The sequence below is a fragment of the Dama dama genome, chromosome 14 (genome assembly GCF_033118175.1).
Source record: "Dama dama isolate Ldn47 chromosome 14, ASM3311817v1, whole genome shotgun sequence".
NCBI classification, from domain to species: Eukaryota; Metazoa; Chordata; class Mammalia; order Artiodactyla; family Cervidae; genus Dama; species Dama dama.
Window position 1 is genome coordinate 56,892,296 of NC_083694.1, and position 107,398 is coordinate 56,999,693.

Sequence of the window (107,398 nt, forward strand, 5' to 3'; positions counted from 1 at the left end):
TGACCCCATGGACTATACAGTCCATGGAGTTCTCCAGGCCAGAATACTGGAGTGGGTAGCCTTTCCCTTCTCCAGGGGATCTTCACAACCCAGGGATCAAACCCAGGTCTCCCTCATTACAGGCAGATTCTTTACCAGCTGAGCCACAGGGGAAGCCCAAGAATACTGGAGTGGGTAGCCTATCCCTTCTCCAGTGGATATGTCCAGCCCAGGAATCGAACTGGGGTCCCCTGCATTGCAGGTGGATTCTTTACCAACAATTTGAGGCCGAGGAACCCCTTATCCTCCCAGGAGCAGCAGGGTCTGCCAGCCAGTGAGACCTGTCTTTGCCATATTAGGACGGCCTCTGGGGACTTTCCTTCAGAAAGCTCCCTCTGGCAGGGTGTTTGGCCGTCGTGTGAGCACACGCCATCCCCCTGGTGTAGAGTGCGCCCCACCCCCAGACCCCATGGCCTGGCCAGAGGCCCCCACCAGCAGCACTACCTGAGACTAGGAGTCCTGCAGTTGTTAAAATCAGGGCCAGCAGAGGTGGGCTGGCTGCTGCTGACCAGAACCCCCATGTTCCTAAGGGGGATGACACTCCACCCTCCTAAACTTGCATATTTCAGGATTTTCCCCTTTTCTGGCATGTCTTCCTGCCAACTCCACGGTGCCCGAGTGAGTACCTACTGTTTTTAAATTAGAGAGCATGGAGCCAGCCTGCGCAGGGCATCTGGGCAGAGGCCCTGTGGCTCCTGTCAGTGCAACAACGTGACTGTTGTCTTCTTCCTCACCCGGACCATCGGGTCCCCTCAGCCACACTGCTCCAAGCCATAGGGGAGTTTTTTGTTTTTCACAATTAGCCAGAACTCTCTGCAGAAAGATGCAACAGAGAGCTGCGGGGTCCATGGCGGTCCCCACCCAGCTGTGCCGATCCAGGCATGAAAGGACACTGACCCCGTGTGGCCACTTGTGGACGTGCAGCACCAGGAGGGAAGGGAAAGGCAGCGAGGCACTTGTGAGGTCTTTCTGTCCTTTGACCTCAGGCAAATGACCCTTCCAGGCCCTCCCGCATCAGTGAGCTTGGACCCTACTCACGGCACAGGACCCCCGACTCAGAGCCAGCTGTTCGTCCCTGAGGACACATCCCCATGAGACACTCAACTCTGTGTTAATATTGGGCTATAGCTTCACAGGCCATTTGAGCTCAGTATGGCCCAGAGAGGTGCTGTGGAGGGGTGGGCGTGGGCCACTCAAGAAGGGTTTTGACAGACGGAGGGGAGGAGAGTTCTGTTCCCCATCCTCAGGTCCCCAAAGCCCAGACCACAATGTCCAAATCATAGTGGCTTACTTAGGAATCTGCAGACGCCCGCACACCTGCACTCCAGGTGAGGGGATTGGCCTGAGCCCAGGCAGGCAGGTGGGGAGCAGGCATAGGAGGCTGGCCAGGGGAGCTGCCTCTCAGCAAAGGTTCCAGAATAGGTGGGGCACTGTACTGACTTCTCTAGAAGCTGAGTCTCCAGCCCCAGTTCTGTGCTCCTTCCCTCACCATAGGGCTCTCTGAAAGTGAAGAGGCCTGAGGGCCACCGTCTGATCTAGGGGAGGAGAGGGTGTAGAGACAGGCAGTTGTAGCATTCTGATGCTATTTGAATTCTGAACATATCAAAATCAGGCTCTGTTTCCAAATATTCACTTTTTGTTTGATGCTGTGATCAAGGTCCTATGAAAACAAAGTGCCATGCTTGGGAGAGATGAGGAAAGAGGCTCAGAAAAGGCAAATAGCTGTGTCTCGAGTCAAGACCACTCTGTAAGAAGCCAAGCAGGGGGTTGAACAATATAATGAAAATACAACATAGGCAGGGATGTTTGGCTCCAGAATCCACGCCCAGCTACTGCCCAGTGTAGCTTCTAAGGAAAAAAAGCCTGACTGGTTTTCGGAGCTCCCTCCTCCCCAGTCTCAATCCACTCTCCCCTTGCAGTAGAGTTATCGACTCACAGTCAAATCTGATCGCCTTGCTGCCTGTTCAACACTGTCAGCAGTTCTCCTTTGGTGTCAGGGTAAAAGCTCTAGCCTTTGCCTTAACTTCAGAGGCCTTCCTGACCTCTCCCCTTGCTCCAACCACATAGTTCCCCTCTAATTTCCAGCTGCACTGAGCCGTAGGCAGTTCCCTAACCCACTACCTCTCAGACCTGATGTGCAAATGAATCCCCTGGGGACTTTGATAAAACACAGATTCTGGTTCCCTAGACGTGGGGTGGGGCTCTGGATTCTAAACTTCTAAAAAACTCCAGGAAGTCTGTGGGGCTCTGGATTCTAAACTTCTAACAAACTTCCAGGTGATGTCAATTCTGCTGGTCCACAGACCACAGGTGAGTGTCAAAGTGGTAAACATGTCATATTCCCCTCAACTTTGACCCCTGCACAAACTATTCCTTTGGTCTGAAACATTTCCCCTTCCTGTCTTCTTCCTCCTGCTCTATCACTTTTGTTGTTGTTCTGTCGTTAAGAGACCCCCATGGACTGCAGCAGGCCAGGCTTCGCTGTCCTCAACTATCTCCTGGAGTTTGCTCAAATTCATGTCCATTGAGTCAATGATGTTTTCTAACCATTGGATCCTTTGCCGCCCACTTCTCTTTTTGCCTTCGATCTTTCCCAGCATCAGCGTCTTTCCCAATGAAATGACTCTTTGCATCAGGTGGCCAAAGTACTGGAGCTTCAGCTTCAGCATCAGTCCTTCCAATGAATATTCAGGGTTGATTTCCTTTAGGACTGACTGGTTTTATCTCCTCCTATTCCTACTCCTCCATACCTCAGGTTAGATGCCACTGCCTCTAGGAAGCTTTTCTGCCCACTTTGAGACTAGTTAGGGCATGCCTCATCTGTTAGAGCTGCAAACAGATAACTGAAATGGGATCTGGGGTTGGTTTTTAAAAATACTCAAGAAAAAAAGTGGGATCAGGAGATAGATGAAATAAGGATGACAGAATATTGATCCCTGTTGAAGCTGGGTGATGGATACTTGAGGATTCATTGTGCTCTCAACATTTGTACGTTTGGAAGTTTCCCCCCAAAAAAACTGATAAAAAAAAAACCAAAGCCTAGGTTAGGAGCCTTTCCCATGTGCCTCCTTAGTTTGTGCCCCTGCCTGTCCCCAACCCCACTCTAGCATTGACCCCACTGCACTGTGAGTTGCAAAATTTTTTAAGGGCCAAGATTATACTGTGTTTTGTTCACTTTTGTACCCTGGCTTTTGGCACAGTCATCAACACAGAGTAAATACTCAATATATTTTTGTTAAATGATTGAATGAAAATCTTGCCAAGGTGACAAAGCAAATTGTTGAAAACACATGTTGAAACAAAACAATGCACTATTGTTCTGCCTTATGTAAAGCTGGTCTGTGTCTGCTCCTGAAATCCTCTGTGAAGTCCAGTGTGTCTTGGGAGAATCAATTTAAATGATGAAGCAGAAAGAAAATTTAGACCCAGGACCTCTTTAGTGTATAAGGGAGAAGAGTAAATATGATATGATTCAAAGCTGTTGAAACAGAAATAATATAGATTCATTCATTCAGTTACCAAATATTTGTTCAGTGTCTGAGCCTAAGATGTGTCTGTCATGTTAGAGACACCTCTTCTCCAGGGTAGCTATTTGCATGAGCTTATATCTTTCCTGGAGAATCCCGGGGATGGGGTCGCATAGAGTCAGACACGACTGAAGTGACTTAGCAGCATAGGAAGAGAGGTTTTTTTAAAAAGCAAAAATCAACTGAGTACATTTTAAAGATCTCATTGGCTTTATTCAATGATTCATGAATCAGACAGTATCCAATCCAGATAGAAAGGAACTCAAAGGGGTTTACCAAATGAAAGAGTTTTATAGGAGAAGGGAACAGGAGAAAGGAAGTTACGCTAGGTGTTTTTTTTTTTTTTTTTTAAAGTGAGTTAGTTATTGCAAAGTTACTTTCCTTTAGTGAACGGCAGGATCTATCAGGTAGATTACCTGACTAATGCTGATTAGGCCTGCTTGACTGGTTTAAGATTCCATTTCCAGAAGAGCCGAAACCATAATAATGTCTCAGTTTGGTGACATAGGCTTAGCATAAAGAACTCCATTTTGGGCCTGTTGTCTTATTTTTAACAGAAGCTTGTGTTTGTTGGCCAAATGAAAGAGGCAGAAGGGTTTTCTTGGCATGGGGAGGGGTATTGTTTCGGTCTGTGAAGGGGAACCTAGAAAGAAGGAAGAGAGACTGGGACAGAGGTGGGATGATGAGGTCTCTGTGTCCCATCCCAGAGGAACTAAAACGAGTAAGTTAGGGTTAGAGGTTAAAGAGCAGTCTTTGGAGGACCCTAGGCATCAACACAAGCCAATAAACCACCTCTACACTCCATTTCCTACACCCATCTGCTTGAACCCAGGGCAGCCTTTACTCTCAGATTGCATGGTGGCCAGGAGCATTGGGGGTGGGGGGAGAGAGCATCATCTCAGTTTTCTGTCTTGAAGAATGAGGTGAATGGTGATGGCTTTCAAAGCCATGAGAAATATGGTGGGAAGAGCAAGATTGAAAGAAACACAGTGAGTTTACATGTGAGACTCTTCACTAGGGGATCCCCTTTAATGTGTGAAAGATAGTCTTGTGCAAACCAAAAGAAGGCACCGCCTGGTTCCCCCAAGTGGAAACAAGCTTCTAGGACTCATTACCCTATGAGACAGGATCAGAGGCTGGAGTTACAGACAGAATCACAAAAGACAGGTGGACCCAAGAGTCAGGAGAGACAGAGCATGGAGGAACTACCACGCATCATGGCAAGTTCAAAACTTTTGAGGTTAACTATAAGAAAGGCAATGGGGGTTTTTTAATTTTATTTTTGTATTATTTATTTATTTTTGTCTGCACTGTGTGTCTTCCCTGCTGCACATGGACTTTCTCTAGTTGCGGCAAGTGGGGGCTACTCTCTAGTTGTAGCGTGCAGGCTTCTCATTGCAGTGGATTCTCCTGAGGCAGAGCATGGGCTCTAGGGTGTGCAGGCTTCAATAGTTGTTGCACACGGGCTTAATTGCTCCCCGGGATGTGGAATCTTCCCAGACCAGGGATTGAACCCTTGTGCCCTGAGCTGGCAGGTGGATTCTTGGCCACTGGACCACTAGAGAAGTCCCACGATGGAGTCCTTTGACCGTGGCAGAACTTGGGCCTGTATAATCTCATGTGCAGAGCTTGGCTGACTTCCACTAAACCATACACTCTGGGGACAGACCCAACATCTTGTTCATTTCTATACCACAAGCCTTAGAACAATGTCTAACTCAAAGTAGGTGCTGAACCAATGTTTAAGAAAATCAATGAACTAAATGAATGTTCTTGGAATAGTGTTGATTTTTGCTCTGCCCCCAGGCTGGAATGATTAATCTAGCTCACTCACACTCCATTTTGTTATTCTTATCTCAGTTACTGTGTTTATACAGCATTTTATAACTCCCCTGTCCTCCCAACTTCAGGGAAATTGAAGTTTCGATAATGAGGGAAATTTTCACTTAATTGTTTTCTGTGGGAAGTCAACCTCAGCTAACATCTGGTGGCCTCCACGACATGCTCATGCTGAAGAGATTTTATATTTTCCTTCAGCCTGCTGGATCCAGACCTTAGAGAAACAAACCTCCCTGTCTTTCCATTAAGAGGAAGTTTAGTCTCATCTAGACTTTGTCTGCTTAGGGCCTGATTTTAGATGAGCAGAGCAGACTTTAGCAAAATAAGCAGAGCAGAGAGGGAATTCTGATATTCAGGTTAAGCTATTTTCTTTTTTTTTTTTTTTTAAGGAAATAAGTCTTTATATAGATATATAATTTTATTTACTTACTTATTGACTCTGCTGGGACTTCATTGCTATGTGGGCTTTTCTCTAGTTGTAGCGAGCAAGGGCTACTCTCTAGTTGCAGTGTGTGGGCTTCATTGTGGTGGCTTCTCTTATTGCCGAGCACAGGCTCTAGGGCTCACAGACTTACAGCTCCCAGCCTCTCGAGCACAGGTTCAGTAGTTGTGGTGCATGGGTATAGTTAGGCTTCCCAGGTGGCTCAGTGGTAAAGACTTCGTCTGCCAAGCAGGAGACGAGGGTTCGATTCCTGGGTCGGGAAGATCCCCTGGAGAAGGAAATGGCAACCCACTCCAGTATTCTTGCCTGGGAAATCCTATGGACAGAGGAGCTTGGCGGGTTACAGTCTATGGGATTGCAGAGTCAGACACGACTTAGGAACTAAACTAACAGTAGTTACCTTCAAGAAAGACAAACAAGGCAGCAACTGGGAGAAGGTAAGTAGGGCTCCTGGGATGCTAGAAATATTCTATTTCTTGACCTAGGTGGCTGTTAGATGGATGTATTCACATCCATAAATAAAATTTATTTATCTGTTAGCTTATGATTTTTAAACTTTAATATAAACATATTTCACGTCAATAAAAAAAATTGCTTTACTGATTAGATTATAACCCCAAAGAAGAGTGGTGTAGATATAACTTACACAGTCAGATCTGGCCACGCAACCCAGGGGTGTGGGCAGTAAAGCCCTCCTGCTATCCTGTAAGCCCCCTAGGACACAGTGCCGGGGGAGCCAGGCGACACCTCCCTCGGGGTATCTCCCGGTGATAGAGGAGCACTGCCCAGCGCCCTGTGTCACTCTACCCCCCAGAAAGGTCCTCATTCCATCAAGACGCAGCTGGTTATGCAGAGCAGTCGACACTGTGATCCAGCAGGGAAGGCCAATCCTTCCCCAGACCTCCCAATATTTACCAAAGGGGCTGGTGAGAAAGACCAGGCATGGGACAGGGGCTTTCAAGATCTTTGAGGTCAGTGGGCCAACCACACAGAACCGCCCCAGGCTGTGCAAGAGCTCAGAGGAGACAGCTCACCTCTCCCCTCTTCCCACTCAGCATAAAAAGCATCTTTTGTCCCAGGGCCTATGTCAGTTTTCTCTCTCTGATTTGATCACTGGCTAAGTTTAGATACTTCCCACAGCCTCCATCCTCTTGCAAAGAAAGAGCAACAAGATAACTCAGTCCTAAAAATGAACAAGGGACTTACCTGGTGGTCCAGTGGTGAAGACTTCGAGCTTCCAATGCAAGGGGCACTGGTTTGATCCCTGGTCAGGGAACTAAGATCCCACATGCCTCAAGACGTGGCCCAAAAAATATTTTTTTAAAAAAAGGACAAAACATTTAAACAGGATCCTCACATAAGAGGATATACAAATGGCCAAGAAATATATAAAATGATGCTCAATATCATTAGTCATTGGAGAAATGAGAATTAAAACCACAATGAGATAAGACTATACTTACATCAGAATGATTACAATGATGAGACCTGATAATACTATGTCAGGGAACAGGTCGGGTGTCTGTCTACCTTGCTGCTGGGACTGTGAACTGGCCTCCCTCTTGGAAAACTGTTCTGCACTTTCTACTAATGCTAAATGAGCCCAGTAATTCTCTCCTGGGTGTGTACCCAACAGAAATGAGTGCTTGTGGCCACCCCAAACATACAGAAACACACAAGAATCTTCAGAGCAGCTTTGTCCCTAACAGCCACAATACTGGATCCAACCCAAATATTTGTCACAGGAGAGCGAATATTGGGGTTTTCCCGGCAGTCCACTGGTTGGGACTCCACGCGTCTACCGCACGGGGCACAGGTTGGATCCCTAGTGGAGGAACTGGGATTCCCGAATGCCAAGAGGAGGAGCAAAAAAAAATTATTTTTAAAAAGAGGAGAGTGAATATTGAGGCATAGTCATTTACAACAACACTACTCAGCAAATGCAAAAAAGACCAAAATGCTGCTGGATGGACTTCACATGATGCTGAGCAAAAAGAAGACAGACACAAGATTACACACTATACGATTCCATATAAATGCAGCTCTAAAACAGGCAACACTAATCTATGGTGCTAGAACTCAGGATAGCAATTCCACTGCTGGATTGTGGGGTATTTACTGGGAAGAAGTGCCGGGACCACCCACATCTTGATACAGGTGGTAGTTACATGGGAATACATACAAATGAAAGTCCATCTAGTATTATACTTTCTTCAATTCAGATGACATATAAGCTCTACTTCAATAAAAATTTAAAAGAAAGATGAAACAAAAGAAGGAAGGGAAAAATGAAAGAAAGAGCAACAACAAAACTCTCTCATAGGCAAAATGGTATGATCACCCTGGAAGATAGGCAATTTCTTAAAAAGTTAAACTTTCATCTTCCTGGGAGCCAACTATCCACTTTTGGGTATTTATCCTAGAGAAATGAAAATGCATTTCACACAAAAACCTATATATAAATGTTTATACTAGCATTATTGATAACAGCCCCAAACTGGAAATAAACCAATGCCTTTCAACAGCCAGTGGATAAACTGTCACACATATACATGGAAAACTACTGGGCAATGAAAATGAAAAGATTATGACGTTTGTATCAGCATAGATGGATCTCAGATACACTGTGCTAAGTAAAAGCTCAATCTCAAGAAGGTACATATTGTATGATTCTATTTCTATGACAGTCTGGATAAGACAAAAATATAAGAACGGAGAACAAAGCAGCAGTAGCTAGGGTTTAGAGATGAAGAAAAGGTCTGAATACAAAAGAGGCAGCACAAGAGAAATCTTTGGGGTGTTGGAATTGTTTAATATCCTATCTGAGATCACAAGAATCTATAGGTGTGTAAAAATGCATACATTATACACCCAAAAAGGGACTTTTACTCTATACTCTATTTTTAAAAATGATTTAGTAAAAGCAAAAGGACATACAGTTGCAATCATTTCACATGCTAGCAAGTTTATGCTCAAAATACTTCAAGCGAGGCTTCAGCAGTATGTGAATCAAGAACTTCCAGATGTACAAGCTAATTTGCAAGAGGCAGAGGAACCAGAGAACTGTCAACATTCATTGGATCATGGAGAAAGCAAGGAAATTCCAGAAAACATCTACTTCTGCCTCATTGACTATGCCAAAGTCTTGATTGTGGGGATCACAAAAAACTAGAAAATTCTTAAAGAGATGGGAGTACAAGACCACCTTACCTGCCTCCTGAGAAACCTTTATTTGGGCCAAGAAGTAACAGTTAGAACTGGGCACAGAACAACAGACTGGTTCCAAATCAGGAAAGGAGTATGACAAGGCTATATATCGTCACCCTTATTTAACTTACACACAGAGTACATTATATAAAATGACAGGCTGGATGAATCACACGCTGGAATCAAGATTTCCAGGAGAAATACCAACAACCTCAGATATGCAGATGATACCACTCTAATGCAGAAAGTAAAGAGGAATTAAAGAGGCTTTTGATGAGGGTGAAAGAGAGAAAATGCTGGCTTAAAACTCAATATTAAAAACCTAAGAGCATGGCATATGGTTCCATCACTTCATGGCAAATAGAAGGGGAAAAAGTGGAAGCAGTGACAGATTTTACCTTCCTGGGCTCCAGAATAACTGTGGATGTGACTATAGCCATGAAATTAAAAGATGCTTGCTCCTAGGGAGGAAAGCATTGACAAATCTAGGCAGCACATTAAAAAGCAGAGACATCACTTTGCCGATAAAGGTCCATCCAGTCAAAGATGTGGTTTTTCCAGTTATCATGTATGAATGTGAGAGTTGGACCAAAGAGAGGGCTGAGCACATGAGAATTGATGCTTTTGAATTGTGGTGCTGGAGAACCCTTGGATTCCAAGATCAAATCAGTGAATCCTAAAAGAAATCAACCCTGAATATTCATTGGAAGGATTGATGGCTGAAGCTGAAGCTCCAGTACTTTGGCCACCTAATGCGAAGAGCCAACTCATTGAAAAAAAAGACCCTGATGCCAGGAAAGATTGAAGACAAAAAGAAAAGGGGCCCACAGAGGATGAGATGGTTAGATAGGATCACCAACTCAGTGGACATGAATCTGAGCAAACTCCAGGAGATAGTGGAAGACGGGAAAGCCTGGTGTGCTGCAGTCCATGATATTGCAAAGAGTGGGACATGACTTAGCAACTGAACAACAACAATAGCAAAAGACAACATGGGAGTTCCCTGGTGGCCTAGTCGTTAATATTCCATACTTCCATTGCTTTGGCTCGGGTTCAGTCCCTTGTCAGGGAACTGAGATCCTGCAAGCCATGTGGCATGGCCAAAATATAAATAAGTAAATAACAATTTTTTTAATAATAAAAAAGAATAAAATTAAAAAACAAAAAACGGGGGGCTTTCCTGGTGGCTCAGTGGTAAAGAATCTGCCTGCTATTGAAGGAGACAGGGGTATGATCCCTGATTCAGGAGAATCCCACGACTAAGTCTGTGCGCCACAACTACTGAGCCTGTGTTCTAGAGCCCGGGGGCTGCAACTACTGAAGCCCTAGAGCCCGTGATCCACCAGAGAAGCCACCACAATGAGAAGCTCACACACTGCAGCGAAAGAGTAGCTCCCACTTCACTGCAACTAGAGAAAAGCTTGTGAGGCAATGAAGACCTAACATAGCCATAAGTAAATAAATAAAATTAAATTATAAAAAATAAAACAAAGATCCAAAATAAAACTCAACCCTCGGGGAGCGCAGCGGCGTTGGCGGCGGCGGCGGCGGCGGCAGCGCGGCGGGGCCGGGTATTGTCAGCGGCCCCTTTAAATCCGCGATCCCCCTTTTACCCTCCCTCCTTTCTCCCTTACCCCCGCCGTATACCCCTCCCTCGGTAGGCCCCCCGCACCGTGTTCCCCACTGTACACCCCCCACCTAGTCGTGCGAGCCCTGGCGCCCCCCCTCGAGTCGGCCGCTGGAGGTTTTGTTTATGGTTGGGTTCGCGGCCTAGTGGGCCGCGCCAGAGCCGGGGCCTCGATTTGGGAGCGTGGCCGGGGCGGGGCTTGGGGCAGTCGGCGGCGGGGGGGGGCATGCGGCTAGAGCCTGAGACGGGGGAGAGCGAGAAAGAGCGCGAGTGAGCGAGGCCTGGGCCCCGCCTGAGGTAGGGCCCTCTCTTTACCCTGGCCGGTTCCTGTGGAGAAAACGAGAAGGCCGCCTCCCTTTCCAACCCTCTGCGGGCCCCCTTTGATCCGGATCCGGCCGGCTTTAGGGGTGGCGGGGAGGGGGGGAGGGAGGACGGTGGGGTGGAGCTGCCCCAAACTCCCCCATGTGGCCCTCAGTTTGGACTGCGGAGGATTCGTTTGTTCCGGGTGGGAGGTAAGGAAGCGATTGGCCCTGTGAGCTCCCGATGTGGCGCTGAGCGGGGTGAGCCTCCCGTCCTCCACGCGTGGGCTTGCGTCCCCTCTCCGTTTCCAGCCTCTTTGTCAGCTCCTCTTATTCCCTTTTTCTTTCTTTCTCACCGCCCCAGCTCTTGGAATATATTTTTTTGCTGCTGTCTTTAGCTTCCTGTTGTCCATACTGTTGTTTTGGGTACCCCAAACAATTATGATGTTATCTAGGAAGCTGGGCATGGAGGCCCCCATAGGGTATATTACGCTTAAGGGACGTCACTAGAGCAGTGGGGTATTTGATCACGCTTCTCATAATGGAACAGGAATCCCAAATTTCTTCAGACCCTTCACCTTGTGGGCAGTCCTCAAATTGCTTTGCAAACTGATGTCACAAATAGACTGCTCCTTTTCCACTGTTCTTGAGATGTAGCCATCTCTGGTGTAGGATATTGTGGAAAGAAAAACACCACAGTAACAGGCCTTTTTTGTTGTTGTTATTGTTCTCCTTTTGCCTTTGACTGTCCCTGATTATTAGATGGTGAAATCGTGTTTTGTTGTGTTTTTTGTTTTTTTTTTTGTTTGTTTTTGTCTCCTCCCCATTCACTTCCACCGCCCATCTTCTGCTCTGGTGATGGATATCTGATGTGACTTGCTGGGATGTGATGAGGCTCATTGACAACGCGAATTCCTGGAGAACTAAAACGTTTTGGCCGTGTATGGGTTGATAAAACTGCATTTGAGATCCTGCAACCATTAAAAAAAAAAACAAAAAAAAACCCAACTGAGGGACTTCCCTGGTGGTTCAGTGACAGAGACGCCTCACTTCCAGTGCAGGGTGCCAGGGTTCGATCCCTGGTCAGGGAATTAGATCCCACATGCTGCCACTAAAAGTTCACATGTCTTGAATAAAGATCCTGCATGCCACAACTAAGACCTGGAACAGTCAAATAAATCTTTTTAAAAACCCAATTGAACTAGCTAACAAGTGATAATTCTATAAATGTTAAGAAAATAAGGCACTGATACCTACAAAATTAATACACCTAATTAGCCTCAAGAATGATCAACACATGGACCATCTTTTTTCACCTAAACTCCATCCATAATACCCGCAAATCCCTGGTCTCATATTAGAAATGGCTTTTTAAAAGGTTCATTAGTTTGAGTTGCTTTCAAAAAAAAAGAATTTTTTTAAGTCTTTGGGGCAAAAACCATTTCCTATGCTTAAACACACCTAGCTCGATTCTCCACATTTGACAACTTTAAGAACATACACATATCAGTTGTTAAACAATTTAATTATGGGTGAGTGGGAGAGTGAAAGTCACTCAGTCGTGTCTGACTCTTTGCGGCCCCATGGACTATAGCTTGCCAGTCTCCCCCGTCCATGGAATTCTCCAGGTAAGAACACTGGAATGGGTAACCACTCACTTATTCCAGGGGATCTTCCCAACCCAGGGATTGAATCCAGGTCTCCTGCATTACAGGCAGATTCTCTACCATCTGAGCCACCAGGAAAGCCAATTTTATTATATATATATATATATATATATATATATATATTTACTATCTTATATATATACATAATTTAAAACAAAAAATCCACTTATGTGTGTGTGTGTGTTAGTTGCTCAATTCTGTTAGACTCTGCAACCCCATGGGCTGTGGCCCACCAGTTTCCTCTGTCCATGGGATTCTCAGGCAAGAATACTGGAGTGGATTGCCATTTCCTTCTCTGGGGGATCTTCCCAACCCAGGGATTGAACCTGGGTCTCCCACACTGCAGCCAGATTCTTTACCAACGGAGCCACCAGAGAATCCCAAATATATATATAATTTGAAACAAGAAATCCAATTACTACAAGATATTAAGATTTGTTATAAAGCCATAATAATTAAGGGGCTTCCCAGGTGGTTCAGTGGTAAAGAATCTCCCTATCAATGCAGGAGCAGCAGGAGATGCAGGTTAGACCCTTGAGTCAGGAAGATCCCCTGAGAGAGGAGATAGCAACCCACTCCCATATTAAATAAAAAAAAAACAAAAAACTCAACCCTCTCTTTACCAATCCTGGCCTTCACTCCTCTGAGCCCAAGCTGGAGGGGCAGATGGCAGAGACCTCAAGGACTAGGGCAGGGCCTGGCTCAGAGCGGAAATTCATGAGCTTAATTTCCTGTCCGACCGTTCACATGGCTTTGGAATCGTCATCGTCCTGTGAAATGCCATCAGCTCACTGTCCGTCTCTGTGTGTTTGCTTTTTAATCCTCAGAACTCACCACTCAGAGACAGCTGAGCAGCCCACATGACTCCCCAAGGAAGAATTTGTTCTCTGAGGTCATGGCCATTGCAGAGTCCCTTTGGGGGCACAGAGGGAAACTTATCACCCACTAGACCCATCTTACCCATAACTCAGGACTCCTCCCAGCTGGCGGGTCCAGGGTGTGAGCTGTTATCCACGTGGGGAGAACTGAGGTCAGTTGGCCTTAGTTACACAGAGTGCCTACCATGTCCCCTTGCTCCTCAGTGCATGTACTCATGGTGGTTGTTCTGCCTACAATTCTTTCTTCCCAACCCAAGACTTTGCCCCTATCCTCCTGGACTGCTCAGGACCCTGCTTAAATGTCACCCTCCCTCTCCCAACAGAGGCAGAATCTAGCACTTGCATACTCAAGTCCTGTTGATTCTTCCCCTAAGCACCCACCAATGGTCCCCTCCTTTCCACCAGCACCATCCTGGCCTCATTTCAGACCCTCTCACCCGGATCCTTGTGAGGATGAACTGGCCTCCAGGCCACCTTCTCTGCTTTGACCTCAGACTGCTCCAATCCTCCCTTAAACCTTAAAACCTCCATTGGTTCCCCTCTGTGGGGTGAGCACATGAGAACCTGCCTGGCTAGACCCCTGCCACTTTTTCCACTCCCACCTCCTTCCCAGACACATCCCCTACACGCCCATAAGATCTGGCCACCTTCTCTCCTGCTCCTTTGCATCCCTGCTCACCCTGATCCCCCTGCCTGGAATGTCCTTCCTACTCCTCTATTTAATAAAGACCTACACCAGTGCCACCTCCCCTGGGCACCGTGCCTTCTTTCCACCTCACCAGGCACACTCAACAATCCATTCAACAAGTATTTCCAGAACACCTACTTGCTGGAAATCAGAACAGTGAGTAGGACGGTTGAGGACGCTGCCCCAGCGGAGCTCCCACTGGCCTGGGTGAGACAGTGACAGACACGCCCACATGTGCTGTAATTTCAGAGTCTCAGAGGTGTAGAGCCGGTCCCAGTGGCCTCGCTGAGGACATGCCACATAGGTGGTAACCTGAAAGAAACCCTCCCTCTGCGTTCCTCAGCACTTTGCCTTCTTTATGGAGTCTCCTATTGACTGCCTGACTTGGAGATCAGAATATTGCGGAAAACACACTTATGCTAAAAAATTGTGCTTTGTTTCTCTGAAATTCCAGTTTAGCTGGCTGTCCTGTATTGAATCAGACAAGCCTACTCCTAGGGTCTCCCTGCCCCGTGAGATCAGGGAACGGGAACTCCCGTACCCTCAGGGCCCAGCACTGTGACTGGCTTCTATTAATAGTAGACACTCAATAAACAGTGGAAGAACCCGCAGCAGCACTCACGACCCTCGATGGCCTGTTTTACTGGCACAGAGAGATTCCTGACACAGTAACCTCCTCTGCAGTGGGAGCGATACTGGATACTGTCCTCTGCGCCCAGTGCAGGGCCTAGCTAGACGCAGCCCAAGGGACCTGGGGGCCTTTAGCTGCCCCCCTACTGTCTCCACCCACGACTCCTTCCCTCTTCTTGCATAATAACAAAATAAGAAAAACATTTTAAAATGTGCTGAAATATGTAATGTGGAAAACCGACATCTTCTCAATCTAATGTTCATGAATAAAAGCACCTTTGTAACACATATATGTGGAATCTAGAAAAGTGGTACTGATGAACCTATTTGTAGGGAAGGAATAAAGACGCAGATGTAGAGAAAACGACCATGTGGACAGAGGGAGGGAGCAAGGGGAGAGTAGGATGAACTGGGAGAGTAGCACTGACATATATACACTGCTGGATGTAAAATAGCTAGCTAGGGGAAGCTGCTATATAACAGGGACCCCGGCCCAGTGCTCTGTGATGACCCAGAGAGGTGGGAAGGGGGAATGGGAGGGAGGCTCAGGAGGGAGTGGATACATGTATACAAATAGCTGACTCATCTTGTTGCACAGCAGAAACTAACACAACAATGAAAAGCAATTACACACCAACAATAAGTAACGAAAAGCATGTTGGGAAAACTTTGCCATATATATGCGGCTTCCCATATGTATTGACGTGAAATGTACAGTCTAAGAAGAAACTGTTCTGTCCAGTTTCCTTACTACCCGCCTCCAACCAGACAGGCTCCCTTAAGCCTCTCTTCTATTGAAACTGTGGAGCTGGCCCATATAGCTGGCAGGTCAGTTCAGTTCAGTTGCTCAGTTGTATCCGACTGAAGTTGTATTCTTTGCAACCCCATGCACCGCAGTACACCAGGCCTCCCTGTCCATCACCGACTCCCGGAGTCTACCCAAACCCATGTCCATTGTGTCAGTGATGCCATCCAAACATCTCATCCTCTGTCATCCCCTTCTCCTCCTGCCCTCAATCTTTCCCGGCATCAGGGTCTTTTCAAATGAGTCAGCTGTCTGCATCAGATGGCCAAAGTATTGGAGTTTCAGCTTCAACATCAGTCCCTCCAATGAGCAGGAGTTCGTTATCTGAGCAACGGGCGTGAAAACGCAGTCTTGTGGTTCTGGCTGTACGTGTCTATCTCCCCACCGAACTGGCACTCTATATTGTTCCCAGGGCCCTGCACATGCATGAAGCTCAGGAAACGCAGGTTAGAAGGAAGCCTGACTGTGGAGAGCAACGATCGGACCTGACAGTAAAGACCGTCCCTTCCCCAGCCAGCTTCCTAAGCGAAGAGAAAAGACGAGAGCAGAGCAGGCTGCTTCAGAAGCAGACCCCATGTCGCCCCCTGGAGGTCAGCGATGCCATCGAGGCTCAGCCTACACCACTGAACGGTTCACAAGCAGCAGCCCAGGAAGACTGTGGTCTGACTGCCCAGCAAGTTCTATGAATAAGCCCAGTCTTCGCTCACAGTTCATGAAAGGAACACTGTCCCAGAGCAGCCTCAGCCCCTGTGGGTTTCAGCTCAGAAGGAGAATGTTGTTGCCTGAGCCTCTTTCGAGTTTTAAAAAGGACAAGGAAAGGCACTGTGTACAGTGTTTTACTTCGGGCCTTTTTTTTTTTCATTACTCCAAACTGTTGGATGTTGAAAACCTTGCATTTACTTGTGAATTGCCTGTCTGTGTTTATGTATGGAGGAGGGTAAAGACTTGAAGAATCAAAATCACTTTTATTTTCCTTGTAAGTTTCTCCACAACTTAGTTTTTCATCGAGCATCCCATATTTATTTCTGTGTAATTATGTCATTATTTGGTGCATTTTATAACCAGAGATGCTAAAAACTGTTCTATCCCATCCTTCCGTGCTGAAGTCAGATGAGCCACAGTGGTGGCACAGAATCCAGAGCCACCCAGCAGTTAGATGGGGCCTCACTTATCCATGGAAAACAGTCCTGGATGAGCACATCAATTTATCCAGGAGAATAAGCACTGAAACACTATAGGTAATAGGATCAAATACTAACTCAAAAGACAGAAATTTAATTAGGACCACACTATTTACTTCTATGTAAGGGAAGCCAATAGCAGATGTTTCGTATATCAAAGGCAAATTAGGAGTTAAATGGGAGAAGGAAAAACTGAAGACAAGTTGGAAATAAAGAACAGCTTGTCGTGTTCTTGCCCTTTTCTTGGTCAAGCTGTTGATTAGCAGGCAGCTAGCTAAGAAGGTCACTTCATGGCAAATAGATGGGGAAAAAGTGGCAACAGTGATGGACTTTATTTTCTTGGGCTCCAAAATCACTGCAGATGGTGATTGCAGCCATGAAATTAAAAGACGCTTGCTCCTTGGAAGAAAAGCTATGACCAACCTAGACATCATATTAAAAAGCAGAGACATTACTTGGCCAACAAAGGTCCATCTAATCAAGGCTATGGCTTTTCCAGTAGTCATGTATGGATGTGAGAGTTGGACTATAAAGAAAGCTAAGCACTGAAGAACTGATGCTTTTGAACTGTGGTGTTGGAGAAGACTTTTGAGACTCCCTTGGACAGCAAGGAGATCAAACCAGTCAATCCTAAAGGAAATCATTCCCCTGAATATTCACTGAAAGGACTGATGCTAAAGCTGAAGCTCCAATACTTTGGCCACCTAATGCGAAGAACTGACTCACTGGAAAAGACCGTGATGCTGGGAAGGAATGAAGGCAGGAGAAGGGGACGACAGAGGATAAAATGGTTGGATGGCATCACCAAATCGATGGACATGAGATTGAGCAAGCTCCTGTAGTTTGTGGTGGACAGGGAAGCCTGGTGTGCTGCGGTCCATGGGGTTGCAGAGTTGGACACGACTGAGCAACTGGATTGAGTTGAGCTAAAAGGGTAGCTCAGCAGTAAAAAATCTGCCTGCAAAGTAGGAGATGCGGTTTCAATCCCTGGGTTAGGAAAATCCCCTGGAGAAGGAAACAAAAATGGCAACTCACTCCAGTATTCTTGCCTGGGAAATCCCATGGACAGAGGAGCCTGGCGGCCTAGAGTCCATGAGGTCACAAAAGAGTCAGACATGACCGAGTGACTAAACAATAAGAACAAGCGAAGAGGGTGGTCTGGATGCTCTGCCCTTGGCAGTGGGATGGGTGATCAAAGAAGACATTCCAGTCATTTATGAGTTCTCCAGAGCCCCTGGGAATATACCTGTGCTGTGGACGTGACAAATGGTCTCTGGGTTAGGACAGCCAGGGTACTGGGTGAGCACCCCCATCTCTGCTATGCAGATCTGCACCACAACCCTTATACAAATTTCTCGGGAGCAAACAAATGCCAACAACCTAAATGTCCGTCACAGGGAAACCTGCTAAATAAATTATAGCATACCATCAGCAGAGGATACAAAAGATATTTTTAAATGTTTTAGTAATTTAAGAAAATTTAGTAAAGGAATGTATAATAGTGTGAAAAGTTTTTCATGATATACTGTTAAGTTAAAAATAAAAAGTGGATTTCAAAAGAATATATACAGGGGATTCTGGGTAAAGACGGCAGAAATAAACACATGTATATGCTATTTTGGCTCCTCTCCAAACCCTGCTAAAACAATAATAAAAGAGTTTTTTTCCCCTAAATGAAGTAAGCTCTTTACTAGAAACTTAGCAATAACATTAATAAGTACAAAGTCTCTAAAAAGGATAACACATAAATGAAAATTTGCTTTAAAATAAGACTAAACCTGGCTCGGTAACTGGGACCTCAAAGGGAATTTAAAAGGCATACCCTTGCAAAGATAGGGAAAAAAAAGAAAATGACAAAATTTGGAAGAATGTGGATGAGTGATCCCCCCTTGGGAGTCCAGGGAGTTTCCCAAGCTGATGTTGAAGGAGACCAAGTAAAAAGTCTGTGTAGGAGTGAATCAGAAGGCTCCAAGGAAAGACTGCTTAAAGACGGTGAAACTGTTGAAATAACGAATACGTCTGTGCTTACAGAGAGGAGATATAAGCAACTGGCAGAGGTTTTTGGACTGAAATAATAATAATGACAACTAAACAAAAAATAAAAAGTCATTGACTCTACACATGGACATCACCAGATGGCCAACACCGAAATCAGATTGATTATATTCTTTGCAGCCAAAGATGGAGAAGCTCTATACAGTCAGCAAAAACAAGACCGGGAGCTGACTGTGGCTCAGATCATTAACTCCTTGTTGCCAAATTCAGACTTAAACTGAAGAGAGTAGGGATAACCACTAGACCATTCAGGTATGACCTAAATCAAATCCCTTATAAATATACAGTGGAAATGAGAAATAGATTTAAGGGACTAGATCTGATAGAGAGCCTGATGAACTACGGACGGAGGTTCATGACATTGTACAGGAGACAGGGATCAAGACCATCCCCATGGAAAAGAAATGCAAAAAGTCAAAATGGTTGTCTGAGGAGGCCTTACAAATAGCTGTGAAAAGAAGAGAAGCAAAAAGCAAAGGAGAAAAGGAAAGATATTCCCATTTGAATGCAGACTTTCAAAGAATAGCCAGGAGAGATAAGAAAGCCTTCCTCAGTGATCAATGCAAAGAAATAGAGGAAAACAACAGAATGGGAAAGACTAGAGATCTCTTCAAGAAAATTAGAGATACCAAGGGAACATTTCATGAAAAAATGGGCTCAATAAAGGACAGAAATGGTATGGACCTAACAGAAGCAGAAGATATTAAGAAGAGGTGGCAAGAATACACAGAAGAACTGTACAAAAAAGATCTTCATGACTGAGATAACCATGATGGTATGATCACTCACCTAGAGCCAGACATCCTGGAATGTGAAGTCAAGTGGGCTTTAGGAAGCATCACTATGAACAAAGCTAGTGGAGGTGATGGAATTCCAGTTGAGCTATTTCAAATCCTGAAAGATGATGCTGTGAAAGTGCTGCACTCAATATGCCAGCAAATTTGGAAAACTCAGCAGTGGCCACAGGACTTTCATTTCAATCCCTAAGAAAGGCAATCCCAAAGAATGCTCAAACTACTGCACAATTGCATTCATCTCACACACTAGTAAAGTAATGCTCAAAATTCTCCAAGCCAGGCTTCAGCAATATGTGAACCATGAAATTACAGATGTTCAAGCTGGTTTTAGAAACGGCAGAGGAACAAGAGATCAAATTGCCAATATCCGCTGGATCATCGAAAAAGCAAGAGAGTTCCAGAAAAACATCTATTTCTGCTTTATTGACTACGCCAAAGCCTTTGACTGTGTGGATCACAATAAACTGTGGAAAATTCTGAAAGAGATAGGAATACCAGACCACCTGACCTGCCTCTTGAGAAACCTGTATGCAGGTCAGGAAGCAACAGTTAGAACTGGACATGGAACAACAGACTAGTTGCAAATAGGAAAAGGAGTACGTCAAGGCTGTATATTGTCACCCTGCTTATTTAACTTATATGCAGAGTACATCATGAGAAACGCTGGGCTGGAAGAAGCACAAGCTGGAATCAAGATTGCCAGGAGAAATATCAATAACCTCAGATATGCAGATGACACCACCCTTATGGCAGAGAGTGAAGAGGAACTAAAAAGCCTCTTGATGAAAGTGAAAGAGGAGAGTTAAAAAGCTGGCTTAAAGCTCAACATTCAGAAAACTAAGATCATGGCATCTGGTCCCATCACCTCATGGGAAATAGATGGGGAGACAGTGGAAACTGTCAGACTTTATTTTTGGGGGCTCCAAAATCACTGCAGATGGTGACTGCAGCCACGAAATTAAAAGACACTTACTCCTTGGAAGGAAAGTTATGACCAACCTAGATAGCATATTAAAAAGCAGAGACATTACTTTGCCAACAAAGGTCTGTCTGGTCAAGGCTATGGTTTTTCCAGTGATCATGTATGGATGTGAGAGTTGGACTGTGAAGAAAGCTAAGCGCCGAAAAATTGATGCTTTTGAACTATGGTGTTGGAGAAGACTCTTGAGAGTCCCTTGGACTGCAAGGAGATCCAACCAGTCCATCCTAAAGGAGATCAGTCCTGGGTGTTCATTGGAAGGACTGATGCTGAAGCTGAAACTCCAATACTTTGGCCACCTCATGCGAAGAGTTGACTCATTGGAAAAGACCCTGGTGCTGGGAGGGATTGGGGGCAGGAGGAGAAGGGGACGAGAGAGGATGAGATGGCTGGATGGCATCACCGACTCGATGGGTATGAGTTTGAGTAAACTCCGGGAGTTTGTGATGGACAGGGAGGCCTGGCGTGCTGTGATTCATGGGGTCGCAAAGAGTCGGACGCGACTGAGTGACTGAACTGAACTGAACTGAACTGAACCTTAAAAAAGGAGGGGGGAGCGGTAATCAGAAAAGCACTATATCCATCAGGGTCCAGTCAGGAAATAGAAACACACAGTAATTTGAAAGACTTATTAACTATATAAGTGGGTTGGACTAAGGAAGGACTGGCTAGTAGAAAGTGAAGACAACTCCGTAAAATGCAAAAATAGCAGACACCACCCTCTCCGGCTGAGATAAAGAACAAAGGAAGCAGGGACTTGCTTGAACGCCACCCCCACTCCCACCACTCCCCTGCCAGGGTGCTAGAAAAAAGACATTTATGGAAAAGGGTCTCACTAGAGACATCAGAAGGGGTACTGGGGGGAGCCCCTGGCTGCTCTGCGCTGCAGGAGGCTGGCCATCTGCCAGGGGCACGTTAGAACAGAGAAGGAAAGCCCCCTCCTCCTTGCAGTGTCGCTCTGGCGCCCTCTACTGACAGGGCTTAACATGCTGCCGCCATGTTAAAAGAAAAATATTTAAAAGGTGAAATATGATTTTCAGAGCAGGCAATGAAGAGTATATTGGAGCTGAGGAGCCATAAACTGATAACTGGCACAAAGGTCTTTTTTAAGATTATTGTGAGGAAAAAAATGAGATAATATCTGGGATGCCCTTAGCACAGGGCTTGGCGGACAAAATGAGTTCTCAATAACGGCAGTAACTCTACTGGGTGATTAGTTGGCTGCTAGCAAAGAATCCTTTCCTTGTATTCTTGGATAGTTAAGTGGATTATCAAAAAAAATAAATAAACAATTACAGTTGTTTTTAGACTATCCAAGAGACCTCAGGAGGCATATGTGGCAATATATGAGGATACACTGGAGTAGGGAGATACTCAGATGAGACAATCCATTAGCAGAGTATTGCAGTAGTCTAGGAAAGAAATAAGGAGGATCTGGGTGGGTGGTGTCACTCCCTAAAGAAACAATAAGGCCCTGCTCCAACTGGCCTCAGCCAGGGCAGTGGGTGACCCACCAGGTCAGAAAGTGGTTGGCCTTTAAGGAAAGATGCCTTTCAGAGCAAAGCACAGGATCTACCCTTGTAGAGTGCCTTAGTTGGAAAGTTCTGGGCTGCATATAACAGAGAGTTGACTGGTCACTGCTCAGACAGTCTCAGTTGGAAGCAGACAGTTCAGGTCAGGCCAATTCAGTAGCTCAGAAAGGTTCCAGGTGGCAAGAATGTGCGGCTATCGCCACTCATGCGCTGCTGGTGTGCATTTAAATTGATACCACAACTTTGGAAAACCGGCACTAAGTCTGACGTAAGCATGCCTGATAACCCAGTGGGTCCACTCCTAGGTAACCCAAGCGTTCCTCTTGACAGAAGAATGCTTATGGCAGCATTACTTACAACAGTCAAAATCCGGAAACTATCCCCATGTCTACCAAGAGTAAAAATGGATAAATAAATTGTAGCATATTCTCCCAATGGAATTCTATTCAGCAGTGAGAGTGAATGACCCGTAACCACACACAACATGGGTGAATCTCACAAACTGTTAAATGAAGTACACCAGACACAGAAGAATACCGTGCATTCAAAAACGGACTTATCTGGGGAAAGAAATGGCAACCCACTCCAATATTCTTGCCTGGGAAATCCCACAGACAGAGGAACCTGGCAAGCTACAGTCCATGGGGTCACAAAAAGTCTGACACAGCTGAGCGACTAAGCATGTTCCAGTGTTATATCCTGGAATGGAATACAACCAGGGCTTTGGGTTTCCAAGAGACAAAGTCATATTAGCTTAAGGGAAGAACTTATCCCAGAGAAAGTATACCACATACCAGTTCATAGAATTTAAGAAGGTAGAGGTTGCTAATTCTGATGCCCTGAAAACGTTTCAGACTTCATGGCTGGTTCTGTGAGTGGCTGAATTGCTTTAATATTTCGATTGCATCTGGTGGATTTCTGATGAGTCAGAAATCCAAACCACACCATTTTATACAAACACTAAATCCAGAGCAGCCAAAAAAGGACGTATCAGTCAGGATCCAATCAGGTTCCATCTACGCAAGGCACAAAAGTAGGTAAACTTGTCTATGATGTTAGAGATCAGGATAGTGTCTAACTTTGTGGGAGATAGTGATTAGAAGATGCTGGTTAAATAGGTATGTTCAGTGTGTGAAATTTCATGGAGCTATATGCCTATAATCTTCTACTTACATGATATCTTTAGGACTTTAAAAATAGGGGAGAAAATCATCTGGCACTTTCTATGCTTCCTTTCTGCCTTCTTCAGATGGTTGGCCCTGTTTTTAGGCTTCCACCCTCATGGTTATAAAGTTGCTGCCAGGTTGCATACTAACCTCTTCAGAGAGACACATCCCAAGGCAGGAAGTTGGGCATTTTTCCTTGTCATTCTCTTTTTAGTAAGGAGGATAATCTCTAGGAACCCTCCAGATAATTTCTCTTCAGGTCCCATCAGTTGGGATTGGTTATATGTCCCTGTTCTCGCAGCATGGGAAGCTGGGAAAACAACTTTGGGCATGTCCAGCCCCTGCCAGAGGCTGAAAGCAGCGGGAAGCGTGAAAGAATGACTATAGAATGGAAAGCCAGTAGTGTCCACCCCATATAAGTAAGAGTCACACATGTAGGTGAAAGACACCACTAGCCAGATCCAGAGAGCTATAGCTCTTTCCTGATAGGGAGGACTAGGTGAGGTGAGAAGGTGGTCCTAATTAATCAGACAACTCCATCCATTGGGTACCAGGAGGGAGAACTGGTGTTGAAATCCAACCTCTAGTTCCAATTCTACTCTAACCAATTGTGTTACTGTGGGCAACTTACCCCAACTCCAGACCTGTTTCTACATCAGTAACACGAGGAGACTGGACCAAATCCAAAGTCAGTACATTCTTGCATGAAACTTAATTACTTTGAGGTCCCTGAAAGGACATTGAACTGCTCTATTGCTGACATTAGGTAATGTTGCCCAACTGTTATTATGAAAGGTTTTCCCTTTTGAGGTTGGTTTGCTTCCCTCTGTAAGCACTTTTCTGAAGCAACATTCTCAAAGCAGTTCTCCATCCTTCTGACACCCTTTTTCCTCCCTTCCTCTCCCTCTCCTCCCCTCCCACCTGACTGACCTAACCAGGGAGTAATCCATCTGCACTACCCTCCCAACCCAGGACATGAGCACCAAGCAGATACTAAGAAGGGCCACCCACAATCAATTCTCTATATGGAACCACTCCTTTCATAGGGCTTCCCTCGTGGCTCAGACAGTAAAGAATCTGCCTGCAATGCAGAAGACCTGGGTTTGAGCCCAGGGTTAGGAAGATCCCCTGGAGAAGGAAATGGCAACCCACTCCAGTATTCATGCCTGGAGAATCCCATGGACAGAGGAACCTGGCTGACTACAGTCCACGGGGTTGCAAAGAATTGGACATGACTGAGTGACTAACACAATGAAATGCAATACTTTCTGAGAGCTAAACAAATGGAATTGCCTGAGAATAACTTAATAATAAGTGACTTTCCTAAACATGTATACAAATATCATAATTAATGACGATGTGAGTTTAGTTCAAACTATGCATCCTTATTCAGTGATCTTGTAAAAGTTCTATAGTCTCAGTTTACATATTCAGTGTTCCATTCACTTTATTTTCAGTCAACATATATTTATTGAGCAACTACTGTGTACCAGACACTCTTACCAGTTTCTCGGTATACAAATAGAGTAAGACATAGCCCATACCCTCAAAGAGTTTTCAGTCAGTGTGAGAAATAGATGATTTCAATATAAGAAGAAAGTAATGATTATAAATATGTACTGACTGACACACAATGCATAAAGATTTAGCTTATATAACAAAAGAGCACAGAGGAAAGGAGAAGCTATATAGGTGCGAAGCTTCATGTACTATATTAAAGTTGGCATTAATTTGAACTACACTGTTATAAATTTTGGGGCTCCAAAATCACTGCAGATGGTGATTGCAGCCATGAAATTAAAAGACGCTTACTCCTTGGAAGGAAAGTTATGACCAACCTAGATAGCATATTAAAAAGCAGACATTGCTTTGCCAACAAAGGTCCATCTAGTCAAGGCTGTGGTTTTTTCAGTGGTCATGTATGGATGTGAGAGTTGAACTGTGAAGAAAGCTGAGCACCGAAGAATTGATGCTTTTGAACTGTGGTGTTGGAGAAGACTCTTGAGAGTCCCTTGGACTGCAAGGAGATCCAACCAGTCCATCCTAAAGGAGATCAGTCCTGGGTGTTCATTGGAAGGACTGATGCTGAAGCTGAAACTCCAATACTTTGGCCACCTCATGCGAAGAGTTGACTCATTGGAAAAGACCCTGGTGCTGGGAGGGATTGGGGGGCAGGAGGAGAGGGGACAACAGAGGATGAGATGGCTGGATGGCATCACCGACTCAATGGACATGAGTCTTGAGTAAACTCAGGGAGTTTGTGATGGACAGGGAGGCCTGGCGTGCTGTGATTCATGGGGTCACAAAGAGTCGGACATGACTGAGCGACTGAACTGAACGTTATAAATTAAGATGGTAATTGTAATCACCAGGGAAATCACAAAGAAAATGACTCAAAAATACATAGTAAAAGAAACAAGGGAATTAAAAAATGGTATGCTAGAAAATACTGATTTAACACAAAAGAAGGCATTAATGGATGAGTAAAGGAACAAAAGGTCACAAGACACAGAGATAACAAATATCAAAATAGCAAACAAATCCTACCTTATTTGTACATTAATTGGATTAAATATTCTAACTAAAAGGTAAATACTGACAGGATGGATTTAAAAGAGAGAAAGGATGGTAAAAGATATTCCATACAAAGAGTAATCAAAAAGAGTTTGGGTAGCTACACTAATATCAGACAAAACAGACTTTAAAAAAAAATGTTGCTCGAGACAAAGAAGGACATTTTAGAAAGATAAAGGATTAAGTCATCCAGAAGATATAACTATTAAAACCACACATGCACCTAATAATGGTGCTGCAAAATACATAAAGCAAAAACTGACAGAATTGAAAGAAAAACAGACAATTCAACAAGAATAGTGACTTTAATACATGTGTGCCTGTGTGCTCAGCTGCATTAGTTGTGTTTGATTCCTAGAGACCCCAGGGACCATAGTCTGCCGGGCTCCTCTGTCCATGGGCTTCTCCAGGCAAGAATACGGGGGTGGATTGCCATGCCCCCCTTCAGGGGATCTTCCCGACCCAGAGATCAAACCTGCATCTCCTGCATTGTAGGTGGATCCTTTACAGCTGAGCCACCAGGGAAGCCACAACTTTAATACATACCTATTTTCAATAATGGATAAAATAGCTATGCAGAATATCAACAAGAAAATAGAAAACTTGAACAATGCTAAAAACCAACTAGAAGTAGAGACCTATAGAACACACCACCCAACAAAAAGCAGAACATGCATTTTCTTCAAGTGCAATAGAAGCATTCTAGGACTGCTCATGTGTTAGACTATAATACAGGCCTCAGAGATTTAAAAAAACTAAAGTCACACAAAGTATGTTTTATAACCATGATGGAATGAAATTAGAAATCAATAATAGAAGGAAATTTGGGAAATTCACAAACATGTGGAAATTAAACAATGCACTCCTAAAAAACCAGTAGATCAAAGAAGTAATCACAAGGGGAATTAGAAAATGAAAACAAAATGCAAGATACCAAAATTTATAGGATGTATCCAAAGTTCAGAGGGAAATGTACAGTAAATCCCTATATTTTAAACAGAAGAAAGACCTTCAGTCACTATAATATAGAGGGATGTGCAGAGGCCTAGGCGAGCTGAGTGATGGGGTACTTAGCTTTTCCTTAAAGATGACATTTTATGGATGAGTAAGGCTGGAGGAAGGTAGGAAAGGAATTCCAGATGGAGAACAATTTGAACAAAAGCACATAGGCATGAACTAGCAGGGGGTATGCAGGAGAGCTTTACACAGTTATGCTTTTCTAGAACATAAAATGTGTGGCCAAGAAGGCTGATGAGTCTGTGCAAGAAGGCTGTGACTCCCAGCCCTGAGGTTCTATATGCTCTGCTGAGAACCTTGGGCTACCATCTTCAGGTCACTGAAAGTTTATAAGCAGGTAGGTATATAATTTGTTTTGTTTTGTTTTAAAATATTTATTTATTTGGCTGCATGGGTCTCAGATGCAGCACATGGGATCTTTGCTCTTAGTTGCAACACATGGGATCTAGTTCCCTGACCAGGGATTGAACCCAGGACCCCCAGCATTGGATGCGTGGAGTCTTAGCCACTGGACCACCAGGGAGGTCCCCAGATTTCCTTTCGGAAAGATCTTTCCAGATGGGGCTTTCTATATGGATATTCTGGAACGGATAGCAAGGGGTTAAGGTGGAAAGATTAGAGACGGAGAGGTTGGAAAGGATTATGCTGCCATAATCCAGCAGGGAGAAAACTGAGCCTGAACAGGAGCTGCAGGGGTGAGGCTGGAGGGAAGGAGCTGGATTTGAGGAGTCTTTAGGAAACCTGGGTTGGCAAAACTTAGTACTGACTGGAGATGGGTGAGAATAATGCTTCTAGGAGAGTGGGTACTTCAGGCTTGGGTGAGTGGTCGCCACAGTGAACAAAGACCAGAATGCCAAAGGAGAAACAGGTCAGAGAGTGTCTTAAACTGTTTTTCTTTCCCCCCTGCCCCCTTTTCTTGTGCATGGCCATAGAAAAAAATGCTATCCCGGTAGCACCACATCTGCCAGCAGTTTGCTAACCTCTCTGAGAATGCTTGCACAGTCCTCTTATGGGTGCCCTGTGCTCCCTCCCCCAAGGGGTCCCCTGTGCCAACATGTCTTGCTTCCCCATTTCTCCTACAGGGTCCCCTGGGGCACACCAGTGAGCTTCTGGCTGCTTTCTCCCTGGGATCCTAGGCCCGCTGCGTCCAGTATCTTGTCCTCCTCTGTCCTGGGCCACCTCCCTCTTCCAGGAACATCTGCCTTCCAGGACAGGGTCACAAAAACCGCAGGCCTGAGAACCGGATTTCCCCCATCCATGTGTTTTATTTGGCTTGCCCTGTACTGAAAATATATCTTTTTGGACTTCCCTGGTGGTGCAATCGACTTAAGAATCCACCTGCCAATGCAGGGGACACAAGTTCAGTCCCTGGTCCAGGAAGGTTCCACATGCCATGGAGCATTGAGTCCACACTCTAGAGCCCACGAGCTGCGCTGCTGAGCCGGCATGACCTAGAGCCTGCACTCTGCAATGAGATGTCACCGCAATGAGAAGCCTTTGCACTGCAACGAAGAGTGGCCCCTGCTCGCTGCAACTAGAGAAAGCCCAGGAGTAGCAACAGAGACCCAATGCAACCAAAAGCAAATAAATAAATAAAAGAAATTAAAAAACAGTAAAAAACAAAACAAAACAAAACATATTCTTAAACATAAATGACTTTGAAGGAGGGACAAAGTCTTTCTCTCATGTTCCCTGGAAACCGCTGGTTGTCTCATCCTCAGCCTACTTTGCTCATTTCCCTTCATGCCTGGCAGCACCAGGCTTCTGAAAGACTTAACTTCACTGGAAGAGGATATGCGGGGGTCTGGTCCATCAAGGGGCAGCATCTTGACAGAAGAGGTCATTGGCTTCCATGCCACATCTTTATTACCTTCAGGACGGGGGTTGGAGAGAAATGACTGGTTTTCCGTGAATGCCTTTGGAAGGACAGTCCTACCTCCCCGTAGAAAATAAAAACCTGTCGCATATATATATTAGACTAAATTGTATGAAATTGCCGATATTGAACTGGTTTTGCTGCCCTGAAGATGGCAATTTCAGTAAAGTAATTAGCCTCCAACTAATAAAAATAAATGAAAAAAAAAAGATGGCAATTTCATACAATTCAGTTGATTAATAGGATCCTGGCTTAGTCACTAGTGGAACAGTGGTTCTCAGACTGGGTTGCAAATTAAAGTAAGCCAGGAGCTCTTTAAAACTACCCTTGCTAGGACCTCCTCCTAAGATAATTAAATTCAAATATTTGAGGATGGGGGCAGGCACAGCAATGTTTTCAAAATTCGTGTGTGGCCAGATTGAGGACTGCAGCTTTAGGACATCCTTGAGTTAGTTCTGAGAGAGGCTCAAAGAGTCTCAGCTTAACTTACCTGTTAAGTAACTCAGCACATTACCTGTGGGTGATGGGAGCTGAGTTTGAGGAGCTCAGAGCTTCCATGTGGCTGTAATTACCTCATGCAGTAATTAATGCAATTACTTCATGCATTAAATTGAGTTAGTGAAAATAAAAGAGCTTGCATCACAGCAAAAAAAAAAAAAAAAAAAGCTGGGGGTGTTAAATATCCCTGTGCATGTGGTAGCATCCTAAGCACATTACAAAATGCCTACCTTGTGGGAATTTACAATTTGGAATCTGCAATGTTATCTCTGCCAAATCCACTGGAGTGCCCACTGGCATTAGAAAAAGGCCCAAAGAACTGGAAAACATTCCAAAACGTGGCCCTGGACATGCACTCAAGAGCACACACTCCAACAAAGTATGGATTTTTGGCCTGGGTAATTCAATTATTTCAGCCATGCTGTTGTTTTGTCACTAAGTCGTATCTATTTTGTGGTCGCATGGACTGTAGCCCACCAGGCTCCTCTGTCCATGGGATTTCCCAGGCAAGAATACTGGAGTGGGTTTCCATTTGTTTCTCCAGAGGATCTTACCGACCCAGGGATCAAACTTGCACCTTTTGCATTGGTAGACAGATTCTTTACTGCTGAGCCACCAGGGAAGCCTGGTTTCAGCCATACACGGCAGTTAAGTGAAATACTCTTTGTGAGCTGTAACCCCTTTGCATTCTCGATAATTCTAGGAATTTCACTTTGTCCATAATGGGTTTTTTTATTTTTGCTTTTAATGAGCAGATTAAAAAACCAAAATGAAGTATATTTTTAGTTTTGATAAATATTTGTATTTAGATAAATATATTTCTAGAATAAAAGAGAAAATAGCACATATTAGTTTCAGGGTGATGAAAATATTCTAAAATTAGATTATATAATGGTTGCTCAACTCTGTAACAAAAACCATTGCATGCTTTGTACAGGTGAGTTTTATGGTATGTAACCTATAGCTCAATAAAGCTGCTCTTTAATAAAAACCATAATACTAGTGTAGAAAGAAAATAACCAAAAACAGTTAATATGCATTCTGAATTTCTAGACAATGAAGGGTGTGTGTGTGTGTGTATGAGATGCTGTCCCTGGGACTTGAGTGGGTCTGGGCACGACCCAGGTTCCACAGGACGGATTAAATGAGCAGTCCCGATGCTGTAAGCAAAGGGTGGGCTAGAAATAGTTCTGCAAAGCTGGTGGCAAAATGAGACTCAGTACTTTGTACCTCTCTTGTGGTATGGTTGTACTGATGTCTTTGCCCAGTTGGGAAAGAAATGCAGAAGCAGCGTCCACAGAGAGCCCTATGCAGGGAACAAACCTACCCTGGAGGCAGCAAGGCAGAGCATGCCCGCTCCTTCACTCACTCGCCCTTCCACCACCTCCTCCCAGGCTCCAAGCGCTTTGGACCCACGTGAGCTCTCTCCGACTGCTCCCTTCAAATTTCTTGGTACAGAATCGACCTAGTAAGTTTCAGCAGGATCCATCACAGTGGGTGTATGCTCTGAAAAGGAGGAGTGTGTGCTGTGTTCATGTGTACAGGCGCCTTGAGACAGTATTCCCCTTACACCCTGGGATTGCTGGGCGGTTCTTGGAGTCCTAGGGCTTGACAAACTGTCAGATACTTGGAAATTCTAAAAGAGTTGAAGGGAAATGCTTACAATGATGAAGGGGCCAAGAAAGAAACCTCCAGTGCTCCCAATCCTCCACGTCTGCAGGACTTGCTCTCCTAAAACTCTTTCAAATGTTGAGGAGCTACCATGCGTTGTGTACTATGGGAGATACAGATGTGAATAAAACACTGTTTTCAGCTTCAAAGGGTTTACCCGTCAGGGGACGAGGTCAGACATATCCCCCAAAGACATCAATAATACAAACCACACCACAGGAGAGGTACAGAGGACTGAGACTCAGAAGCCCAGGAAAACATGCACAGTTAGAAAAATCATGAAAGTCTTCCTGAGTAAGCAGCATCTGAGAGATAAGTTAACATTTTCAGGGATGAAGATGGGGGGGTTGGGCATCCTGCGGGAAGTGCACTGCCCTAGGCTGGAGGGGGACAGCCCCACCCCTGCTCTGATTTCAACCCAAACTCACTTCCACACATCAGTGCAGAGATGCCACCCTGTGTGAGGCAGAACCACAGATGGAAATAAAGATGAAATAAAGACAGTCTGTGTCTTTAAAAGCCTTGCAGTTCAAGGACAGGGGAGAGAGAGGCAAAGGGGGTGATCAGACAAAGATACCTAGAACCACAAGATACCACGTGAGTTGTGAAAGAAGCATCAAAGAAGCCTTGGCAAAGCGCTCAGACCTAACTAACGGGGGGCTCCGCCTGCCCTTCCAGCCTGTTTCTCCGTATTGGACGGTAAGCTTCTCAAGGATGAGGACCTGAACTTCTTGGTCCTTGCATGGCCTGGGTCCAGTTCAGTGTCTGGCACTTGGTAGACCTTTGTTGAAGGAGGGAGGAAGAAAAGGTGGGGGGGGAGGATGCAGGAGGAAAGGAAGGGAGGAAGGAACAAACAATTCTCCCAATGGTGAATCATCTAAGGATGTCTGTCTTTAAATTCATATAGCACTGCCTAACTTCAGTTCTTATTGTCCCTTTCTTCTCCCACTTGTATTTTGCTCACCTCAATCTTCCCTCCCTGGCAATACCAGCCCACACTATCTTCCTGGGCCTCGATTCTTGCAGTGATCACAGAGCCTGTGCTGCATAATTTAAGTACTCCGCATTCCTTGCAGCTGCTTCCTGTGCACTAGTTGTGTAAACTCTTTGAAGGCAGAGTCCCCTTCCTAAATGACTGCATCCCCCACAGTCCTAGAACATATTGACTGTTGATTGGCTGGGCAGTAAGGCCCATTACAGGAGGAGGGCAGAAACACAACCTGGGGTCCTAGTGCTATACATACATGCACAAAGAGCCTGGATAATGGGGCCTAGTGGAGAGAACACTGGGGGACAGAACAGTTTTACATTTAACACAGAGGCCCCAAACCCAGGACAGAAGAGGAGAAAGTGTGTATGTCCTGCAGCACAGCGGGGTGGATGGAAGGATTTGATAGATGTGAAATTAAGCCCTGGAGTGGGTTGCCTGGAGAAGTCACAAACCCTTCTCTCTGAATGTCCCTAAAGACATTAGGGAACTAAGACTGCTGGATGCACCGAGCTTCTCCCGAGTACCAGTTGGACAGTCCATCCTTGCTGTCTTTATCAGCATTACAGGTAAGAAAGAGTCCTTTGGGGACAAAGTTTCTTAGAGGAAACATTGATTTGCCCTTTGCTTTATGATCTCCTGATATAATGAACAAGGTTCAGGAGGATTAGCTGACTGCAGGCAGACCAATGTTCCTGTGTAGAGAAATCAGGTAGACTCTCATTAATACCCAGCTCATTTCCATGGTCAGAAAATGACCTCCAAACATTCTCAAATACATCCAGTGCAAGGCTGATACAACTCCTCTGGCATTTGACCGTGTACTCATTCTTGCACTGATTTCATGCTTTCTGCAAAGGGGCTCCCTCTGTAACTAGATTGTCTGGGACAGGTATAAAGACCAATTTTTCCTCTAAGATCTCCCAATACTAAGTGCTTAATAAATATACATATGAATAATAACATTATGCAATAATCTGCAAGTCTTCTCCCCACACATTTCCTTATGTAGTTCTCACAACAACCCTGTGAAGTAGGTCCCATGATTAACTCCCATTTTCCAGATAAAGAAATCAATATTCTGAAGGATCAAGTGGCACGCCCAATATTACACAGCCAGTAAGGAGTTCTTTCCCTTGCTTAAATGAACTCTAAAGCCAGAAGAAGAAAAGTTATGACCAACCTAGACAGCATATTAAAAAGCAGAGACATTACTTTGCCAACAAAAGTCCATCTAGTCAAAGCTACGGTTTTTCCAGTAGTTGTGTATGGATGCGAGAGTTGGACTATAAAGAAAGCTGAGTGCCAAAGAATTGATGCTTTTGAACTGTGGTGTTGGAGAAGACTCTCGAGAGTCCCTTGGACAACAAGGAGATCCAACCAGTCCATCTTAGAGGAAATCAGTCCTGAATATTGATTGGAAGGACTGATGCTGAAGCTGAAACTCCAATACTTCAACCACCTGATGCGAAGAACTGAATCATTTGAAAAGACCCTGATGCTGGGAAAGATTGAAGGCAGGAGGAGAAGGGGATGACAGAAGATGAGATGGTTGGATGGCATCACCGACTCGATGGACATGAGTTTGAGTAAACTCCCGAATTTGGTGATGGACAGGGAAGCCTGGCGTGCTATAGTCCATGAGTCGGACACACCCCAGCAACTGAACTGAACTGAAAGCCGGAAGAGTCAGCCCCGTCTCTCCCATCACACACCTTTTCACATGGATCAATATGCATTACAGTATTTCAGGGATGGGAACACTGAAGTCCAAGCTTAGTATATGATGAATAAACGAATAGATACATTATACAGTGGATGCACTGTATGAAGTCAGTGGAAAGGAGACAATTTAAGAAAAGAAAGGATCTTTAGTTCAGATTGTTTACAAGGAGGGAGTTCCCTGCCAGTCCAGTGGTTAAGACTTGGTGCTTTCAATCTCACAAGTCGGGCAGCAAGGTCAAAACATAACAAAATTATACACACATAGGGAGTCTACTGAGTCAGGCATTGGAAACCCAGGCACAACTGCCCTGCCCTCATGGGCCTTACAGTCCTTTGCAAAAGACAGACGTTCAGAAACTTACAGCAAACTAGTCACACTTTTTGTTAAATGCTGCAAAATGTTAGCGGGGAGCTCTTGTCTGGTCCAAAGGAAGAGCTCTCAAGATGGGAAGGTTGGCCTCTTTTGGGCAAGAGGTTACTTTTGCACAGGCAGAAGCAGTGGAGGCAAAATGGGTAAGAGGAGGAGGGAAACTGTTTCTCACAAACAGAACTTAGGGACCGCGGCTTCCAGTCCCGCTGCCTGGCTGCCTATCTGCTTCACGAAAACCAGGAAAGAGAAAGCGAAGGCTAGTGAGTGGACAATTTATGTAAGCGGGGTGGGGCGACAGGGAGAAGCAGGAGCGGCTTGAGTCGGCGTCGAGAGAGTTAACCTGGGCCGGCCCGGGACGCAAAGGGTTAAGCAGGGCGGTCCGGAGTGAGTCCAGTAGACCCGCCCACCGGGGCGGGAGGGGCGGAGCCTCGCGGAAGAAGCCCTTGGATTGGCCGCAGGGAAGGCGTTAGGCTAGGACGGTACCAACAGTCGCGAGCCGCGGAGGCGGGGGGGTGGGTGTGGGACCGCCGGCTTAGCGCCGGGAGAGGTGGCCAGGGAATGGCCGGGCCAGGGGTGGGCGGGAGCCGCAGTAGCGGCGGCTGGGGGCGGTGAACGCGGCGTGGGGCTGCCCCTCCCCGGAGGCGGCGGGGGCGGCCGGGGCCGCGCCGCACCGCACCGCGCGGGCGGCCATGGAGCGAGCCTAGGGCCCTGCAGGTGAGCGGCGTGGGGGCTTGGGAGGGCGCGCGACCCCCGCCCCTGGCGAGGCTAGGCGAGGCGGGAAAGTGCGGGCCGGCCCGCGGGCGGGGCGCGGTGCGTGGCGCGCGCCGGGCGGGGGCCGTCTGAGGGCGGGGCGCCTCCCTGAGGGGCTGGGCACCGGTGCCCCGAGCGGTCCCCGAGCGGCGGCTGCCTTAGAGACCGGCCCCGGTCGGGCGCCCCACCTCGTTGGCCCTGAGCGGGCTCCCGCCGGTCGTAAAAGCGGCTGAAGGGACGCGACCGAGGCCGCCGCTTCCTCGGCCCGCCTGAGGGGCGGGCCTTACCTGGGGGCGCCTCAGGAAGCCGGGGGTCTGTCGAGTTGACCCACCCTTGCGCCCGGACGCCGTCCCCAGAGCCGACTGGCCCCGGTGCCGCCCTAGTGTCCTGCCGAGCGCCCGTTGCGGCGGCCCGGGGTGGGGGGATCGCGCGCCCGCGGGCCCACCTCGTGGCCGTGAGGCGCGAGTGACCTCCAGGCCCGAGGCGGGAGGCAGGGTAACCGTGCCTTAGGGGTCCGCGGTCCCCTCAGTGTCGTGCACCCCGCGCTCGCAGAAGGGCACAACTTACGGAAACGATAGGGTTGTGCAAAGTGGATTGCGCTTGAGATTTCATTTCCGGGTGCTGTGGCCCCCCAAATTAAAAGAGAACCGAAACGTTGCCATTGATCAGCGTGAGCAGTTGTCAAATTGCATCCTTGATTGTGAGATCTGATAAGAGTTTCATTCTAATCAGACTTCTGTTACCTGCAGGTCTCCTGGATAGGACGAGAAACGAGAAACGGTAGAGGATGTTGGAGGGAAAGTGGAGGGGACAAGACATGGTTGGTCATTAAGGATTTATTAGCCCTTTTAAACGGCCATATCGTCGGTTGGAGGAGTGAGGATTTATAATTCTGGGAAATGAGAAATGCTTGATACAGCAACTTGAGTCTAGGGCCAAGTATCAGTATCATCCCCACCCAGCCGAGGTTTGATTTCTCACCTTGAAAAGAAGGAATAGGTATGTGGGATCTTTTAGCTTTCAAATGGCAGGACTTTATGTAGAACTGTAACTGTGTTTACTGTTTATCAACAATTGCTATCCTTGTGTTGTAAGTTAATGTGTAAATTTCACTGGGGTTATTTTAAATTGGGCTGGAGACCTCAGTGTAGTACAGTCCTTCAATTTATGCAGGACTCTTGAGCCAAGCCTTAAAGCACTTCTGCATATATTGTTATTTATCATCAAAACGTATCCTTGAGAATCTGAGATACAGATGTTAAAGATGCTAAATTATTTGCCTAGCCTTAAAGCCAGTCTAAGGTCGATTTATGTTAAATTAATAATGTTTGAAGTTTGTGAAGATGATGGATTTTGGCCCCTAGAACCTTTCAGTGCAGTCAGTCAGCTGGAGGTCCTTCCACCTTTGAAAGTGCTTGTCAAAAGAGAATTAAGAGGCACAGACAAGCAATTCAGGGTCTCTGCCTCACATTACAGTGCAATGATAGAAATGAATGGCTGTAAAAAATGATCAGGAAATCTTGGAGCTCACAGCTTTTCTTCAGTTTGACTGATAAAAATGTGACATTGGTTTGTCCTATTTTTCTGGAACTAGTTAGGAAAGTAGCCATAATTTAGTTAAAGAATGAAAATTGGAAAAGATGCCCAGGATACTTTGATATGGGAACAAACAGATCACTGTTCCTATCATTTACTCCTTTATGTCATAGTTACTTTATGCTGAGTTGATAATTTCCTGACTTTTAGTCCATTCTCTTGATTTCTATTTGTAGACTCCAGTTCTTTCATATAGCGTTAAAGCTTCTGCTTTTTTCCTGAATTTTGAATTTCTAAATGAAATTTTCTGTTTCTTCTGCTCGCAGGGCAGTCTTCAGCTTCCTTCACTTTGTGTGCCCATCATTTTAATGGCGTAAACCCTGAAGCCAGATGCTTCAACTCTTGAATTGATAACTTTTAAAAATAGCAGCCACAGTGGTTGTCTCTTGGCAATTGCTACAATCTCTTTATAGAATTAAGAGGCTGCTCTTTGTATTCTCTGGCCACAGTTGGAAATAGTAAAAAAGAGACTGTCTTTTGAAGCTGATGTCAGGCCACTCTGGGACTAAGTGCCAGGTAGTTTGGGGCAGAGAAGCATGGTTACAATGTGTTTCGTTGCTAAGTCATGTCTGACTCTTCTGCAACTCCTTGAACTGTAGCTTGCCAGGCTCCTCTGTCCATGGGATTTTCCAGGCAAAAGTACTGGAGTGAGTTGCTGTTTCCTTCTCCAGGGAATCTTCCCGACCCAGAGATTGAACCTTCATCTCCTGCTTTGGTGGGTGGATTTTTTACCACTGAGCCACCTGGGTGGAAGTACAGTTATAATGAGAAACTACAGTTTGGTGTTGTAGTGATAATGATTGATGTGCTTTGTTTTTTTACCTGACAGTGTATAGTGCATAGTAGGTGTGGAGTAAATATTTGGTGGTTGAATGAATGAATGGAAAACAGTATGAGGGAGGAGGACACATCCTTGTGCAGATATTAAATTGTTTAGTTCCTCTTTACAAGAAAAAAAAAGCCAAGAAAATTGTTTCGGATTCATGTTGAAAATAGTTCAGTTGAGATGGGTATCTGTGATGGGTGTTACTTGCTGGAGCTGCCCTAAGATCTGATTGTGTAACTGGGTGGTGGTCTCGCCACCAGCAACCTGGGTGCAGCTTCATAGACTTGCTCCTGCAGCCTGCTCTGACTCAGCTCACCTAGCAGTTGGTCTGGTAGACACTATTTTTGCACTAGTAGAAGAACTCGAGCTCTTGGTATTGACCATGCCAGTATCACTGACCCTGACTGTCCATCTTCTGGTCCTTCGTATTGGGGATGGGAGAGGGGATTTATCCTTCCCTGAAGTGCTTGTCATCCCACACCTGTAAATCTCTCCCTCTTTTCCTTCCTTAGACTGCCTCTGTAACCCTCAAGGACTGACGAATTCATTGGCACAGACCTTGGGTACTAAACAGAAGACCTTACTTTGCAACTGAAACCAGCTTTTGACCAACTTATAACGTCAACATGACTGCTAGAGCCATCTAGGAGAGAATGTAATACAAAGCTCTCACTTGTGATTTGGTTGTTCATATCCAGAATCAGGAGAGGGAAGGCCCAGCTCTGGACATGGTCAGTCTGAGGGGTGTGTCTGTCATACTGAGGGGTGTGTATGAGATATGAAATGAAGGCTGATGCAGAAAAGAGACACTGAGCTTTGGCGTGTGTATTTAGGAGTCTACTTTCTGGCAAGGTAACTACCCTGTGGAGGGGATGGTGTTATTTGGGTACATTTTGAAAGGAGGTCAAGGAATATGAAATTATGAATGTGGAACAGAACCAAGAACAGGGTGAGGCAGTGAAGTCTATCATTTCCATCATTCTTTGCCCTTGAATGCTGACTCTGCTTTATGTATCGATACCAGCGTGGGAATATGATATTACCAGTGTGGGAATAGGATATTGTGTGCAAAAATCCTTTTTTTTTTTTATGTTTCATATGCTTTTTAAACAATGTAATTTAACCTTTGTTAATTTGAGATTATGGTTACAGACAGTAATCCTGCCGGGCTTGGAGGTGATTGACATATGTAGGTTGTTTGCCCCTTCCTCTTTTTGAATTCTTGAATTTGCTTTCAGAAGTCAGTCTGTCTCTTCTTTCAGAGGTGAAAAAGCAATGCTTTTGCTGCTGTTAGTGTCCCTGCTGCCCTTTTTAAAATTTTTTGCAGCTTCTAATCTTCTGTGGAGGAGCAACCCAGATAACTCTGCTTCCTGAAATTGAATGTAAAACAGCTAAATAAGCTTAGTGAGGGTCTGCCTGGCTTTTCTTTATTAGTGGATGAATTTTGTGACCGTTATTTTGACTGCCCAAAGACCTTTTGTTCTCTTGTTTCTTATCGTTGGTTTAGATAATGAACTTGCACTCTATACAGGTGCGTTTATGTCCCTGTAGTTCTTTCTATATAAAAAAGAAAGTGATATGGAAATAGCAGTGTTGGTTCTCATTTCAGAAAGTATTGCCCAATAACACTTGAAAGCTTGGTTCCAGCCCTGTCATGTATCATTCTTGGACAATGTCTTGGACCATCTCCAATCTTCCTCTTAGCATTTCCAAATCATCTTTACTCCCAGTCCCAACCAACACCAGACACCAGCTTGGCAATATCAATGGCCGTGAAAGGTGGAAGCAAGGTATATAGAAGGCAGCAGTTTAAAATTGAGTGTATAAAAAATAAATAAATAAAATTGAGCGCATAAAATTGGTATTAATATTTGATATTTCAACATTTTTACTGTATGTATATTTGAATTCATTACAGGACTTAGTTTCCCTATATTGGTTAAAAAAAGAGGTCACCTTTAAACCAAAGAGCTGAAGAAATTCTTAAAACCATAAAGGTCTCTACTTTCCTCACTCTTCATTCCTTTTATTCAGTAAGTGTTTATCTCATGTGTCCTGAACTGTACTAGCTTACTTCTGACTACAAAGAAAGTAAAATATCCCCTGTCCTTGAGGAATTCACAGTAGGGTAGAGGAGACAGGCTGCCAAAAAATATATGTGTGTATGTATGTGTGCATATGTATTTATATTCATATATAACAAGGGAGAAGGCAATGGCAACCCACTCTAGGACTCTTGCCTGGAAAATCCCATGGATGGAGGAGCCTGGTAGGCTGCAGTCCATGGGGTCGCAGAGAGTCGGACATGACTGTGTGACGTCACTTTCACTTTCATGCATTGGAGAAGGAAATGGCAACCCACTCCAGTGTTCTTGCCTGGAGAATGCCAGGGACGGCGGAGCCTGGTGGGCTGCCGTCTATGGGGTCTCGCAGAGTCGGACACGACTGAAGCGACTTAGCAGCTGCAGCATAACAAGGGATCATGCCGGGAGCCAGTCAGCCATAATTCAGCACAGACCTGCTTGGGGTTCCTATTTCTAAAGTGATCTGTAGCCTGTGAGCTTGACTGACCCTAGAGCATAAGGTTAAAATTGTGAGGTGTTACTGTTGAATGAAGTTTACATACTTTTTCATACATTCAACTTTTTACTGTTGAATGAAGTTTACATACCTTTTCAAGAACAGTAAAGATAGAAAACATGAAATTTGAAGTAAATTTTTTTGTTATTTGAAATTCCGTATTTTGTACAGTATATAGGAATCACATTCTATATAGCCTTAAATGATTGTTAGATCTGATAATTGAGCAGTGAAATACCTAGAACTTAGGAAAGTTCATTATACCTGGCTCATTTGAAACAACGCAAATTCTTAGGAATTTCCACAGAGTTTCTAGATGAGTGAACACTGCCTCTGTTGGTTTTTTAGAACAAATCTCACTGCCTCAGCTCAGCAGTATGAGCTGAAATTCTTTTCTTTTCACTTTTCAAAAAAATCATTAGAGGATTCCCCTGGATCAAGATTTAAATGGGACAGGTTGCAGGAATTGAATTTTTTTCAATGAGGGAGGAAACACTCTGTTGCCTGTTTCATTTTTACTCTCACACCCAGGAAGAAAGGCTACCTTATACTTCATTAATGTCTGGTGATCATTTTAGTTCCTTCCTTCACAGGGAACTGTTAGAGATTTTCACATAACACAAGTGTATATATGTGAATAAATATTTAAGTGGAAGTGAAAACTGAGGAATATATAACACTTGAACCGACTTGGACTGTGTAGAAGTTCGATTTTCTGTACTCATAAGTTATTCCAGGGCTTATCTTAAAAGCTTTATTGTTCAGTCTGTCAGTCATGTCCGACTCTTTGTAACTCCATGGACTGCAGCACGCCAGGCTTCCCTGCCTATCACCACCTCCCAGAACTTGCTCAAACTAATGTCCATTGAGTTGGTGATGCTATCTAACCATCTGAACCTCTTCCACCCTCTTCTATTGCCTTTAGTCTTTCCCAGCCTCAGGGTCTTTTCCAATGAGTCAGCTCTTTGCATCAGTATTGGAGCTTCAGCATCAGTCCTTCCAATGAATGTTCAGGAGTGATTTTCTTTAGGATTGACTGGTTTGATCTCCTTGCTGTCCAAGGGACTCTCAGGAGTCTTTTCCAGCACCACAGTTCGAAAGCATCAATTCTTCACTGTTCAGCCTTCGTTATGGTCCAACTCTCACAGCCATACATGACTATAAAAGCCGTAGCTTTGACTGTACAGACCTTTGTCAGCAAAGTGATACCTCTACTTTTTAATGTGCTGTCTAGGTTTGTTCTAGCTTACCTTCCAAGGAGCAGGTGTCTTTTAATTTCATGGCTGCTCTAGGACATGCAAAGCTGTCACCTTTAAAACACAGATTTAATCTTCCAAACTGAAGAACATTGTGAAAGGCATTCTGTTCAGCCATTTTCGTGAAATAGAAAAAGTTCATGCTTCCCATCTGTTTCACTTACATTGAATGTGGTGTAATTGAACTTTGTAGACAAGAGAAAAACATTGGCCTAAGGTTGGCCAGATTAGTGACAAAACCTCCTAGTTTTCTGCTTCACCTGGCATCCACTCTGACAATACCTACTTGCTTACAGTCTTACCTACTCAAATTTACGGAAGTCTTTGCTTCAAAAATATAAGGTTACTAGAACTCTTGGTAATGCAACATACGTATTCAGCTCCTGACTGTGTAAACCCTGAAGACAGCATAACCAATGAGGGTTATTTTCTTTGCCATTCTTTCTTCTCAGGAAGTCATCTTTGGGTTTTTGATACGGTAATAATGACCAACAAGCAACTACTATGAGTTGTCCAAGCACTAGTTTTAGCACAATACACCTGGTAGTACCATTCATTTTTAACAGTTCTGTGAGTCAGGTAATAGTGTTTGTATTTCATTTTTCATATAAAGAAATGGAGGCCCAGGGAAGTTAGCAGAAAGAAGGTGAATTAAGAACCTATTTAAGTGAAAAGGAAAGCTACATGTAGATACTGATTAATAATATTGTTTATTGCTAGGTTTTGTTTCAATTGAAGACTCCCAACTGAAGATGAGAAAGAATAATATTATGCTGCTGTAGGTGGTGGTGGCAGCACAGGAGTGGGCTGATTTTCTGAGGATATAGAGATTTATTTAAGTAGTGAACACTTGATACCACTTAGAATTGGAGGTTTTGACTTCTTAAGCTAGAGGCTCACAATGCTAAGCGGGAAGATTTCTGAATGCCCTTTATTTTACTTGTAAGAATTATCACTAACCATCAGGAGAGGCTGCATTTATTTCTAGGAGGCAGCTAATAATAATGTAGCAAAGTGCTCTAAGGTCACTACCAATTGAAAAAAACAAAAGGGCAGTATATCAGTCTCGCCCCAAGGTGGAAATACAGTATTTTATTTTGGTACTAAAGGGTTATAATTTTTGCTATTATTTATGCTTTGACTGGGGTTTAAAGGTTAGAATTTATAACCTGGGTGTGTATAGTTCTGTGAGTGTGTGGGGTTAGCCTTAATTGCTGTAAAGTGTATAAATGGACTTTAGTAAATGATCCATTTGAGATGCTATTTTTTTCTTTTGTTACCTTTAAGAGACTTTATTTATTAATCCAATTTTTATTTGTACTTAAATGGTTAATTAATATATCCCAGATAGTTGATATGGACAGAATAGACATGAAAATGTTAGGTTTACAAATTACCCCCAAATATAGTAGCTTAAGACTAAATGATTTATTTCTCATATTTGGTAGATCAGCTGGGTCCAGCTGATTGGTTCTTCTACACACATGATATGGCTGGAGTCACGTGGGTGGCTGGATTTAGCTGAGACCTCCGCTGGAACTGGGATGCCCTAAGTGGCTTCACTTATGTATCTGGCTCTCAGCTGGGGTGGCCAGAATAACTAGGGGCTGACCAGGCCTCTCATCATTCAGTAGTCTAGCCTGAGCCGCTTTACATAGTAGCTTGGTCCCAAATGGAAGCCGCTAGGTCTCTTAAGACACCTAGCACTCGGCCGCTTCCACAGCATTCTGTGATCAAAGCAAGTTACAAAGCCAGTCCATATTCTAGGGAAGGAAAAATAGATTCCACTTCCTGGTGGGAAGAATTGTTGGTTTCTGTCTTTGTAGACAGTCACCTGAAAACTATAATTAAATTCAGGTCTTGCCTCTTATGCTTACCAAACCTTCAGAGGTTTGCTGAAACCGGCAGTGACCAAAGAAGAAGTTTGTGAAATTGTCCTTGTGATTGCCACTCAGGATGAATGGCAAGGAGATTGTGTGAGTAAATATGATAATATGCTAGTTATATAATAAATCCTACACCCTTCACCATCTTCTTTGTTAATCGCCCTCTGCATGAAATGTTCATATTGAATGTTTTCCTTCTGGTACCAGACACTCTCAGAATGTCTTGCATTCCCTTCGTGTGGTAAGAACTTGATTTGACCATTGAATTGAAAACACAGAAAACAAGTATTACTGAAGCTTTTGTTTTCAGTTGCTTTGAACAGAAGTTGGGATTTCTTCTCTGTGACCTCAGGTGAAGTAGTGTGAGGTCTCTTGATTAAAGGGACATTCAAGATGGCACAGCTACTAATGAGGTTGTTTGGAACCTTGCTGGTGGCTTATAAGCAAGCCACCTTGCTGGTGGCCCCTGGTGAGGTAGTAAGTGTTGGGGCCAGGTCTTTTCATGTTCCTCAGCAGTCACATACATTGAATTTTATCACACAGTGGCTTACAGATATTTGCACCAGTGTGTATTTCTGTATATGCTCCTTCAGACATCAGTCAGATTCTTGAACAGAGGGATCTAGTCTTTATACTATGACTTCACTTTTTTCTGTAAAACCTCTATTTCCTCTCCCAAAACAATTTACAATGTAGTCATAAGTTTATCCTTATAAAACACTTACCGTATGTGTAGGAGTGTGTGTGTATGTGTGTAAGAGAGAGAAGAATGACATACCAGCTTCCATATCAAGCCTCATTTCACTGATAGAGCCAAGAGTGAAACCAGGGTTCAATGTGAAGACTTCTTATAAATGTCTCTCTTCCACAACTCCAATGTGGGACTTTATGCCAGCTTTTAGTGTGAAGACCACCATTAGCCCTGCCTTTTTTATATGAAACATTTTTTGTGTTATATTATTACCTTGAGTCTATTTGTTCTTTGAGGTAGGCTCTGTTCCGCATAACAGAAACATTAAAATAAATGACCATAATATAACTGGACAGTGTTACACTGTTGGAGGCATTTATATGAGGCGGTGCAGGCATGAAATAGAGCAGGCAGACTCCTGAGAATGCAAGAGAAGTTTTCATGAATAATTTGGAATATACCCAGTGATCTTGCTTTCATTTCCTTAGTATCTGAAATGGGGGATCCTCTTAGAAACCCAGTTTGCAGAGTATATAGTATGCTGCTGTTTTAAAGAAGATAATACGGTATGGAAGCTCTGTCTTGGGTACCCTCCCCTCTCAAAGACACAGGAGAGGAGGGGATTACTATAAAGAGGAAAGGAGACTACTATCATTGGAGGATGGAATCATTCTATATTGCATATCTAATACATTTTCCTGGAAAGGAATCTTGTAAACTCACAGGCTTTTTGTAGAAATTCCACTAAAAACTCTATATTGTCAATTTCTTGAATATCTTTGTGCTTGCCCTGTAGGCTGAAGGAGTAGCAGCTTTCCAAGTAAAGGAAAACCTCTTTCTGAGCTGTCTTTACTCAGAAAAAGACTGTCCTCCGAAACTACCAGCTAAATTGAGTAGTGTCAGTAGAGAAGTATATTGCCTAAAAATGGGTAGCTGATTAAAGATAGCCAAGTTAAGGTGCCAGGTGATACACACTTATTTGATATCAAATACAGTACCGAAGGAAATTAATAGCAGAGTCTTGAGATACTTGCAAAGCCTCATTTGCAGTGGTTTGTCCAGTTTAAGGGGAAAAGGCATCTGCTCTTACTATGCTGCGTACTGTAGGGAGTGCCAAAGTAGCTAAGATCAGTAAGGAGTCAGAATTCTGAGAGGGGAATTAAGAACAATCTACAAGAAGACACTGGATACGGCAGAATGTAGTTAAGTACTGGCCCAAAGGCGAGAGAGGTGACTATAGTAAGGAGGGACCAGAAATGGCTTTGAAGATGGTCCTTGAAAGCTAGATCAGGCTTTGAACAGGAGAAGATGGGAAGAAAAGATAAGAGCAAGAGGAATTTTGAGAGCGCTCCAGTGAGCAGTGACCCGTAGGGGACCGTGTTCATGTTCTGTTTTGGCGGAAGCTGACAAGTGAGGAGGGAAGAGAGACAGTGGTGCCTAGCAACATAGACTGGCCGACGCCATCATCGCTTTGCTAAGGGGTTTATGGAGCTCACAAATGGTGTGTGATTGGAAAAATGATTTTGCTGCATTATCCTGGATTGGAAGACCTGCAGGTCCAACAGGCTGTCCTTTCGGGGATTCAGTAAAAGCTGCCCTCACTAGATGCAGTCAGTGGCTGTGGACAGGCCAGGCAGTTGTTGAGAGGAGAGCCACATTGCAGTCTGACTTGTCCCACCGGGATGTGGTGACTAATCACAAACGCCCCTCCTTCAAACCTCCCTCACAACCAGTCTGCAGAGGTGACTAGTGAAGTGAGGTAACAGTTGAACCCTTCAGTCACTTAATAGGAATTTCTTAGTTGAGTGCGTGAAGTATTTGCAGCCCTGAACTGATGAGTGCCTTCTTCTGTGGCCCACCAAAAGGTAATGAGATTTCAGAACTTAAAAGCACACAGGCTCAATTTGTTTTGTCTGAATTTTGGAGCTACTCAAACTTCTCATTGCATTGGTGAGTTAAAAAAAAAAAAACCTCACTGTCCCCAACCTTTGTGCTAAATGTTTAGATATGATATGTTTATATAACACGAGGGAGGAATTTCTTCATTCTAAATGAAATGAGCAGCATCATTAGGATCTCGGGTTAACCAGACTTTAGTCCTGAGGAGGGTTTGTAGGACATGAAAGGCTGTTCAGCTGACCCCTTTATGCCAGCTGGAGGGAGTTGCAGCTGGAGGGGCTAAGGAAAAGATTGCCGACACAGTGAGATTTCCACATTACATTTTACCACTGCAGCCAGAGATCTGTACTGTTGAACAAATACCGAAGAATTTGTGTGGTTTGGGTCATGTTAGGACTAGCAAAAATCTCTGAAATCTGTTCTACTGGCATCGCTGTTATCAGTAATCATAGGGAACTATTTTACTGAGTTTTACACCAAATTTGATACCATCACAATTACATTTTGGATACACTTGAATTGCCTGTGTTTCAGCTAATAGTGTTATGTACTCCCTGGGAGATGATGATGCAACTGAACAGGTGGCTGGAGATAATTAGAATTTGAATTCGACTCTCACTTTGCCATCTTCCTGAAAATGAAATGGGAGTGGTTAATCACCAAGAATAAACTGTGTGTCAGCAAGCTCTCAGCAAGGCGCTGCCCTTAGAACACACTGCTTCTCTAGTATACTGTTTTGGGGTGTGTTTCCAGCTGTTAATAGGGGAGCAGTCTCCGGTTTGACTGGGAGTGGCTCAGCCTGAATCGTTTGCCCCATCTTTTGTATTGGTTTTATTTCTTCAATTAATAGTTTGAGTTGTTAAATGAATTGGAGAGTGAAGCAACACCCTGTTGTCTTCTTGTCATCTTTGCCTTAGCCCAGCACTGTGCTGCCTGTAGGCATACAGCAGAGCAAGCTTGTGCATGTTTTTAAATGGCCCTCTGGAGTGGAAAGCAGCCTGTCAGCATGCAAATGAGATTGAATTTTATGTTCTTGACACCTTGGCAAAAAATCTTATATTTGGAATCTTTCAGCTTGAGAACTGACCAGTGTGGTGGGCCCCACACAGGAAGCACTTCTTTAGGTCTATAGCATGAGTATCTTTGTTATGTGCCTGACCAGTCCAGATTTAGTCACGTTGCTATAGTGCCAGGTTTCATTAATTTTCTGGTCATGTTCTTCTGATAGCCAGATGGTATAGGGATATGTTTTTCCTTTGCTTAATTTATCCAGATTTGATTATCTGTATTTTACAGGGTTTTTAATTTTGAAAAATAATTAGTAGAAGACTGATAAGTAGAGATAAATGTCTGGGTGTTGTATTTCAGTATGTGAGCAGCAGATATGACATGTTTAGGCTTGCTGGGTATTTGAATTCAGAGAGGGAGTTATTGCTCTCCTCTGTACCCTCTTTGGCATTTTTGAAGAGTTCTTGTCTGACAATATGTCATAATTGTATTTGGAGACAATAACTGGGAAGTTACCAAATACCGGTGGTTTTGGATAATCAAAAGTCATTTATGGGTTTTGAAAGATAAATGAAAGTTAAGGAGTTATGCATATCTTAGTGTTTAACTTTTTTGTGCTTTTATCTCATTGTTTTGGTTTCTAAGAATTGGTGGCCATTCAAATGGCTCCGGAATGGCTCTGCACCCTATTAAAACAGGAGTATTTGCTTTTAAATTTTCAGTGTACCTAGTTCTTAACTGTTACATCCTTCCTTGGACCAGTACATTCAAAATTATTGGGTCTTCTCAGACATAGTATTAGTCCAGCTAAAAGGGTGAGCAATCTCTTTGAGGCTTGCAAAAGATTTAGGGGTGGAAGGACAGAATTTCTGAATGAACTGTGCTTTATACTTGGGCTTGCAGGAATTGTGGGAGGCACATCAGAAGAGATGGACCAGTGTGTATAATCATGGAGTCTCCTTGCTGACCATCACCACCTACTCTCCTTGATAAGTGAGAGTGGTCGGGGAGAAGGAAAAGAAGTCAACATGAAGCTAAAGCAGCGAGTCGTGCTGTTAGCAATTCTCCTTGTCATCTTTATCTTCACCAAAGTTTTCCTGATTGACAACTTAGATACATCAGCTGCCAACCGGGAGGACCAGAGGGCCTTTCACCGAATGATGGCGGGCTTGCGGGTGGAGCTGGTGCCCAAGCTGGACCACACCTTGCAGTCTCCCTGGGAGATTGCAGCCCAGTGGGTGGTTCCCCGGGAAGTGTACCCTGAAGAGACACCAGAGCTGGGAGCAATCTTGCATGCCATGGCCACCAAGAAAATCATTAAAGCTGATGTGGGCTATAAAGGGACACAACTGAAAGCCTTACTGATACTTGAAGGAGGACAGAAAGTTGTCTTCAAACCTAAGCGGTAAGTTTTCACCTTGGAAGTTATCTGTGCTGTTTGGCTCTCACCTGGAATTTGTTTGAGTGCTCATCCCCCCCTCCTACTATTCTCTTCAGTAAAATGGGAGGGAGAGACGCGAAGGTCTCTGAAGTCTTTTCTAGCTCTTAATGTTCCATGATTCTTTGAGTAAGGGAAACTTGCAGGAATATGTTTTGGTACTATATTAGATTGAACACTTTACAGTGAGAGCTCTCCTTGATTTCTAAATTTATCAAGTACTATGTGCCAGATGTTAGAGATACAAAATGAATTGGTTAGGAAATAAGCAACTTGTCAACGTAAGTGTACAGTTAAAGACCAGATAACCATGTGTCAGAAATGCTGTGGAGGGTTGGAGTGAGTTTTGGATGGGTAACGTAAGTCCTTTTTAGTGCTAAAGCTATGATTCTTTCATTTGAGCTTTGGTTTTGTTTTAATTAATAGGCTTTATTTTATTTTACTTTATTTTAGTAATTTTAGGTTTGCAGAAAAATCGAGGGGGAAGTATAGAGCGTTCCTATCTGCCCTTGCTCTTCCTCCCCAGTCTCTCCTATAACTAACGTCTTCCATCAAATTAGTACCTTTGTTACAGTTGATGAGCCAATATTAATTTATTAACTAAAGTCTATAGTTTATGTTAAAGTTCACTCTTTGTGCTGTGTATTCTGTGAGTTTTAATAAACTTATAATGACAAGTATTCGCCATTACACCATCATAAAGGACAGCTTCCCTGACCTCAGAGTCCCCTGTGTTCTAGCTATTCATTCTTCCCTTCCTCCCCCTGAATCCCTGGCAACCACTAATCTCTTTAGTGTCTCCATAGTTTTGCCTTTTCCAGAATGTCATATAGCTGGAGTGATACCTTTTGTAACCTTTTCAGATTGGCTTCTCACCATGTTTTTTAGGTTCCTCTGTGTGTTTTTGTGGCTTGATGCCTTTTTTTTTCCTGAATAATATTCCATTGTGTAGATGTACCACAGTTTGTTTAGTCATTCACCTACTGAAAGTTATCTTGGTTACTTCCAAGTTTCAGCAGTTGTGAATAAAGCTTCTGTAAACATTCATATGCGGGTTTTTGTGTAGATGTAAGTTTTTAGCTCATTTGGGTAAATACCAAGGAGCATAGTTGCTGGACTATATAGTATGTTTAATTTTGTAATAAACTACCAATCTGTCTTCCAAAGTGGTTGTTTCAATTTACATTCCCATCAGCTATGAGTGACAGTTCTTGTTATTCCACATCCTCGTTAACTTTTGGTGTTGTCTGTGTTTTGGATTTTGGTCATTCTAATGTGTGTATAGTAATACCTCGTTTCTTTTGCCTGTTTTAAGCAGGGAACTGAGTCATTTTAGTTGCCTCAGTCCAAATTTGAACTGGAGAAAGAGCTAGTTCATATACTATTAAACAGTGATCCCTTTGGACTTCTCTAAGGATCTACAGAGAGGATTTGTGTGGCAATTCTATAGTATGACTATTTTTTAAGTTTTCTGTGTGTATATGAATTTGAAATAGGTTAACATGATGGTAATCTATATTCTTTTGACAGGAATTAGTTACCAGTGCATTTTCTCAAAATTTGTAAGGTCTGAAATTATCTGTGGGCTAAACATTTTTTTCATTCTTCAGTGCAGCTTTGGAGAGAATTATAACACATAACTTGGGGTCTCTTGCTGGAGTGGGAGAAGAAACATGGGGTGATGATGTGCAAAAATTTACTGTGACCAGAGTAGTTGGCTTAGCTCTCTTCATGAGCCAAATATCAGTAGATAATAGGCAGCCAGAAAGCTAGTATATTGGGATTCCAGAAATGGAAGGGATCTACATTTGCCTGGGACTGGGAGGTATGGTGTGTGGAAGATGTGGAAATTAGGTAATGTGGAAAAAGCATGGTTATGTGGACCGTGAATCTAATTTCTGTTGCGTGCACACCGTTTGCCAGGTGTTACAGTAAGGACTTTTGTATGTTAATGCCTCTAACCTTCATCACAGCCGTGGACAGTTACGGTGCTTATTTCCAGACCCAGAAGCTGAGACGCAGGAAGAGTAACTTGACAGGGCCACCCTGCAGTGACAGGGAGCTGGCGCTTGAATCTGCCAGGGTGAGAGCAGCTGGGGTCCTGCCGCACACACGCGAGCCTCTCACGTTTGATTGTCGTCCTGTAAGAGGGATGACATGGATCATCCATTTTCGAAAATTTGCTAGTTTCCTTTTGAAATGTGATCCTTGACCTCTTGATTTGTAGCCTGAGCGATCAGCAGCATAAGCAGACTGATGGAAAGAAAGCAAACTAAAAACAAGAATCAAGTTTGTGTAAAAAGAGATGAATTGCAGGCAGTTTGTGTTTAAATAAAAGGATACCCTCTTCACACCACTGTTTATACACTGGGAAATTAAAGGTGAGATGGGACAGCAGGAAGTGTTAGAAGGCAGATATTACTGACAGTGTACAATGTTAGTGTTAGTTCAGGCGCTTTGCAGATAGGTCTGCAATGTTCAGACAAAATATGATATAAATGGAGGGTGGAAGAGGCCAGACTAGTGAGAAGGGGAAGTGGCAGCAGATAAATGCATAAGCTAACATTAGTCACTGATGCTTCATCTCCTATCTCTTACTACCACTGCAGCCTTCCCATTACTTTCCTCTTCCAGACCATCCTGAAAACTACTTTCATTCTTCTCCCAAATACCCATATTATCACTGTGCTCACCAGCTTTAAAACTTCCAGGAATTCCCATTACTCACCAGATGAAACCCAGCCTCCACAGCCTAATGGCCAAGCCTCCAACAGCCTGGTCCTCCTCTCTCCACCCAGCTCTTTATTCTTGTCAAGGCAGCCCCTTCATCTCCCATCATCTCCCAAATAGCCCTTGTCTATGCTCGGCTCCAGGGTTGTTCCTCCCCCACTCCCTGCAAGCTGTTGAGGTCCCTGCAGTGGGTGGTAGCACCCTAGTCACTGCACACACTGACCTGGGCTGATTATACCTGGCACTCTCGCAGGCTGGGGAAAGTGGGTGCACATATAAGTGCTTGTAGAAATTGACTCCAGTCCGAAAACACCCAGCAAATTGCTATTCTGACCCCAGGGCCTCTGAGACTATTTAGTCCTAGTGTAAGTGCAAATTAATGTCCTTGTTCACATTCTGATGTCCTTCACCAGGAGGATAGGAGTGATTTATCGGCAGTTACTGTATGAATTTCGTTGTTCTGTCAGTGACTTAAGATGGATCGCTCTGTTGAGAGGAGGATCTAAGTCCTTCCTGCTGAGTTGAGACATGCACCTTTCTTTAACAGCCACTTGTGGTTCAGCATTTCTGAAGCCTGGTTGTCCATGTCCTCCTGTCAGAGATGGAAGATTTGTATAGTGCATGAAATATACAGGAATACAGTCATGCCTTTATTTGTACATTTTGCCTTACATTATTATAAAAGTAATTTTGTTTTTTAATGTAGCTGTATCTTTTCTGGAAGTACATTGGTTTTCATAGACCAAAAACTGCAGTTATGGTGGGACAAGAACAAGCTGTCAAGGGCCCAGAGCTTGGGAGAGGTGAAGGATCATGGGAAGTGCTGAGAGGGCCCATGGTGATCAACTAGTCTTAACTAGTTTTACTTCTGGGGAAAGTGAGATCCAGGGTTCTGACTTCCATGTTTCACAAAAACCAAAACATGAACTAAGGATTCAGACCTTTGGACCCCGGTGCAGTTCTTTCATTTTGATTCCTCTTCCTTTCCCATTTCCTTCCCTTCCTGTGTCTCCAGCCCACTCCCAAAGTTTCTGAATTTTTCTAGGGTTTTACATTTCACTCTGTGCAGCCTTTCCATGTTCTGGAAAGTTCTCTAACGTTTCACTGAAAGGAGTGGACTACGTATCACCACAATCTTCTGTGGCTCCACTGGAGTCCTGAGAAATAAAGTGTTCCAGGCCTGTCACCTGCAGCTGTAATGGAGAGAGAAATGCTTGAACAGTGTCAGCTTTTGCTGCAGTCCCATTTAAAAACTGAGACTTTTAATTTGGAGGTAGCAGGTATAATCCTGGGCAGCCTAAATGATGCTTTGACACCAGAGACAAAAAAATTCATATGAGTATATTGACCAGACTAAGAAGAAACTGGTGTCCAACCAGGTGTTGAGGCACATCTGTCTCCTAACATAAATGTTTCATTGCTTTGACTTGAAAATGTGTTTAATGAATATGGTTTCAGTTTATATTCTGTGGTCATTTATGTTGAAGGTCACTGACTTGTATAGTACTGTTTCTCACTTCCCCATGGCCTTTTCAGCATTGGAGATCCAAGTGACCTTAGTGAAGTGGCTCCTCTTCACATCATTCTCAACTTATTTCTGTCTTGTAAAGCCTACTAGGTCTCCTTTTGATTCAGGAAATGCAAGTGAACAGTAGAAGTCATAGGTGAATTGTGTTCAGTTCTTCCCATTAACAAGTTTAAGCTGTATCTTTTTATATAATTAATAGAAAGAAATATGCCAGTTTTCATTATCGTTCATTTATGTCATGCATGTGATATAAAATCATCAGAATGGAATATGAGATGAAAGACATCTTCGTTGTTGTTGTTTAGTCACTAAATTGTGTCTGACTCTTTGCAACCCCATGGACTGCAGTGCACCAGGCTCTCCTGCTCTTCACCATCTCCTGGAGTTTGCTTAAATTCATGCCCACTGAGTCGGTGATGCTGTCCAACCATCTCATCCTCTGTCGCCCCCTTCTCCTCCTGCCCTTAATCTTTCCCAGCATCAAGGTCTTTTCCAATGAGTCAGCTCTTCACAAAGACATCTTAGAACTTGCTTTTTGATCCAGCCCCTAATATTATAGATAAGAAATCTAAGACCCAGAGAAAAGAAGGGTTTTACTCAAGGTTATCCAGGCAGGTAATGGCAGAGCTTTATCTAACTCTCACTGCAGTATTCCTTTCACTGCATCATCATAAACTTAAAGAGAGAATAGTTATTCAGATAACTTTTTAAAAATTTTCCTTTTCCTACTTGTTTAACAAAACCTGAAGCATATCAGGACCATTGTTTTCCCCAAGAAATTTAAACTTCTCTAATAAGCCTTACCATAGCCATTCTGGTAGGCAAACCTTTTAATTACATATTTGTCTTCATTATTTCAGTTTAGTCTAATAGACATTTCAGTAGACATTTATTAAGCACCAACTATAGACTTAGCACTGTGCTAAAGATACAAAGAGTTCAGAAAAGTACCTTATAGTTTTACTTAAGCTACGTTGAAAGTCTTTAGGAGGGGTAGAAATAACATCTGTGTTTTATTCATAGAATGATTGCAGAGGTAGATGTATAATTCTAGTTTTCTTCTCCACTTCATCTTCACATCATCCACTAGTGATCCATGCTAACCCATGACTGTTCTCAGGGTTGACAGAGACGGTTACTAGAGCGAAATCAGGCTTGCAGGGTTTCTGTTCTGCCTCATGTACTGTCACCTCTGGTACTGATGTAACTCATGTCTGCATCTGTGCTTCCCATTCACTCTGCAGGTATAACCGGGACTATGTGGTAGAAGGGGAACCATATGCTGGTTATGATAGACACAATGCAGAGGTAGCAGCCTTTCATTTGGACAGGTATGTGTAATCACAGTGGGTCCCATTCGTTTTATTTCCTTTTAAAAATATCTTGGAGAGGACTTGTGGACTCCTTTCAAAGGAGTGTAGTTTTTAAAAAAAAGTCTAATAACTTTGACTTGTTAACTTACTTTAGATAACTGATTGCTTCCACTAAATTTGTATGAGTGCCTCATTATTTGGGTAAATAAAATGGCAAGAAGAAAACCAAAGTTTGACTTCAAATCCCTAAATTGAACTGGTCATTAATTGGGCCTGGCAGTCCTGGTTTTTGTTTTGTTTTGTTTTTAAGTAATACTTATTTATCCTCATATGCTGGAAACATAACATGACATATATGTAAATATTATTTTCCTTCATATAAAATATGCACAGCTTCAATAACCAGGATAAATGTGAATTGTAAATGTGTAAGTTAATGAGGAAAACTAATACTTTTTAAGCCGGTCATTAGTCAGGATTCTTGTAACTGAATTGTCTAGTGTCCCAGTTGCTCCTTTTGATCAGCTCTTTAATCAGGGCATGTTGATAGACTTTAAAAGAAATTATTCACTCTATTTTTTTAATTGAATCTATAAGGAAACTAGAAGAAAATAAAGATGAATTTTTGTCTTTTTTCAGGATGAGGAAGGATTTTCTGGGTATAAAAGCAATAATTTAAAAATCACAAAGAGGGACTTTCCTCGTGGTCCAGTGGTTGACTCTGTGCTTCCATTGCAGGACAGCATGGGTTTGATCCCTGTTCAGGGAACTAGGATCCTGCATACTGCAGCCAATAAATAAATTTTCAAAAACTCAGTAGATTCAACTAAAAAAAAAAAAATTAACTCATATGTCAAAAAACGTAAAAATTTAAAAGCAAACTAACTTGGGAGGAAAATACCTGAATCTAATATATAATCTAAGCATTAATAGCCTTAATATATAAGTTTATAAAATCTTATACATACTCTAAAACACTAGTAGAAAATGGACTAAGAACACAGTTGGCTGAATAGAAACTATTGATTGCTGATAAATATGACAGAGGGAGTTCATCTTCACCAGTAATAAAAAAAAAATCCAGATAATTCCCTGGTTGTCTATCGGTTAGGACACCACACTTTTGGAAGGCTCGGGTTCAGTCCTGGTTGGGAAACTGAGATTCCACAAGCCACACAATGCGACCAAAAAAAAATTCAGTGAAATAATGGGATACTGTTTTCTCCTACTGAAAGTGACAAAGATTAGAAAAAAGACAGTACGTTATTGGCAGGAATAGATTGGCATCCATATGCTGCTTGTGTCATTGTTAATTGGTTCCGTCTTTAAGAACTCTGGCACCATATATCCAGAATCTTCATGTTCATACCCTTTGAATGAATAGCTACCTTTTTATGCAAACATCTAAGACATTTCTCGGAAGATATTTCTAAAAAGTACTCTAGAGAATCAGACATTCAAAGATACATATAGCAAGATCTTAGCTAGTAGCATTTTCAGTACTGAAAATCTGAAAGCAACCTAAACATCTAATGACAGGGAACATTAAATGAATGTTCATTCATAATACCATGAATTTTCACTGCCCCTATTAAGACCTAGTGGTAAAGAGTTGTATAAATCCTGCTCATCACTTAACTGCACGTTAGAATCAGTCTTTGTAAGACCTTATTTGTTTCCTTATTTTCTTCATCCCTAATCCCTTTCCTATTTCTCTGTTGATGGACACAAGCAGTGCCTGAAGATCTTTTTCCTATAACGATACCAATATTTCATGTTACCCAACATACTAATTTTTGTTAATCTGATATATGTATGGTGGTCTGACAGTGGTCAGTGGGGAGAAAAGATACTTCCCCACTTTCTTTCCCACCCCGTGCTCCTTACACTTTTTTGCTCTGAGTTGCTCTTTCTCCATTACATTAGGATTTAACCCCCTCCTCTGGCCTCAGAAGGTTCTCTCAATTTTTATGTTATTTCGATAGATCTGTTGATCTCCTTGCTTTTGTAGCTTTTTTAAGAATGAGTTTAGGATAAAGAGTCAGTCAGCAGCCCTGAACAATGGATTATTTATTGCACAGTCATTTGTAATTGTAGAAACCTTAAGGCAACTTTCTAAGAGTCAGAAAAGGCTCATGATGCAATGATGAGTGAAAAGCAGGAGGCAAAATTGCATATAGTATAATTTCAATTTCAATTTCAATTATGTATATACACACAAGAGTGTGTGTGTGTGTGTGTGTATATATATATATATATATATATATATATGTATCTATATGTATGTAAGAGTATCTATATATACATGTCTGAAAAATATGGTCGAATGCCAAATTGTCACTAGTTATTTCTGGATTGTGGAATTATGGATGATTTTAATTTTCTTCCATAAATTTTCTGTGTATTCTGAATTCTGCCTCTCCAACTTTTCTTCAGGGAGTGTGTATTTTTTTTAGCAATAAAATTTCCTTTTTTAAAAAAATGATGGTGCTTGACCATAAGGCTGCACTTTGAGACCATTAGAAGTATCTTAAAATGTATCTGTATTTAAGTTGTCCTATGAGTTTATCCTTTTAGGTTAATTTGTATAGTTTTTTATCAGTATTCTGTTTTATGCAAAGATTTGAAACCGTGTGTCAGTTTAGGCCCGATCTTTTTTTAGTGCTTTGTTAAATTTATTTTAAAATCTTATTATGAAAAATTTCTAACAAACATAGAACATTATAATGAACCCAGAGACCCACTCCCTAGGTTTAACAGTTGCTCACATTTTGCCAGATTTATCTTCAATCAATTACATCTCGATATTAAATTCATAAATATATATACCTCTGAAAAATATTTACCAGCAATCAACAGTATCTTTTGGAGAAGGGCATGGCAACCCACTCTAGTATTCTTGCCTGGAGAATCCCCATGGACAGAGAAGCCTGCTGGGCTACAGTCCATGGGGTCGCAGAGAGTCAGACATGACTGAGTGACTAACACACACAACAGTACCTTTACACACCTAACACGATTAACTGTGATTTTTAAGATTTCTGTCTGGGGAATTCCCTAGTCAAGGAACTAAGATCCTATAAGCTGCTCAATTCGCCCAAAAAAACCCCCTACTGTTTAAAATACATCACCATAGATATACAGCAAGCAACAAAGATTTACTGTACAGCACAGGGAACTATAGTCAATATTTTGTAATAACCTATAATGGAAAATAATATGAAAAATAATATATGCGTATTCTGGTTTAATCGCTAAGTAGTGTCCGATTCTTGCAACCCCATGGACTGTAACCTGCCAGGCTCCTCTGTCCATGGGATTTCCCAGGCAAGAATTCTAGAGTGGGTTGCCATTTCCATCTCCAAATATATGCATATATGTATAACTAAATCACTTTGCTGTGCATCTGAAACTTTGTAAGTCAAATATACTTCAATAAAATATATATATATATTTTTAAATTTTTAATAAATTAAAATATATCCCCAAAGATTTTTCTCTTCTGTTCAACCTTCCAAACCAGGATTCTAGGTTTCCGCCGAGCTCCCTTGGTGGTTGGCAGATTTGTTAATCTGCGGACAGAGATCAAGCCTGTTGCCACGGAGCAGCTCTTGAGCACCTTCCTAACCCTAGGTAAGAAGGTTATAGAGGACCTTTAGATAAGGCAATAGTTAATAAATCATCGTAGAGCAAGCTTGTTCATGACTTTTAGGAATTGAAGAACTCAAGGGAATGCAAAAGCAAAGCAGGCAACTTGTTCTCAGGTTACTGGGGGAAATAGATCTAAAGGTAGATGGCAGGAAATTGAAAGTTTTCCCTAATGTGCACTTTGTGTATGAAGTTGGAAGTGAGATCGTTTATGCTAGTGTAGTTAGGGAATAATTTCATTTCCTTCTGCTTGATCTTAAATCTCAAAATCAAATTTTGGCCTAAATCAATTATTGTCTGTATATCATTGCCTTGATGGTTTCTTTCATACCCCTGTACTTTCCTGGAAACTGTGTCCTGTTTCCTGAAAATTGAGCAAACCTTAAGGCAGCTCTGTAAAAGGGTCAGAAATTCCCTTGTAGGGTTGTACTTGGACCTGGAAGATCACCACTGCCGCTTCCTACTCTGCGAAGGTCAGCCTGTAGCTCATTGTGTGTGGAACTGACTGCCACCCTTCTGGCCTCTGTTCTCCACTGTCACGCTCTGAGTTGAGGGGTCTGTGTAGAACTCTCACTCCTGTTCTCCTTGCAGACACAGTGAGGATAGGAGGAATTCAAAGGTGCTGTGGTCTCCTGTCTGAGCCTCCTTATGGTGACATTTTCAATAACACAGTGCTCTGCACTGATATGACTGTTGAAATAGACATTGCAAGATGAACTTCACCTTGCTTTGCTAGAGTGAATGTATTTACATTTATAATGAGATGAAACTGAATATTTAAAGCACTTGTGACAGGTTCATCGTTCAGAATTTACACTTACAGGCTACGGCTCTGCCGTTCTTAGAAATAATCAGAAGCATACAGTGTCACTGATTTGTTTCATATATTTTCTAATCACTTTTGCTTGTCCAATTTTATGCTCAGGCAAACATGCATTCCTGATGGGTGAGAGGAGGTCAAGAATAGGACCGCTATCTAGAGACCAATGGAGGTTAATTCTCCTATACTGACTGTGCAAGGTGTGGGGAGAAGGGAGAGGCCCGAAATAAGAGTGTAGAGGAAGTTATTAACACTTCGACTAAGTATTGAAGAATCTGTATATGCTATCCAGGCAGCGTAGAGGGTTGGGCTTTGGGCAAAATAGCAAGAAGTAAATAGAGACAAGGGCAGAGACCTGAAGTACACAGAACTGTTACATTTAGGAAAGAGCTTCTGCATACACCCTGCAGCATAGGGCAGTGTCTTAGTGTGGCTGCTATAACAAGGTATCTTGGACTGTGTGGCTTAAAGAATAGGGATTTATTGTTTTCACAGTTTTGGATGTTGGAAGTCCAAGACCAGGATGCCCGTAAGGTTGGGGTCTGGTGAGAGCCCTCTTTGTGATTCACAGGCAGCAATCTTCTTTTGTATCCTTACATAACAGAGATAGAATGAAAGAGAAATCAGCTCTCTCATGTCTCTTCTTATTGAATATTAAAGGCAATAATCCCATCATGAGGCCCCCTCCCAAAAATTCCAGCTCCCAGTTCCACCATACTGGGGCTTCACTGTGTGAATTTTAGGATGGACATGAGCTTTCACTCCATAGCAGGCCATTCAAGGGATTCGCTGGAGACAGGTTTTTAAATAATAATGACCTTAGCACAGTATAACTAAATTTTGGGTAGCCTTTGCAGCTTGACAAAGCACTTTCACACAGTTACCTTATTTAACCCTCTTGATAAAGAGTGCAATAAATAGGGGAGATTTATCCACATTTTAGACATGAAAAAAGTTTAAAAAAATTATAAGACTTTCTCCAAGTCACAGATTTACTAATTGTTAACCAGGATTCAGACCCAGATTTTAAGACTCTAAAATATTTGATCTGCTTATATTTTTATATTCATTCATTTATTCATTGAACAAAATTTCGTTTCACTTCTGTATGGCAGACTCCAGACCAGGTGTTGAATATACAAAAATGAACGACACCTTCCTGCGTTCAAGGAGCTTTGTCTAAAGGAGGAGGAGCCAGACATGTACAGAGAGCCTGTGGGGCTGTGGAAGGAAGAGGAGAGGGTCTAGAAGTTAGGGTCAGGGTGATAGTTTTAACCAAGTTAATGAGAGAATAGAAGTCCTGCAGGAAGATACAATGGAAAACACTCCAGGTTTGGAAAAGAACTCTTATTAAAGTTCTTTGTGCAAGTGATTCCTTTGGCACCCTAAAGCAGCTTTTCTGTCCGTTCTTAAAATAATGTTTTTAAATACATAAAATACACAGATTTATAAATAAAACCAACAATATTGAAGTATATATTTTTGACCTAAAATTACAAAAAGCAATTTTGTGATAGAGTAACGTGTGCTTTGTTATTTTACACATTAAGTAACAAGATTTAGAGTGATCCAGTAACTACCATGATTTCAGACCATAAGTATAATTGATAGTTTGCAGTATCTGCAACAATGCTAATATGATATGAAAATCTGTTGATTTCTTCTGGTGAAAAAAAATCACAGCTAATGCTAATATTATAGTTTGCTCCCTACCATCATAATTGAAGGAAATGCTAAGTTTTAGATAGAAGTTAATGAAAAGAAAAATGTCATTTTGTTTCCATCCAGTTCACAGGCTCTCTGAGTTAACCTTGTTCCAGGTGGAAGGCAGAACAGACACAACAATGACAAGAAATGAGAGAGGAACATTGAAAGCTCAGGAAACTGCATAGTTTAGCTGAAGTAAAGCCTTTCTCCTTAGACACTGGGAGGCCACTGAAAGAGTTTGAATATGGAAAGATGAGATTTGAGTTTTAGAAAATTAGTAGTAGCCACACTGTGGTGGATGAGTTGGGAAGAGGCAAGATGAGATGAGAGCCTTTGGAGGCTATTGTAGTAGATTCACATGCAGTGAGTCAGAACTAAAACAAGGACCAGGTATGGAATGATTTAGGAGATACTCAAGAATTAGTATCTGGGCTTTCCTGGTAGCTCAGTTGGTAAAGAATCCACCTGCAATGCAAGAGAGCCTGGTTCAATTCCTGGGTCAGGAAGATCCCTTTGAGAAGGGATAGGCTACTAACTCCAGTATTCTTGGGCTTCCCTGGTGGCTCAGCTGGTAAAGAATCCACCTGCAATGAAGGAGACCTAGGTTCAATCCCTGGGTTGGGAATATCCCCTGAGAAGGGAACGGCTACCCACTCCAGTATTCTTGCCTGAAGAATTCCATGGACAGAGGAGCCTGGCAGATTACAGTCCATGGGGTTGCAAAGAGTTGGACACGACTGAGCAACTTTCACTTCACTTTAAGAATTAGAATGGGAAGACTTTGGTAAACATTTGAGCTAAGTGAGACAACTGAGAGAAGAAAAAGTTTTAAGAATGACTCTAAAATTTTTGGATTGGATGACTAGATAATGAAGCTGTTAGCTATTTTAGGAATGTTCAGAAAGGAACAGACTTAGGGAGATAGAGCAGAGGAAGATAATGAATTTAATTTGGGGTATTTTGTTTCCTTGTATAAAATGATAGGAAATAGATATACTGGTTTCTGTCTCCAGTTCCTGATACATGACTCCTGAAACCCTTATAAATTCCTACCTAAGGACACTGGTAGCATACCTTATTATATTGAGATGATTCTGGGTGGGTTGCTGGATGCCTCCTGGATGGAAGCTGTGAATGATCAGGCCATAATTCAAAGCTTGGAGTTTTCAGCACTGCAACCTTGCAGTTTCTCCAGAGAGGGGGCAAAGGGCTGGAAATAATCGATCATGGCTGGATTTAGTAATTGATCATGTCTAGGTAAGGAAGTCTCTATAAAAATCCAGCAGTACAGGGTTTGGGGTATTTTACCAGTTGGTGAACCAGAAGTTTCCTTGTGCCCTTATGCCAGGCCCCAGACAAGGACAGAAGCTTCTTTGTTCAGGACTTCCCCCTGTATATCTCTTCATCTGGCTGCTGATTGCTCTCCATTGTAATAAGCCAGTAATCTAGGGAGTAAACTGGTTTCTCGAGACCTAGGAGCTGTCCTAGCAAAAACTTTTTTAATTGAGGCATAATTGACATACGACATTATGTTAGTTTCAGATGTACAGCATAATTATTCAACATTTGTATATATTGTGAAATGATTGCCACAATAAGTCTAGTTAACAAATGTCACCATACATAGGTACAGAATTTTTTTTTGTTTCTTGGGAGGAGAACTTTTGAAATCTGTTCACTTAGCAACTTTCAAATATGCAGTACAGTATTATTTACTATAATCACCATGCTGTATATTATGTCCTGATGACTTATTTATTTTATAACTGGAAGTTTGTGTCCTTCACTCACTTCTCCCACCCCCCCACCCCCAGCCTCTGGCAACCATCCATCTGTCTTCACTATCCATGAGCTTGTTTTTCTTGTTTTGTTTGGTTTTAGATTCTGTAAGTGAGCTCATACAGGATTTATTTTTCTCTGACTTATTTCACTTAGCGTAATGCCCTCAAAGGTCATCATTGTTGTTGCAAATGGCAAGATTTTATTCTTTTTTATGGCTTAATAATATTCCATCACACACACACACACACACACACACACACACACACACACACACACACACACATGCCCTCAAGGGTCATCATTGTTGTTGCAAATGGCAAGATTTTATTCTTTTTTATGGCTTAATAATATTCCATCACACACACACACACCACATTTCTTTTCTTTATCCATTCATATGTTGATGAGTACTTAGGCTGTTTCCATATCTTAGGTATTGTAAATAATGCTGCAGATTGTTTTTTGAATGAGTGTTTTTGTTCTCTTCAGATACTAAGTACCTAGAAGTAGAATTGCTGGATCATATGGTAGTTCTATTAATTTTTTGAGGAACCTCCATACTGTTTTCCATAGTAGTTGTACCAGTTTGCATTCCCACCAGTGATGCACAAAGATTTTCTCTACAGCCTTACCAGCACTGGTTATTTCTGGTCTCTCTGATGATAGCCATTCTAACAGGTATGAGTTGGTATCTCATTGTGGTTTTTGTTTTCATTTCCCTCGTGGTTAGTAATCTTGGGCATCTTTTCATGTCTCTGTTGGCTGCTTGTTTGTCTTCTTCGGAAAAATGTCTATTCAGAGCTTCTGCTCCTTTTTTTTGTTCGATTATTTTTTGCTGTTGAGTTATAACCCCTAGTCAGATACATGACTTGCAAATCTTTTCTCCCATTCAGTAGGTTGCCTGTTTGTTTTGTTGATGGTTTCCTTTGCTGTACAGAAACTTTTTGGTTTGATGTAGTCCACTTGTTTATTTTTACTTTCATGGCCTTTGCTTTTGGTGTGAAATCGAAAAAATAATTGCTAAGACCAGTGTCAAGGAGCTTACTGCTTATGTTTTTTTTCTAGAGTTTTATAGTTTCAGATCTTAAGTTCAAGTCTTTAATTGATTTGGAGTTAATTTTTGTGTATGTTATAAAATAGTTGTCCAGCTTCATTCTTTTGCATCTGGCTTTCCAGTTTTCCCAACACCATTTATTGAAGAGACTGTGTTCTCCCCATTATATATTCTTTACCCTAGCAAATTAAAACCTAACAGGGGTTAATAGGAACCCCTGATTTATAGCCAGTTGGTAAGAAGCACAGGTGACAACCTAGACTTGTGATTGTCATCTGAAGTGGAAGACTTATGGGACCAAGCCCTTAACCTGTGAAGTCTGATGCTATCTCTGGGTAGATAATGTTAAAATTAAGTTAACTTGTGGGACACCTCACCAGTGTCCAGGAATTGCTTGGTGGTGGGGGAAAACCCACACTCAGTGAAATTGGATGCAGACTCTTACCTTGACAGGAACATTCAGGAGTGAACATTAAATAATCACTTAGAAGCTAAAGTCTGCAGCTTGGGAAAGAAGTGTGGCTGGAAATACAGATTTTACCATCATAAGTAGTAGTTCATCCCAGGAGAGCATGGAGATCAAAGTCATCAGAAAACTAGTTTTTTAAAATTGGTGCATCCAGGAATAATGAAAGATTGAGAACCTCAGGTTCATGGCCATAAAACCAGAATATTGAATCTGGAAAGATATTATTCATAATAAATAGCTGGCGTTGACTGGTCTCTGACAGTGTATCAGGCACTGTGCTGAGCACTACTGGAGATTATCTCATGCACTCACAGCCCAGTGGTGGGTTGAAGAACTATTATCTCCGTTTTATGGAGGAATCTTAGAGGAGTCAAATTACATGCCTAATGTCTTGCAGTCTAATGACTATTTATAGTCTATATTTTGTACCCGCAAACCTGACCTTAGATCACACTCTTAGCCTGTACACCCGACTCCATTCGGTTATAAAGGGTCTTATTTACCAAGCTCAGGCGTTTGGATTTGTCAGGTGAGTGTATGCTCCTCAGCTCTTGTCTCGTCACACCAGAGATTTGGAGTGACGGACATTAAAGCCCCCTCGGCGTGTCACAGCTCTTGGGTCTTGGACAGACTGTGTTATAGCTCTCAGGTCTCGAGCGGACCGTGTTATAGCTCTTAGACAAATCAGTGTTAACAGCTCTACTTTATTTAGAAGATAGCAGGCCAATCCATCTTCGAGGCATGAGGACATGTCGATCCAAAGACGCGAAGAGAAGAGTGCCCCAGCGGGCGGGAAAGAGAGAAAGAGCATACACACGCATGGGGGGGAGAGGGAGAGAGAGAGAGCCCTTTGGCTCCTCTTTTTGTATGTTTTTTCCTTCCCCCTGGGCCTGTCCTATGCAAATTGGGCTTAGGCAGGAGCCCTGTTCTACCTGAAGTCCTCACTCCGGTCCTCAGACCTTCCTTTGACCTTCCTCTGTTCTATTTTCATGGCCTTTTCCCTTCCTTGTCTTTTAGCCACTGCCATTTTGGACTCCTTTTCCCTATTCTAACTACCTAACAGATTTCATCACATAGATAGCAAGTTTCCTACACCAAGCAATGTTTTGTTTTATTTTGTATGTTTTTTTAATCAATAATATATTCCCACAACTCACATTTTTTTAAAACTACCAAAGGAGTACAATGAAAAAACTTTCATCCAACCATTCCTTCTCCCTACTCCCAGTGGCAATCTCTATTAGTAATTTCTCTATGTCCTTTTTGTATGAAATATGGATATATATTTTTATTTAACTCTATCATTTTATACATGTCACACTGTACATGGTTCTACATCTTATTCTTTTATGTAATACATCTTAGAAATCTTTGTATTGTCTCATATAAAGAGCTTTTTCATTCTTTTTTTGTTTTACCAGTTACAATGTGCTCCATTGCATGGATGTACCAGAGTTCATTTAACCAGTCCCTTGTTGGACCTAAAAGTTATGATATTTTGTTTTTACAACCAGTTTCCCAGAATTACCTTGTACATATTTTATTTCATGCATGATCAACTGTATCTGGAAGTAGAAGTGCTGGGTCAAAGGCACATGTATTTTTACATAGATATTTAACCAGTTTACCTTCTCAGCAGTGATGCATGAGAATGCCTCTCCCCTAGCTTCACCGATAATATATTACCAAACTTCGGGTTTTGTTTGTTTCACATGTAGCATCTTTTTATTTGTTTAAGAGCCGTTTGTATTTTCTTTATCTTTGCATATCCTCAGTCATTTTTAACTCTGTCATTGTCCTGATTTATAAGAGTTCATACTTAGGAAGGATAATAGCTCTTTGTGATAGGAGATGTAAATATTTTCCCCAATTCTTTCTTTTGACTTTGCTTAGTTTTTTCTCTCTCTCTTTTTTTTTTTTTTGCTTTATAGAATTTTTAAATTTTATTTTTTAATTGAAGGATAATTACAGATGCTTTAGAAATTTTTTGTTTTTAGTGTATCCATCTTTTCTGATAGATTTTCTGATTTTGAATCATAGTTACACATTGCTCACTCCAACACTATGGAAAAATTCTTTTTTTTTTTTCTTTTTAATACTTCTATAGTTTTATTTTTCACATTAAGATTTTTATATTGTTGGAGCTATAATGAAGTATGGCTCCACTGTTGTTATTTTTTCCCTTAGATGGCTATCAGTTGCCCCAGTAGCATTTATTAAAGAGTCACTTGTTTTTCCCTTGTAATAAATTTCCTTCAGCTGATTTAGCTTTAGTTTCTAGACTTTCTGTTCTGTTCCATCGGACATTATATCTGTTCATCAGCTGGTCTATGTTTTAATTATGAGACATTATACTATGTTTTGATATCTGACAAATCTAGTCCCTTCTCTTTGCAGTTATTTTAACAGTTTTCTAGCAGTTCTTATTTATATTTTTTCTTGTGACCTTTAAAATTGTCATATCTAGTTACCCCCTAGAAGACCCATTGGTGTTTTTGATGGATCAAATTAAACTTTTAAGTTTATATGTTTATAATTATAAACATTATAAAGATGGTGTATCTTTCAATTAGTGTTCAAATCTCTTTTATCTGGAAAAGTTTGTGAAGTAATAGAGAGTGATCAAGTCAACTTTAGGGGAGGGGTGTGTACAGTGGATTAGCTTCTATTTAGTGTGTACTAGGCCAGAGGGTGGAAATACTAGTAAGTCTCTTCAAGGACCCCTATACATGTTTATGTTTTAACAACACAAACAGTTGTTAAAATAGTATATGAGGTTTTATAGGTGTAGGAAATTAACTTATTTGATGGTTATATTTCATAGAGGTGGAGGGCAAAGAAAACATTACCTAAAGTTTTTATTTTGAAATAATTTTATGTTTACATAAAAGTTGCAGAAAATGATCTGGAGTCCACCTCCAGATTCCTCAACTGTTAATACTTCTGAATTGGTTGAGAACAGGTTGCAGACATGAATATCCATTACTGCATTATATGCTCCCTTAAGACTTGAGTGAGTATATTGCAACTTCCAGGGCACTCTTGTACACAGCATCATTCAACCATCAAAATCAAGAGATTAACAGTGATCCAATATCACTAATCACATAGACCCTATTCAGATTTTGCCACATGTCTATGTAATGGCCTGTGTACATCCAGGATTTAAACTAGGATATTGTATTCATTTGCATTCACTTATCATGTCTTTTTAGCCTCCATCAAGCTGAAACAGTTTCTCACTCTTCTTGCTTTTCAAGACCTTGATGTTTTTGAAGAGTGCCGGCTGGTTACTTTCTGGCACATCTCTGATGTTCATGTTTCACTGTGATTTAAAGACTAGTGAAAATGCCAGCAGAGTGCTATTGTTCACTTCTCAGTGCATAGTATCAGGAGGCGCATGATGTTGGTCCCATTATTTGTGATGTTAACTCATCACTTGATTAAGGTGGTGAGTGTCTGCAAGGTTTCTCCAGTGTTTTGTACTTAATAATAAGTAATCACTGAGTACTTTGTAGGGAGAAACTCAAAACTATATAAGCATCATATCCTCATCAAACTTTTGCCCGGCAGTTTTAGCGTTCATTGATAATTCTTGCCCACACCAGTTACTACTGTGATAGTTGTCAAATGGTGATTTGCTAATTCTTCTAGACTTAACTGGTTGCCATTCTGTTGACGAGTAGGCCTCCCCTCACCCTGCCCCACTTTTATTTACTTATTTATTTATAAAACTATGAGCATGCAGGCTCTTAATTTATTCAGTAACAATGTTACTATTATTATTTATTTTGACACTCAAACTGTCACAGATTTGGCGAGGGGGAACCCCTATAAACTGTCACGTGTCATTTGGAATGTTCCCATCGTTCTCTGAGTGCTTCCTTATGGCTGGCATAGCAGTATGACCCAGACTTCATTTTGTACTTTCTCTGCTCCTGCCCTCGGGTCATCTGTTTCTTCAGGGAACCCTGGTTACTTTTAATATAGCACTAAAACAATATTTAGAAACTAATAGATGAGTGCTAGGTGTGTTCATTACTGCCTGACTGTCACTGTTTCTAGATTTTCTAGAGGGGCAGAGGTAGAAAACCTATGTGATATATATACATGTGTGTGTATATATATATGCATAGATATACACACACAAACATTCGTATTTTGTCTTCTTCTATATCTCTGTGTATTAAACCATCTATTCAAACCAGTATCGCCAGTTATAATTGAACAGCGAAGGATTTACTCTGGCCTTCTCCCTTTGTATGTGTTAAACTCCCTTATCTGTCTATTAGAAAACTGGTTCCCATTATCCTCAGTCTGTTGACTCATTTGCTCAAAACCCCACTCCCCAACCAGTATATTAACAAAGTCCTGGGCCATCATGCCCTCTCTCCCTCCCCTGGGCATTCTGGCCAAAATTTAGTCCTGTCAAAGGAGAAGAGGCCGTTACTTAAAGTGAGTTCAGAAAGATACTTGTGACTGTAGTTGACTTCTGGGAGGGGACTGGGTAGACAGGGCAGAGAGGGAAAAGGAGAGTTACCTTTGTGATATATATCCTTTTGAATTTTTTTTAACACCATGTGCTTTTATCTCCTATACAGAAAATAAAGATTTTAAAACGAATTCAGGATCTTTGTTTTCACGTAAAGCTCTTCTCTTCTGCATTGTTGGGGGAGAATTTGGAGTCGTCCTTTTTCTCTAAAAGTATTTGGTTCCATTCTCTGCTTTAGGAAATAATACTTGTTTCTATGGGAAGTGTTATTACTGCCGAGAAACAGAGCCAGCCTGTGCTGACGGAGACACGATGGAGGGGTCTGTCACACTTTGGCTTCCAGATGTGTGGCCTCTACAGAAACACCGACACCCATGGGGCAGGACTTACCGAGAGGGCAAATTGGCCAGGTAAATGCTCCTGTGAGCCATTACTTTATTCTCTCCCGTACCTAGTCAGGTGCTGACCCTGTGTAGGAGCCAGGGGTTCTATCCACAAATAAAAAGGACTGTGGAGGGTACAGGGGAAACCTGCTAGTCTGGGACTTTCTCTTCTCTGTATTTTAAACAATGCTACATGCGGTGCAGACACTTAGTAAACAACTCCCATGCTGCTTGCCTCCAGGTGGGAGTATGATGAGAGCTACTGCGATGCTGTGAAGAAAACGTCTCCTTATGACTCCGGCCCGCGTCTCTTGGACATCATTGATACAGCTGTCTTTGATTACCTGATTGGCAATGCTGACCGCCATCACTATGAGAGTTTCCAAGACGATGAAGGCGCTAGTATGCTCATCCTTCTCGATAATGCCAAAAGGTAGGGCCAGCAGGACTCTCCCTCTCTGTTAGGGGTCTGGTATATACAAGAAGGATGCTGTCTAGGATGTCCTGGGAAACCTCCAACACAGACTCGACAGTGGGTGTCCTTCCTGTTTCCACTCAGGGTCTTTGCCATGGGCACCCACCCTTCCAGCTTGTTTAGAGCTTATACTCCTTTCACCCGCAGGGATCTAAGACTTTAATAAAAATGGAAAAGTCATTTTTTCCAAGGAGTCAAAGATTCTCATTCTCTTCACAGACAACTGGAAACCAAAGTCTTATATTTATTGCTACTTATATCATTCTTTCTTGACTAGGATTTTTAGAATCTTGAGAAATACATAGTTAACATCAAATTTCAGTTCAGTTCAGGTCAGTTGCTCAGTCATGTCTGACTCTTTGCGACCCCTTGAATCGCAGCACACCAGGCCTCCCTGTCCATCACAAACTCCCAAAGTTTACTCAAACTCATGTCCATCGAATTGGTGATGCCATCCAGCCATCCCATCCTCTGTCGTCCCCTTTTCCTCCCGCCCTCAATCCCTCCCAGCATCAGGGTCTTTTCCAATGAGTCAACTCTTCACATCAGGTGGCCAAAGTATGGGAGTTTCAGCTTCAGCATCAGTCCTTCCAATGAGTATTCAGGATTTATTTCCTTTAGGATGGACTGGTTGGATCTCCTTGCAGTCCAAGAGACTCTCAAGAGTCTTTTCCAGAACCACAGTTCAAAAGCATCAATTCTTTGGCACTCGACTTTCTTCAGAGTCCAACTCTCACATCCATACATGACCACCCACTGGAAAAACCATAGCCTTGACTAGACGGACCTTTGTTGGCAAAGTAATGTCTCTGCTTTTTAATATGCTATCTAGGTTGGTCATAACTTTCCTTCCAAGGAGTAAGTGTCTTTTAATTTCGTGGCTGCAGTCACCATCTGCAGTGATTTTGGAGCCCCCCAAAATAAAGTCTGACACTGTTTCCACTGTCTCCCCATCTATTTCCCATGAAGTGATGGGACCAGATGCCATGATCTTAGTTTTCTGAATGTTGAGCTTTAAGCCAACTTTTTCACTCTCCTCTTTCACTTTCATCAAGAGGCTTTTTAGTTCCTCTTCACTTTCTGCCATAAGGGTAGTGTCATCTGCATATCTGAGGTTATTGATATTTCTCCTGGCAATCTTGATTCCAGCTTGTGCTTCTTCCAGCCCAGCGTTTCTCATGATGTACTCTGCATATAAGTTAAATAAGCAGGGTGACAATATACAGCCTTGACGTACTCCTTTTCCTATTTGAAACCAGTCTGTTGTTCCATGTCCAGTTCTAACTGTTGCTTGCTGACCTGCATATAGGTTTCTCAAGAGGCAGGTCAGGTGGTCTGGTATTCCCATCTCTTTCAGAATTTTCCACAGTTTATTGTGATCCACACAGTCAAAGGCTTTGGCATAGTCAGTAAAGCAGAAATAGATGTTTTTCTGGAACTCTCTTGCTTTTTCAATGATCCAGCGGATGTTGGCAATTTGATCTCTGGTTCTTCTGCCTTTTCTAAAACCAGCTTGAACATCTGTAATTTCATGGTTCACGTATTGCTGAAGCCTAGCTTGGAGAATTTTGAGCATTACTTTACTAGCATGTGAGATGAGTGCAATTGTGCAGTAGTTTGAGCATTCTTTGGGATTGCCTTTCTTAGGGATTGGAATGAAAACTGACCTTTTCCAGTCCTGTGGCCACTGCTGAGTTTTCCAAATTTGCTGGCATATTGAGTACAGCACTTTCACAGCATCATCTTTCAGGATTTGAAATAGCTCAACTGGAATTCCATCACCTCCACTAGCTTTGTTCATAGTGATGCTTTCTAAGGCCCACTTGACTTCACATTCCTGGATGTCTGGCTCTAGGTTAGTGATCACACCATCATGATTATCTGGGTCATGAAAATCTTTTTTGTACAGTTCTTCTGTGCATTCTTGCCACCTCTTCTTAATATCTTTTGCTTCTGTTAGGTCCATACTGTTTCTGTCCTTTATCAAACCCATCTTTGCATGAATGTTCCCTTGATATCTCTAATTTAGTTACTGTTATATATATAGTATCTAAAGGTTCATGCAGTTTAAAAAATTAATTTACTTGAAAGGGTATTTTTTCTATTTTTATGGCAATCTAAGCCCAGATTTTTTCTATTATGAGTAGGAGAGCAATTGCTTAGTGATTATAAAGACAAGTCACTATCTTGACTAAGACAGTTTTACTAGTTTTGAATAAATGAAATGTCCTTATTTAGATCTGAGCCATTTGAAGAGCACATTGTATTTTCAGTTTGCACTCTGCATTCCCTATGGTACCCAGTTAAGTGCCAGACTTTTAGTTACACTTAATAAATGTTTTCTAAATAGAATATTTCCTTGGAGCCAGAACTGTCCAGACTCTAGGTCACTAACTGTTAATGTCTGTTGCTGAGAATCAGCTGAGCCATGGGTCCTCAGCAGAGAATACTTGGGCAGCATTTGCTAAGCAGGCCACTGCCTTATACTGAGCACCAGGCCCCTCATATCCCATGGAAGGTGGTGACAGTTACAGAGTGTGAGGCAGCAGGAACTGGCCAGTGCTGTGTGTTTCATTTATACTATATTTTCAGTTCCTGAATATCTTTATCCTTACTTGTAAAAGTGATCATGTGTGCTGTGGAAATACACATGGAAATAATTGCTTTTGCTATTTTTTCTTCGAGGGCGTATACTGTGCTGAGGGCTACCAGACCCTCCAGCTATTAAGGTGAGCTTCTAAAGAGTGGAAGGTTGACAGTTATTCCAGAATCAGTTCTTTTCTAACTCTGAATTACTGCTTAAAGCATTTATATATCTGCTTACAATCACCATTTTCTCAGCCTCTGAGAGCAGTTTTTTCCAGTTTAAATCTGACCATATTCTTTGTTGTAGGGAATAGGATAATCTAAGTCTTTTCTTATTGTTAATTTTGGAGTAGAACAAGTATAACTTCTTTTTATAGGAAATGAGTTTCTACTTGTTTGTGAGAACCTAATGTGAATAGCCTTTATTTCTCTGTGCACCCGTAAAACTTTCTCAAGTTTGGGGGTCTTCAGATTCTCCCTCCGCCTGTGGACTTCACACTTTGTCACAATGGGCATGCTTCAGCACCCTGCAGTGTCTCGGCAGGAGAAGGGACCCTTGTAAAGGAGTGTATCTGTTGTTCAGTGCTGCAGTGCAGGCTGCTAGGAACCCTGTGTCTAATTGGTCATACCCTGTGTATTTCTAATTTAAGTGATTTGAGCTGTGGGAGCATAAAATTATCTAGGATCACATTTGGGTTTCTTATAGAATTTGTTCTTACTTTGATGCCAAGAAAGGAACTGGTGCTTTCATCTAATTCACTAAGTTTTCATTTAATTTTCAGCTTTGGGAACCCCTCGCTGGATGAGAGAAGCATTCTCGCCCCTCTCTATCAGTGTTGCATGTAAGTTACTTGATCAAATGCATTTGCCTGCAGTGCTTTTCGTACTTTTCTAACCCAGAACCCCCTGGAGATCCTGATATGTAGGGGATCAGGGAAGGATTTCTACAGCAAGGCTTAGACAGCATTTTGAGTTTTATATGAATAAAAATTATCAGTTTATTTAATAATGTATATCGGTTTGTTTTACTGTCAGAATATAGTCCCTGCTCCCCTACAGAATCTAGTGTCATCCATGCCCCTAGTTGCTCTACTGTGTTTACCTTCCTCTCACCATCACAACACCTGTGGTTTGCTTATCTCAGTCAGAAGTTGTGTAAACCAAAAATAACTATCTCCCTAGGTAGTTAGTATTGATTTTTTGAAAGTCTATGTTAGAGAACAAAGAAATTAAAAAGTAAATCAAGGAAATGAGGTAAAGACTGGGCTCTAAGGAGCTCCTTTTCAGATCATCTTTGCCAGTATGACTAAAGCGTGAGCACTAAGAATCAGCTTGGACCCACCTTGCTTGGATACTACTGGTCAACTCCCAGAGAGACACTGATCACATAAGACTGCCCCTTCTGGCAGTTGGTCTGTTTTACTTTTCTTTTCTTTCTCTTTTTTTTTTTTTTTTTTAAATAACAACAGGATTCTGCAGAAAGTATTAGCTAGGCTACCCTAAATTATCTTCATTAATACTGGGAAGCAGTGATACATCCAGTCAGAACCTGCATCTGTGAAGGAAGATGTCTTTGTGTTAATCAGTACTATCAGTCTGGTCCAGTCAGAAGATAGAAAAGACATGGTGGGTTCAACAGGAAAGTTTAATATAAAGGAGGATTAAACTCTCTGATACACAAGTAGGGCCGAGGGAGAGGAACCAATTTGCAAGAGACCCCACCCCCACCCCCACCCCCGCACCCCAAGTCTGGGTTTGGTCCTCAGTGGAGAAGGTGTAGTCCAGCCCACTTGACAGCAGAGACGTGCACTAGTTTGCAGATGCTGGGCGTGCAGGAAGCAACCCTCCGTAGTGCAGGCAAGGCACAGGCCATCCACAGGTCGTGGCCTGTACAGAGAGAGCCGTGACTCAGTAGAAGCCCTCCAAGCTACAAGCAAGGCTTATTTATGGGCCTCCGGAGGGAATAAGGATACCAGCATGGGTGGGTGGCCTTGGGGCTCTGGTTTCCATGTCAAGAGGGCCTTAGGAAAGTTACCACCAAGCCAGACTGAAGCTGCAGTGGCACGGAGGACCTGCCTGCTCTGGGAATGTGGCCAGGGCAGAGCTTCATTTGATGACCTTCCCCTGACACTCCTGCCTTGTATAGCACCCAGAAGCATCTCCCTCCAGCATCCTCTACTGAGAAAGCCTAAGAGGAGAGATGACTAGAGGACCTCTGTCCACGAGAGCAGGGCATACATGAAGAGTGGATTTGGAGCTGAAAGGAAGTCAAGTGATACTTTTGTCATGCAGGAGAAATTCTGATGCTCTAGGCACTCATATTTTTCAGAATTGGAAAACCACACTGCCTCTGTGCTTATCCATCCCTTCCATGCTGTAGCCAAAGATCCTTACTTTCTTACTTTTCAAATGGTCGCAGAACAGGTTGCCTGCCTCATGCAGAGTCAGACTTTAATGCATACCTAGTAGTTCCCTCATTACCTACAGGGGGGTTTGTAGTTTTCTTCTAAAATAAACAAAAGATCCTCTTTAGGCAAAAAATAATTAAGAAAAATAGATACCTTTAAAATAAGCTTTTTCTATTTATAAAATTAATGGTAGAATTTTTAATTCAGAAACATAAAAAGAAGGAAATTTAAATTAAATTACTTGCTAAAATGTAAGGATACCTTCTGTTAACACTCTAGTGATTTCATTCTAACCATGTGTGTATGTGTGTGTGTGTGCTTGTACACACATTTTCTTTCCCCACAGATTTGGAGTAAACAGTTTTTCCCTCCAACTTTCCCCCCGATTGAATATTATATGGGCATTTCCTCATGCCACTGAATTTTCATAACTGCTTAAACGGCTGCATGGTTTTTCATTGAATGGATGAACCATAGTTTATTTAACTATTTCTCAGTCATCGGACATTCAGATTCACATTTTTCCTTTAAAAAGAGCACTGCAGTGAACATATGAAAATACTGTGTGTATCTCTTATTAGTTACTAAGAAGGAAATATCAAAACGTGGTAATGTCACTCGTAATGTAGAGCTGCTTCTAAAACAGAAATGACTTTTCTAGTTGAGATATTTTACATAATTATTTCTTTACATTTGTCTGCCAGGCAGGCTTCAGTCTCCATTTGACAGTGAGAGACTTTATGTAACCTGTTGTAAAACTTATTTCTCCCAGCATTCGTGTTTCCACCTGGAACAGACTGAACTCCTTGAAGAATGGTGTGCTGAAGTCTGCCTTAAAGTCCGCCATGGCCCACGACCCCATCTCCCCAGTGCTCGCTGACCCTCACCTGGACGCTGCGGCCCAGCGGCTCCTGAGTGTCCTGGCCACCGTCAAGCAGTGCACTGACCAGTTTGGGATGGACTCTGTGTTGGTGGAAGACAGGATGCCTCTCTCGCACCTGTGATTCTCCACAAAATAAGTGAAACTGCTTTTTACAAAGATAGAGAAACAGCACAATCAGTTCCAGATGGTATGAGATGGATTGGAAATGGCCAGCAGTGCGTTCTGGTAATAGGGGATAGGGTGGCCTTGGATTTCTTTGGTGTTTGCTGTAGTGGAAGCTAAAGCAAAGACTTACAAGCTTCAGACCACGGAACTGTACCTGCTGAACCACCTTCAGACTTCCTCGGCGTTTGCCCATCCTAGCAGAGGGGGGCACATTGGTCAGTCTTAATTTCTCATGCCAAAGGATGAAGAGAGGTGTGACATTCAACTAGCTTAATGCTGGGGTTGGTTCTGGAGTGTGTATTTGGAGTTCATCCTTATAGTCCTTTCTCCACAGTTGTGGATCTTCCAAAAACACTTTGCAATCTCTTGAGTCCCTTTTTTCAGGATTAGTCAAATTGGGGATTTTACTGCTTCCTGGGGAGTGGCAGCAAGGAACCCGGCATTCTGTTGAGCCAAAGTAGTATGCTCTGTTGGAGGGACTATGCTTTTAAGGTAGAATTAGAGGGAAGGACAAAAGCAGGAAGGATGCTTGGGCTTTTAAGTGAGAAGGTGGTAGTGCTTTTGATGATTCTTAAAGGAGGGAAGAAGAGAGAGAGACCTGCTTGGTAGGACCAAAATCAAGGAGGTGATTGAATTAGTGAAAAACAGGTTCCCCTGTATTTAAGTTCTTAACATATATAAAAGCAAGCATGACTTGAACCTAAGTAAGATTTGCATTCTCGTGGTTATGTCCAAAGTAATCCAAAAAAATTGTCCATAGAGAACCTACTGTTACAACCCAAGCACAATTCTGTTATGGAGGCTTACTTTCTTTTTTGCCCCAAACCTTGAGTAAGCGTTAGGTTGCCTGCAATCTCTGCCATCCTGATTTCCAAAATGAATTTTCACTTCTGTCTTCAAGGTATTTAGTTGTTAAAGCTGTTGTTCCCGAGAGACTGGCGATCCTATTTGTGCCTTTCTTAGGAGAAAAGCCAGCTCACTCCTATAGCTAATAGTTCACATACTGCTGATTGCTGGACCTGTCTAGTGATTTGGGCCACACAGAAGGCTAGAAACAGGTTTTAAGCCTTCTGAGCCTTTAAATTAAGGTGGTTACCAGGAAGAGCCTTAAGATTTTTATTTATGTCATACCCTGTTTTCATCATTTAATCTTGTTCTGAACCCACAAGGTAGTATTGTTCTGCCTTCTATTAGCACTTTCAAATATCAGGTTGCTAAAACAGGCTTAGTTGTGTGTTCTGGCAAAGTGATTTTGACATGTAACCAGTTGCATTAAAATATAGGGTGAGGAGAGCTGGCCTGGTGAATCCACTTGTGTGTCCTCAGAGCTGGAAGCTTCTCTCCTGCATTTTGTCTGGGGACTCTTCCGGTTTTGACTTCTGTGAAGCAAAGACTAATATTTAAACAATGTGGTTGGAGACCAATTTTCAGTTACCACCCTTTCAAAAACAGTTTAGAATTTATGCTCGAATTTTCTCAGATTGAAAGTCAACTGAGTACCCAGTAACTACTTTAAAGTAACATGAAATTAGGATACTTTTGTGCTTAGTTTGTACATTTGGAGATGTACACAGAATGGGCTGAGCTATTTTTTAAAAGGTTTTGGATTTAAGAAGACATATCAGCACAAAACACTGAGCTAGTATTAACAGGAGGAGGCACTGATTCCAGTTTTAAACTCATGTACTGTGTGCATCCAGGGAAGTACACATTTGAGCTTGATGGTGCTCACCTCAAAGCATCAGGGAGCCAATAAGAAGGTAGTCAGTGTTGCTTTGCTTGATCAATGTTAGTTGAACTAATTCTTTCAAACACATGATATTGTTCTTTGGTATGTCCCAGTGGAATGAGTAAGAACTGTTCTCAAACTCGGGAACTTTATTCATAATGCTGAAGGCAGAAGATTCCGTTGAGGAAAAATGGAGGAGGGAAGGCTGCTTTGAAAACATCTCATTATTTTTTCCAAACACTGCTTCATTCTCCTTCCCTATTTTAATATGATCTTAAAAGGTGTTCAGATGTATAGTGGTTAAAGTTAGAATTGTGCTAAGAGAGTGGTGTGAACTGATGCTTGGAATATAAATTTATGTTCTAAGTCAATATTGGATTAAGCTGGGAAAAATGTGTTTAGGTAAATCTCGGAGAAAACCAACCATAAGCTCTTAGTCCTAAAATTCATAAACACTATATTCTGATTCAAAAAAAGAGGTAGATATTGTTTTTTAAGTTTTGTAACACTGTCCTTTTTATGGTTTATCTTTTAGAATTGAGGGTTGTTATAATCAGGTCATTGGAAGGGTTTTTGGTTAGTCTTAAGTTGGGTATGCCTAGCTAACATCTAAAGATAGACATGGATACATTTCAGTATTCTAAAACTAAGAAAATCAGAACTGGCTAGCATTTCTGCACTCCTCCTACTTTTTAAATATATTTATTCCAGAGTTTGGGGGAATATGGGTATAGAGGTTTCATTCTAAAATTGTTCTTTAATATGAAGCTGTATTATTAGTTTGGGGTAAATAATTTTCTGTGCAAAACAAATTAATAGGATCTGACTTGCTCAGAGTATTGCTTAATAATATATTAATAATGCATTTCTCCGTATTTGCTCTCAGGATTAATATGTCAAATGAAATGTATGTAATAAGGAAATGGGAGAATTTAGGTACATCCATTGTATATTGTTTTGGGAAAGATGAATCCTCTATATGGCAAAATTTCAGTATCACCTGAAAGCCACATGTTCTTCCAAAGAAATCCATCTTTTCTTTTCTTTAAAAAAAAAACAAACAAACAAAAAAGAGGCTTTTGGCCTTCCCCTCCTATCCACCATGTTCCTTCACCCTCTCTTCTCCATGGCTTCCACATTCTCGTTTGACCAGTCCATGACCACACCTCAAATGATGGTAAACAGCATCTGTCGTTTTGTGAGCTTGGGCTTCAGGAAACATGAGTCAAGGTATATGTATGTATATAGTCATATATGTATTCTAACAAGAAAAAAATATTTATTTTCACACAGGGAAACACTGACTTATGTTGCTGAAGAACCTGAAGCTAGTAAAAGGTTCTCAGTCTCTGAGCGTGAACCTAAGTGACATAAAGACCAACCATCCAGGAAACACCTACTGTGCTAGCCAGGGCCGGTGCCCAAGGCAGATAGACCAGCCTCGTGAGACTGCTCTACAGCAGGGGAGGGCAAGTTTTCCTTCCTTCCACTCCTCAAGTCTGGGTTGAAAAGGTGGGGGCTGGATACTATACTGCCACAGGTTTTTAAGGAACTAAGGTGTTACTCAAAAATACAAAATGTTTAGGGGGGGAATCTGGGAATAACTTACCGGGAAGTAATTTATTTGCTTAAGAGGGAGGTGTAAGAACCACGACCCTCGGTTCTGATCTGCCAAGGATTTCCTCTCAGAGCTCTTGCACAAATAGAGGTTGTGCTTGGTAAGATATCAAACAAGACAGATATGCACCTAAATTTCTAATGTGTTCTATGGGTTTCAATTCTGAAAAAAAGACAATAAAGATTTTAATAATAAGTACCAGTGTATCATCTTTTCCTCTTATTATCCCCTCACTCTGCCTGCTGGTTCAGGGTATTTCTTTTGTTTTCAATTTAGATTTCCCTTTTTGTTAGGGGACAGAAGATTACATCTTCTGCATCTGCATAAACTTCCACAGGGGTTGTTTCACAGAATCAACGACAGATAAGACCTTTACACTTCTCATTAGTCTTCAGAAGTTGCCTGTTAGGTTGTGACAGAACCAAGATATTCAGTAGGATAACTCTTAGGTGCTTTTTATTTATTACTTCTTTCTCACAGCTGCTTCAAAGAATTATGAATTCCAAAGAACTTGTCAGCACATTACCATAGAGGCCTAGAAGACAAGACCAGGTCCTGAGAATGATTCTTGGGACACCCAGACTTTTAAATTTTGCAGCGGAAATGCGACATCATAAACCTCACCCAGACAACTGAGGAGAGTTCTCAAGATTTTTACTTGATTTGTAGCACTTTTGTTTGTGCCAGTTTTAGTCACTTGCGCTTGAATACAAAAGGGAGGCTGAAGCCTAGAACATGTTCCTCACAGACTCACCTTATATGATCCTTTTCTAGGTGAGATTTCAGGCTTAGTTTTCTTCTCAAGCATTCCAGAAAGACCAGTATTGAAGCCTAAAAAGGCAGTTGGGATTAGCGAGGGAATGGTTCTGTTAATATTATGGGCTTATCTTTACCCAGTCTATTTCTTATAAAAATGATTTTTAGCAGCTCTCATTCTATAAAATAGAGACAAGTATGGTCCATAACCACTGATTTAGCATGGGTGAGTTTTGTAAGATAAGCTGCTTTATAAGTCCCAGGAAATAAGAGAATGAAGTTAACAGTTGTAAAGACTGTTTTCAAGGCAGATATTACTCTTGACGGCGGGCAGCAGGTGGGGAGGTTGTCTATTGCAAAGCTAGGTTTCATCCAGATGAACTTAGTAAAGGTGCTATGTGCCCATTTGCTCTTTGAAAGTCTTTGCTAAAATGCATATTCTGATTGAGTAGGTTTGGGGCCTGAGATTGCATTTCTAACAAGCTTCAGGGCAATGCCAAAGCCAGTGGTGGGCTATTCTAGAGTAGGATTGAGTTTGCTTGGTAGGGAAAGACAGCTGCCTGTAGTTTTCACCAGAGCCACTAGAGGTCTCCATCATCCATGAGATGTTGCTCCTAGCTTTACAACCAGGGGTCTCCAAGCACTGAGAATGAAATAGCAAATTTACTGAAAATAGAGGCTTATCTGCGAACTGGTGTTTGGATTCATTGTTTCTACCTGAGACTGACTTTGGTTGAAAAAAAAGTTGAGTCTTTTAGGGAAAAGATGTCTTGAAATCAAATTGTCCAAGAACTTTCAAGCGACCTGCTTTATTTATACTGTGAAATGTAAAATTAAAATCCAATCTCAAATATTATCAGTTAACCCTCCATGAAAGTTACCAGTAGAGAATTATTTCCACAGTCTTAAAACTTGAATTTTTTTAAGAAACCAGGGTAAATACTAGTCATTTTATCAGCATGAATTCACCAGTTTCTTCCTAGGACAAGATGGCTCTTAGGTCAGTGGCTTCAATAACTCAAGTGATCTTTGAAAAAAAAAAAAATGCAGTAAGTACTTGGGGAATCTAGCAAGCTTGTTACATGCTCATATTACGGAGAAAAGAGGCCCAGAGGTCTTCAGCCAGCGGTGTCTTGAGAAGCTGTTCAGTCACAAGCATTTCAAAGTTGCAAATTTAAGCCCAGAAAGTGCATTCAATACTCAGCTTAGCTTGTTTTCAACAAGCTGTGATTACATTGACGTGAGACCCCGTGATTTTTCCATGACTCTGGGGGAGTTTCCAAAATCGAAATATCTCCAGTCGAGCCCATTAGCTTCCCCAGCTGTGAAAACCTGCTGATTGCTTGCTGCTCTGTTTCATTTCCCTCTGTAGCGAAGCCAGGCCCAGGGCTGACTTCCCCTGGCTAAGTCAAGCTCCCGGTGAGATGGTTGCCCGGTTTCATCTAACAGGTTGGTAGGAAGTTGATCTGCAGATACGCGACAGGGCACCAGTGGGTACCCGTATTTCGTAGCCCTTAGGTGGGCCACCGGAGCCGAACGAAAGTAACTGGGTGATTGACAGTGGCCATTTCAAGGCCTGACTTCAACTTCTTTGCAACCACGATCACCCAGAATAGACTGCTGCCTGGCAGCGAGGCCCCAGTCGGCTGGGCGGCGCCTGCAAGTGGCCTCGGGTTGCAGTCTCAAGAACCATTCGGTTTCGGTTCCGGCGGGAACCGGGGTCTCCCTGGGTCACCAGGGAAACGAGCTCGGCCCGCCTGCGGTTCCCATAGCAACGCCAATCCCTGGCCAATCCGGGCCTCGGAAGTGCGGGCGCCCGCCCTCAGGCCCGGACCCTGAAAGGGCCGGGAAGGCCCAGCGGCGGAGGGACCTGCTGCCGGCCTGGCCATGCTTGGGGGCACAGAGCGTCTGCTCTGGCTCCTGCTTCTGTCGCTGCTGCTGCCGCCCCCGAGTGCGTGGGGACACGGCGGCCAGGCGAGGCCGAGGGAGGGGACCGAGGAGGCGGGCTCGGCCAGGGCTTGGCTGGTCTTTCAGGGCCTGCGGGAGCGACTGAGGGCGGCCGGCGCGCTCTCCAGACACTACTGGGCTCGCTTCAGCTGCCGCGTTTGGCCTCAGGACTGTGGGGAGGGTGAGGAGGCGTCGGCACGGTCCCCGGGTAAGATCCTGGGGCTCAGGAGGGCGGGAGCGGGCAGGCGGGATGCGCGAGGCCCGCTGGGATCCGGACGCGGCGTTCAGAGCCTCGCACCCGTCTTGGGCCGTCGCGATCGGGGTCACCAGACAAGCGCCTTAGCCGCCGGCTCTGCTGTTCCGCCCAGCCTTTTGGCCGAGCTAAAAGCAGGGCAGCGTCTGCGGAACCGGGAACCCTCATCACTGCCGCCGCCGCCGCCGCCCCCAGCGCTGGCTCTGCGTCCTTATGCAGACGAGCGGTCTTGGCTGCACTCCCCGCTGGCTCCTGGCTTCTCCAGACACGGCTTACACTTCCCTGCTGTCTCAGAACCTGCCCTGTCATTATTCCAAGGAGCTGCTCTTGCTCACATTCTTGATGACTTTAAGGAAAACCCCCAGTTGGGCACTCCCCACAAGTACCTTGTCCTCCTCTGCTGCTTACAGAAGCCGAAGCTGGGCTACGAGTCCCCCAAACCTGACTTCTGATTTATTCTCTGTCACTGATAAATTGTGAGGCAGGGTCGTCACATAAAGGTCCTGGCCCTGGTGGTCTCTGAGGCTCCTTGCAGTGGATGTCCTTAACTCTAGGCTCTGTGGTGGTAATCCTGCAGTGGTGCTAGAAACATCTTTCATTTAAATTAAAAGTTCTTTTTTGGCGGGGAGGGGAGCAGGGCCTCCAGACATGAGGGATCTTAGTTCCCCAACCAGGGATCCAACCTATGCTCCCTGCATTGGAAATACAGAGTCTTAACCACTGAACCACCAAGGGAAGCCCCTAAATCAAAAGTTCTAAATTCCAGTGAATGGTTTTTTTTTTTTTTTTCTTTTTCGTTTTTGCCAATGCTCAGTATATTCCAGTTGACATCTGATAGGAGAATGGAGCCTGGCCGGCTACTTACTGTCCATGGGGTCACAACTTAGCGACTGAACAACAGCAGCAAAAGAATTGAGACACTTGGGGTTGGCCGTGATCAAATGATTCTGCAATCCAGAGCAAGTAGGAAGCATGGCAATCACCAGTTTCTCCCTCGGAGACCGCAAACTCCTTGCAGGCAGGGCCTGGGTAACTTACACTTTGGCACAAAATAAGATTTATTGTTGAGTAAATTGAGCTTTTGCTGCAACAAGAGCTGCATCTATAGCAAGGCCATCAACTTCCTCATACTGGAGATTCCCACCTGAGTCCATTCCCAGGTGCCATGAGTGGAAGGCCCAGGGCAGAGCGGTGGGGAGTGGTTCTGGAGAAAGGACGGAAGAACTGCTCTGGTGGTTTGGAGTGAGGCAGTGTTCAGCCCGCCCTGGGCCCTGGGCTCCATTCCTGTCTCACAGCTCTTCCTCTTCCAGCCTGGAGCCTTGCCCTACTGGGCCAGCAGTACCTGGATATCTTGAGCACGTGGTCCTGCAGCTTCTGGGACTGCTGCGACAGAGGGGACTGCAGGATCATCAACAACTTCACAGGTTAGACCTCACGTGGCCCTCAGGGCCAGGAATCTGGGGGGGGAGGAGGGGCGGGCGGGGAGGCAATTCAGAATGCCAGGGTGTAGGAACCCAACCTCAGCCTGCCTATAGCCAGCATCATGGTAGAGACCCTCCCTGTCTCCACCATGGCTCCCATACCCTGCACCCTCATGGCTGAAAGGAAGAAAGGCCTTGGCAGACGGCTTTGCCCTTGTTAGCTGCTTCAGTAGACGTTGGCTGAATTGAATTGAAATGAATAAAATAAGGGGGGTCTCCATAAAATATTTAGGGGGTCCTGAAACTTCCAGGCAGGAGCAACTTCATGGTAGTGGGGGACTGGTTTCCTCCTCCAGAGAGGACTCTGCCAACCCTGGTAGGGGGTGTCTTCAGAACCTTCAGAAAGGATGAAATCAATGTGGATTTTTCAAACTCTTCAGAAAGTAGCACCAAATGTCTTCTGCTGCAAGGTCTGCCCAGTGGCTTCTTGTCACGAGGCCTCCAGACAGGATGGCTTCCACCTCAGAGGTGCTCAGCGATGTTCAGTCTCTTGGCCATCACCAAGCCTGGGGGGGATGCACCTGTGTGCCCTCCTCAGCGTGGCCTCTTCCCCATCCCTAGGCCTCGAGGCGGACCTGCGCGTGCGCCTGCATGGCCAGCACCTGGCCCAGGAGCTGGTCCTGACAGCGGTAAGGGGCTACTTAGAGATGCCCCGGCCGGACAAGGCCCTGGCTCTGTCGTTCCACGGCTGGTCTGGCACAGGCAAGAACTTCGTGGCGCGGATGCTGGCGGAAAACCTGTACCAGGACGGGCTGAGGAGCAACTGTGTCAAGATGTTCATCTCCACGTTGGACTTCCCTCACCTCAAGAATGTGGACCTATACGAGGTGAGGCCGGCCGTGCTGAGGAGCTGGGTGAGGGCTTGGGCCCGGTGGAGGCTGGGCAGCCGAGACACAGGCCTGTGTGCTGGGAGGGAGGCTGAAGCCAGCCCTTGGTATGGGAGTTGGAGGACAGCAGAGTTGGGGGGATGATGCAGTGAAACCTGTTACCCACAGAGACAGCTACTCAACAGGTGAGGCCCAAGAGGGCACTGAGCTTAACCAGAGAATCCATGTGTTTAATTTGTCAACAGAAGTAGTGGAAGTGTCTCAGGAAGTGTGAAACGGAGCAAGCAGAAGCTTTATCGTAATCTCCCCACACGGACACAACCAGTTAGCATTTTGGTGTACTTCCTTCAAGCTATTCCCCTGCGCTCTTTAATGTCTTTATAATTATATTGGACAGAAAGTTGCATGTTCCACAATTTTTTTTTAAAGAGGCTCCTCATAAGTGATTTTTCCACGACTTCCCAAAAGTACTCATTTCATGCCAACAGGTGGACTCATCACATACAAAAAGTTTCTGCTGCTCTGCTATTTTGGTTTTCATTCATTCAGACATGTTAGCCATGCAATGACCAAACCCCTCTGCAGCCTGACAGAGGGGACTGTGTCTGTCTTTGGCTTTTAGTTTCAATATTTGGAGTGTGTTAACCTGGGAAGATTATGTAAGCCTTTGAGGACAGATTGCCCGAGTCACCCGGCAGTTTCAGTGTGGCCTGGCAGGGCAGGCTGCTGGTCAGGCCTCCCAAGAAAGAGCTAGCTGGCTTTGCAGTAAAATACCTGTGACTCTCAGCTTCCCCACTGTGGATATCGACACGTACACACTCTCACACCCACACACTGGGGAGATGGGGCTGAAGTCAAAAACCAGGGAGGCTAGAGGTAGATGGAGATTGTGGGCTCTGCTCAAACACCTCTCCCTTGGGGAGGGAGGTGGGAGGGAAGTTCAAGTGGGAGGGGACTTGGGTAAACCTATGGCTAATTCATGTTTGGTAGAAACCAACACAATACTGTAAATCAATTATCCTTCAGTTAAAAATTGATTAATTAAAAAAAAAAAAAACACCACCTCTCCCCGGGGCAGGACCTGGCCCTGTTCTCCTGGGGAACCCTGCAGAGCAGCATCTTTTCAGTCCAGGGCTTACTATCCTTCCTGGGGTGGCAAATGCCAGTTTTGAGTTGGGTCCCTCGGGCACCAGGCTGGACTGAGATCTCAGGGAAGAAGCTGGTGGGTGCTCTGCTCCTGGGAGTTCAAGACAGGGCTGCCTCTGGGCACCCGAGCCTGTCTCTACCTGTCATCCCTGTGTGACAGCCTGACTGCTACCCCTGGGGAGGGGGAGTTAGCAGTTACTTCTGGGATGGAACCTCATCCGGGAGGGGAGGAAGCAGGGCTGGGGCCATTTCCCAAGGCCTTTTCCCCAGGCTGGCTCCACTAGTTGGCTTTTAAATCTCAGGGTGAAAAAAAAAAAAAATTAAAATTAAAAAAAAAAAAATAAATCTCAGGGTGCAGGAGAATCACCTGGGAGGCCTGTTAAAGGAGGATGCCCTAGCTCCATCCCCACAGGTTTAGATTGGTGGTTCTGTGGTGGAAACCAGCTCCAGGTGATCCATTGTAGACACCCTGGGGAAACCAGCGCCTGACTAGGGCCCTCGGGGCCAGGAGGCGCCTTCCACTGCTCCCCAGCAGCTCCCCGTATTCTGCGCAGGAGAAGCTGACGGACCAGATCATGAAGATGCAGGAGCACTGCCGCCAGACCCTGTTCATTTTAGACGAGGCTGAGAAGCTGCACCCAGGACTGCTGGAGGCCCTCAGGCCGCACCTGGAACGCCAGGCCCCCAGCAACCACAGAGCTGAGTCCAAGAGAACCATCTTTCTTTTTCTCAGGTGAGGCCTAAGAAACAAAAGTCAGAAGGACTGGGTGAGGGGAGAAAGAACCCTGTCCGGGCAGTGTGTGTGCCAAGCCTGGGAGCTGAGGGGGGTGGGGGGAGGGGTTTCCATGCTCTCCTAGGCTGCCTCCCCTTTACCGCAAGGGAGACCAACACAAACTCCAGGAGAGGAAACAGAAGCCCAGCTGCTCGGGTGGCGGCAAGGGTGGGGAGCTTTAGGTCTCCTGCCTCGATTCTACCAAACACTTCTGAAGGGCTCTGACCCCACGCCCACCACCAGCACAGGCCAACTCATTGCCGGGACCAGCCTGGGGAAGACCCAGCCGTCCTTATCTGGCCTCCTCCCTGGTTTTCAGGATGGGGAGGCTCCCTCAGACTCCCCAGTTAGAACACGGCCTCCTGAGGGAGGGACACTGGGAGTCCCCTCTTAGATAGACATTAAGTGGTTTTTTAAAAAATTGAGGTAATATTGACATATTAGTTTCAGGTGTATAATGTGATCTGCTATTTGTTTATATTGTGAGCTGATCACAATAAGTTTAGTTAACATTTGTCACCATACATAGTTACAAAACATTTTTATTCTTGTGATGAGAACTTTTAAGGTATTCTCTTCTCAGCAACTTCTAAATATGCAATGCAGTATTATTTACTAAAGCCACCATGCTGTATGTTATATCCGCATGACTTACTACTTGAAATTTGTACAGTATTCATCTTATTTTTTTCTCTTTCTGACCTATTTCACTCAGCATAATACCTTCAGGGTCCACCCATGTTGTTGCAAATAGCCAGATTTCCTTCTTTTTAATGGCTGAATAATATTCCACTATATATGCATTTTTTTCCTTATCCATTCATCTGTTGATGGACACACGTCATTTCTTATCTTAGCCATTGTAAATAATGCTACACTGAACATGGGGGTGCAGATATCTCCTTGAGTATTTTCATTCTCTTCCTATAAATACCTAGAAGTAGAATTGCTGGATCATGTGGTCGTCCTATTTTTAATTTCTTAAGGAACCTCCATACTGTTTTTCATAGTGGCTGCACCAGTTTACATTCCCACCAGTGATGCACAGAGGTTCCCTTTTATCCACAGCCTTACCAACATTGGTTATTTCTGATCTCTTTGATGATAGGCATTCTAACAGGTATGAGGTGGTATCTCATTGTAGTTTTTTATTTGCATTTCCCTCGTGATTCCTGATGTTGAGCACCTTTTCATGTCTCTGTTGACCACTTGTATGTCTTCTTTGGGAAGCTGTCTATTCAGAGCTTTGTTCATTTTTCCATTGGATTAGTTTTTGGTATTGAGTTATATGAGGTCTTTATAGATTTTGAATACTAACCCCTTATCAGGTATATAGTTTGCAAATATTTTCTCCCATTTGTTAGGTTTCCTTTTTGTTTTGTTGATGGTTTCCTTTGCTATGCAGAAGCTTTTGGTTTGATGTAGTCCACTTGTTTATTTTTGCTTTTGTTGCCTTTGCTTTTAGTGTGAAATCCAAAAAATAATTGCCAAGACCACTGTCAAGGAAATTACCACTTATGCTTTCTTCTAGGAGTTTTATGGTTTCAGGTCTTAAGTTCAAGTCTTTAATCCACTTTTTTTCTTCATTTTATTTTATATTGGAGTATAATTGAAAACAATATTCTGTTAGTTTCAGTGTTCAGCAAAGTAATTCAGTTATACATGTATCCTTTTTCAAATTCTTTTCCCATTTAGGTTATTACAGAGTATTGAGCATAGTACCCTGTGTTATACAATAAGTCCTTGTTGGTTATCTATTTTAAATATAGTAGTGTGTACATGTAAATCTCAAACTTCTAATTTATTCTGCCCCTGCCCCACCTTTCCCCTTCAGTAACCTTAAGTTTATTTTCTAAGTCTGTGAGTCTGTTTCTGTTTTGTAATAAGTTCATTTGTATCATTTTTTAATTCCACATATAAGCAATATCATATGATATTTGTCTTCATCTGACTCATCTCCAGATCCATCCAAGTTGCTGCAAATGGCGTTATTTCATTATGGAATGGATGAGTAATATTCCGTTGTATATGTGTATCAGTCTTCTTTACCCATTCTTCTGTCAGTGGGCATTTAGGTGCATGGGTTTATTTCTGGGGTTTCTGCCCTCTTTCACTGGCCTGTGTTTCTGTTTTTGTGCCAGTGCCATACTGTCCTGATTACTCTAGCTTTGCAGTATAGTCTGAAGGCAGAGAGCCCAATTCCTCCAGCTGTTTTTCTTTTTCAAAATTGTTTTGGATATCCGGAGTCTTTTGTTGTGTCTCCATACAAATTTTTAAAATTTTAATTCTATTTCTGTGAAAAATATCATTGGTAATTTGATACAGATTCCATTGAATCTGTAGCTTGCCTGGAGTAGTACAGTTATTTTGACAGTATTGATTCTTCGGATATAAAAACATGATATATCTTCCATCTGTGTCATCTTTACTTTCTTTCATCAGTGTCTTATAATTTTTGGAGTACAGGTCTTTTGCCTCCTTAGATAGGTTTATTCCTATTTTATTCTTTCTGATATAATGGTAAATGGTGTTGTTTAATTTCCCTTTCTGATCTTTCTTTGTTAGTATATAGAAATGCAACAGATTTCTGTGTATTTATTTTGTATCCTGCTACTTTACTGAATTCATTAATGAACTCTAGTAGTTTTCTGGTAGGATCTTTAGGGTTTTCAGTGTATAGTATGTCATCTACAAAGAGTGACAGTTTTACTTCCTTTCCAATTTTAATTCCATTTATTTCTTTTTATATCTTTTTCTTCTCTGATTACTATGGATAGGACTTCCAAAATTATGTTGACTAAAAGTGGCAAGAGAGGACATCCTTGTCTTGCTCCTCATCTCAGAGGAAACACTTTCAGCTTTTCATCATTGAGTATGTTACCTGTAGCTTTGTCATATATGGCCTTATTATTATGTTGAGGTATGTTCCCTCTGCCCACTTTCTGGAGAGTTTTTATCATAAATGAGTGTTGAATTTTGTCAGAAACATTTTCTGCAACTATTAAGATGATCATATGGTTTTTATGCTTCAATTTGTTCATGTGGTGTATCACACTGATGTGCAGATATTAAAAAGTCCTTGCATCCCTGGGATAAATACCCCTTGACCATTTTAATGTACTGTTAGCCTTGGTTTGCTAGTGTTTTGTTGAGGATTTTTGTGACTGTGTTCATCAGTGATATTGGCCTGTAATTCTTTTTTTGTGGTATCTTTGGTTTTGCTATCAGGTGATGCAGTCTCACAAAATGAGTTTGTGAGTGTTCTTTTCTCTGCAATTTTTTTTGGAATAGTTTCAGAAACTATTCTCTAAATGTTTGATAGAATTTGCCTGTGCACCATCTGATCCTGGACTTTGGTTTCTTGGGAGTTTCAATCTCAGTACTTGTGACTGGTTCAAATTTTCTGTTTCTTCCTGTGTCAGTCTTGGGAGATTGTCCCTTTCTAAGATTTTCTCTATTTCTTCTAGATTGTCCATTTTATTAGCATATAGTTATTTGTAGTAATCTGTTATTTTCATTTATCTGCTCTGATCTTTATGATTTATTTCCTTCTACTAACTTTGGATTTTGTTCTTCTTATACCTAAAGCTAGAGAAAGGTTAGGTTGTTTATGGTTTTTCTTATTTCCTGAGGTAAGATTGTATTGCTGTAAACTTTTTTTTTTTTGCTGCTTTTGCTACATCCTCTAGGTTTTGGATTATAGTGCTTTCATTTTCATTTTTCTCTTTTTCATTTCCTCTTTGATTTCTTCAGTGATTCATTGGTTGTTTAGTAGCATATATTGTTTAGCCTCCATGTGTTTGTGGGCGTTTTTTTTTAAACAGGTTTTTTCCTTGTAGTTGATTTCTAATTTCATAGCATTGTTTAGAATGGAGGCTTCACATGGTTTCAGTTTTCTTAAATTTACTGGGGGTCACTTTGTAGCCCAGCATGTGATCAGCCCTAGAGAATGTTCCATGTGCACTTGAGAAGAAGGCTGCTTTTATATGGAATGCTCAATGAATATCAATTAAATCCAACTGGTCCAATGTATCATTTAAAGCCTATATTTCCTTATTGATTTTCTGTCTGGATGATATGTCCATTGATGAAAGTGGGGCTTTCAAGTCCCGCACTATTATTGTGTTACTGTCAAGTTTCTCTTTTTATGGCTGTTAGTATTTTCCTTATATAGTGAAGTATTTGCCTTATATATTGAAGCTTCTATGTTGGGTGTGTCAGTTCAGTTCAGTCGCTTGGTCATGTCCAACTCTTTGCAACGCCATGAACTGCAGCACGCCACACTTCCCTGTCCATCACCAACTCCTGGAGTTTACTCAAACTCATGTCCATCGAGTCAGTGATGCCATCCAACCATCTCATCCTCTGTCATCCCCTTCTCCTCCCACGTTCAGTCTTTACCAGCATCAGGGTCTTTTCAAATGAGTCAGTTCTTCGCATCAGGTGGCCAAAGTATTGGAGTTTCAGCTTCAGCATCAGTCCTTTCAATGAGTATTCAGGATTTATTTCCTTCAGGATGGACTGATTGGATCTCCTTGCAATCCAAGGGACTCTCAAGAGTCTTCTCCAGCACCACAGTTCAAAAGCATTAATTCTTTGGCACTCAGCTTTCTTTATACTCCAAATCTCACATTCATACATGACTACTGGAAAAACCATAGCTTTGACTAGACAGACCTTTGTTGGCAAAGTAATATCTCTGCTTTTTAATATGCTGTCTAGGTTGGTCATAACTTTTCTTCCAAGGAGCAAGTGTCTTTTAATTAATTTCATGGCTGCAGTCACCATATGCAGTGATTTTAGAGCCCAAGAAAATAAAGTCAGCCACTGTTTCCATTGTTTCCCTATCTATTTGCCATGAAGTGATGGGACCAGATGCCATGATCTTAGTTTCCTGAATGTTGAGTTTTTAAGCCAACGTTTTCACTCTCCTCTTTCACTTCCATTAAGAGACTCTTTAGTTCTTCTTCCCTCTCCGCTGTAAGGGTGGTGTCATCTGCATATCTGAGGTTATTGATATTTCTCCCGGCAATCTTGATTTCAGCTTGTGCTTCATCCAGTCCAGCATTTGGCATGATGTACTCTGCATATAAGTTAAATAAGCAGGGTGACAATATACAGCCTGGACGTACTCCTTTCCCGATTTGGAACCAGTCTTTTGTTCCATGTTCAGTTCTAACTGTTGCTTCTTGACCTGCATACAAATTTCTCAGGAGCCAGGTCAGGTGGTCTGGTATTCCCATCTCTTGAAGAATTTTCCATGGTTTATTGTGATCCACACAGTCAAAGGCTTTGGCATAGTCAATAAAGCAGAAGTAGGGGTTTTTCTGGAGCTCTCTCGCTTTTTCAATGATCCAACAGATGTTGGCAATTTGATCTCTGGTTCCTCTGCCTTTTCTAAATCCAGTTTGAACATCTGGAAGTTTACAGTTCATAAACTGTTGAAGCCTGGCTTGGAGAATTTTGAGCATTACTTCGTTAGCATGTGAGATAAGTGCAATTGTGGGGTAGTCTGAGCATTCTTTGGCATTGCCTTTCTTTGAGATTGGAATGAAAAGTGACCTTTTCCAGTCCTGTGGCCACTGCTGAGTTTTCCAAATTTGCTGGTGTATAGAGTGCAGCACGTTCACAGCATCATCTTTTAGGATTCGAAATAGCTCAACTGGAATTCCATCACCTCCACTAGCTTTGTTGTAGTGATGCTTCCTAAGGCCCACCTGACTTCTCATTCCAGGATGTCTGGCTCTAGGTGAGTGATGACACCATCGTGGTTATCTGCGTCATGAAGATCTTTTTTGTATAGTTCTTTTGTGTATTCTTGCCACTTCCTCTTAATATCTTCTGCTTCGGTTAGGTCCATACCACTTCTGTCCTTTATTGTGCCCATCTTTGCATGAAATGTTCCCTTGGTATCTCTAATTTTCTTGAAGAGCTCGCTAATCTTTTCCATTCTGTTGTTTTCCTCTCTTTCTTTGCATTGATCACTGAGGAAGGCTTTCTTATCTCTCCTTGCTATTCTTTGGAACTCTGCATTCAAATGGGTGTATCTTTCCTTTTCTCCTTCGCCTTTTGCTTCTCTTCTTTTCACAGCTATTTGTAAGGCCTCCTCAGGCAACCATTTTGCCTTTTTGCATTTCTTTTTCTTGGGGATGGTCTTGATCCCTGCCTCTTGTACAATGTCATGAACCTCTGTCCATAGTTCTTCAGGCACTCTGTCTATCAAATCTAATCCCTTCAATCTATGTGTCACTTCCACTGTATAATCGTAAGGGATTTGATTTAGGTCATACCTGAATGGTCTAGTGGTTTTCCCTACTTTCTTCAATTTAAGTCTGAATTTGGCAATAAGAAGTTCATGATCTGAGCCACAGTCGGCTCCCAGTCTTGTTTTTGCTGACTGTATAGAGCTTCTCCATCTTTGGTTGCAAAGAATATAATCAGTCTGATTTTGATATTGACCATCTGGTGATGTCCATGTGTAGAGTCTTCTCTTGTGTTGTTGGAAGAAGGTGTTTGCTATGACCAGTGCATTCTCTTGGCAAAACTCTATTAGCCTTTGCCCTGCTTCATTCTGTACTCCAAGGCCCAATTTGCCTGTTACTCCAGGTGTTTCTTGACTTCCTACTTTTGCATTCCAGTCCCCTATAATGAAAAGGACATCTTTTTAGGGTGTTAGTTCTAGAAGGTCTTGTAGGTCTTCATAGAACCATTCTAGGAATGTTGGATGCATATATGTTTACAATTGTGATATATCTTCATAGATCTATCATTCATCTTTATGTAGTGTCTTTCTTTGCTCTTGTAACAGTCTTTATTTTAAAGTCTATTTTGTCTGATGTGAGTATTACTACTCCAGCTTTCTTTTGATTTGCATGGTATACCTTTTTCTATACCCTCATTTTTATTCTGTATGTTTCCCCAGATCTGAAATGGGTCTCTTGTAGACAGCATGTATATGAGTCTTGTTTTGTATTCATTCAGTCTCTTGGTTGAAGCATTTAATCCATTCACGTTTAATTTGGTTATTGATGTATATGTTCTTATATTTGTTAATTGTTTTGGATTTGTTTTGTAGGTCTCTTTTTCTTCCTTTCCTCTTTTGTTCTCTTGTGATTTGGTGACTAACTTTAGTGTTGTGCTTGGATTTCTTTTTCCTTCCCTGCGTATCTATTGTAGATTTTCAGTTTGTGGTTACTATGAGGTTTTGGTATATTTACAAACAAGAGTGTTTTAAGTGTTCCTGGTCTTTTAGCTTTTATATGCATTTCCAATATCCTGCATTTGTACTCACCTCTTCCCATGATTGATAGTTTTGGTATCATATATTTTGTGTGTGGGTGATTTCCTACCTTTATTGTATGTTTGCCTTTACCAATGAACTTTTTCCATTTGTAATTTTCTTGTTTCTAGTGTCACCTTTTCTTTTCTGTTAGAGAAGTTCCTTTAGTATTAATTGCAAAGCTAGTCTGGTGGACTGAATTCTCTTAGGTTTTGCTTGTCTGTAAAGCTTTTGATTTCTCCGTTGAATTTGAATGAGCTGCTTGTTGGGTAGAGTATTCTTGGTTGTACTTTCTTCCCTTTGGTACTTTAAATACATTGTTTCACTCCCTTCTGGCCTGCAGAATTTATGCTGAGAAATCAGCTGATAACCTTATGAGAATTCCCTTGTATGTAATTTGTTACTTTTCTCTTCTTGGTTTTAATATTTTTCATTGTCCTTAATTTTTGTTTGATTATTGTGTTTCTCAGCATGTTCCTCCTTGGGTTTATCCTGCCTGGGACTCTCTGCACTTCCTGGAATTGGGTGACTGTTTCCTTTCCTCTCTTAGAGAAGCTCTCAGCTATTAATATTCTCTCTCCAAATATTTTCTCAGGTCCTTTCTCTCCCTCTTATCCTTTTGGGGCCCCTATAATGCGAATGTCGCTGCATTTAATGTTGTCCCAGAGGTCTCTTAGACTGTCCTCTTTTCATTCTTTTTTCTTTATTCTGTTCCATGGCAGTGATTTCCACCATCCCGTCTTACAGCTCACTTATCTGTTCTTCTGCCTCAGTTATTCTGCTATTGATTCCTTCTAGTGTATTTTTATTTCAGTAATTGTTTGTTCATCAGTTTGTTTATCGTTTTTTTAAATTTTATTCATTTATTTTAAGCTGCACTAGGCCTTTGTTGCTGTGCACAGGCTTTCTTTAGTTGCAGGGAGCAGGGGCTACTCTTCATTGCAGCACATAGGCTTCTCACTGCAGTGGCTTCTCGTTGCATAGCAAGGGCTCTAGATGCATGGGCTTCAGTAGCTGGGGCATGTGGGACCTTCCTGAACCACGGATCAAACCTATGTTCCCTACATTGGCAGGTGGATTCCCAACCACTGGACCACTGGGGAAGTGCTGTTTATTCTTTAATTCTTAGGTCTTTGCTAAACATTTCATGTATCTTCTAGATCTGTGACTCCATTCTCTTTCTAGTGATTCTTTTTCTTGGATCATCTTTACTATCATTCCTCTGAATTCTTTTTCAGACAGGTTGCCTCTCTTCACGTGACTTAGTTGTTGTTCTGGGGTTTTATCATGTTCCTTCATCTGGGACACACTCCTCTGTCATCTCATCTCGTCTAACTTTCTGGAATTGCAGTTTCCATCCACAGACTGCAGGGTTGTAGGTCTTGCTTCTGCTGTCTGCCCCCTGGTGGACGAAGCTAATAGGCTTGTGTAGGTTTGAGGCTTGTGCCCTACTCTTGCAGGTCACACAGAAGGTTTCCTGTGCACCAGGATCCAAGGAAAAAGCAGGGACCTCATAAAAGCCTGGGCAAGACCTATTAGCTGATGTTGGAGGGCCTCCTGCAGAGGCGGAGGGTGGCTGTGGCTCACTGCAGGGACAGAGACCATTACAGTGGTAGTTCTGGGGAGTATTCGTTGGTGTGAGCCCTGCTGGAGGCTGCCATCTTCTCACCAAGACCTGGCTCCACCCAACCGGATGTAGGCTCCAGTGCTGGGACACCTCAGGCTGACAGGGTGGGAACACAGCCCCACCCATCAGCAGACAGACTGCTTAAAGTCTTCCTAAGCATAGAGCTACCTGCTAAACACCTTGACACTTTGACATGGCCCTGCCCACCAGAGGGATAAGACTCAGTTTCTGTTTCCCTCAGACCTATGAAATTCTTGTGCCCAAATGCCACTGGCTTCCAAAGACAGATTATATCTCGTCTCCTTGTCCCCAGGCTAGGGAGCCTGACCTGAGGCTCAGAACTTTCCTGTGGGAGAACTTCAGTGATATAATTATTTTCCAGTTTGTGGGTCACCCATTTAGCCAGTATGAGGTTTGATCTTATCACAGTTTTGCTTCTCCTACCATCTCATTGTGCCTTCTTCATCTTTGGATGTAGGATGCCTTTTTTGGTAGGTTCCGGCATTTTTCATCAATGGGTTGTTCAGCAGTTAGTTGTAATAAGTGAGCTCATGTCCTTCTACTCTACCATCTTATCTCCATCTTTAATTCATTTTGAGTTAATTTTTGTGTATAGTATAAAACAGTGGTCCCGTTTCATTCTTTTGCATGTGGTTTCTTAATAAATCTATTGAAGAGACTGTCCTTTCCCCACTGCATATTCTTAGCTCCTGTTTTGTAAATTAATTGACCATATATGCATGGATTTATTTCTAGGCTGTCCACTCTGTTCCCTTTATCTGTGTGTCTGTTTATATGCCAGTACCATACTGCTTTGATTGCTAAAGCTCTGTGATATAGTTGGAAATGTAATTCACATGCTGGGAGTCCCCTCTTAGAAGGGCATTAAGTTTTCAAGTCAGCATATTAGTTGAAATTTAAGTACAAACTACCCTTAAAGATTCCCAAGGTATAACCAGTTGGAGGATAGTTTCCCATGAAGTCCAACATGGCCAATTCTTTCTCCAGCCTTGGGAAGTCTTTCTTCACTGAAGGTGAGAGGAAGTCACTGGCCTGGAAGTCAGGGTATAATGTCAATGAAAAGCTTTCCCACACCTGGGTTGAGATTTGCAGCCTCACCACACAGGACTGATCACTTACAAACACTGCACTCCATTTCCTGTTTTGCTCTAGTGTATGCCACAGGTTCTGGAAATGGCTTTGCAGAAAGTGAATTTTGAAATCAAGTGTCCAACTGTATCTTTATATGGCAGCTCCAACAGAAAGTCCTGCCCAAGTTCTGTTAGCAGTCAAGTTTGGGTCCCTGTTGGCCCAACCTGAATATATCACAAGCAGCTTCTTTTTTAAAAAATTATTTTCAATTGAAGGATGCTTGCTTTACAGTATTGTGTTGGTTTCTACCAAACATCAACATGAATCAGCCATAGGTTTACCCATGTCCCCTCCCACTTGAACATCGCTTACACCTCCCTCCCCACTCCACCCCTGTACGCTGCTACCGAGCCCAGGTTTGAGTTCCCGAGTCATAGAGCAAATGCCCATTGGTAATCTATTTTACAGATGGCAGTGTATGTTTCCATATTACCCTCTTCATACATCCCACCCTCTCCTTCCTCCCCTGCCAGCCGTGTCCAGAAGCCTGTTCTCTGTCTGTGTCTCCCATTGCTGCTCTTCAGATAGGTTCATCAGCACCATCTTTCTAGATTCCATATATATGTATACAGTATATGGTATTTGTTTTTCTGACTTACTCCACTCTGTATAATAGACTTTATGTTTATCTACCTCATTGTGTTCCTTTTTATGGCTGAGTAATATTCCATTGTATATATGTGCCACACTTCTTTATCCATTTATCTGTCGATAGACATCTAAGGGGCTTCCATGTCCAAGCTACTGTAAATAGAGCGCAGTGAACATTGGGTACACGTGTCTCTTTCAATTTTGGTTTCCTAGGGGTGTAAGGCTAGTAGTGGGATTGCTGGGTTATATGATGGTTTTAATTCTAGTTTTTTAAGGAATCTCCACACTGTTCTCCATAGTGGCTGTACTAGTTTGCATTCCCACCAACTGTGTAAGAGGGTTGGTTCCCTTTTCTCCACACCCTCTCCAGCATTTATTGTTTGTAGACTTTTGGATAGCAGCCATCCTGATTGGCGTGTAATGGTCCCTCATCGTGGTTTTGATTTGCATTTCTCTGATAATGAGTGATGTTAAGCATCTTTTCATGTGTTTGTTAGCCATCTGTATATCTTCTTTGGAGAAATGTCTGTTTAGGTCTTTTGCCAACTTTTTGGTTGGTTGTTTTTCTAGTATTGAGTTGCATGAGCTGCTTGTATATTTTGGAAATTAATCCTTTGTCAGTTGTTTCATTTGCTATTATTTTCTCCCATTCTGAGGGTTGTCTTTTCACCTTGTTGATAGCTTCCTTTGCTGCACAAAAGCTTTTAAGTTTAATTTGGTCCCACTTGTTTGTTTTTATTTCCATTACTCTAGGAGGTAGGTCATAGAGGATCTTGCTGTGATTTATGTCATAGAGTGTTTCTGGTCTTAAATTTAGATCTTTAAACCATTTTGAGTTTATCTTTGTGTATGGTGTTAGGCAGTGTTCTAATCTCTTTTATGCATAGCTGTCCAGTTTTCCCAGAAGCAGTTATTGAAGAGGCGATCTTTGCCCCATTGTATATTCTTGCCTCCTTTGTCCAAAATAAGGTATCCATAGGCGCATGGCTTTGGGCTATCTTGTTTCATTGGTCTATCGGAACATATGAATTGTGAGATTTTTTTGTTCTAGTTCTGTAAAAGATGCCATTGGTTATTTGATAGGGATTGCATTTAATTTATAGACTACATTTGGTAGTATAGTCATTTTCACAGTACTGATTCTTCCAACCCAGGAACATGGAATCTCTCCCCATCTATTTACATCATATTTGATTTCTTTCATCAGTGTCTTATAGTTTTGTCTCCTTAGGGAGGTTTATTCCTAGGTATTTTATTCTTTTTGTTGCAATGGTAAAGGGGATTGATTCCTTAGTTTCTCTTTCTGATTTTTCATTGTTAGTACACAGGAATGCAAGTGATTTCTGTGCATTGATTTTGTATCACTGATTAGCTCTACTAATTTTCTGATGGTAGCTTTAGGGTTTTCTAAGTACAGTATCGTGTCATCTGCAAACAGTGAGAGTTTTACTTTTTTTCCAATCTGGATTCCTTTTGTTTTTCTTCTCTGATTGCCATAGCTAGGAACTTCCAAAACTATGTTGAACAACAGTGGTGAGAGTAGGCACCCTTGTCCCTGATCTTATAGGGAATGCTTTCAGTTTTTCACCATTGAGAAAAATGTTTGCTGTGGGTTTATCATATATGGCCTTTATTAAGTTGAGGTAGGTTCTTTCTATGCCCATTTTTTGAAGTTTTTATCATAAACAGGTGTTGAATTTTTGTCAAAAGTCTTTTCTGTACCTATTGAGATTATCATATGGTTTTTATCTTTCAGTGTTAGCATGGTATATCACACTGATTTGTATATATTGAAGAATCCTTGCATCCCTGGGATACACCTGACTTGATCATGGTTTTGGTCTTTTTAATGTGTTGAATTGTGTTTGCTAGAATTTTGTTGGGGATGTTTGCATATGTTTTCGGTGATACTGGCCTGTAATTTTCTTTTTTTGTGTTGTCTTTGTCTGGTTTTGGTATCCAGGTGATGGTGGCCCCATAGAATGAGTTTGAAAGTGTTCCTTCCTGTGCAATTTTTTGGAAGAGTTTTAGAAGGATAGGCATTAGCCCTTGTCTAAATGTTTGCTAGAATTCACCTGTGAAGCCATCTGGCCCTGGGCTTTTGTCTTGGAGGAAATTTTTTATCAGTTTCGATTTTAGTGCCACAAGCAGTGTCTTGCCTTCAGTGGAAGCCAAACCCCTCCTCCCTGCCATCACCCTCCCCTCGCAGGCCTGTATATGCTCACTCAGGGATTTTCCCCAGCTTTAGGGTACCCGTCTGGTGACTCAGCTGGTAAAGAATCCACCTGCAATGCAGGAGACCTGGGTTTGATCCCTGGGTTGGGAAGATGCCCTGGAGAAGGGACCAGCTACCCACTCCAGTATTCTGGCCTGGAGAACCCCATGGATATAGTCCATGGGGGTCACAAAGAGTCAGACACAACTGAGCGACTTTCACTGTGAAGAGAATTAGGGGGTCTGGTTTTCCCTCGAAGCTTGGCAAGTGTGAAGGAGTGAGCTGGCATTTTGGTCTGTAAGCAAGGCTGACAGGACACTGCAGTGCATTGTGAAGGAGGGCGGAGGAGCCTCCAAGGTTATTTTAAGAGGAGAGCAAGGAAAGATTTTCTGCTGTGATTTGAGTGGTTCAGAATTAGGAGGCAAGGACAGTAAATTCTTTGAATTAGCTCTCCTCCTCAGTGGTGTATTACTCATCCCCTTTTGAGGCAGCCCAAAAGTATGGATCTCTTCCTGTTGTGGTGAATTAGGTGGGGGCTCCAAAATGCAGGGACAATAATGAGTCATCTTGGTTCCCCAAGGCTTCTCCCCCCAAGCCCTGACAGGGGTGGGGACCCAGAACCAGTGTTGAAGGAAGTCCTTCCTTCAGAACGGAAGGGAGCCTGGAGCCCGGCCACCTCGGGTGCCCTTTCCTAGCGCAGGGATCCCTGGCCTTTGTGCATGGCTTCTTCCCTCTCCGCTGCCTGGTTCCTGCCTCCTCCTCGGCCAAGCCCAGTCCTGCCTCCTGGCAATGGCCATGGCCAACCTTTCCCCAACTTGGCCCGAGGTGCCCAGACGCGGACTTTCCCACGAGTTCTCGGCATAGAAAACCTCACCCTCACTGCGGGCAGGATTTCCTAACGTGACCCAGGTGACCCTGCTATCTCTAGGCAGATGCTGTATTTTAGTCATAGACCCACCAGCACTCTCGTCTAACCCACCACCTGCCCTTCCCCATTACCCCGGCCTCTGTGCCCTGAGGCCAGAGGGTCCAATGAGCAGAGTGTGGGCAGGGTCTGGGGAGAAGCTGCCCCTCTGGGCCTACCCTGGCAGGGGATGCAGAGACCGTGCTGGCCCTGGGGGGCCTCTGAGCCCTGTGGGGAGGAGGACGCACACTGGTGACAGGAGGTGAGGACATGGCCTCCAGCTCCGTTGACTCCGATGCGGGCCCAGCCTATGAGAGCCACTGGTGCCCAACAGGCCTGGGTGGGCTGTCTGGAGCCTGAGGGCCAGCCAGACTGACCCTGTGGCGCAGCACCCCTAGACCCCATCAGGTGTTCCAGTGATGTCTCTGGACTTGATCTCTCCAGTGACCTTGCCTATGTGGTGAGGACTCTTACATTTGAAAGGAAAGCACTGACGGTACAACCAAATCAGTAGTGTAAGGCCAGCGGTTTAATCCTGAAACAAATCCTGAACGTGCTTGTTTGAAGTAAAGTGCTAGTGGCTTTGCTGGCCCCCCTGCCACGTGGTGGTGTCTGATGGTAGAAAGGGCGTGGCAGTTGAAGCAGGGAGTGTAGTGGGGAGTCGGGTGCAGCTTGAGTCACCCAAACCCTCAGAACCAGTCCTGCCTCTGGGCCTGAGGAAATCACGGCCCCTGGCTGGGTACCAGAAAACTAACATTGACTACTTTTGCCCATTCCTACCAAGTATAGAAGCTCTGGGAATGGTGTCACAGGGCTGGATGGGCACACGGAACTCTGGAGATCAGAGCCAAGGTCCTCCCATTGAAGCTGTAAAGTGAAGAGAGAATTAATATACCTGTTCTCTTTGGGCTGTGGTGAGGAGAATGGATAGAAAAAGGGCTTTAAAAATTAAAAGAACTATACAAGTGTAAGTTGTTCATGGACTCAAAGGCCTTGAATCCCAGCACACAGAAAGTACTCGTGGAAATGTCTATTTGTTGACTGACCATCGAATCTAAGGTGACCTAAGGAGGGCTTCTTAAACTGTCTGCTTCAGGTCATTTTACAAATTAGGAAACGAAGGCTTGGGGAGATGATGCTAGAGTCAAGTTTGTGGTTTCTTTAGGGAAGACTTAGCAGTCCAGGCTGGGGTTGGCGAGCACGGTTCTGGAGAGGCCTTTGAGTCCCCGTCCTCTGTGGTCTTAGGACTGGTAAGACCACAAGCTGTCCCCTCCCAGAACCTGGGCAGAGGGCGCCTCACTAGGGGGGGCCTTCCGCCCCTCGTCCCTTCAGACCTCCCAGTCCGCAGGTGACCTGGGAGGATGTGCAAGGGAACGGGAAGCACTCTGCGAGGGCAAGCTCTGTTAAAAAGTATAATGCTGAGGTTGGGTTGGAATAGAAAAGGGGCCCCGGTTATGTACTGGTGGGTGAGATAAAGCCTGAAACATGGAGGAAGAAGAGAGACCTTTGGCTGTGGGACTAGAGAAAAGTCAGAAGGGAGGTGGAGATCTCAGAGGTCATGTCAAGTGGCCTTCTGGGTGCAACTGGGGAAGGCACTGGAGTCTGTCCCCCTGGCGCTGAGTGAGTGAATCCTAGTCCTCCCCCCTTCATCCTGGATCCCTGCCCTGCAGCCAACACATGTGTAGACCTGCCTTTACCTCCCATGAGTTATGCAGGATGGGCAGGTCTTGGCTCAGCTGACGCAGTTGTGGTCTGGCGTGTATACAGATGACCCGCCCAGTAAACTTTCCCACAGGAAGAGGAGGACCGCAGCTTCAGGAAGTAGAAGAGAGTTGACGTAAGCAGCTTTCCCACCTGCAGAGGTCAGAGGAAGTCTGGCTGAGCAGGGGACAAGGGGTGGGGGCTCCCCTCGTCCGTGCCAGGCCCTCCAGCTAGGGGCTCCTGGCCTCGGGAGTGAAATGGAGCTGTGAGGGGCACACTGGCCCCTACAGGAAGGAAGACTGTATCCCTTAGCAGGAAAGGATGCCTGCCCCAGGAGGTGTCCTCCTTGTCCATCCGTGGAGGCAGACAGGCGGAGAACCACCCAGCTCCTCCTCTGTGTCCCAAACCCACCCCCAGGACACACTCAAACGCTGAACGAGCAGATAGATGAGCTAATGTACCTGAGTGTCAGCCACTCAGAGCTTGATGAGGACAGAATGGAAATACTGGCTCTTTGCTCCTTCCCTTGCTTCCATCACTCATACTCCCTCACTGTACTGGGCTGGAGGAAAAAGCAGGGCAGAGCTCGGTTTGTTTAAGGAGCTAGCAGAAGGCCTGGGAGGGGATGTGAGTACTGTGAGGCAGAGAGGAGGACGCCAGGAGCGGGGAGCATGACCTGCCGCCCGCTCCTGGCTCCACGTCCTCCTTCCCAGCTTCCCCGCTCTAAGATTTCCTCTACCCTGCATCACTCTAACTCAGTCCTCTTTCCTGTGTTTTAGACCCACAATTCCAGTGAAATTACAACCCCTGCTGAGGTCACAGGCAAGGGCACAACACTTAACCGTGTGTAAATCCAAGCTGGCGTCTCCACCCTTCTCTTAAACCGCACTTCTGCTGAGCGGGCTGCGAGCCACTCCAGGCAGACACTTGTTTCTCTTTGGTGACCTCCTTTGTCTTACTTCTCCTGTCCATCAGTTACAGGGTCCTCTCAGTAGTGCCTCCTACACTAACTTTAAACCCTTCTCCATTGCCTTTATCATCTCTAAACATGGACTATGGCACTAAGCTCCCTGACTAGCTTTCTCATCAATGCAACCACTGTGGCCCAAGAACAATCTTATTAGAAAGTATAGCCGATCAGACCACCTTACTACCCTGTACTCCCAAGTTCACAACCCTTCAATGGCTCTCTGTGGCCTATAAGCTAAAACCCACGTGAATGGCTGACAAAGGCCTCATGCCAGCCTCAGCCTGCCTTCCATGCCTCTGCTCCGCCAGCCTCTCCAAGCAGCTTGCAGCTCCTGACCCCCAGAAGCCCTCTGACCACCCATGCCTGGATATGTGCCCTTCCTGCCTCATGTCTAATGAGCACTACGGGGTCTGCATTTGCCCAGAACCCTCCTCTTCCCTCTTAAGTCTTACCCCCGGGCCCCAGCTGCCCTGGAATCATACACATGGGCCTCTCCTTCCACACAGAAGTCAAGGGAAAGACCGAAATCCTGCCATCTTTGTGCATTCTGCATATAGTAGAGTCTCAGTGTTGGGCAAAAGACAGCAAGGCAGGGAGAGCGGATGACAAAGCAGGACAGCGCCTCTTCTGTACACACTTGTGTTGTGACCAGACTTCCTGAGGACGGGAGGCCCAGGCCCCTCACCCTCCTTCCTTCCAGTCCCCAAGGGCTTCCATGGTCAGACTGTGCACTTGGAAGCCAAATATAAAAACAATGAAATCTAAGACATGAGACCATGAAACTCCTTGAAGAGAACATAGGCAAAACGTTTTCCAACATAAATTGTGGCAATGTTTTCTTGGATCAGTATCAGTCTCCCAAGGCAAAAGAAGTAGAAGCAAAAATAAACAAATGGGACCTAATCAAACTTAAAAGCTTTTGCACAGCAAAGGAACCCATCAACAAAATGAAGAGACAACCTGCTACAGAAAAGAAGAAAATAATTTGTAAACAATGTAACAAGGGGTTAATTTCCAAAATATGTGAACAGTTCATACAACTCAATAACTCCCCCTGCAAAACTTAAAAATTGGCATGTGTGTGTGCTCAGTTGTGTCCAACTCTTTGCAATCCCATGGACTATAGCCCACCAGGCTCCTCTGTCCATGGGATTTCCCAGGCCAGAATACTAGAGTGGGTTGCCAAGTCCTCCTCCAGGGGATCTTCCCGACCCAGGGATCAAATCTGTATCTCCTGCATTCCAGGGGAGTTCTTTATCACTGAGCCTCCTGGGAAGCCCCCCCAAAATGGGCAGAATACCTAAACTGACCTTTCTCCAAAGACATACAGATGGCCAACAAACACATGAAAAGATGCTCAACATCACTAATTATTAGAAAAATGCAAATAAAAACCACAAATGAGATATCACCTCATACTGGTCAGAATGGCTATCATTAAAAAGTCTACAAATAACAAACGCAGGAGAGGGTATGGAAAAAAACAAACCTTGCTACACTGCTGGTAGAAATGTAAATTGGTGCAGTCATTATGGAAAAGTCTGGATGTTCCTCATAAAACTAAAAATAAATCTACCATCTGATCCAGCAGTCCCACTCCTAGGCACATATCCAGAAATGATGAAAACTGTAATTCAAAAAGACACATGCACCCCAGCGGTCACAGCAGCAGTCTTTACAAAAGCCAAGATATGGAAACAACCCAAATGCTCATCAACAGAGGATTGTTTTAAGAAGATGTGAGAGAAACACACACACAATGGAACATTACTCACCCATAATGAAGAAATATTGCCATTTGCTGGATGGACCGAGAGAATATCACACTAAGTCAGTCAGAGAAAGACAAATATCATATCACTTACATATGGAATCTAAAATAATTATTCATATTATTCTATATACAAAACAAATAGATCCATAGATGCAGAAAGCAACGCTGTGGTTACCAAAGGGGAAGCAGGAGGTGGGGAATAAGTTAGGAGTATAGGATTCACAGACACACACTCATATATAAAACAGTTAAGCAACAAGGCTTCACTGTATAACACAAGGGTCAATGTTCAGTGTCTTATAATAACCAAAATGGACAATAATCTGAACATATATCTATATAACTGAATCACTGTTATGCAAAGTGATTAGTTTGAATCACTTAGTTTCACCTGAAACTAACCCAGCATTGTTTATTAACTCCAATTTTTAAAAAACCACCACCAAAGAATCTATTAACAGGATTTGTCTCTTTCAGTAACCTTGGGGGCAATATCATCAATGAGGTGGTCCTGAACCTGCTTAAGGCTGGGCAGTCTCGGGAAGAAATCAGGATGGAACACTTGGAGTCCCGCCTCCAAGCTGAGATTGTGGCGTCCACAGGTAAGAGACTCCCAGCCTTGCAGAACATAAGCCTCTGGTGAGAGGGGAGGTGGGGAAAAATGTGTGTGTGCTGGAAGTTGTGTTCATGAGATAAGACAGGGTACTCAGGACCACAGAGGAGACGCCATATAATATTCTTGTTGTCAGTTTGAGGTAGGCATGAGAAAAGTCCTTTTCTGAAAACTATTCCTTAAAAACAGAATAGTTGGCCTTGACCATACAGACTCTTGAAGAAGAAAGTCTCACTATGTGAATCTCAGTGGCTCAGCCTCCAGTCACAGGTAGGGTCGCTGCACCTCTGCCTTCTGCCATCAAATGAAGCCATAACCTGACAGGCACGTGCACTGTCTCCCCCTCTCTCACACGTCTTGTTCCCTCTCACCCGCTCTCCCTAAAGGGAGACACAGCTGCATAGTTCTTAAGACAGCCTTCCCCGAGTTGGCATATGAGATCAAACCTCACCCAGGCCTTAGGGTGGGGGAACACCTCGACTCCGGCTGGGCTCAGCCTCAGGTCAGACCCCACGTTAACGCTGCTCTTGATTTCAGACAGTGGCTTTGGGCACAGCCGTCTTGTGAAGGAAAAGCTGATTGACCTCTTCATCCCCTTCCTGCCACTGGAGTTCCGTCACGTGAGGCTGTGCGCACGCGATGCTTTCCTGAGCCAGGACCTCCTGTATACGGAAGAGAACCTCGACGAAATTGCTAGGATGATGGTGTACATCCCCAAGGAGGAACAGCTCTTCTCATCTCAGGGATGCAAATCTATTTCCCAGAGAATTAGCTATGTCCTGCCTGAGGGCTAGATGGAAACTTCCCGAAGCTGCCTTCCTTCCCCTAATGGACCCTGGGCTGTCGTGGCAGCACACTGTCCAGGACGTAACGGGTTGGAAGGGCAGGCTGGCGGCCAGCAGTCACGAGCACACGAGCGGGGTGTAGAGGGGAGGCCTTAGATCAGAGACAGAGCCAGTGCTTAAAATCACTTGGTGCCTTAAAGAGCCACATTCCGAAATGTGAGCCAGCTGGTTGGGGAAGGTCATGCGGGAGAGACATCCCAAGGATTTATTAGCATCTGCCCGCAGATCCCTGGCTTTGGTGTTGGGCCTGAGGCTGCAGTATGCTCGGTTACAGAGAAGGGAAAGACGAACTTCTGCTTACCAGTGGCAGGGGCTGACCTCACATTTGCAGGCTGGGTGGGTGAGCTTTCAAGTTGTTATTCCCAGAGGGAGGCTGAGCAGCTTCTGTGAGCTCAGGCAAGAGCTTCAGGCTAAAGGGCACAGAGGAAGTTTGTTTTTTTTTTAATCAGTATAGGTGAATTCTTCTGCTCTGCAGATTTTTAAGATTTAAATTAGTGACCTTAACATATGTAAAGATTAAAATTTTGTATTTTTTTCTAAAACCCTCGGCTTACTTACCTTCTTACTAAGCCCTAGTAATCATGCTCCAGGAGCAAAATTCCACACACCAGCTGGTATGGATGGGGACTGGTGGGGATGGGGTGTGTGCTGGCACCGAGCTGATGGGGGGTCACCTGCTCTGCCGACTTACCTCCGTTTGCTTCGGGACCACATCAACTGAGCCAGGCTATTTCCGCCTCTTACTGAAGAGGCCTCCACAGCATCTTGCCCTTGTATGTGAAAACAGCACTCCTATGCTCCCAGCTTTAAAGTCATCCTTGAGGACTGAATGGCCATATGTAGATGTGGGCACTGTGCCTCTGGATACACAGGGGGTGCTCGCCATTTTGCCCCTTCCCTTGGTTCTTCCCTTCTGCCACACTTCTGGAATCACACACGGCTCTGCTTTCGTGTCCTCCCCTCAGGTGGTCCTTTTATTTACAGTCCACCCCGCCCTCTCACCGGCAGCGCAAATAAAAGGAAGACGCTTCCACTTCTCTCCCGTTTAACCATTCATTCATCATTTACTCCACAGCTGCCCCGAGGTGAGGAGCAGCTAGCCCGCGCCACTTTAGATACCCAGTCAACACGCAAGCGAATGAAAGGAGCTTAGTTTCGCACCACCCATGAGACGGAAGTAAACTTGGCCCAACTGCACAGTGAAATGGGGGTCAGTCTTAGGTGTCTGTCTCAGTCTAGAGCATCTCAGGAACAGTCTGCAGCCCCCCAGTCCTGTAACATACCTGGATCTAAACTGTAGAGAGACACTTTAAAAGGTACGTTGTACGGCTTTAGGTCTCAGAGCCGCGGGACAGCTGACTTGCTTACAGCACAGGTCAGCCATATCTGACGTCATAAATACTGGGTCTGAACCTCATACCTCGAGACCAGAACGAGCAGCAGACCACAGTGATTCCAGACACTCCTGGGGCCAGAAACTGCTCAGCGGCTCAGCCACTTACCACCCGCTGGTGAGACCACAGGAAAGCTGCTAACTTCAGTTTAACCTTGGTAATGACTGTGCTTACCTCACAGGGCTGTGAGAATTCAATGAGTTAGTATTTATCAAGTACTCAGGACACAGAAGGTTGGCACCATATTCAAAGCCCAGGAAGGGCCTTTCCCTCCATTCTCTCAGATCCCTGGTTTGAGGTAACGTAATGTTTGCAAACATGTCATGTGCCACATGCGCTGCCTAACCTCATGTAATTCTTAATGCTGCGGATTAAACTACCTCATGTAACCCTTAACATTATGACTTAGGGGTCACAGTGTAATCACCATTCAATGACAGAAAACTGGGGCTCTGAGAGGTTTAATTATCTCTACGGAACTCGTCAGTGGAGAAATGGGATTTAACTCAGGCAGTCCAACTCCAATGCTTTAATGACTTGTTTCTAAAACGGTTTTTTTTTTTTTTTTTTTGGTGAATGCCATAGCCTTGGGTTTGGAAAGTATTGCAAGCAATACAAAGAGGGAGAAGATAACAATGGGAGGTTCTCCTCAGAAAAATCTGAAACAAGAATTCCTAAAGTAAAACTGTGTGGGAGAAAAGGAGACAGTGGAGGGTACGAGGTGTATAAACTGACGCTTAACAGGGTCGAGAAGGAAGTTTTCCTTTTTCCCTTGCTAGAGTCTTTGGCTGGCCTAGTAACTGACATAAGAGAGGAGAAAAATAAAAGTTTAATAAAATGTATACATGGGAGAGACACAGGAAAACTAACTTCAAAATGGCAGAAGTTATCACCTTAAATACTATTTTCAGCTAAAGACAAAAGCAGATATTGGGTCCGGTGGGGCAGGGAGGTGCAGGCCGGCAGTCAGTTACAGACGGTTACCAGGAAGAGCACAGTAAACCAATGTGAGGCTGTTCTGCAGATTTACTGACAAGTCACCACCTTCTCTATTGTTGAGTTTCTAGAGACTTGATCCTCCTCTTCCAGGAACAGCAAGGGAGATACCCTAACAAGTGGAGAGTTCCCTCACAAATGTAAATCTCTCACAAAAGGATAACTTTTACTCAGTTTTCAGAGCTTCACCTGTGTCTGCAATTTCTTATAAATGACCAACTTAAAATAATCCTTATGCTAAAGAAGCGCATTTTGGGGCGGCAAATTGTGCTCCCCTACAACAGCCATTCTAACTGAACCTCATGCACACATCGCTTGAGAATATGCTACTTATCCTTCAGCAAAATGTCACTTCTAT

The 107,398-nt window shown here is 43.3% G+C and overlaps 2 protein-coding genes across 7 annotated transcripts; both read left to right on the forward strand.

The window, feature by feature from the left end:
* Positions 1 to 34,701: 34,701 nt before the first annotated feature.
* FAM20B (FAM20B glycosaminoglycan xylosylkinase) lies at positions 34,702 to 77,992 on the forward strand. Of its 6 annotated transcripts, none has more exons than XM_061160811.1 (9): positions 34,702 to 34,791; positions 37,762 to 37,980; positions 47,473 to 47,974; positions 53,510 to 53,596; positions 57,102 to 57,211; positions 67,789 to 67,960; positions 68,175 to 68,366; positions 71,777 to 71,836; positions 74,175 to 77,992. In XM_061160811.1, the coding sequence occupies exons 3-9, from the start codon at positions 47,598 to 47,600 to the stop codon at positions 74,404 to 74,406; spliced, it is 1,230 nt and encodes a 409-aa protein (XP_061016794.1). In that variant the 5' UTR covers positions 34,702 to 34,791; positions 37,762 to 37,980; positions 47,473 to 47,597; the 3' UTR covers positions 74,407 to 77,992. The 6 variants fall into 6 exon arrangements, with proteins under 6 accessions (XP_061016794.1, XP_061016798.1, XP_061016795.1 ...); XM_061160812.1 differs by lacking the exon at positions 34,702 to 34,791 and adding an exon at positions 35,626 to 35,647; XM_061160813.1 differs by lacking the exon at positions 34,702 to 34,791 and adding an exon at positions 35,689 to 35,826 and having other exon boundaries at positions 37,762 to 37,904.
* Positions 77,993 to 80,354: 2,362 nt separating this feature from the next.
* TOR3A (torsin family 3 member A) lies at positions 80,355 to 105,192 on the forward strand. The gene is made up of 6 exons (XM_061160825.1): positions 80,355 to 80,708; positions 82,064 to 82,177; positions 82,796 to 83,061; positions 84,762 to 84,940; positions 103,670 to 103,794; positions 104,343 to 105,192. The coding sequence occupies exons 1-6, from the start codon at positions 80,441 to 80,443 to the stop codon at positions 104,597 to 104,599; spliced, it is 1,209 nt and encodes a 402-aa protein (XP_061016808.1). The 5' UTR covers positions 80,355 to 80,440; the 3' UTR covers positions 104,600 to 105,192.
* Positions 105,193 to 107,398: the final 2,206 nt, after the last annotated feature.

Excerpts from the sequence above, each read along its gene's own strand:
- FAM20B (XM_061160811.1), top strand. The coding sequence starts at position 47,598 with ATGAAGCTAAAGCAGCGAGTCGTGCTGTTAGCAATTCTCCTTGTCATC. Across the intron at positions 47,975-53,509 it reads GTTGTCTTCAAACCTAAGCG|GTATAACCGGGACTATGTGG; the intron begins GTAAGTTTTCAC and ends TTCACTCTGCAG. Across the intron at positions 57,212-67,788 it reads GAGCACCTTCCTAACCCTAG|GAAATAATACTTGTTTCTAT; the intron begins GTAAGAAGGTTA and ends TCTCTGCTTTAG.
- TOR3A (XM_061160825.1), top strand. The coding sequence starts at position 80,441 with ATGCTTGGGGGCACAGAGCGTCTGCTCTGGCTCCTGCTTCTGTCGCTG. Across the intron at positions 82,178-82,795 it reads GATCATCAACAACTTCACAG|GCCTCGAGGCGGACCTGCGC; the intron begins GTTAGACCTCAC and ends CCCCATCCCTAG. Across the intron at positions 103,795-104,342 it reads TGAGATTGTGGCGTCCACAG|ACAGTGGCTTTGGGCACAGC; the intron begins GTAAGAGACTCC and ends TCTTGATTTCAG.